The sequence below is a fragment of the Pituophis catenifer genome, unplaced genomic scaffold (genome assembly GCF_029215685.1).
Source record: "Pituophis catenifer annectens isolate HBS135680 unplaced genomic scaffold, rPitCat1.0.hap2 SCAF_12, whole genome shotgun sequence".
NCBI classification, from domain to species: domain Eukaryota; kingdom Metazoa; phylum Chordata; class Lepidosauria; order Squamata; family Colubridae; genus Pituophis; species Pituophis catenifer.
Genome location: NW_027256892.1, coordinates 6,376,380 through 6,520,478, shown reverse-complemented (window position 1 = coordinate 6,520,478; position 144,099 = coordinate 6,376,380). Strand labels below are relative to the sequence as shown.

At 39.6% G+C, this 144,099-nt stretch overlaps 4 protein-coding genes across 4 annotated transcripts; 2 read left to right on the top strand and 2 right to left on the bottom strand.

Annotated features, from left to right (window-relative positions):
- Window positions 1-47,557: 47,557 nt before the first annotated feature.
- On the top strand, window positions 47,558-65,792 carry EIF4EBP1 (eukaryotic translation initiation factor 4E binding protein 1). Its single transcript, XM_070952462.1, has 3 exons — window positions 47,558-47,791; window positions 61,602-61,772; window positions 64,834-65,792. The coding sequence occupies exons 1-3, from the start codon at window positions 47,629-47,631 to the stop codon at window positions 64,863-64,865; spliced, it is 366 nt and encodes a 121-aa protein (XP_070808563.1). The 5' UTR covers window positions 47,558-47,628; the 3' UTR covers window positions 64,866-65,792.
- Window positions 65,793-82,112: 16,320 nt separating this feature from the next.
- Window positions 82,113-88,505, bottom strand: NODAL (nodal growth differentiation factor). Its single transcript, XM_070952591.1, has 3 exons — window positions 88,223-88,505; window positions 83,018-83,838; window positions 82,113-82,265 (listed from the first exon to the last, which is right to left on the bottom strand). The coding sequence occupies exons 1-3, from the start codon at window positions 88,503-88,505 to the stop codon at window positions 82,113-82,115; spliced, it is 1,257 nt and encodes a 418-aa protein (XP_070808692.1).
- An 11,767-nt stretch (window positions 88,506-100,272) lies between these two features.
- ASH2L (ASH2 like, histone lysine methyltransferase complex subunit) lies at window positions 100,273-128,769 on the top strand. Its single transcript, XM_070952198.1, has 17 exons — window positions 100,273-100,409; window positions 102,817-102,886; window positions 103,487-103,632; window positions 105,629-105,717; window positions 106,779-106,873; window positions 108,825-108,920; window positions 109,143-109,238; window positions 110,394-110,469; window positions 112,874-112,891; window positions 115,152-115,245; window positions 116,739-116,956; window positions 117,974-118,141; window positions 119,371-119,564; window positions 120,803-120,895; window positions 121,959-122,057; window positions 126,682-126,741; window positions 128,572-128,769. Exons 1-17 carry the CDS (start codon window positions 100,273-100,275, stop codon window positions 128,677-128,679), a joined length of 1,857 nt encoding a protein of 618 aa, XP_070808299.1. The 3' UTR covers window positions 128,680-128,769.
- A 5,522-nt stretch (window positions 128,770-134,291) lies between these two features.
- STAR (steroidogenic acute regulatory protein) lies at window positions 134,292-142,701 on the bottom strand. The gene is made up of 7 exons (XM_070952426.1): window positions 142,632-142,701; window positions 140,338-140,451; window positions 140,084-140,211; window positions 139,269-139,427; window positions 136,417-136,601; window positions 135,236-135,329; window positions 134,292-134,901 (listed from the first exon to the last, which is right to left on the bottom strand). Exons 1-7 carry the CDS (start codon window positions 142,693-142,695, stop codon window positions 134,785-134,787), a joined length of 861 nt encoding a protein of 286 aa, XP_070808527.1. The 5' UTR covers window positions 142,696-142,701; the 3' UTR covers window positions 134,292-134,784.
- Between the last annotated feature and the right edge of the window lie 1,398 nt (window positions 142,702-144,099).

The following is a 144,099-nucleotide window of genomic DNA, read 5'->3' as shown; positions in this document are numbered from 1 at the left end:
TTTGGAGTGACGGAAAGATCGGGAAAAGCAGTGGTAGCACCCTCCCTTTCCTCCATCAAATTAGTTCAAAAGTACCATGAAGAGAAGTTTGATAGAAACATTCAAGTATCCCGAGAATAATAGACTCCCTTTTATAGAGAGGCAAAAATCCTGAAAAATTGCCGCATAGAATTTGCTACAGCATTAATTGTAATATGGGCTTTTCTGACACACATAACCCTATCCCGATTCATTAATACTGTATATTCTGAGTTATCCTAAAATGAATTTTGCTGGAATTCTGAAATAACTTATTTTGTAACCCTGAAATTATATTTTATTGCTCATTATAACACATCATTGCTCTGGATATACAGACCTCTTATCACTTAGTTTTGCTTTGATAGGGTGTTTTTTTAAACAGACACATGGACACACAAAACTTCTGACCATAAAAAATATATTTTCTGTCCGTTGCTTTCTTTAGTGATGAAACATTTTCTAAATATAGCCATTCACTTAAAGCTTTATGGACTCTTCTCATTGCAGTATTATGCATTTGTTCTGTAAAGTCTCCTCTGAATGCATGGCAGAGCGTATGGGTTTAAATCAGGGGAATGCATTATCAGCAGAATAAGTGACAAGCTTTCTAAACTGCTGGCAAAAGAATGACTTAAGTTTTCAAGTGTTATTATTGTTTGAGACCCATTACTTATTTAATAGATCTACAGTATAAGAGTAACACTTAAGCAGAGACTAGATTCAATGCATTCTTCCCGGATGGGATTTTCCCTATAAACATTTGTCATTCCCTTGTGAGACCAATAACATTTCTCTTTAAAGCTGGAAGCTGGCAAAAGCTCTTTTGCTTAAATTTAAATGGTTTTTACAAGTTGAACATCGGCAGTCAGAAATATGCAGCCCAATAAACTTGTTTGACAGATTTTTTTTCCTCCCTGCTTTGCTAATTATTTGGAATGCTTCTCTGTTATAATGGCATTATTTCACCAGAGCTATTGCATAGAAAACATAAAGAATAGAGAAACAGGAGATGGCAAATATCTATTTGTCCATCTATTTAGCTGTTCTTCATTAGTTGGGGAGATGACTTTGTTGTTAATGAAGGCTAGTTTGCTGTAATAACTTTCAACTTCATCTGTATTTTTTTTAAAAAATATTTTTGGCCTCCAAAATCTCCAAGAGATTTCAGATGTCATTATTGCAAAAACAGAATTGTAGTCTAAACTTTTTCAACATTTTCCTTCCTTCCTTCCTTCCTTCCTTCCTTCCTTCCTTCCTTCCTTCCTTCCTTCCTGATCAAAAATTAAGAATAACCAGGCAGAGTAGAGATGAAAAGGGAGCCAGAGGTAACATATTCTAAATTCTTAATAACAATAAAATAAGTTCTAAGAAATGATCTGAAGGCATTGAATTCAAAGTCATCATGAAAATGAACTGCACAAACAGAAATCATGGGAGGAAAAAAAAGAATCAACTCTGGGAAATTGGAAGCCAGATTTCTGCACAATAACAGCATATTTCTATTTCGATGTATTACTAATACATCCAACAGCCAATACCATAATACCTTCCAAGCTCTTATATAAACATGATCCATTTATTGTATCTGATTTTCCCATGATGGAGCATTTTTCCCCTTGAGAAACTGTTTTTGTGTACATGTGTACTTCTCTTTGTATGGGGACAACATGTTCTGTTCTTGTCCAGGCTCATTCTAAAGCCTCTGAATTCCATACTCAGCAGTGCTATGGAAGTAAAGATATTTTAAAAACCAAAAAATCTGCTTTGATTTTGTGATCCTCTTCATGGAAATAAGCCTTACAGAGTGGCAATGGGAGTTATTTGCAAGTTAAGCGGGAAATGTAGAATGGTGGCCTTGGTGATAGTCGAAAACTTTGAAATGTTTCTGTTTATAATTGTGAATAAACTGGGAATGCTGTGCATATTTTCCCATACTGTCTGTGAACAGTCAGCTGACAAAAGGAAGACGCCTTGCTCAAGCATCAAAGGGAAAAGAAGGAGAAATGAAACACTGTAAGGATATTTTTTGGAAAATCCATAATGGTGCAGCAAATAGATACCAATTTAATCAAATGCATGATGATGATGATGATGATGATGATGATGATGATGATGATGTTAACCATTCAGATGCGTCCGACATTTGGTGATTCTATGGGCCAGGTTTCTGCACTTCTTCCCATCTTGCACTACTTCTTTGAGTTGTTCTATGACCTGAGTGGTGTCATTCCTTGATGGTGATCAAATATATAACTAGATGCAATCATATGATTCAAGCAGGTGATAGACCCCTGCAAGGCCATATGGAACCAGGAACCCCAAGACTCTTTTTTCCAACATTTCTTTGGACAATTGTGGAAACCGGTGTTGAATCGTCTCTCTTCTTCAGTTTATGTCCTCAGAAATACCGTATATTCCTTGCTTCTGCTGCCTTTCTCCTTTAGTTCCCAGAAATCTGAAAATGAGGTATTTTGTGTTATCCCTCAAAACAGGGATTGGCAATAACAAATAGTTGAAGTACTTCCATCCAGACCTATAGAATTTAGCAAATATTTTGACTTAAGAAAGAGAACCTATTCATTCCTGGTTCAAGATGTGAACCTTGAAATTTTTTTCTGTGACCAAAGAAGTCACATTGTACTATGGAAACCAAATGGGAGAGAATGGGGTGCTGAAATGGCTTTCCCCTAGGAAAAGAGTGCTTTTAGTAACATCGCGGGTAGTTACGGGAGCCGCATGGCGCTCCCATACAACACCTCTCCTGCGTGAGCTGCACTGGCTCCCAGTGGTCTTCCGGGTGCGCTTCAAGGTGTTGGTTATCACCTTTAAAGCGCTCCATGGTATAGGACCTAGTTATCTTCGAGACCGCCTGCTGCTACCGATGGCCTCCCATCGACCTGTGCGCTCCCACAGAGAGGGCCTCCTCGGGGTGCCATCAGCCAAACAATGTAGGCTGGTGACCCCCAGGGGGAGGGCCTTCTCTGTGGGGGCACCTACCCTCTGGAATCAGCTGCCCCCAGAGATAAGGAGAATCCAAGACCTCGGTGCCTTCCGCCGTGCCCTTAAAACCTTCTTTTTCCAGCAAGCCGGGCTGGTCTAACACTTTTAAAAATGTTTTTAATTGTTTGTTATTGTTTTTAATCATGGGGCCAAATTTATATATATCTTTTTAATTGTATTTTAATGTTTGTAGTTTATGCTTTTACTTGGCTGTTCACCGCCCTGAATCCTCAGGGAGAAGGGCGGTATACAAATTTAAAAATAAAATAAAATAAATAAATAAAAATCCAAGGAGTAATTGCATTTAATCACTCTATGATTTACTGTGAGAATAAATACAGATTAACAGTGGGGTGCTTGGGCTGTTCTCCGCTGGACTCTGCTGGAATCAGAAAGAGAGAAGGGAAGGAGGGAGGGAGGAAAGGTTAGAGAAGTTGGATATAGGGGAGATAGGCAGGACAAGGAAGGAAAGCCTGAGAAAAAAGAAGAAGAAAAAAGAAAGAAAGGCAGTAAGGCTACATAAAGATAACATATCTGTAGAATACATAGCAATATATACAATTCTCCATGGCTCTTCTCACTCTCAGGGTGGAAGGCAGAGATGACTGGCTGCACCCTGTGAGTTGGACTTGTTTGCTTTAGATGGGGTTCTGCCAAGCACAATTTCTCACTTCTTTGATTGCTCTGTTTGTTAATACACGTGTGACACCAGGACAGCACAAAACAAAAACAAGACAATGGAGTCACATTCCTGTCCTGCATATTTCTGTGGCCTACTTCTTCCAAAACAGACATTTTTAATTTTGCTGGCTCCTCTTTGAGTTTTTTTGTGCATGGTGTCTAATCTCTAGAGCAGTCAATAGTCAATCTTCCGAGTCCATTACCCTTAAGTTGCACAATTTTCAGCTAGAATGGAATGGAATGGAGAGGAGAGGAGAGGAGAGGAGAGGAGAGGGAGAGAAGTCAAGTCAAGTCAAGTCAAGTCAAGTCAAGTCAAGTCAATGTATCCGGAGGATATCATGGGGAAACCATACATCTACTTAGAGCATGAATGTAGTACTGGTAGTCACCGACTGATGACCACAATTGAACCCAACATTTCTGTTGTTAAGTGAGAGATTTTTTAAGTGAATTGTTAAAGTCATTTTACGACTTTTCTTGCCGCAGTTCTTAAGTTAGTAACACCATTGTTGAGTGAATCAGGCTTCCCCTTTGACTTTGCTTGTCAGAAGGTCGCCGAAGGTGTTCACATGATCCTTTTGACTGCAACTGTCAAAAGTACAAGTCAGTTGCCAAGCATCTGAATTTTGATCACATAACCATAGGGATGCTGCAACGGTTGTAAGTGTGAAAAACAGTCATAAGTCAGTTTTTTCAGTGTCATTGTAGTTTCAGATGGTCACTAAACAAACTATTGTAAATCGAGGACTATCTGTACAAAAAATTCTTGTTATGCCAAATGCCATAAATCACAAACAAGGAGAAAATATTGAATATTTCAGATACTTTTTGCGTATTGATTTATTTGATTAAGTAGCTGATAGGTAATTCCAAGTCCCTCTGCAGTCTGTTTTTACAATTCTGTATCTCTAAACAGGGTTAAACAGCTTTTTAGAGCCAATTACTGTATACAGCCTGCTACAAAATAGGACAAACAGCTAATGAAATGCTGGTAAATGTTCTGATATTACATGACATGAGTGACAAAACAGAGCTTTCCACTCCTTTTCAAAGTCAGAGGATTCCAAAAGTTGAGAAAATGATTCTGATTTGGATAATTTTATTTTTTCTAGTGCTGAAGCTAAAACGATATTTTTAATGTTTGCATTAAAAACCTATAATGCAAAATAATCCCATGCACTCAAAACATTCTCCTTCCTGAATTAAAACTATTGTCTTCTCTAAATTGTATGCATTCCTTCCCAGGTGCAAATCATTTTCTTTTCCTATTTGGAAAGAAAAATGGGAGAAATCCATTATTATTATTAATTTTGGTAAATGGAGAAACCCTTTCCCTTTCACACCAAGATCTAGAAGTCCTTTAAAATATAATGGTACGTATAGATGCTGTGAAGAATACTGCAAGTCACTTCTTAGTATCGCCTTTCTTTCTTTTCTGTGTTTTAAACTTACTTTTCTATTTCTTCCTTTTTTTCTTTACTTGATATTAGTTTATACACATTTTTAATATTTTTTTTATTTTTTAATATGATACTCACCATACATATTTTGTGGACAGTGTATTAACTGGGTTAAATCTTTTTTAAATGCTAACAGTAATAATACAAATAAGTATGCATAATCCTAATCTTCCAACTTCAACAGTACCATTATCTCTTTATAATTCTTTATCATTTTTTTCATTAATTCATTTAAACATAAATAACATTTTCTGCACCATGTATTTGTTATCCCCTACTAAGTTACTAATTAATATTTTGAAAATTACTCATTATTCCACCATAATTTCAATATCCCAAATGTCTAGGACTACTAATAAAGCCAAATATTAAAAAAATTTAATTAATCCTGGGAATATATCTCAAAATCCCCACAATTTCTAATCCTTAAAAGTTTAAGTTCACAATATACTTTAAAACACTATTAATATTAATAATACAATTAGATTACCTAATATTAAACTTAGCTAATAAGCTAACTTAGCTTAGCTTATTTTTAATTATAATAGATTCTATTATCTGTTGATATGTATGCTATTATTTCCCCTATTTGTATTTTCTATTTTTTCTTTTTATTAATAAAAAGTTTGTACTCATTTTTATCTTTCTCTTTAAATCTTTTAATAAAATAGAAGGTTCTCATTTTCCAAGCTTCTATTTATTACTTTAGCCAAGGTTGCTATCATTGAAAATACTTCAAGAATGGCTAACAGGTTATAATTTTTAAAGGAATAAACTGGGAAAAAACAAAATTGGCAAGAAGCCCATCCTGGAGTTTTATTGCCAGGATTGCATCAGCCAAAGCTTTAGCATGTTTTGAATTTTTTAGAATTTCTTTTGGTGATTTTGTTTTTTTTCATGAGTTGATCATTTCACTATTTTGGGTGACTGTTTTTCTGTTCCACATTTCTCCATCACTCTGCACCTTCCCTGGCTGCCCTCACTTCCTGACCTAGAAAAACCCCATGGGAAGTGTTCCTTCAAAAGGTCTTGAGATATTACCCAAGCGTGGGAAACTTCGATAATGCAAACTGTGAAGAGATGACCTTATTGAGAAAACGTTATGGGGGTAAGGGGAAAGGCAGGAGACATTTACGGCACAACCCTAGTTTGCATTCAAACTAAAGAAAAGTCTTGTCAAAGCTTGTGAAGATGTTCAGATAAAATGAAAACTTCTGCAAAGATTGAACCCACATGCACAGGGGCGGGAGGGGGTCTCGTGGGCATGCGTGGGGGGTGGGGGGAGTGCACCCCCCGCGGCCAGGTTTTGGTCCCAGGAGGCTCCAGGGGGGCTTGCCAGGCCCAAAACACGCCGCAAGGGGGTCACACGCGCATGCGCGGGGAAGCAGGGGGAGCACGGGTGGTCACGCGAACATGTGCAGGGGATGGGGGGAGCACGGGGTCAATGTGCATGCATAGGGAAGCATGGGGGTCAATGTGCATGCGCGGGAAGCGAGGCATGTGGGAGGACATTGCATTATGAGTGTGGGCATGCACAAGCACGACTGCCCCGCGCGCCCACCACCTTTGGCATGCAACGGTAAAAAGATTAGCCATCAAGGACTAATATCTTCTTGATGTCCATTTCAACGTTCCAATTAATATTGTATTTTGGAGCACTCTCCAAAATTCCACTTAGGGAAGCAAGACCTAGCCTGAAAAAAGTCTAGGTCACTTACATCTCCTGTTGTGCTTACACAACATGACAATTGAGTGGGTTAAGTACTCCTGATATATCTAGGATAGAAGAATTCCAAAATTGGATTGTCCAGAGTTTAAAGATCATCTGGCCAGGAACTGGATATTTTTAGTTATGGATGCATATAAACTATCACCTGCCTTTCAGATTGGAGGAACTCTAGTGATGAGGTCATTTTGGCCAACTGCAAGTCCTGCCTGCAACTTTCCCATTGTTTTCATACGATTAAAGTAAATTGTAAAAAGATAGTTACCCATAGTTACTGAGCATTAGATTCAGTATGCAGTCCATCAAGGATGAAAGGCAGACTGAACAATTAGACTTTTGCAGATTCAGATCTAATTTCTGACTGACATTCATTTAGTCCCACTGCAAATGTATCTATTCCAAGGGCATTTAATGCACCACCATAGATGGCAAAGGTAGCACAAGTTAACTGGGGTATTTTTCCCCTACTCAGGGCAAGTCAAGGCCACAGAAGTCCAATAGCTTTGCAACTCCCAATCTCTTAACACCTTGGTTCTGGGTAGGGAGAAATTGTCCCTCTCAGAACAGGCTCGCAATTTGGGTGTCCTCCTAGACTCACAGCTAAGATTAGAGCAACATCTGACAGCTGTGGCTAGGGGGACCTTTGCACCGGTTCGCCTGGGCAACAATTGCAACCCTACTTTGATCAGGAGGCGCTCCTCACAGTCACTCATGCCCTTGTCACCTCACGGTTAGATTATTGCAATGTGCTCTACATGGGGCTACCCTTAAAAAGTGTTCGGAGACTGCAGCTGGTCCAGAACGTAGCCACGCGAGCTGTTGTGGGTGCACCTAGATACACCCACATTACACCAATTCTCCGCGAGCTGCACTGGCTCCCTATTGGTCTCCGGGCACAATTCAAGGTGCTGCTTATTACCTTTAAAGCCCTACATGGCTCAGGGCCAGGTTATCTTCGAGACCGCCTTCTACCACATAGCTCCCACCGACCAGTAAGATCCCACAGAGTTGGTCTCCCCCGGGTCCTGTCAGTTAAACAATGCCAGCTGGCGGGCCCGTGGGGGAGGGCCATCTCTATGGCTGCCCCAGCTCTCTGGAACCAGTTACCTCCTGAGGTCCGGACCATCCCCACCCTACTGGCCTTCCGAAAAGCAGTGAAGACCTGGCTTTTCTGGCAGGCCTGGGGCCGTTGATCTCGCTTTGCGATCTGGCGAGAATGGTGTGAATGCGTCCTAAGGTTTTTAATGTTTTTTAATCTTTTAAATGTTTTTAGAATGTTTTTTTAAAAAATGTATTGTGAGCTGCCCTGAGTCTCCATAGATGGGCGGCATATAAATTTAATAAATATAAATATATATAAATATAATATAAATATTCCATGGAAATTCATTAGTCAATTTCTGAATTTTAACAAATGTGTTTAAATTTTTTTTTTAAGTAAACAGTATCAAAGCTGGGTTAATCCTCTTATAGACTTAACATGCTTATTTATTTTATTTTAGATAAAACAAAATTAGACCTCCATGCCATTCCAAGAGACAGACAGACAGACTTGCACAAACACAGAGAGGGGGATGGAAGAGAGAGAGAGAGAGATTCAAAAATATTATCTGCTTTTGGCTTACAATCAAATGAAACATTTAAGTCTTTGCTTGTTTAAAAATGCAAGTTAACTGAAACAAAAATAATCAAACCAACCAGAGAGAGGGAACATAACCACTTCTTTCTCTATTATGGTCCTAAAGTTTCCTGAAGTTAATATTTGCTAATAGACAATGTTCTCCTACAGCAAACTTTAAATTCAGAATAGATTTTATGTGTTCCCTGAGTTGATATCATCATATCAAAGTGAAAACCAAAAACTGCATGTTTGATGCAAAGATGGATTAAGTGCACAAAAAAGTGTTTTATAGTAGATAATTCAGATCAGAATCCTGGGTTCACTGATCTCAAATTCAGAAGAATCCCAGAATTTGTAAAACAAATTACTTTATCAGAGTTAGCAACCTGTAGACTTTAGCAATGACAGAGTCTTCTCTTCCTCCTCTCATAATGGACATTCATTGACAACTGGCATTATTGCTACCACTAATGTATCATTACCTTTACTGTATATATTGTATACATACATATTGTATACATACACATTGTACGCATACATATTATATACATATGAAGAACGGTTGCAAGAATTGGGTATGTCTAGTTTAATGAAAAGAAGGATTAGGGGTGACATGATCGCAGTGTTCCAATGTTTGAGGAGCTGCCACAAAGAAGAAGAGAGGGTCAACCTATTCTCCAAAGAACCTGAAAGACAAGAAGTAATGGATGGAAACTAATCAAGGAGAGAACCAACCTAAAAGTAGAAATTTCCTGACAGAACAATTAATCAGTGAAATGATTTGCCTCCAGAAGTGGTGGATGCTCTAACACTGGAAGTTTTAAATAAGAGATTAGACAACCATTTGTCTGAAATGGTATAGGGTTTCCTGTTTGAGCAAGTTGGACTAGAAGATGTCCAAGGTCCCTCTTATTCTGCATACCATTCTCCCTTCCAAGGGAGCCTACAATATTTTCCCTTCCTTAAATATAAAGCATTCTTGTGCTATGGTTTAGTTTCTAAAGATTGATTGATTGATTGGATTTCTTAAGACCAACAACTCTGTGAAATCGGTTGCTTTGAAAGAGAGGACTGATCTAAAATCATCCAGTTGGCTTTCATGCCTAAGGCAGGACTAGAATCTACAGTCTCCTGATTTCTCATCTGATGCCTTAACCACTAGATCAAACTGGATCTTCTCTTAAAATTTTAGCTTTTGTCCCACAGTCATGTTTATATTCTCCATTACTCCCCCCCAAACTTTATTAAGTATAAGTTATTGTAAAAACATGTCTTTTAATGAAGCATTTTCTTTTTAAGCACTTTTTATGCATGGTTTTTGTTATATTTGTAATACAACTATTTATAAAACAAACAAGTATTTGTATTACAACTATCTTTCTATTTTGTCTTTTGTCTTATTATGTTTTCTAAAGCAACCAAACCAAACTGCGTACTACTCTGTAGTAAATGGCATACACTAAATAATAGGTAATAGGTTAAATAATAAATAAATAAAAATAATAAACAAATGCAAAAATAAATAAGGGTGTGGCTGCCCAGAATGTTACAGTGCAGTGAACTATAGATTTAAGTAAATACATACATACATACATACATACATACATACATACATACAGTACATACATACATACATACATACATACATACATATATAAATGTTGGAAACCTAAATATTCTACCACAGCAGTCTCTCAAGTTTACCACATTAGCTTATGATCTCTTACTGCTTATATGGTGCCATTAAACTCTTGGCCAAATTTCAATCAGAGTTCAGTATTGCTGTGATATGAGAGATGATTTAAAAGAAACTTTCTTCGGACTTACAGTAATAAACTGCTCGCATCTGCTCATAAGCCAGAACAAGCAATGGAAAATATTCCTGCTGGGAATCAAAGGTAAGTTCAACACCACCGGAGTGACAAGTGAGTGACAAGTGACAAGTGATCCCTGTGCTACTATGAGTCAGAATGTAAGCAGCCCATTCTGGACTATTGCTCCATATCTCTCATTCTTACCCAGAATCACTTTTAGGTTTAGTCCTTAAATATCTGTTTGAATCATGCTATCAGGCAAAAGGTTGGCTTCATCAAGCACAGCTTGAACTTTGTCAGATCCCAAATATTGCAGGATTTTCATTTTAATTGTACTGCTTAGCTTAGCTAGTTCTCTCTGAGGTTGAGTTTGGAGGCTAAATTAGATGTGATATAGCTTGGACATAGAACAGAGCAGGTACCCTATTATGCCAATCTCTGATCTTGTTTCACTTTGAATGGATTCCTGGGAGATAATAAATGATACCATATAATTATGTCTGGGAGAACCACAATAACTGCATCTCACTTATTTTGCCCATGTCATGCAGGGGAATTCACTGGAGAAAGACATTACATTTGGAAGAGTTAGCAGTAAAGGGAAGCCAGGCCATCAAAGAATACAATGGCTGGATGCCATCAAAGCTGACACCAACTAGAGCATAGAACCACTCAAAGAAATAGTGCAAGATTGGAACACATGGAATCACCCAGAGAATCACCAAGAGTCAGACACAAGTGACTGGATAACATAATCATCGTCACATCAGGGAAGCATCCCAAACAGAAGATACCACCAAATAAGGTCCATCTCCCTCCAGCTGAAGATATTGGCATGATAGTATGATTCTTACTTTCTTTCTATGCTTGTATGAAGAGGAGTAGGAAAATTGTTTAATACACAGTATAGCACTACTGCAAATAGTAAGTAGAGCTTAATTTAATGTTGGCCACAATGGGCCAGCACAGAAGCTTCTGTAGCTTCTTTAACTCAAGGCCTTCTGCATATACTGGACTTCAAAAAATACAGCAATTTGTGATTCATTGTTTCAAAACACTCATTTCCAAATTTAGCCGCAAATCCTCTTGGGCTGTTTGATAAATTATATGGGTGATGAGAGATTAGGTATGCCATGTGGTCTGATGTCAATAGGCTTTAGGCCAACCAAAATCTAGAATTTTGGCACAGATGTTGAGCTTCCACTTTAATGTTTCTGGAGCGAGGGCTGATGATAATTATTCTGGCTTGATGTGTTGGGCCTTAGGAATAGTTTCCATGTTGGCCTCTCTGTATCTCCCTTTGAAGTTGTTTGGAATGATCTGTCAAATTTCCCCAACAGCACATTAAAATTAAAATAAGGGGGGGGGAAGAATGCGTAGTTTTAACCCACTGGATACTGAATGTCCCTGGAATGCCGTTACAAGGTGACCTCTTTCAAATGTCATTTAAAGTACTGAACTCAGAACTGGGGGCTCATAGACAGTATCAGCAATGAGATGGACTTAATCCCAGAAGGAAAACCTGATGCATCTGATGAACTATATATGATGAATAATATATATATAATTTATATTATTATAAGATATATATTAAACATGAATTTTATATATATATATATATATATATATATATATATATATATATATATATGTATATGTATATGTATATGTATATGTATATGTATATGTATATGTATATGTATATGTATATGTATATGTATATGTATATGTATATGTATATGTATATGTATATGTATATAATTTACTCTCAGCTGTAGTGCCAATGAATGCATCACTGGGAGATCTAAAAGAACAGGTTAGGGATGGATCATCATGGAGAAAATCTATTGATGTAGTCCCTAGGAGTTGAAAGCAACTTGATGCCACATAATCAATCAACCCATTGATAAAACACAAGAAAGAAAGAAAGAAAGAAAGAAAGAAAGAAAGAAAGAAAGAAAGAAAGAAAGAAAGAAAGAAAGAAAGCAAGCAAGCAAGCAAGAAAGAAAGAAAGAAAGAAAGAAAGAAAGAAAGAAAGGAAGAAAGAAAGAAAGAAAGAGTAAGACTGAGTTTTAACTAGTTTCTTCCTCTCTGGTAAGTTACTAATGGAAGAAATTATAAGAATTGAATTCCAACATGCCTTGGAGCACCAGGTTGAAGAAGATTGTTCCAGCTGTCTCTTGAAGGAGCTGTCTCTCCTGCTTGTTCCAGCCAGGAGCCAAAAACAGAAGAAGACGGGCAGAGCTATTGTTCCTTCTGGTTACATTCCTTTGTCCCAGTACATTCTAGATGCCAGGAAAATAATACAATTGCTCCCATACTATAGAACTGGCAGAGAAGGGTGGGGGAAGTTCTTTCTTTGATTTTAAAGCCCCAAAGTGAGGAAAAGGAGAATAACAGGACTTCAGTTGTTTACTTTTTGCTGAAATAATTGTTTATGCTATAGTGGTAGTGCCGGTAGGAGACTTTCCTTGTCCATTGGCTTTCCCGTGCCAGGATTATTTTTAACTCATCCACTCCCTATTTAGGATTCTTAGACATAGCAAGTAGAGACATTAATGTCATGAACTGACGTCTGTGGATGTACACTGGATGTCACTCTGTTCAACTCTGAAACTCTGATGATTTTATGCCAATTACATTCCCTTAACTTAACTCACTTCACACAAGTGTTGTGAGACATAAAAACATATCTGCGTTGGAGAACAAGACTTGACCATCTGTTTGAGCTAGCTAACAGAAAAGTGAGGTGTCATGAAATAGAACAATTAACCTTTCATCCACACAGTTTTCAAATGTCTAAGGTACTTGTGTCTCAAATAGACTAATGGGCAGAAATTCAACACAGGAAGTTTTTCATGTGTTTGAGATATAGCAGTGAGTATTTTGCTATTGTCCTCTATTTTCTCTGGCACTCCATCTATAAAGACAAGCTAGATTTCTGCATTCTATTTCTAGATGGAATGTATCTAGTAAGGCAAGAAATTTCTGCCAAGTGTAAGTCCTGGTGCCATCTGCTGGAATATCCAATCTCCGGTAAGGATGTCTGACTTCCTTAGATTTTTTTTGGCAGCTCAGGTGGAGGCTGACTGCATGGGTGGGAGCTTCCCAAGAGCAGGTTCCTATTGTTTATTTGGGCATTTGTTGATCTGTATGTCAAGCGCTGGCTGGCTAGCAGAATGGGCCAACTTGAATGTTATCATGGCTGGCAAGCAGAGAGGAATGTAAACATGGCAGAGGTTTTGAAGTGCCTCATCATGCTGACATCACAAAGAGAAGGCCATTCTATTCTTTGAAAGGCTAGAATAGAGGCTGCCAGGACCTCCAGGATATTTGGATATCATCCACGTCAACTTGTCACCAACAAATGTTTGAATGAAGATGATGCATTTGAAAGTTGGCCAAGAATGGACTTTCCCTCCCCTCCTTTCTCTCTTCCTGTGCAGAAAAAAAGGGATGCAACAGCTCTATTCTCTTCATATCCATGACCCATTTCATTCCATTCTAGCACAGTGAAGACATCTGAGATGCATTTTTCCCTTCATGTAGCCCAATCTCTCCTAGATTAAAAGAAAACCTGCTTCAGATCTAGGCTAGAAGCCCTGCCAGTTACTGCAGATTCTTGATGGGCATCAGTTAGCTTTCTTACTGTTAGAGCTAAGATGCAATAGCCAAGATTAAAGGGTAAGCCCATTGCGACATAGGAGCACATCTGTATTCCCCCTCTGAAACATCTAAGGCAACTCTGTGCCAAGTCAGAAAGGAGCATCTCGATACCATCTGATGTTCCTCAGATTAGCAGAAGACTTTGTCACCAGCCAGCGTCAAGAATCTATTAAGGCTGTGGGCACATCAAAAATTATTGAGAAACAGTGGTTTGGACATTGTACAAGTGCAGTACAAGGAGTTCTTGGCTTACAGCATTTTATTTAATGATGGTTCAAAGTCACAATGGCTTCAGGAAAAGAGATTAACATTGTGTCCTCAAAGTTACAACCATCACATCATTCCCATAGTCATATGACTGCAATTTGGGCACTTGACAACTAGCTAGCAACTAGCTAGTATTTACAACAGTTGCAGCCTAAATAACCCAAATTTAAATCCCAATTGTGGTCATAAGTCCAGGACTATCTGTATTTCTCTAGTGTTAGAGCTTGACTTTTTCTAAGCTTCTGTGCAGTAGTATAAAGGAATCCACTCAATACAGTTGAAGTGATTCTTAACAACCAAATTATTTTTTCTGTATATCGAAAGATTAGTCATCCTGTCAAGTGAGGCATAAAGGCACACAAGAGTGCCTCTTGCACTTTTTATATTTAAACATCTGGAGAGGATAGGATGGTGGGAACTGAATGTGCTGTAACTCTAGTTTTGATTGGTCTGAGCTTTTCACACAATGTACTAACCCTCCCTTAATCTTACTAAGCACACAGGTCAAATACAGCTATGTAGTGCCTGATTTTGCTTCTTTTGCTGCTATTCAGAACATCTCCAGTGAAGACAATAGCAATAGCAAAAGCACTTAGACTTACATACCACACCATAGAGCTTTACAGCCCTCTCTAAGCAGTTTACAGAGCCAGCATATTGCCCCAACAATCTGGGTCCTCATTTTACTGATTTTGGAAGGGATGGAAGCTGAGTCAACCTTGAACTCCTGGCAGTGGGAATGCAGAATTAGCCTGCAATATTGCATTCTAAGCACTGTGCCACCATGGCCCTTTGGTCAGGAAAAAGTAACCTTGATCAGGAAATAACAGGAGGGAAAGAAGGCATAGACTATTCTTTTAGATGGCAACTAAAAAAATATCCTCTACATCATAAATACTTATCTCCAGATGTTTGAAACTTGAGTTCCCATTATCTCCATCTATAAAGCCAGTCCAAAGAATCGTGAGAATTACAGTAATACCCCAAACTATCAGGTTGGCTTTGTATGCTCTACATTGTGCTTTACTGATATACTGTAGTTACTGTGCTTTGTTAATTTAATTTGAGATGGAAGGTGAATCTGATCAAACACATATACACCAGCATCTGCACACCCAGAGGAGAAGAACTGTCCCTTGAGGCTCAATTGACATCAAATAAACTCTAACTTGTACAATAGCTTAAATTGTTTTATATAAACAAATGAATTCTAAGCACAGCCAAATGGAATATAGTGATTAAGATAAATGATAATAGTCAAAGTATTGTATCAAGGAGATACAATGTTCAGGTTCTCACTGGATCATGGAATTTATTGAATGAATTTGGGTCAGTCCTCTTCAGTAGATACCCATTCAAAGGACTGTTGTTATGAGGACAATGTCCAGAATGGCTCTTTTTATTGTTCACACTCTGCTACTAGCCCTTGCACAAGGCTTTCCTTGCACATTCAAGGAACACAGACAGGACCCAAATGAGTGCAAGGCAGTGGAGGCCATTCATTGTCTTTGAAGATACGGCAACAGTTTAGTTCCCAAAGGAGCGCATTCCAACCACATCACAGAGAGGATATATAATCCCTTCCCTCCCAGTCACTATCTCTGCTTGCTGTTTATGGAAGCAAGGAAGTTTATCCTCTCCTTACTTTATTTTTTTCCTGTCTCAGGCAAGCTGGCTTTTCATTAACAGCCCAGTTAGTATTGGTGGAAGTTCTGAAGATAATTTCACATTGGCAAGCAGGAACTTCCCCTTGTTGCCTGTCTCTGTCCACCCTGAGTCTCTTTGCGCAGAAGAGGACAATCCCACCCTGGGACTAAAGGGGTTTGGAGGGGAAGCATCTTCTCACGCCAAGAGGTCCTTCCACAGCAGTGCCACCAGCCGCCCCTGGCAAACATCAAGGGGATATGTAAAAAAACAGCAGGAAATACCTTGGCAAGGAAACAGATTGGGTATTAGTGAGTTGATCTCCGGTTTGAGATATGAAGGAACAATGCAACTCTGGAGAATGAAAGTTGCCAGGTCTTCCTGCTGGAGAAGGAGGGACAGGGCATGGCAGATTAGGGGATGGGACCTATAGGGGCAGGGCACGGGGCTAGACTGTTTAGGAGACAGCAAGTCCTGGGTTACACCTTGGTCTCAGCCTAATTACGATGTCCTCTATAACTGATTCTGATTTCTGGACCAAATATCTTTTCCAGGACTGATGCCTAGGAAACAGTATTGGATCCAATGAAAAATTGTTCCTCTGTTCTCTACATGATGCCAGATAAATTATCTGTAATGTATAAAGACATTCCAGATGTATGTTGGAAATGGAAACATCAGGAAGGGACATTTTATCATGCTTGCTGAACATGTAAAAAAGCTTTAAAAATGGATTCAAATACATACATTGATACAGAGGCTTTTAAGGATTATTATTTCATTGAAAACAGAGGTTTTCTTTTAGGATTGATGGATTACAGTTAGGAAATAGTCATGAAAGATTATTCCAATAATGCAGTGAGATTACTATATGCACAAAGATGAAAGATTAAGGATGATTGTTGTAATGGACTGTGAGAATGAACCCGGGAAACAGAAGGAAGAGCTGCATTCTAGACAACAGTCTGATAAGATAAAATCGAGTCCAAAACAGGAATGGGATGGAGAAACATTGATTCTCCCTTGTTCTTTGAAAGGGAAAAGAAGAGGTGGGGAAAGTTGCATTCTTTGCTGATTCTACTTAGAATAGAATGAACTGGAAGGGACTTTGGAGGTCTTCTAGTCCAGCCCATTGCTGAAGCAGGAGAACCTGTACAATTTCAGATAAGTGACTGTCTAGACTCTTCTTAAAAATATCCAGTGATGTTCACGATTTCTGGAGGCCAGCTGTTCCACTGGTTAATTGTCCTTACTGTTAGGAAGTTTCACCTTAATTCTAGGTTGCTTTTCTCTTCAATGAATTTTCAATCATTGTTTCTTCTCCTGCCCTCTGGTCCTTTGGAGAATAATTTGACCCCCTGGAATACTGCTATCATGTCACCCCTAATTCTTCTTTTCTTTAGACTAGCCAAACCCATTCTTCATATGTTTTAGTCTCGTATTCAAGTGATCATCCACTAGAACTCCAAGGTCCCTCTCACAGTTACTGTTTTTGAGCCAGATCTAGCCTAATCTGTACTTTTGCCTTTGATTTTTCCTGCCTAAATGTAAAACTTTGCTTTTCTCCACATTCAAATTCATTTTGTTGGATAGGGCCCGTTGTTCACGTTTGTCAAGATCTTTTTGGATCCTGAGCTTGTCTTGTCTTCTGGGGTGTTGGCTATTCCTGCCAGCTTAGTGTCATCTGCAAATTTGATGAGTTCCCCTTCTATTTCCTCATCTAAGTCATTTATGAAGATAATGAAGAGTACTGGGCCTAAGATGAAGCCTTGTGTAACCCACTACTTACTCCTCTCCATGTGGATATAGTATCTTTAAGAATTACTCATTGAGTACAGTTTGTCAGCCAGCTACAAATCTATCTGGTGGTGATGTTGTCTATTCCACATTTTTCTAGTTTATCAAGAAGTAGGTTGTGGTCTATTTTGTCAAATGCCTTGCTGAAGTCTAAGTATACTATGTCCACAGCATTTTGCTGGTCTACTAATTTAGTGACTTTATCAAAGAATGAAATAAGATTGGTTTGGCATGATCTGTTTTTAACAAAATCATGCTGGCTACTAGTTATAACTTTATTTGCTTCTAGTTGTTTGTAGATCTGTTTTTTGGTTATCTTTTCCAGAATCTTCCCAGGTATTGATGTTAGACTGATTGGTCTGTAGTTTCCTGGGTCTGTTTCCCCCCCCCCCCCCCGCCGCTTTCTTGAAGATGGGAACCACATCAGCCCCTTTCCAATCTTCAGGTACTTCCCCAGTGTTCCAGGATTTTTGAAAGATACGGTTTTGAGATAACATCTGCCAGCTCCTTTAGAACTCTAGGATGTAATCTGTCAGGTCCCGGTGATTTATATTCATCAAGGTCAGATAGATATTCTCTTATCATTTTCTTGTTTATTTTAATTTTTATTTCTAGTTTGTCTTTTACAGAAGTTTTTTTGTACGTTGGGCTATAATTTCTTTTTGTGTGAAGACTGATGCGAAGAATGAATTAAGCAGCTCTGCTTTCTCCCTACTGCCTGTTACTTCTTTGCCATCTTCTCCCTTTAGTGGACCCACTGTTTCCTTGATTTTTTTCTTGTTATTAATGTGTTGAAATAAACTTTTTTTATTATCCTTGACTTTTATTGTAAGTCTTTGTTCATTCTGAGCCTTTGCTTTCCTGACTGCATCATTGCATATTCTGGCTATGTGCTGATAATCAGCCTTAGTTAAGTGTCTCTTTTTCCATTTTTTGTACTTGTCCTTTTTGTTTTTCAGTATGTCAGAGAAATCTTTGTGCAGCCATGCTGGTTTCTTCTTGAATTTCTTTTTCAGTGGTATTATGCTGGACTGGACTTTTATGATCGCATTTTTCAGAGTTTCCCATGCTTCTTGAGTTGTTTTCCCCTTTAGGATTTTCATCCATGGAATCTTTCTTAGGCTGTCTCTAAGTTTGTTAAAATCAGCTCATTTAAAGTTTAAATGGTAGTACAGTGGTCTAAAGCATCCTGTTATTAAGACCAGCTGCCTGCAATTACTGCAGGTTCGAATCTCGCCAGGCTCAAGGTTGACTCAGCCTTCCATCCTTTCTAAGGTAGGTAAATTGAGGACCCAGTTGTGGGGGCAATAAGCTGACTTTGTATAAATATACAAAAGGATGAAGGCTATTGCTTAGCGCATTGTAAGCCACCCTGAGTCTCCGGAGAAGGGCGGCATATAAATCAAATTAAAAAAAAAAAAGACACTGGTTGGATTATTTTCTATTGCTTGTATTTGCATTATATTGAATTCCAGTATGACATGGTCACTTTCACTGAAAGTTCCAGCAACTTCAGCTCCCTCTATCACTTTTGTTCTATTAGTAAGAATTAGGTCCAGTTTAGTTCCCTCCTTTACTTTTTGGATGACAAAGTTGTTGGCTAGGTTGGTTAGGAATCTATTTGATATCCCACTCACTGCAGAGTTAGTCTCCCAGTTGATAACTGGATAGTCAAAGTCTACCATTACTACTGTGGTATGCTTCCTACATACATTTGTTAACTGGTTGGCAAAGAGTTCATCTATTTCTTCTGATTTGTTGGGTGGCCTGTAATATACACCTATGCCGATGTCACGTTCCCCCCTCCCTTTTATATTGACCCATATACATTCTGGAGGGGTTTTATCTTTGATCATGAGCATTTCTGAAATATGTAATGATCTCTCACATATAGTGCAACTCCACCTCCTCTTTTTGTTGATCTGTTTCTTTTGAACAATTTGTGTCCATTCATCAGTACATTCCAGTCATGGGTTTTGTTCCATCAAATTTCTGTAATGGCAACTATATTTTACCTCCCCTTGTGCACTATTGTTTCTAGTTCACCCTGTTTGTTTCCCAAGCTTTGAGCATTTGTATATAAGCATTTAAAAGTTTTATGCCTGTCCATGGGTATGTTTTCTGCATCTCCTGGTTATTGTTTGAGTTTTTCTTTTTTCTCATCACTCCCTACCTCATTGTTTGATTTGTTTTCTTGGGATTTATGCTTGGTTTTGTGTTCGAGAGATTCTAAAGATTGGTCAACCTCCCCCTTCGATTTTAGTTTAAAGCCCTTCTGATGAGTTGGGCCAGTCTTTTTCCGAGTACATTTTCCCCTGTTTTTGTGAGGTACAGCCCATCCCTTGCCAAGAGTCTGTTGTGGCCCACCAGCAGCCTATGCAGCTGACAGCGAGGAGGCTGGTGTGGTGATTCGCCAGCAGCCTGTGCAGCTGGCACCCGAGTCAGACAATGAGGAGGCTGGAGAAGATTTGGTGCCAGAGGCGGGGATTCAGCCAGGGCCTTCAGAACCTCCAGAAGCTCCCATAAGTGCAGAGGAAGAAGAGGAGGAACCTCTTCTCAATGGACGGGTGCGCAGAGCTGCCAAAAGGCAGGAATGGCTCCTCAGGAGGAGGTCTCCTTGAGAGTAAGGCTTGGGGCTAATTGGCCACTCCCCTAGCCTATTTAAGGAATGACGACTGAGGCACTTTGCAGAAAACAACTTCGTTCATATTCCTTCGCGTATTGATTCCATTTTTCCTGCAAATTGCTTCTGGGCATTCTATCTACCACAGTAAGCTTACAGTCATCTGAAAGACTGTGCCTCAGAATTGAGTTATTATTCCTTGGACTCTTGTCGGATGTTAATGAAGTTAAATTAACAGCCTTTGTTCAGAAAAGACTGATTTAAACTGTACTTGTGTTTGAACAGCTACTAAGAAAGCTCATTAGTAGTCCTTAATTAGTAAACTAAGGTTTATACGGACTTTGTGTGTGCTGCGTTCTTTGTGGTCCGTAGCTGGGGGAGAACAGAGTCCTTCTTTAGGTAATGCAATCCATGGTCCAGGAAACCAAAGTTTTCTTGGCGACACCAACCCTTTAGTCCAGGGGTTGGCAATCTTAAACACTCAAAGAGCCACAAATGTCCTAACCGGAAGTCCCCCCGTTCAATTCTGGAGCTGACCGGAAGTCCAGCATAGAGTCTCCTCCTAGCATGGCATCCTTTTTCCTCTACCTGTCCTAACTGAAAGCCCTATCAATTGTGGAGCTGATCGGAAAACCTGCCCCTTGCTATAGAGTCTCTTCCTGGTGCGCTGTGCTTTTCCTCCCCATAACCGGAAGTTCCTCTCAAAATTGTGGTGGCGACAGGGAGCCACAGCAGAGGGATGAAAGAGAGACATGCAGCTCCAGAGCTGCGGGTTGCTGACCCCTGCTTTAGTTGGTGGTTTATTTCTAGAATTCTTTTTTCCTTCAGTGGGTGTTGACTTTTCATTGGAAGTACTGATGAGAATATGACTTGTGCTCCTAGCTCCTTAACTTTGTTACCTAGTTTCTTATAATCTCTCAATATTGAATTCAGGTTCTTTGTTGTGTCATTCATCCCAAAGTGAAGGAGGAGGAAAGGGTAGTAATCTGTCGGCCTAATTATTTTGATTAGGTTCTCAGCTACATCCATGATTTTTGCTCCGGGGAGACAACATACCTCCCTACATTGTATGTCTGGTCTGCAGATGGCTGGTTCTATTCCTTTGAGAATAGAATCTCCTATCACCAACACTCACCTTTCTTTTTGAGGGGCTACAGTCCGTTAATGTGACTTTTTAAAGGGATATTTGATGCTGTCTCTTTTCTAGGTACCTTAATGTTTTCTTGGAGGGGGAGGTTTTGGGTCTGAGTATTTTCATCTGGGGAGAGAAATTGATTGCTCAGTTTTAATGGGGCTGCTTCTGGTTGGGTTAAATTAGGCAGTAGGGGTTTGTTAGATGTATGCTTCTTTCTTTGATTATTGTGTTTCCTTCTATGTGTGACATACCTTCATTTGTCTTCCTCAAGGGTTTTTCAGCAGGGTTAAATGGGAGTTATTTGTTCATTATTTGGTTCAATTTGGGTGTAGCTTTCTTGCGTAGGTTGGAGTTTGGCTAGAATTGCCTCTAGATCCCATACTTTTTCCTCTGGTAGTTCACATAATTTACATTAAATACATGTATAATTTTGGTGTTCTTTGGGCATAAACACATACCTGGAATGTATATTGCATATCACAATAGTATCAGTCACCTATTCCATGAGTTTGTTTCTTTTTGCTGGTTCTTTTAAGGGTAAAAAATATATGTTTCTTTGGGTTTTTTTCTATCCTTTTTTCTGTCTGTTGTGCTCATTTTTCTACCTTATTATTTATTTAACTTGCTTACTGTTATGTTAGTTTTATTTATTCTTTTCTTCCCTATATTTTTTTAAGTTTTTGAACTCCAATTCCTCCCTACCTTATCATTTATGACTTGCCTTACTTATTTGACTGATCTTGTTCTTCCTTGATTTCTAATGTTCCACTCTTGTCCTTATTTTTGCCTCTTTATTTATCTTTTATTTTCTGTCCTGCGTTTATTTTTATTCTCTGCCAGGGTCTTCCCTCCCTGCCTATTGGGACCTCAGGCTTAATTTGTTGCCTTCACTTCCGTTGTTCACTGCTCTGGCCCCTTGCCGTTTTCTCTGCCAGCTCTGTTCTGTCTTTCAGTGCTCGGGTCTTTTCAGCCTCATCTCTGCTCTGGTCAGCTCTCTCGGCCTGCCGTTCAACTTTCTAGTCAGCTCAGCTCTACTGTCTGGTCTGCTCTGCCACTCAGCTCCACCGTCGCTTTCCCCATTGCTCTGTGCGCTGCTCTCAGGCTCTTGCTCGCTGCGCTGCCCCTTGCTGCTGGCTGTCCTCCCTGCTGAACTGCCATTGCACTGGCTCCTGTTTGCTGGGAGTTGTTTTCAGACTTGCAAAATTCTATTTCTGTTATCTTACAATAAATGTAGCATTAAAGTCAGCATTCCATTTTCCTGTCTGAGCTATCTGGAAGGGCTGACAAATATGGCCTGTTATTCATAAAAAAAAGTTTTTATAATAATGATATAGATATGAAAAATTTCACAGGATTTCTGGTTGTATATGTTTCCACTTCTTATTATTGGAAATAATAATTTAAAATGGTTTCTTCTGACCGGAATGGAAAATTAATCATAGTAATACCTTCAAATGTTCACTTATGAGTTGGCATTAGAATATTGAAATGATATGCAGATTTGTGCCTCCTCCTACACCTTTGATTAAATCTTTGCATTCTCCAGCCCTGCACATGTGCCTGGATCCATGGGCAATGCACAGTTGTAAAGTCTTAGATCTGAAGCAATGTTCTTTAGCCTAGGAGAGACGAACCATCAAGCTTCTCTTAGTAGGATCTTCTACTGCAGTATAAGAGGCAATGGATGCAATCCCAGAATCCCACAAGCTTTAGAAAGCCACAAGTCTTGCATAAGTTTCCACTTTGGTATTTCTACCTCTTAGTGTTATCAAGAGTTGTCAGTATTTGGCCAAGCAAATGCTTCATTCCCAGAATCCAAGGACTAGGCAAAGCTTCTTTCACAAAAAACAATGCAGCTATGAGGTAACCCCTTCAGATCTTATGCTTTTCTTCTCTGTTCTTCTCAGTAAAAGCCGTTATCTTAAGATGTCAAGAATCCCTAAATTTCCTTGAGAATGTACTTCCATCATAGAGTACTTTCTTGTGGCTGATGCCATGGCAGCAGGCTGTTTTCACAATTGCCAAGAAGTTATTAGTCACTTACTGCTGTTGCCAAGAGGGAAGACTGCTTAAGGTACTGAAATCATATGGCTATTAATGTCATGTATTTCTGTTGCATTTGAGCATTGTAGACCTGGCTCTGTCTTCCACCCCACCCCACACTTGGGGAAAACTCTTTACTTCCAAGCAGAGTTTTGCGTGCCTATTTACCCCAAGATTACTGTACTAGTATTTCATATCTTTTCCCCTTTCTTGCCATTCCCAATTTTGTTATGCAGTATTGAAGGAAAGGAAGAGGATCTGATTTAAATGTCCCACAAGGATTTACACACGGTGTTGTTGCCCCATCTCTCTGTTCAGATGTGTCCTCAAGATTACTAACAACAACAATAACAAATTAAACAGCAGAAATTAAAAACATAATACTCTAATTCAGAGGTTTACAACCTGCCAAGACTTGTGGACTTCATCTCCCAGAATTCCTCACCAGCCAGGGTGAAATCTCTCTGCATTATGACTTCAAATGATCACTAAACGAATGGTTGTAAGTCAGGAGTGTCAAACTCATGTCGTCATGGCAGCGTCACGTGACATATCATGACTTTTTTTCCTCTTTGCTAAACCGGGTGTGGGCGTGGCCAGTGTGTAATGCATCCGGCCTGCAGGTCAGGAGTTTGACAGCCCTGCTGTAAGTCAAGAACTACGTGTAGAGGCACTTCCTGTTACCTGTTAAAAGATCTCTTTCACCTGGAGATGCTAAGGCTTGGATCTACAACTTTTTACATCAAGCATATGCTGCACTACCTCTGAACTATAGTCTCTTCCTAATGTTGTGGCTTACTATAATGGAGATATGAAGACACTGCAGTTTCCAAGTTCCTTTGAACACCATATGTAATATGGGATGGGAATGTGTGTGTGTGAGCATGCGCGTATAGCTGATATATTGGGATTTTGTTTCACTTTGTCTCCTCTACATTTGTTTATCTGCCTCTTCAGTAACACAGAGAATTGATTTCAAGAAGTGCCAGCCTTTGTCAAAGAATGAAATCAGCCTATCTTGAGCAGTGTCCCCCAAAACATTTATATTTCAAGGGCTTTCAAAGACAGACAGACCTAGGCTCCTGAGCCAATCTTCCCAGTTGGCATCTGTTCTTGTTTTAATCCTGATGAAGATAAACACAGTTCCATGGGAAAAAAAACAGCAGATAAGAACATGGGGCAGCAGGGAACTTCGAGGCTAAGTCTACAAATATGCAGCTTGCAAGGCACTTCTGTAAGCAACAATAGGGAAGGGTGAATTGAATGCAAGGAAGGTTTTTGTTAAGATATTTAAATTTAGTAGCTGGAGCCGTGGGGTTGTGCAGTGAAACAGAACACACAGTTGTAATAGATTGATACCAGAGTGCTGGCTCTTGGAGGGGGGGGGTTCTCTTTTTCCCCACCTTTTTCCTTTGTGCGCCCTCTGTGATCTGGAATTTACCTCATGATGTTCCTACTGTGTTGATTTACCTCATGACACTCCTGTTTGCCTGACTATCTAGTTTGCTGTATATATAGTTGTAAAATACATTTATTTATTCAAAGCTACAAGTTTGTGTCAGCATCTCTGACTCCATTTGGATGTCAGCTATGCAATTCCCTGACGTTTTTTGACTCCCACGCTGAAGGCCAACTTCTAAGAAATGTTGGGCACCTTGACCTCCAACACTTAGCTTTCAAGATGTCTGAATTTAATGCACCAGGTATGAGCAAAGCACTTGGCCATGAACATATTGGAAATGTTGAGAGCATGTTGCAGATGTAGAACATAACCATACTGATAAGCAGAGAAATCCCCCCTGGTTCTATCCGGCTCGCCGAACCAGTAGTGCTGGTGACGGGAGGCTCTGCCCACCTGCCAGGACATCATTGCATCCCTTTTTTTTTACCATCAGCGCATGTGCAGAAGAGGTGCACACATGCATAGCATGTGTGTGCTCCGCGCGCTCCCAGTCCCAAACAAGTAGTGAAGGTAAGTGGATTTCACCGCTGCTGATAAGGCTATTCGCCTCCCATAATTCTCAGTTGCTTCTTTACTATCAGACCTTCCCTTCCCTTGTGGATGCACACTGAATGGCACCCATCCCTTCCCCCCTTGGTCCAGGATGCTGGGGCATGAACTGATGTGACAGTGGAAATAAATCATTGCACACAGGGCCTTGTGTAATGCAGAGACAGGAAAAAGTATTCCAAATATTCTCCATTCTGTATATATACAGACAAGGTACTGCTTGGCAAAAACAGTCTGAAAGAAATTATGCAGAGAAAAATAACTGTAACCACCAAAGACTTAATGAGTTCACAACATTCTAGTTGCTAGATTCTTCATTATGGTTTGTTGACTGAACCATGAATGGCTGAGTTCACAGAAGATACTAAATGCCATGCTCCATACCCATGAGGGCTTCATCATTCTTTATGGTCCTTTTTATTAGATTTTTACATTAAATTAACAAAAAGGAGCTATGCTGAAATACTAGTCAGAAGCATAATTATGAGGTCCAAGCCTACTTCTGAACCCCACACGTACAGGTAGTCCTTGACTTACAAGGATTTAGGAACCATTTGAAGTTACAATGGCACTGGAAAAAAGTGAGTTATGACTGTTTTTCATATTTACGACCAGTGCAGCATCTGCATGATCATGTGATCAACATTCAGGCACTTGCACACTGGCAGGTCTTTATGACAGTTGCATTGTCCCAGGGCCATATGATCACCATTTGTAACCTTCCTAGATGGCTTCCAACAAGTCAATGGGGGAATGGGGAAAAGCTGGATTTGCTTAATGATCACATGATTCAGTTAACAGCAGTAGTGATTTGCTTAAAAACTGTGGCAAAAAAGTCATAAAATGGGGCAAAACTCACTCAACAACTGTCTTGCTTAGCAACAGAAATTTTGGGCTCAGTTGTGGTTGTAAATCAAAGGCTACCTTTATCCTGGAGGCATTGTGAACAAAATGAAAATGAGAGAGACTACAGCTCATGGTTCTGTTCGGAAGTACTCACTCTTCCAGAAAATTCAGAGGAAGTAAGAACATCTTCTGGTTGAAGTTGGGAAGCTTCCTCTTTAGTCAGTCTTCTGATTAATAGGTGTTACAATCATCCTGTTTTGTGTACTTTTTGGGAAAAATCCATTGTTTCTATAGTACAAATTTAGACTAAAGGCTATCATAAATGCCATCATACAAAAAAGAAGCTTCTAAGGTAAACTGAACCCTTCCTGGGTTGTTCCCCAGAAAACATAAAATAATTGTTTCCACACCCTTTACCATGCCCTCTTTTGTAGAACAATCCCAAAGTATATCCCAAATACATATGTAAACGCAAACTAAATCAACCAGGTCAGCTTAGAACAAAAATGCAACAATTAAGTTGGATTCAAAGTTTACATATTTCAAGTATTGAAATCTTGATTTCAAGAGCATTCAAAATTCAATGGGTTTCAAGAGTACTGAACAGAGTATTGAAACATTTTGAAATCAGTGGGGCAAATTTGTTCTACATGAATTTGACTGATCCTTGTCTGTCTTCCTGTGGTATCCTTTGATCCAGTTCTTCCTCTTGCCAGGCTTTGAATTTTGTCCCTTCAAAGAAACCCCTTGACTCCTTTCAATTCTGTGGAAAGGAAGTGGTGATAATCTCTGCCTATAACTTTCAGGCTCCTCAAAGTGAAGAGATCCATACTAAAGTTATTCTTTGTTGCAGGATGTATGCATTTCCTCTGCCAGGTCCTCCCTGATAATTGGATCTCCATCTGGGAGCTTGGACAAATGAGTCCCTGTGGCACAGCAACTCTCATTGCTGTGGTAGGGGTAGTATCCTCTTGGAAGCTCTCCAAATTTCTTATCCTTGGAGATAAGAGTCTAAAAACAGATGGATGGTGGCAATTTCTAAGATACTTTGGGCAGGATCTGCCTGGACTGTGAAAGAAGACTGGGAGATTACAGTGTACAGATTACAGAAGTGTTATCGGTTTAGAATATTTATCCATGCGTTCTCATTTCATGTGCTCAGTAATAACTGGACTTTCATGTGCTCAATAACAAGAAGACTTTATGTAAAAACAGCTCAAAAGGAAAGAAGGGAGGGAAGGAGAAAGGGATAGCAGGTAGAATTTGAAGGTGTCTCTTCAGGTCTTTTCAGTCCCCAGACTAAAATCCTTAAGGTACAACAGAAAAGTAGAATAGTTTCCATTTCTTCAATTACTGTTATTTATTCAAGATTCTTTATTGTACACCTTCTTTGCTAGTGCTGCATTTTGAATTAACAAGACAATATTGTTCTCATGGTAAGTGATAGAAATTGGAATTGCTGGGCCATCTTGTTAGGTTAACAACTTTTTTATTAGTTTATCGAAATATAAGATGCAAAGAAAAAAAACATGGAAAAGTAAGAAGAGAGGAAGGGAAAAAGAGGGGGTATAGTGTAATGGGAGAGAAAAAAGAAAAAGGCACCGATTTCCAACTCTCTTTGGCACAGTCAAAGGTAACAACATTACAATTACAACTTTTTGCTTTTACACAGCAATATGTACAAGCCATCAGTCTGTCTAATTTACAAAAACAGAACCAAGGTTTCATGTTTTTTTTTTCTCTCACTGCAAACACAAAATCCGGAAGCATTTTCAAACTAGAGGCAAAATTAAATATAATTTCTTATTTGGATAAAATAAACATTTAAACCATCTCAGCTTCCCTTGCTGTGGGGAATAATATATCATTCATTCTCATATTTTCATATCTAGTCCATAATATTTTACCAATTTTAGAATATTGTTCAGCATTACTTAAAAAAACGGCAGACCTGCGTATACATACATACTCAATTTTATAGATACAAAACTAACTTAAAGCTTTCTAACAATACATATATCATTTTTTAAACAAAAAGATCCATCCTAATTAATAAAACCATATTTAAGTCACTCCCTCCAGCTTATCTTCATAGAATAGAGTCTTTTTCTTCTCGGGAGAGCCTATCAAGTCTCCTTTCCTAAAGAAATTCTCAGCTTTATTTATATCCATTTTTTTAAAAAGTCTAAGTTGTTCTATTAGACGTTGTAAATTGGTCTGAGGCAAATCTTCCCTGATAAAGTTTTCCCTCACTAAAATAGCTTTCATATCTTTTTTTTTTTTCTTGAAGAATTCTCAGTCTTGTTAATGTTGCTGGGCCATCTTCTTGAGGCTTCAGTGTTGCAGATCCTCTTCATATCCAGCAGGGCAAGGTTGTGTACATTTTGTCACCAAGGTTTGTGCGGTATCTCAAGGTCTGCACTGTAAAAGAGGATGAAGTCAGGGCCTATTTGGGAAGGCAAGTTTGAAAGGATGACACTGTGCCCAAAGCAAGGCTTTTTATTTATTTATTTATTTATTTATTTATTTATTTATTTATTTATTTATTTATTTATGGCTGTGGTTTCCGACGTCCCGATATAGTCAGTTGGCGCCATCTCTGACTATTGGGGGCGAGTCGTTGGCCCCCACAGATGGGGTGCGCAACTTGGGCGTCCTCCTGGACTCGCGGCTGTCTTTAGAAGAGCATATGGCGGCCGTGGCCAGGAGGCCTTTTTATCAGGTTCGCCTGATTCGCCAGTTGCGTCCCTTTCTGGATTGGGACTCATTACGCACGGTCAATCACGCCCTTGTCACCCCACGCCTGGATTATTGCAATGCTCTCTACATGGGGCTCCCCTTGAGGAGCACCCGGAGGCTCCAATTGGTCCAGAATGCGGCCGCGCGGGTGGTGACGGGAGCGATGTGGCGCTCCCATGTGACCCCCCTCCTGCACGAGCTGCACTGGCTCCCAGTGGTCTTCCGGGTGCGCTTCAAGGTTTTGGTTACCACCTTTAGAGCGCTCCATGGCTCAGGACCAGGGTACTTACGAGACCGCCTTCTGCCACCAGTAGCCTCTCACCGACCAGTTCGCTCCCATAGAGAGGGGCTCCTCAGGGTGCCTTCGGCCAAACAATGTTGACTGGCGGCCCCCAGGGGGAGAGCCTTCTCTGTGGGGGCACCTGCCATCTGGAACGAGCTCCCCCCGGAGATACGGAGGATCCAAGACTTACACATCTTCCGCCGCACCCTAAAAACGTTTTTATTCCAACAGGCTGGTCTGGCCTAACTCTCCCTTTTAAATTGGCTTTTAAATTGGGTTTTAAATGTTTTTTAGATAAATTGGATGCTTTTAATTTTTTGAGCCTAAATTATTTAATCTGTTTTTAATAGTTTTTAACTTTTGTATGTCTCTGTATTTTATTTTGGCTGTTCACCGCCCTGAGTCCTTCGGGAATAGGGCGGTATACAAATATGATAAATAAATAAATAAATAAATAAATAAATAAATAAATAAATAAATAAATAAATAAATAAATAAATAAATATGTATCTTTTTATTCACTTTTATCTTGGTCATTTTTATTTACTTGTCTTAGGCCAATTTAATAGTCTCAAATTTTTACAAACGGCACCTTTGACTTTATTGTATGATTTTAAAATATTTTATTCATAGTTCCTTATGAAACATTTGCTTTTGATGGTTCATTTCTTTTCTTCATCCCTGTAAATACCTGTAAACAGTTTCACAACAAAATAGTTTATGAAGAAATAAAGCCATACCAGTGTGGAATTGTTAACAAGGAATTGTTAGTGGAGCATATTAAAGCTTTTTCTCTTGAGATAAACAGCCAAGCACCACCACCTATTGGCCAAAATGAAAATTTGGAAATGCTGTTTAGTTATAAAATCTGTTTATAAGATCAGGCAGGACAGAGTAGTAAGCTTTTAAGTGTTTATATTTGTTTTCCTTTAGTGCTGCATAATTAAAACAATTTCTTATGCTTCAACCCCCATTAGCTGACTTCATTACATTGTCCTTAAGTCATAATTAGATTTTAAAAGATATGGAGTCATACCAAATGGCATTGTGGTAGTCTTGTCCATATGTATATAAAACAGACATTCACTTTTGTCCTATTGTCACCTCTGCTCAAACAACCTTGAACATTTTTAGAAGCACAGTCTGTAAACTCTCAGACACAATTAACTACCAGGAAATGAATGAATTGCATATCTTAGTACAATAAAATTCATCAACCATACTGAATTATTATTATAGGGAAGTAGGGGAATTTTGCCCTGTTATCTCTAATACAGAGTAATAGAGTTGGAAAGGACCTTGGAGGTCTTTGAGTTCAAGCCCCTTCCCAAGCAGGAGACCCTATAGTATTTCAGACAAATGTTGTCCAATTTCTTTTTAAAAACCTCCAGTGATGGAGCACCCACAATCTCTGAAGCCCAAATTTCACTGTCAGGAAATTTCTCCTTAATTTCTCTTTAATAGCTTTCCACCCATTATTTATTGTTTTGCCCTGAGGTTGACCCTCTTTTCTTTGTGACAGCCTCCCAAATATTGGAAGACTGCTATCATGTCATCCCTAGTCCTTCTCTTTACTAGCCTAGACATACCCAGTTCCTGCAACCGTTCATTATATGTTTTAGCCTCTAGACTACTAACCATCTATAATAATAATCTCCAGACTGAAGAAACTCTTGGAGTAGAGTTTCTACATGCCATACAATGTTCACTTAACAGCCCATGAGACAATATAGAGGTGGGGCTGATTGGAATCTAAAATCTGAAGTTTCTGGCCCATATTATCCAATTGTTAGGACTACTGAACTGAATTCTGATACAGATTAACAGATACAGATTAACAGAGTTGGAAGGGACCTTGTAGGTCATCTAGTCCAACCGCCTGCCCAAGCAGATCCTACACCATTTTTGACAGATGGCAGTCGAGTCTCTTCTTGAAAGCTTCCAGTGATGAAGCTCCCATAACTTCTGAAGGCAAGCTGTTCCATTGGTTGATTGCTCTCACTGTCAGAAAAGTTCTCCTTATTTCCAGGTTGAATCTCTCCTTGTTCAGTTTCCATCCATTATTCCTTGTTGGCCTTCAGGTGCTTTAGAAAATTGACCTTCTTCTCTCTGTGGCAGCCCCTCAAATATTGGAACACTGCTATCATGTTTCCCCTGGTCCTTCTCTTCACTAAACTAGCCATGCCCAGTTCCTGCAACCGTTCATCATATGTTTTAGCCTCCAGTCCCCTAATCATCTTGGTTGCTCTTCTCTGCACTCTTTCGAGATACTCTTTTGTATAGTGTGGTGATCAAAACTAGATACAGTACTCCACGGTAGGTCTGGTCTTACTAAGGCTTTATAGAGTGGTATTAGTACCTCACTTGATCTTGATTATATTCCTCTGTTAATGCAATTTAGGATTGTGTTGGCTTTTTTGGCGGCTGCTGCTGCTGCACACTGTGAGCTCATATTTGATTGGTTGTCCACTAAGACTCCAAGATCCCTCTCACAGTTACTACTATTAAGCATGGTTTCCCCCAGTTTATATGTGTACTTTTGGTTTTTCTTGCCTAAGTGTAAGACTTTACTTTTCTCTACATAGAATTTCATTTTGTTAGATAGGGCCCAGTGTTCAAGTCTGTCAAGATCCATCTGGATCTTGAGCCTATCATCTAGGGTGTTGGCTATTCCTGCCAGTTTAGTATCTGAAAGTTGAAGGCCACAGTTCTTCAGGCTGCTAAGGTTGAGAAATACTACTCTATAGACTGTTAACTGTGGAGTGATTGGAATGCAATGGGAGAACTGGATGATGGTGATTCTGGCTATGGAGAGGGAAGTTGTAACCACTACAAGCTTCTAATGATTTTTCTCTCAAAGTAAGCTCAATTTAGGAGATGATTTCTCCTGGAATTCCTTGCTACTCAAGAAGTAGAAAATAGTTTATTTTTATAAATATAAAGACAGTCTGGGATGATCATACAGGTAGCCCTTATAATCATTTGTTTAGTGACCATTCGAAGTTACAATGATGATATTGTATAACTTACAACCAGTCCTTGGACTTTTGATGGTCATAGCATCCCTGCAGACACATGATCAAAATTTGGGCACTTGGCAACCAGCATGTATTTACAATGGTTGCAGCATTCTGCTTAATCACCATTTGTGACCTTCCCAAGGATTTTCCACAACCAAAGTCAATAAGGGAAGCTGGATTTGCTTAATGACCATGTGGTTCATTTAATGAACCATGGCAAAAAGATCATAAAATTGTGCACAATTCACTTAATTGCCGCTACAAGGAGAGGAAGATTAGATGTGAGAGCAGTGCTTTATGCCTATATCTTGTTCTTTACTTAATAAAATTAGAATCCTGAACAGCATGCCAAAATATATATTGCTTGATTTGCTTAAAACAACTAAATAATTGCTTGAAGGAGACAGGGAAATTCAGCCAGGAGTCTAAAACGAATGGCACTATATAACCAGCATTCTATTAGTACTCTATCTACTGAGCTTAAGATAAGTAACTAATGAAAACAAAGGGCCTAGTATTCTTTCCATATTGAAGAGTTGAAGGAGGAAGTTTTGTAATAATACTCCTGTTTCATAACTTACAATCATGTGATTTTTTATTTTTTTTTAAAAAAGTAGGTTTCCTTCCTGTATTACTAATTGGGAAAAACCATGCCTCTTTACTAAGGAGGTAGACTATCTCAGCCATTGCAAGCTTTCACAACAGTTCAAAGAAAATCAGCCTTCATATGGGAGAGAAAGGCAGCTGTTGCAAAGTATTTTCTCTTCCTTCAAAGAAACTTGAACAAGGTGGTCGAGTGGAAGTGAAATAAATGTATTGCAGGCAAAAAACTGGACCAGGGAAGGATGCAGAGTTTCTGCAGGCTGTGAGCAAAATGCAACTGCTAGAATAACATGCATTGATGAGACAGTAGTGTCAATGGAATGTCTTTATCTGTATATCTCAAATTCTGCATCTTGCAAAGTGAATTCCCTACAAAATAAATCTACATCATAGGGTCAGTGAAGAAATCGAAAAGATATGAATATATCTGGCTGTTTAAAAGATTTTTTTCAGTTTTATTCAAGGATGTCTCAGAATACAATCACACCACTTTTTACCACATCATTGAGCACTGGGAGCTGGATAAGTCCTGATAAACTTGAACTCTATTGAGTAAGTCATGGCTACCGTCTAGGACAGCGGTTCTCAACCTGGGGGTCGCGACCCCTTTGGGGGTCGAACGGCCATTTCAAAGGGGTCGCCAAAGCCCTCTCTCGCCCCCCCATGCCTTCACTCACCCTCACCCTCTGCCTCTGTTGGATCGCCGTTCGCTTGGATCGCCGTTTGCTTACCCCGCCCACTCCCAATCTATTGCTGCCTCCTGAGTCCCAGCTGATGGCTAGAGGGAAACAAACCATTTAAATTCTTGCCGCGGGGCTTCAAAGGGCTGCCCTACAGCTGATCAGTGTTAAAAGAAAACAAATGAGAAGACTGGTGCCTCCAAAAATAGAAAAAAACAGCCCCTTTCAGCTTCAGCATAGGTTAATTACCATAAATTGATTTGATCAGCCTTGGACTCTCAGCTGATTTGCTCTCAGCTGTTTTGCAGAGGGCTCTGTTACTAGCTGCAAAGAGAGGAGCAGATTTTTTTCCCCTAGCTATGCTGAAAAACGAAACTGAAAGTAAAGCAGGGTCTTTGCTGCAACGTGACAAAATGAGGCAGAGAGAGATTTATTTTTATTTTTATTTTTCCTCACCAAAAAAGGTAGGTGCAAAACTGCAAACAATGGGAAATTTAGGACAAAAGAGGAGGTTCAAGATTTTAAAACACAAAAGGAAAAAAGCTCTATTTAACTAGGGAATTGTAATAATTGAGATACTATTAATTGTATATTGTGTTGAAAGCAGAAATGGTTAAATTGTGGTTTGGAGGAATATATGGGGAAAATTATTTGGTTTATTATTATTGGTAAATATAATTAATTGATTTGTAAGAAATTGGATTGCATGGAAATAATTGGAATATTCATGTTCATATTGATTGATATACAAAAAAGATAGTTATATAACTAATTGATTTATATTAAAATGTTGAATTTGTATTAAACAACTGTATTACATAATTACATAATTAACCAATGTGAGGATGGATATAAAAATAGATGACAATGGGAAGGGGTATAATATAGAATAGAAGGGAAAAATTGAATTTGATTAAGATTAGAGATGAGGATGAAGGGTAATATTGGTTTTTTAAAAAAATAGATGAGGAATAAATATGGCAAAAAGGAAATATAGAAATTGTAAATTTAATTGAAATGACTAAATACTGTTTAAATTTGTGAACCAGCCAAATACTTTGTTCAAAGAAAATACATTGTATGTTTGTATGTGTGTTTCTAATTATTGCTATTTATTCATATTTGTTCTCTTATTCTTTAAAGTTTAACAATTCATTCTTTATCTTAATATCTTTATATTTGTTTGGGGTTGGCTTTCTTCCCTTTCATCTTTTTTATTCTACAGCAATCTTTCTCCTCAAACTTACCACCTCTCTCTTTTCTTTCCTTCTTACTTTCTCTTCCCCCCGCCCTTCTTCTCCTTCCTACTTCCTCTTCCTTTCTCCTTCTCCTCCTGTCTTCCTCCCTCTCTTACCCTCACTCCTACTCTAATTTCCCTTCCCTTCCTTCATCCCTCTCTATTGCTGTATCCTTTTATGCATATGGACTACTCAGAAGGCTGAAAAAGTTATTTTTGACTGGTCCTCGCACTTTTGACCAGTCCTCGAACTTACGACTGTCCTCATATTTTACGTTTTTGCCCTATCTTGTCACCATGGTGAAGAGAAACAGTTGTGAAATGAGTGACATGGTTGTTAAGAATGTTACAATGGGCATGATGACCAGTCATAAGTGCGAAGACCGGTCAAAAGTGCAAGGACCTGTCAGAAATCACTTTTTTCAGCCCTTTGGGTAGTCCTTTTGTGCACATGGACTACTCAGAGGGCTGAAAAGGTTATTTTTGACTGGTCCTCGCACTTTTGACCAGTCCTCGAATTTACGACTGTCTCACATTTTACGTTTTTTGCCCTATCTTGTCACCATGGTGAAGAGAAGCAGTTGTGAAATCAGTGACATGGTTGTTAGGAATGCTGCACCGGCATAAATGTGAGGATGGTCAAAAGTGCGAGGATCTGTCAGAAATGACTTTTTTCAGCCCTCTGAGTAGTCCCTATACACATAGCCATGGCCACCCGGTCACATGACCAGCTAGCCACACTCACCCAGTCACATGACCTCCAAGCAATGCCCACAAAATAAGCCCGGCCCACAAAACCGATACTAAAAAATTTTAGAACCCACCCCTGGTTGGGGGTCACCACAACATGAGGAACTGTATTAATGGGTCGTGGCATTAGGAAGGTTGAGAACCACTGGTTTAGGACATCTGAGAGGTGTCCTAGTAAGGATGAAGTGGGTCAAATATTTCCCCGATAGTAAATGTAAGTGAAAACGGGTTACTGGTAGACTTCAATTTACAACCATTCATGTAGTGATCATTCTAATTTACAACAGCACTGAAAAAAAAGACTTATGACCAGTTTCACACTTACGACCATTGCAGCATTCCCATGGTAACTTGATTAAAATTCAGGCGCTTGGAAACTGTTCATGTATTTAGGACGGTTGCACTGTCCCAGGGCCATGTGATCGCCATTTGTAACCTTCCCAGGTGGCTTCCAACAAGCAAAGTCAATGGGGGAAGCCAGATTCATTTAACAACTGCTTAATAACTAGGGCAAAAAAGATCGTAAAATGAGACCCAACTTTCTCAACAACTGCCTCTCATAGCAATGGAAATGTTGGGCTCAATTGTGACCACAAGTCAAAGACTACCTGTAATTGGGTAAAGGCTAGAACCGTGATGGCGAACCTATGGCACACGTGCCACAGGTGGCACACGGAGCCATATTGTTGGGCACGCAAGCGTTGCCCAAGCTCAGCTCCAGCATGCATGTGCGCGCTGGCCATCTGATTTTTGGGCCTTCTGGGCCCACTGGAGGTTGGCAAATGGGCTGTTTCCGGCCTCTAGAGGGCCTCCAGTGGGGTGGGGAAGGCTGTTTTCGCCCTCCCCAGGCTCCTAAAAAGCCTCTGGAGGACAAAAAAATGGGCCTACCGTGCCCACCATGCTGTCACATGCCAAAAGTTGGGGGGGGAGCATGGGATCACGCGCACATGCATGGGGGAGGGCAGGGCGCCTAGAATTATGGGCGTGGGCATGTGCTAGCGTGACTACCCCACACTCCCCCAGCTTTTAGCACACGATGGCAAAAAGGTTAGCCATCACTGGGCTAGAATATGATCTTTTTAAAACAAATGGATAATTTTAAAACAAATCTGTCCTTTTAAACTGGAGTTGAATTGTTGATTGGCTAGGAAATATCAGGGAAGGAAAAAAAGCTTCTGATTTTTAACTGAAGCCAAAACAACCTATCTGGGGGCCTTCTTCCCATAAAGCATTCAGCTGGCCTCATCTAGGCTGGTTTTCAGTGGGCCTTAAAAAGCCATTTATTTCACTTTTATTAGACTTTTGGGTGATTGAGTAGTTCAAGTACTACTGTCTTGAAAATGCATTTTAGCAATTGAAAGCATAATCTTAAATGCTAAAATTGGTCTTACGTAATAGTAATTGGCAGCTCATTACCAGTATTTTTTTAAGTCAGCCACTGGCATTTGGCAAAAGAATAATGAATGCTTAGATCTACCTTCAAAGATGTCATATAGATCAATGAGATACTCCATGGTAAAAGCCAGAATTGCTTTCCTCCATACTTGCTTTTGATGCAAACCTTATTTCTGCAACTTTTTGCCTCATCCCTCTTTCTCCTTCTCCTCCTCCTCCTTCTCCTCTGTCTCTCTCCTTATTTGTAAAATATTCAGCTAGATTGACTCAAGGACTTCCTGATTGCACTGTATTGCCAAACCTCATTTTCCTCTACCTTTTGAAACAAAGGTAAAACTGTGGCTGAATCCTGATTGTTCTCTTTTTCAAAATTTATTATTGAACTTTGTCCATTTGAAAAGATTCTCACATCAGCCTTCAATCCATCTATGTTGGAGTTTAACTTGTTAGCAAACATATTCAGGAATCCAGGAAAGGAGATTTCCTTAGAGAGGGAGATGAAAAGGAAGCATTAATGTTATTGCAATGTCTCATGGATTGTTGATGGATGAAGCAAAACAAACAGCAAAACATATTTCCTCTGTCTTGTTGCCTTCTAGACATTCACTCACACACACACACATACAAACAAATACCGCATTCATGGTTTCAGAGAGATGGAAAACTGCAGATCTCTTTCCATAAATCTCCTCATCTGGTAGGTAGACCAGTAAGTAGGTTTCCCTACTTATATTCCCTGTCTCCTTTCTTATAGATTGCAAGAGAACATAAATCCATTACAGTACACAGAAGTTGCTACAGGAGGTTCAAAACTCAGAGAAAGTGGCTAAAGGTATCTAGACATGCACACCCATTTATGTGCACGAGTCTCATGTTCTATTTCCTCATTTTATTTCCCATTTCCATATATTTTAATATATTATATCCACTATAATTTTTGCATATTTCTCTTCTTTTTTTTTTACCATAAAGACCCACCAGTTTATCAACTGTCAGCAGACTACAAATATTATCTCCCATCTTCAACAAACACACAGCAATGTTATCAAATAAATAATGCAGCTCTATATTTTTGTTTCCCTTATTTTGAGAAGCTGAGGGGGGGGGTGTCAGAATGTCATGAGGTAAATAATTTTCTTTGTATCACAAGACTTTTATTTTTGAACCCTTTTTTTTTTTTTTGCTTTAATTTATATGCCGTCCTTCTCCGGAGACTCAGGGCGGCACAATGCGTTAAGCAATAGCCTTCATACTTTTGTATATTTATACAAAGTCAGCTTATTGCCCCCACAAACTGGGTCCTCATTTCACCTACCTTAGAAAGGATAGAAGGCTGAGTCAACCTTGATATTGCAATTTGTATGTGATTTTTGCACAATATAAATAATTGCTCTTCATTACTTCCTTGGTTAGAAAATGGGAATCATTGTGTTATATCCTGGGAAATTTAACAATTATATTCAAAGACACAGATATGAACAGGTATATTAAGAGTGTTAATCATGAGGATTCTCTTGCTAGGTTTGTCTAGTGGTTAAGGCACCAAACTAGAAACTGGGAGTCTGTGAGTTCTAGTCCTGCCTCAGACATGAAAGCCATTTGGGTGCCTTTGGGCCAGTCACTCTCTCTCAGCCCAACTCACCTCCCAGGGCTGTTGTGAGGAAAATAGGAGGAGGGAGGAGCATTGGATGTGTTCACCACCTTGGGTTATTTATAAAAAAATAAAAAACCAGGATAAAAATAAATAAAATTACCTGAGCAGCAAAATAGATTCAGCAGTAACAGTAGGATTGCATATCTCTGTATCTTCTTATGGAAGACTGTGAAATACAATATTCTGAAATAAGATAGACAGTGCCCCAATCCAGCAGATCTATTCTTACATGCTTATGAAATCTTATATAGAAATAAAATGTGAAGTCTATTCGTTCAATTACCTTGCCATCTTCTCTTTGCTTTAATCTTCCACCACGTCTGTTCCTAATAGAAATCTTTAACATTCCCAAGTTTATATTTCTAAGAAACCATCTGTTTGGAACATGTCCAAACTTTACACAAATACTGCATCAAATTTGAAGCCTCTCAGTATGTATGCCATTGGGAGATATAATATCGTTCTGAAATGGAGAATCAAGATTTGGGGGATTTACAAATTCAACTGTTTCAGAGGTCTCCATACCAGGACAGGAGGTACCTTCAACTTGGGCTAAATGAAAAGGTATTAGTAAACCCAGGTTCAAATCAATAACTGCTGCCCCTTTAATTCTTGGCCTCTGTCCAGGGTCCTGAAATGTGCAGACGTTCAGAAATCCTGATGTTAATTGACTTGTTTATCACCCTCTCCCTGCTCCAATCCTTGATTTACCAGTTACGGGCACTGCTATACTATGAAAATACGCACTTCTAACCTTAACCAAGATTAAAGCTATTGACTAACTCCACCCTAGATAACCTAATATAAGTTTCCCCAACTTGCTACCCTCCATTTCTGTTTATCTGGAATATAGTTGGGTCATCTTCTGATGAGATGGAATTCACAAACTAGGATTAAATCATGGCATGGACTGGCCAGAAAGACTCACAAAGACTACTATGTTTTAGATTTGATTATCCCTGCAAGATTGTTACAATGACAGAATTATTCTTAACAGAGAAGGAGAAAGAGGAGAAGTTTCTGGCAGATTTTATATATATATATAGAAAAAACTTTACGGATAAGCCACCTTTGGCAATTTGATGTCTTGCCACATGGGGGAGCAGCTGCAGCTTCTGAAGGATACCAGTCCTAAGTCTTGGTATAAAAAGATGAAACTATTATAACTACAAGCAAAATAAAATCTGATCCACAATCTTTATGAAAAAGGAGGATAGAAATGATAACCCCCTCTGAGTTATTTACAGTTCCAAGTGAGCACAGGTATTACATCTGACACTACCATACTACTAATAGTTTAATGTTGGGCTGTAGTAGTGCTACAACTTGACTTTAGAAACCCTAGTATCTGAAGGTCTGAAAATACTTGTTTTCTGGTGTTCTTTTCCATGTCTCATCATAGAGATAATTGTATAGTAGAGAGGTGGTTGGGTGAGCAGAGGTTAAAATGATTGCTGTTTCTCCCTTTTCTTTGTCCCATCTGGGTTTCTTTTCTCTGCTGTCTCTGTTCTTTTGTTTTTGTGTTTTTGCATTATTCCTTGAGATTAATGTTTTTAACAATTGTAAACCACCCTGACTCATTGGAAAGAATTGGAGAGAGATTCTTCCTATGCAAAAAAAAGGCCAACCCTAAGAATTATTTACAATTACAAGTGAGTACAGATATTACATCTGATCCTGCTACTAGTAGTTTAACATTGGGCTGTAGCAGCGTTACGACTTGAATATTTTATTTGTGCTTTGAAATGTGCTACTGGCAGAACTCATCCTTTCCAAGTTCAACCCAATAGGTCACCAAGCAGGACGAGATTCTGAAGTATCACCATAGATCGGGAGAGCCCTGATATATCAGGTATATGAGTGTGGGAGCAGCTCCTGGAACTCATATTCACCATGCTCCTGAACCCAACCCCCGGTCCATGGACCAGCACTGGTCCGCAGCATGCCAGAAACTGGTCCATGCAAGGAGTGCAGGCAGCACATGAAACCACAGAAAAACCTCTCTCCATAAGAAATAGGTTTAAATATCAGTTCTGCAAACACAGATGAGATCCTATCCACTTGGAGCAACCTTGCCAGCCCCTGAGATTTTCAAACTCCCCCCTCCACTGAAAAAGGAAGTTTCCAGCCCCCAAAAGTTTACCCACTGCTGATTTTGCCTGTATAATTCTTGCTATATCAATGCTATAAATTATTGGTTGCGTTTGCATATCACATCCAGTCACTCAGCCATCATCCAAGGGGGATTACTTATCCCTATATGCCAAGAATACATGAATACAGATAACTTAGACAAGGAAAAGCTATTTTTGACATGTTCTCCGATATAGATCCTGAACTGGTGGATGCAAAAATTTTTAAAACAGATACATACAAATAAATTAATTAATCAACTGGAGTACAGTCAAAAGTAATGGCACTTCCATTTCCAATAAATTCAGTTTAACAAATTCCCAGACTTCCGTCAGGAAAGATATAAGAACAATAATCACCAATGTATCAATTACCTGTGCATTTTGTTTTTCTTGCCCAAATGTAGAACTTTACTTTTTTCACCAAAATGAAATTCAATGGTGAAAAATGCTTACATTTAGGCAAGAAAAACAAAATGCAGGTACAGTATAGGTGGTACCTCACTCAGTAGCAGTAACTGTGAGAGAGATCTTGGAGTCCTAGTGGACAATCATTTAAATATGAGCCAGCACTGGGATGCAGCTGATAAAAAAGCCAACACAGTTCTAGGCTGCATTAACAGAGGGATAGAATCAAGATCACATGAAGTGTTAATACCACTTTATAATGCCTTGGTAAGGTGACACTTGGAATACTGCATCCAGTTTTGGTCACCACGATGTAAAAAAGATGTTGAGACTTTAGAAAAACTGTAGAAAAGAGCAACGAAGATGATTAGGGGACTGGAGACTAAAACATATAAAGAATGGTTGCTAGAAACCATGCCTAGTTTGATGAAAAGAAGGAGTAGGGATGACATGGTAGCAGTATTCCAATATCTCAGGAGTTGCCACAAAGAAGAGGGAGTCAAGCTATTCTCCAAAGCACCTGAGGGCAGGACAAGAAGCAATGAATGGAAACTAATTGAGGAGAGAAGCAACCTAGAACTAAGAAATTTCCTGATAGTTATAATTAATCAGTAGAACAACTTGCCTCCAGAAGTTGTGAATGCTCCAACACTGGAAGTTTTTGAGAAGAGATTGGACAACCATTTGTCTGAAATAGAATAGGGTTTCCTGCCTGAGCAGGGGGTTGGGCTAAAAGACCTCCTTCCAACTCTGTTATTCTGTTATTCATTTTCCAATTGCAGCTGAGAGTGGTTTTGATTGCTTTCTTTTGATTTTATGTACCACTTGCTCATCTTCCTCTTCGTTTCATGTAAAGAGTTCACCCCAATGGTGTCTCCATCAGGACTCAGCAGGAAAGAAAACGACAGCATCTAAGGTCAGCTGAGTCACACCGATATAACAGTTCTCTTGAGTTACAAATGCCAACTTGTGGCCATTTTTTTTTTCAGCCACAAAAATGCCAAGGACACAGTGGGGCATACACAAATGGTATAGACCACACCAGATTCAAAGCTGAAAGGAAGCACTTTTGACCATTTGCATCGTCAGTTCATCTGTTGAGAATTTTTCTCCTCCTCCTGAAGATTCTTGGTGTCAAGCAATATAGGAGAAGGGGAAGAAGAAGAAGGAGAAGGAGATGACAATTGGCATGCTGAGCTGATCCAGGGTAATCCCAAAGAATGTTTATTCAAATATCAACTCAGCAATTGTGTTCACATTTCACATTAAGTGATACTGTAGCTATATCGATTTGGGTGTTTGCATGTGGTATAAACTAACTACTGTAGTTTTTAAACCATAGTTGATGGAATAAGATACCCATTGTAGATTATTTAATAAAACATAATTTAAAAATGGTTTAGCATGAGATTCAAGCATGGGAGACCCCTTAGCTTCAATAAGTCTCCTTCATCAGCATGTACTAGAGCTTGAAGCACTAGATTTATGATGGGGATCTTCCAAATCAACACACTTGAGGGGGGGAGAGATCCTAAGCTCCTCACCCATCACATCTTGCAAACATTGATCCTGTTCCTCAACCTTTACTGACAACCCTAAACCCCTTGACCAATAGTTAAGTTGGAGAAAAAGATGGGATTGGGATTCAAAGCTGTTTGGAAGTTCCATTGATTCATTCTAGGAGTCTACCAAGCTATATGGTGGCTTGATTCTGTCTCAATAGGTTATGCCCTCTCTTCCAGTGTGATTTGAAAACATTCATTTATGGTTTAAGGTAATGTGTGAACTCAACCATGATTTATCCAATAATGACAGTTAAAGAAACCATGATTTAGCATAATGCATGAAGCCCATTGCTTTTCACCAGAATAGTATGTCCCAACCTGTTGAGTATATAATTAGCAGTTTAAGTTTACACTCTATTTTCTTCTCCTTGCTGTTGTCTAAATTAAATACATGGGAAAGACCATATGGCAGGAGTGATTCTTTCATGCCTTTCAATGTCACCTCAACAGGTGAACAGTTCACACCAATGCAAGGTCACACCACACTAAAGGCTTCTGTTTCATACCTCCATGGAGGAGAGGAGGAGAAAAGATGTGGCTGTAAAATCTCACACCATATAATTTCACAATTGTTTCTAAAAGCCACCCAAGAAGGCAACCTTTGGATTAATAATATTAGCCATGACCAAGGCTAGGCCATAATAAAAATCAAATAGTAAATTCATATGTCATGTCAATGAGTGGCAAACTTTACAAACTACTAACAGGTCTCCTCCTGAGATTAAATTGAATTTGCAGAAACTGGGAAGAAGAAAAGAAGATCATGGTGAAACTTATTATGATTCATCCCTTGGCCCATTCTTCAACGGTGCTAAGACAAAACCTGCAGACCTCATTCCAATTTTGTATCAAATTTAATTTTCTACAATACCTCTTCTGACTTCTGAATGCACATTACTGTATTCCTATTGCCCAATTTTTCCAGGACATAAAAGACTGTTTGCCATATCCATTTTCTTACCTAACAGCCCCCTAAAAGAGACCTTGGCTCAAGATTTCCTAAAACGTGGATTTATTTTGAAAGTTGAAGCTATAGTTCCTCTAATACATCACTCATTTTAATTGACATTCAGACTATTTTTTAGCCTCAATAAATTAAAATACTCAGGTTATTAGTTTCTATATTATTGCATTATTCTGTGCCTTTTCTTTCTATACCACACCTGATATTGTATATTTAAGACCAATAGAAGCCAACTAGATGCTATGACCCTATTATCTTTTCATATACAAAGGAGTGTAAATAACATTCTCAGCGAGGAATGGTTTGGCTGTACAGTTCCTACAGTTAATTGCAGGATCCGATAACATAGAACAGAACAGCTGATAATTTTTTTTTTTAAAAAAAAGAGCAAAGGAGAGAAGTGACTTCATCATCTCGCTGATATGTTATGACTGACAATGCAGCTTGCAAGCATGTGACTTTGGCATTGCATTTTTGATTATTGATTGACAATACTTATTTGGATTTTTAGACAAATTTTCTTCTCTCTCCCTTCCCCCCTTTCTCAGTGGGCATTTTTATTTTATTTTATTTTGAGCAACTCAGAAGTAAATATAGGTAGTTGTTGACTTATGACCACAATTGATCCCAAAAGTTCTGTGGCTAAGTGAAACATTTGTTAAGTGAGTTTTGCCCCATTTTATGACTTTTCTTTCCACAGTTAAGCGAATCACTGCAGTTGTTAAGTTAGCAACATGATTGTTAAGTGAGTATTGCTTCCCTCTTGATTTTACTTGTACGAAGGTCGCAAAAGGTGATCACATGACCCTGGGACACTGCAACTATCTTAAATATGGAATCAATTACCAAGCATTTGAATTTTGATCACATGACCACGGGGATGTTGCAATGGTCATAAGGGTGAAAAAAGGTCGTAAGTTGTAACTCTGAATAGTCATTAAATGAACTGTTATAAGTTGAGGATTACTTGTAAATAAGTTAAGGTTGTTTATGAACAAGCTCTAAAGCCCTTGAGAAGTTCCCCTTCTTACACCATTGAAAAAACCTTGCTGATTGATTCCTACTGTTTGCTTCCTCCTTTTTTCCAACTACCAATATCCCCTTATTCCATGAGAGCTAATTTTCTCCAAATATTTGATGAGCATTTTCTGAAAATCCAAGTATGCAACAACAGCATTGACAGGACAATCTCTGGCCACATGTCTGCCTGTCCAATCCGTATCATCTAAAAATGAACATGATCATAACAACCACGATCATTCGATTTATGCCTCAAAGAAGCCCTTGTGTGTGTGTCCCAGAAAGGGATTAAAGGAACAAAGCCGCAGGACAGGAAATAAATGGTACATTAACTTTTGCAGACGAGAACAATAAAGTCTATTATGATTATATAAAATTAAAAGGATTAAGAGAACAGCATCAACAGACAAGTGACAAATCAAGTGTAGCCCCCATGACTTAAGTGAAAACAACGGAGAAAACCCGTGAGTTTACTAAAAAAAAAAAGTACTTTGCTTCTACAGTTTCTTTCAAGGGAGATGAAAAATTATGAGAAATTAGGATTTATATAGAAGAGCATTGACTGATTAACCATATGCCCTGCCTTCCCTCCAGAAGCTCAAGCCCATCAGATTGTCCTCGACTTATGGCTACAATTGACATCAGAATTTCCATTGATAAGCAAAGTGGTTATTAAATGAATCACACCCAACTTTAGGACCTTTTTTGCCATGGAACTGCATTTAAGTGAATCATACAATTGTTAAGCAAATTCTGCTTCTCCCATTGGTTCTGCTTGTCAGAAGCCAGCTGGGAAGGTTGCAAATGGGGATCCTGGGACCTTGAGACACTTCAAGTGTTCTAAATACATGCTGGTTGCCAAGATGAATTTTAATCACGTAACTGTGGAATGCTGCAATGGTTGTAAGTGTGAGGATCGGCTGAAAGCCACTTTGACAGTTGCCCTGGGAATTAAAAGCAGCAAGGCTCTCTGGTTTCACCCATCACCTCCCAAAACCAAGAGTGAAGCACCTGCTATTCAAACAAGGAGACCTCCGCCTCCCCCTAGGATAGGTATAATACAAATCAGGTTGTCCAAGCTTGGCAACTTTAAGACTTACGGACTTCAACTCCCAGAATTCTAGGGCCATAAGTTTTGTTGACAACAGGTTGGGCACTTTTCTTAATAACCATTTTATAATTTCCTTCCTGTTTTTTTCCTCATTTCCTAATCTTATCCACAGCCTTAGAATCTCCTTGTGTCCCCCATCCAATCTATTCCGAAGTTCACCCTGTTTAGTTTTTCCAGATCAGCTAAGTGTTGCCACCTAATTTCGTAAGGCTAAAAATACGCATCAGCATGCTTTCAAGTCTTTCTTTCTTTCTCTCTCTCTCTCTTGTTCTGCCTGTTTTGTCTGAGAGCAGGCATGAATTTCCTCCTGACTGAACTGTTCTGGATTAGAGGCTGGCCTCTATCCTGGTTTCTTCAACCCCACTTCCCTCCATAGACCACAAAGGCTGAGTTCACACAAATGTGCTGAAGAAGCCAAATAATCACACTGGGCCCTGCGGGAAGTTACTTATTGTAGAAGCACAACCAACTCCCTGAATAAACAGCCAACCTCAGCTGGAGTTGGTTTTATTCAAATTTCAAGATGGTTTTAGAACAATTCTCCATGGCTTCTGGATTTTGTTCCTTCTTGAGGCGAGTCCTTCGGAGGATCCAAATGGCACATGCACTCTTTAATTAGTGGCCTTTTTTTTTTATCCTGTTTTCGGGCTTCCCACCTTGCGCCAAGTCAAACGGTTCTAGCAGAAGTCAAACCCCTTTTATCAAGGAGTTGCAAGCTTGCAGAAACTCCGCGCCTGGCTTCGTACCAGCCACGGGGTGGCTTTGCTTGTCCAGGGCCGAACTCTGACTGCGGTTTACCATCTTAAAGAAAAGGGGGAGCCTTATTTGGCAAGAGGGGCCCGTTAATCATCCAGGGAGGCGGGGGAGGCGATGGCGTCCCGCAATGCGGGACTCTAGTAGGTGCCTCTGTGGGGGCACTTACTATCTGGAATGAGCTCCCCCCGGAGATACGGAGGATCCCGGATCTACGCACCTTCCGCCGCGCTCTCAAGACCTTTTTATTCCATCAGGCTGGCCTGGCCTAATTGTCTCCCTTTTTTTCCCCCTTTTTAAAATGCAAATTTTAATTCGTTCGTAATTTATTGGGGTGTTTTAAATCTGTCGTTGGCCAAATTGTTTAATTCGAGTTTATCCAGTTTTAAATGTTGTATTTATGTGTTTTTTATCCTGTGGCTGTTCACCGCCCTGAGTCCTTCGGGAGTAGGGCGGTATACAAATCAAAAAGAGCCTTGATAGTACAGGGGTTTAGTGCACCCTGTTATTAAGACCAGATGCCTGCAATTACTGCAGGGTTCGAATCTCGCCAAGGCTCAAGGTTGACTCAGCCTTCCATCCTTTCTAAGGTAGGTGAAATGAGGACCCAGTTTGTGGGGGCAATAAGCTGACTTTGTATAAAATATACAAAAGGATGAAGGCTATTGCTTAACGCATTGTAAGCCGCCCTGAGTCTCCGGAGAAGGGCGGCATATAAATTAAAAAAAAATTAAAAAATTAAATTAAATTAAATTAAACTAAACTAAAAGTAAACTAATGCAAAGCCGTCTCCTTTCTGGCAGCGAGAGGCGTGGCCGGGGCGGGTTGGAAGACTACACCTCCCGAGGGGCTTTGCGCGGGCCAAAGCAGGGGGCGGGGCGGCGGAGCTTTGCAGCGCTGGAGGAGGCGGTTGTGGCTCGCAAGGCGATCGCGGCTGCGAGCGGCGTCTCTTCCCGGCCATGTCCGCCGCCTGTTGTCGCCCGCACCCCGCTCCGGAGCCCACGCTGGGCAGGGCTATCCCCGGCCCTAACAAGCTGCTCGACTTGGCCGAGGGAGTCGCCTTGCCTCCGGGCGACTACGGCACCACGCCTGGCGGCACCCTCTTCGGAACCACGCCTGGCGGTGAGTGGAGCCGCTGGAGGGAGGAGAGGGCGGCGTGCCTCTGAGCATGCAAAGAGTGCCCAGAGCGGGAGAGGAGGCTAAGAGCCACGGGAGGGAGAAGAAGCGGTGTCAAGAGCCCCTCTGGGCAGGGAGGGAAAGTTTCAAGAGGGAGGAGGGAGGCGAGATGGTGTTAGGAGTGCCTCTGAGCATGCAAAGAGTGCCCAGAGCGGGAGAGGAGGTTTAGAGGCCCGGGAGGGAGAAGAAGCGGTGTCAAGAGCCCCTCTGGGCAGGGAGGGAAAGTCCCAGGAGGGAGGAGGGAGGCGAGATGGTGTTAGGAGTGCCTTTGAGTATGCAAAGAGCATGCAGAGGTGTTAAGAGTGCCTCTGAGCATGCAAAGAGTGCCCAGAGCGGGAGAGGAGGTTTAGAGGCCCGGGAGGGAGAAGAAGCGATGTCAAGAGCCCCTCTGGGCAGGGAGGGAAAGTCTCAGGAGGGAGGAGGGAGGCGAGATGGTGTTAGGAGTGCCTTTGAGTATGCAAAGAGCATGCAGAGGTGTTAAGAGTGCCTCTGAGCATGCAAAGAGTGCCCAGAGCGGAAGAGGAGGTTTAGAGGCCCGGGAGGGAGAAGAAGCGGTGTCAAGAGCCCCTCTGGGCAGGGAGGGAAAGTCTCAGGAGGGAGGAGGGAGGCGAGATGGTGTTAGGAGTGCCTTTGAGTATGCAAAGAGCATGCAGAGGTGTTAAGAGTGCCTCTGAGCATGCAAAGAGTGCCCAGAGCGGGAGAGGAGGTTTAGAGGCCCGGGAGGGAGAAGAAGCGGTGTCAAGAGCCCCTCTGGGCAGGGAGGGAAAGTTTCAAGAGGGAGGAGGGAGGCGAGATGGTGTTAGGAGTGCCTTTGAGTATGCAAAGAACCTGCAGAGGTGTTAAGAGTGCCTCTGAGCATGCAAAGAGCATGCAGAGGTGTTAAGAGTGCCTTTGAGTATGCAAAGAACCTGCAGAGGTGTTAAGAGTGCCTCTGAGCATGCAAAGAGTGCCCAGAGCGGGAGAGGAGGTTAAGAGCCACGGTGTAAAGAGCCCCTCTGGGCAGGGAGAGAAAGTCCCAGGAGGGAGGAGGAGAGGTGGCGTTAAGGCTGCCTCCCTGGGGAGGCGAGATGGTGTTAGGAATGCCTTTGAGTATGCAAAGAACCTGCAGAGGTGTTAAGAGTGCCTCTGAGCATGCAGGGAAGGGAGCAGGAAAAGAGAGTGGCGTACCAAAAGTAGGTGGCGAAAGGGGTGCCTCTGTCCTGGAAAGAAGGGGAGCGGGGACGGGGAGAGAAGGAAAGGGTTGCAAACCTTGGAAGAGGGGGAGCAAGAAAGTGGGCTGGAGTGCCACTGAACATGGAGAAACCGCTGGAGGAGGGTAAACGGTCTTATACAATAATGTTTTTGGGCATGGGTTCAATCCTGCAGGCTAGGATCAAAGGTAAGGGCTATTGTTCTTCTGAGAAGTGAGCAATCCAGGGCTTACCGTGAAATGGTGCCCAACGTTTTACCTCAGTGTTTCTCAACCTTGGAAGCTTGAAGATGGGTGGACTTCAACTCCCAGAATCCCCCAGCCAGCAGCGCTGGCTGGGGGATTCTGGGAGTTGAAGTCCACCCATCTTCAAGCTTCCAAGGTTGAGAAACACTGTTTTAACTCCTTTCTAGTCACCTTAAAGCAGTGGGTCTCAACCTTCCTAATGCTGCGACCCTTTAATACAGTTCCTCATGTTGTGGTGACCCCCAACCATAAAATTATTCCTAAAACCATTGAAAATATGTGTTTTCCAATGGTCTTAGGCGACCCCTGTGAAAGGGTCCTTCGACCCCCCAAAGGGGTCCCGACCCACAGGTTGAGAACCACCGCCTTAAAGTCTTCCCAAGACAGGCAGAAGGCAATGCAGGACCAGCAGTCGGGCTGGACTCAGTCTTGCCAGCTTTTCTCCACTTATTCAGAGTTTTCATTTTATCAATAAACCCTTGAATCCTGTGTGGGTAAGAGAAAGAGGAATTCACCCCAAGAGGGAACACCAGAATGGGGCTAAATCTGAGACTGGCTTCAGACTTCTCCTATTCTTAATGGAAAAGGCTGGCATTCTTCACGCACGCACACACAAACACACACACAGTGAAATTAGGGTCCTTACGGGGTGGCATATTTCTTTTAAGACGGGTCCTAGGCCTGCTTTCTCATGAAATCTCTCCATTTCTGTAGAAAGACAATGCATAAATGAGTTCAGAGGCCACAATAAAACATAAAGGAGTGGAATATATCTTATTTGCCTAAAGGGAAACAGGATGGACATGGATCAAGCATGCAGCAGGGATTTTCCAGCTAGGAACAGCCTTTCCTGGGAAAATGATCAAAATGGCTAGGGAAGTAATATCCCGTCTGAAACATGCTTATGGATATGAGGATCCTGTCTCGGAGAATAATGTTTATCTCCAACTTGGTGCCTTTCCAAGTTCAGATTAATTAATACTTAGATTCTCAGTGGCTCCCTTGAGTGCCTTAACAGTACAAACATTGGCCAGGGAAGAAAATACTATCCTTTGAAGGTAATCGGGAATAGTGGCTGAATCCTAGAAACCTTTACAGGAGACTAGCAATGAATCATGGGTCAGTAAGGGCCATTTTTTTAATCCAACAGAAAAACCACTTTTCCATAAAGTGTGCTATAAGTTGTGAATGTGCTGTAAAAACAAGCATTGCACAGAAAGTTTTTTTGTCCCAGGCTTTGGTATAGGAAACCTGACACAAACCTCTTGAGCTACAAACTCTACAGAATAGGCTTGCTTTTTTTCAGAATACAAGCATGCCTATCCGTACTTTTTAACTGCATTTGGACCAGATGTGTTGTGTAAAAGAGGGCTGCGAACGTAAGAGTAGATAAATGTAACATTGCAACATTTTTGGTAGCAGGCAGACTGGGAACAAGATATACTTTCTGCCTGAGGTGTATTTAGGAGTGCACAAGTAGGAACTCTTCCAAGACATCAATACAGGTAGTCCTCAACTTACGACCACAACTGAGCCCAAAATTTCTGTAGCCAAGTGAAACATTTGTTAAGTGAGTTTTGCACCGTTTTATGACTTTTCTTGCCACGGTTGTTAAGTGAATCACTGCCATTGATAAATTAGTAACAGGGTTAAGTGAAATTGGTTTCCCTATTGACTTTGCTTGTCAGAAGGTCACAAAAGAGGATCACGACCCTGGACACTGCAACTGTCAAAAGTACAAATCTGTTGCCAAGCGTCTGAATTTTAATCATGTGACCATGGGGATGATGCAACAGTCCTAAGTGTGAAAACAGTCATCAGTAGCATTTTGAACAGTCATTAAATGAACTATTGTAAATCGAGGACTACCTGTAACCAATGCAGTAAGATACATTGGGTACCATAGCTTAGTTGCTTTCTTAAAAACAACCAAAGTCTGAATTAAAATGTTTTTGTTAAAACTGAGACCTCTTGAAGCCATAGATTGGCTTCTTTGTAAATATTTATTTATAAATCACCCATGTGTCAGTTACAGACTCAGTGATACATGGATAAAATGTTTGCTGCTTCTGTTGTCATAATGCTTGCTCTAAAAGGCAGGCTGATGCATGCAATTTCAAAGTTTAATTCCTAATTACTGATGCAAAATAGTAAGTGCCTTTTAAGTCTGGATCCATTTAAGGGAACTTTAGCAGGCAGTCTATTCTGGAATGTATTTTGGGGCCTGGAGAAGAGACACATGGCAGGTCATGGGAACCGGGCATCAGTAAAAATGCAACTTAAATCACAAGGGTGGACTTCTAAACTTGCATATTTTTGTCCAATAAAATGTGCAACTTTTCTTAGCTGAGGTCTAAGAATATGTTCACTAAAAAGAGAATAACTTAAAAGCATTCATGAACGCATAACTTAAGACACCATGGCAGGTACCGTGTTGAGACTTAAAAGAAGCATGTATTTGAAGAGCAATTCTGGTTTGCTTCAGAAAAGAGGAGTACTGGTAATATTTTATTAAATTTGTATGCTTACCCGACTCTCAATGGCTCTGGATGGCCCCAAACAAAGAAATTATAATAAAAGGTAAAAATAAAAGATGGCAGGTGTGACAAAGGAGGTCTCAGTCTCTCTGGCCAAAGTCCTAGGTGAAGAGCCAAGTCTTCCTGTCTCTTCTGAATAAAAGAGTGAGGACTATCCAGATCTGTGGTTGTGTGGACTATAGTCTTATAGAAAACCTGTGGTTGTTTCTTCTGTGCTTCAACATATTATGTATTGCATCATCTGCCATTCTGAGAAGTTATTTTTGCACGTGGTTTGGATTGCACTATGTACAAATCAGAGAAGTATTCAAGTAAGTACTGCTACAGAGAAGATGCACTTCCAGAGTCCCAATAGACAACATTATTTAATTGTTGTCCACTTTTCCAGTTTCTACACTCGCACAGGATAACTTTCCTATCCTCTCTGCTGGCATCACCCAAAGTGTGATCGAAGCCATCTTTTCTCTCTATTACTAAGCAAAACGCTTATAGACACAACTTTAGGATTATTGAAATTGAAAATACAATTTCCATAGTACAGATGACCTTAAGTTTCAAGGTCTGGTATCTTCTGTTATTTAATCACCCAGGAGTTTTGTGGCATTGTCAACAACAAGCAAAAAAGATAAGTAAGTAAGTAAGTAAGAAGTAAGTAAGTAATGGAAGGAAGGAAGGGAAGGAATGGAAGGAAGGAACATAAGGAGCATAAGGAATTTGTTTTATTTGACTGATAAGCATCAGTGGATGAATTTGCCTGCTTTCTCAATCAGTTGAAAAGCCTGTCTGCTTCTTGCAATCTGAAATGATGCCATTAAAAGCTATTGTTGCTTTGTGGAGGAGGGTGAGTTTACAGCTGCTTTTCACTAAATCAAGAAAAAAAATCTATGACTAACGTGGAAAAGCCACATGAATAACCTACAGCTCTTTGATTTTCTATGTCCTATTGAAATAAGTAGGGGGAATTTGATAGAGCAAACTAACATATCTACAGGTAGTCCTCAGTTCATTTAGTGACTGTTCAAAGTTACAATTGCACTGAGAAAAGTGACTGATGGTCATGTGATCAAAATTCAAATGCTTGGCAACTGACTCGTATTTAGCAATAGTAATAGCATTTATATACCACTTCACAGTGCTTTTCAACCCCTTTCTAAGCAGGTTACAGAGTCACCCTATTGCCAACAACAATCTGTGTCCTCATTTTACTGGACTCAGAAGGCCTTGAGCCCATGAGACTTGAACTGCCAAACTGCTGGCAGCTGGCAGAATTAGCCTGCAATACTGCATTCTAACCACTGTGCCACCAGTGCTCTTAATTTATGACGGTTGCAACGTCCTAGGGTTGTGTGATCACCTTTTGTGACCTTCTGGCAAGCAAAGTCAATGGGGAAGCCAGACTCACTTACAACCATGTTACTAACTTAACAACAGCACTTAACAACTGTGGCAAGGAAGGTTGTAAAATAAGGCAAAATTCACTTAAACAGCAACAGAAATTTTGAACTCAATTGTGTTCGTAAGTCGAGGACTTATAAGGGAAGTTTGCAAATTTTCTTTGGTTCTTTGAAGTCAATCTTAGGTGGGCTTAAAGGGGTGCATAATGTGGTTTAGAGACACAGGCTCTGAGCTCATTTGCTTCCCTACATTTGTGTACACAGCCCGAAGATCAGTGTGAGATTTGCAGTTGCAGCAGAAATCCTCGCGCTGCAGAATTCTGGAGCTGGAAGGAAGCATGTTCAGCTCTGCTTGTTTTGTATTGCATAATAGTTTTGGGCTGCCATCCAGGCTGCTCACAAGGTAACTCTGTTATCATTTCTGGTGTCACCTTGATGAACTCTAGCAGGTTGCGAATCATGTGTTATGAACAGGTTCCAAGGTGTACAAAGCAATTATTTACTAACACGAAAACTTTCATGTTGGAGGAGCCTTATGGAAAACCTATGGTCGCTTCTTCTGTGCTTCAACATATTATGCATTGCATCATCTGCCATTCTGAGAAGTTATTTGTGCACGTGGTTTGGATTGCAGAAAATAGACATCAGGCTGTTCTGGCAATAGCGTTTTATTCTGTGATTTGAATGTGTAGCCTGAACATTTTATTTTGTAATTATTTTTTTAAAAAGTTTGGCCTTGAAGTAGAGACAGGTCTAGGTGAATCCAAATCCTCTAATGGTTGCTACCACATCTAACACGGCTTCCCTTCTGTAAATAATACAGCTATGGTGTCCTACTGCTGGTCTTTAAAATGTTAGGAGAGTGAGTGGGTGTTGGATGCTTTTTGTCTCTGACTCTAGAGCAGAAGAATGTCCATAAAACCTGAAAAATGACTGTCTGCAGACAGTTTTGAATGGTTGCTCATGGTGAGAGGTGAAAAAAAGAAAATATGGTGGAAAACAATCTGACTGTAATTATCATGAAAGATGTTCGCTTCTTTCAAATGTGCTCAAAACCAGCAAAGCAGAGACATAATCCTGGGTCTAAACTATACATTTAAAACCCACTTGGCCAAACAGATGAAGTATTCTTGCAGTCTATTGCAGAGTTTTTCAACCTTGGCAGCTTGAAGATGTGTGGACTTCAACTCCCAGAATTCCCCAGCCAACCACACATCTTCAAGCTGTTAAGGTTGAGGGACAGTGGTTCATGGACAGAGCAAGTGCTATCCCATGTGGAGAGAACCAGTGGTAGACAAACGAGCAAAAAAGCTGTGAGATGGCAAATAAAGTTTAGGATTAACAAATAAAGCTGAGCTAGAACCCAAAGGGGGAAAAGATGAAGACTGACACACTGCTCTATGGAAAAGTTACAAGAGATAACCGAGAAGGGATGAGGTCATTTTGTGAGCTGAGAACCTGGGAAGGGGGAAAGATAACCAATTACCATAAATCTAATGCCAGCAGTGTTGTGTTGCACATCGGTTATTTTTTTTTTCCTAGCCAAATGCAGAAAGCCAGTTTGCTGCACATGTCTCTTGTTCTTCTAAAAATTCAATAAAGATAGTGGTTTGTTTACATTTTCCCATACCTTTCCCTTTCAGGAGGAAGAGATTGCATAATGCAAACTGATAACTGAACTAAAATGTATTGTTTTCTTCCTGCTCTAAAGCTGAGCCTGGGAAAAGGGAGGACAAACGTCTGGTTGAAATCCCCTTGTCGTATTTCTGATGGGGAAGTGTGGCTTCGAATAGGGCGGTTAAAGTCTCATGAGCCATAGCTTCTTCAGTTCCAGCCTTAATTTATTGTAATTGTCTCTCCTTGACCCCAAGGAGGATCCCTCAGTCCTCAGAAGAAGAAACACTTTTTTTGCTGCTGCGCAATAAGATCGATGGCTGATAGTCCTATTTGTGGTTTGTTTTGAACAGTCTCAGATTGCCCCTGGGAACATGGCCAGTATGACCAGTGTCACAACATTTATGTTAATGGCATGGAGGCATGACCTGGCTCACAACAAACATTCAGCCTGTGGTGGCCTCGGAAAAGTTCATAGACCTGGTTTTTGTGAAACCCATTGCAACCACAGCTGAAAAAATTTACAGCCAGGGATAGTACTGTTTGGAACAATCGGCTGCTTGGGGGCAATTGAGAGATAAGTTAAAGAAAGTAAGATTGATCGTTGGACTTTCAAGGTAGTCCAGACAAGAAGCCCAGCTAGGAGTACTAAACTCTGTCCTTATTGTAAAGGCACATTAACAGAATCTTGCAAAACTCTCCTTTTTTTGGAGAGTAAAAGGAAACTCTCCTTTTACTCTCCAATGAAGTAGAGATGATCACTTCTCAAATGCCCTCCACATTCTATGGGTTGAGATATCTCTTGGATGAAGGTTACTTAGTCTGCAGTTCTTCCTCCTGTCTCCCAAGGTCTTTTCCGCATATCATTACACTGTTCCTTTTCTGTCGGAGGAGTGACAGAGCCTGGGGACAGTGAAATCATTAGTTGACTAGATTTCTGTGCGTAGGTCTGAGCAATAAATCAGTTTGAATGGAATTTAACATGTAGTCTTGGTTTTTCCGTGCCTGACCTTTTCTGACTTACTAATAAGGGGCTCTTGTCCAGGGAGCCCTCCCTTTCATGAAGACTCAGGTCAGTCTTCTCCAAGCTAGGTTGGCTCCAGCTGCCAGAACATCTAACCACCGTGGTGTTTTTCCGAAAAGATTTGGACATTGCAAGCCAATACATCTGGAAATTCCAGGTTGTTATTAGCAATAGCATTTAGACTTATATACTGCTTCATAGTGCTTTACAGCCCTTTCTAAGCGGTTTACAGAGAATTAATCATATTTGCCCCAACAATCTGGGTTCTCATTTTACTGACCTTGGAAGGATGGAAGGCTGAGTCAACCTTGAGCCTGTCAGAATCAAACTCCTGGCAATGAGCAGTGAGTTAGCCTGCGATACTGTATTCTAACCACTTTGCTACCACGACTCTCACCATTATTTCTCCTTCCAGATAAGAATATGTTGAGGTTGTAAAATAAATTGGGAATCTGTTTTGGAATGCCAGCAAGAAACTTCCATTTGCTTTCAGAAGAGCTTTCTCAAATGCTGTTTCCTGTCCTAGAATAAAAAGGAATGGTCCACTGTGAGAAGCATACTGATCAGCATACCATCCCAATGGAAATCAATGGCCTCATTCATGTATGATTTTTGTGGTACATATTCTATGCAGATTAATGAAGAAGACAACAAGAAAAAAAAATAGTCTGCACTGAACAAAAACAAAAAGAACAAAAAGTAGCTATTTTGCCTTCGGAAGATCCAATATATAGCATCTTTGCCTCCATATCACCCTCAAGAAAAATACAGATGCTAACTAACCCCTTCCAAAAGTTGCATTAGAAACCTAGAACATTACCCAGGAACTAAAAACTCTCCTTGTGCAGCTTGCAGGAGACCTTCAGTAAGCTGCCTTGTAAGCAAGGAACATCCTTAGAACCCAGAAGTGTAAATATTGAGAGCAGTATTAACAAAACTGTGTATCTAGTTTCAAAGGTCCAATCCATACCTAGATCTCCTATGTGTATGTTTCATATGAGTGAGATCTGCTCTTCCAGGAAAAAAAAAATTGCAAGGAATCCCTTGTGGAAGAATATGCTTGTACTTATAACTCTGCAAAGAATATTAGAAGTGACTTCTTTATATTTTTGCTATTTTTCTTCAGCTTTTTTTCTTGCACTTTTTGCTTTTTTCTTCTATTTCTTTTTATTCTTCCTCACTTTATACTAGCTTCTGGGTAGGGAGAAATTGTCCCCCGCAGAACGGGCTTGCAATTTGGGTGTCCTCCTAGACTCACAGCTAAGATTAGAGCAACATCTGACAGTTGTGGCTAGGGGGGCCTTTGCATAGGTTTGCCTGGTGCACCAATTGCGACCCTACTTGGATCAGGAGGCTCTCCTCACAGTCACTCATGCCCTTGTCACCTCACGGTTAGATTATTGCAACGCGCTCTACATGGGGCTACCCTTGAAAAGTGTTCGGAGACTACAGTTGGTCCAGAACGCAGCCGCGCAAGCTGTTGTGGGTGCACCTAGGTACACCCACATTACACGAGCTGCACCCGCGAGCTGCACTGGTTCCCTATCGATCTCCGGACGCAATTCAAGGTGTTGGTTATTACCTTTAAAGCCCTACATGGCTCAGGGCCAGGTTATCTTTGAGATCGCCTTCTATCGCATATCTCCCAGCGACCGGTAAGATCCCACAGAGTTTGTCTCCTCCAGGTCCCATCAGCTAAACAATGCCGGCTGGCGGGCCCGCGGGGGAGGGCCTTCTCTGTGGCTGCCCCAGCTCTCTGGAACCAGTTACCTCCTGAGGTCCAGACCATCCCCACCCTACTGGCCTTCCGGAAAGCGGTGAAGACCTGGCTTTTCCGGCAGGCCTGGGGCCGTTGATCTCGCTTTGCGATCTGACAAGATCCGGCCATGAATGGTGTGAATGGGTTTTAATGTTTTTAATTTTTAAGTGTTTTTATAGTGATTTTTTGAGTGTATTGTGAGCCGCCCTGGGTCTTCGGAGAGGGGTGGCATATAAATTGAATAAATAAATAAGCTTGTGTTCGTTTTTATTTTCTTGTTTCAAAGTTTCATATAAATGTATCAATAAAGGAGGATATTTGTAGCTTGGGAATTGAAACGAGGGGTCCTTGGTGTTCTCCAAGCTTGCTTGTTTTCTTGCAGATGTTTCATTATCCTAGACTATCACTGATGATGTTACTTAGTTTGAGTAATGAAACGAAAGAAAACAACCAAGATCGGAGAGCACCAAGGACCCCCTCATATGTATGTATAGAATTCCTGTTCTTAGGAAGCAGGCACCCAGAGAGTAAAGGTCTGAACACCTCCGTCTCCCCTCCAGCAACTGAAAATATTTCGAAGTCTCCCTTTTCACCCTGCCTGGCTATAGCATTAAGCAAACAGGAGTCCTGAGCATGTGACTGAATATAAACTCAGGGATATAGACCTCCAGTGAACCCCTTATGAAATGTTCTTGCAATAACTGGTACAGTGACAACATTTCTAGGAAAACAGTCTTTGTTCTGCGGGTGTTCCAGCAGCTGGCAGGCGTCAGAAGCAGCAAAAGCCGCTTGTCTGCAGATCCTGATTCATTGCTGTTTAGTATCGGGTGGAGCTCTGGGCTGTGGACTCCCAACTGTTGAATCCCTCCCTGCTCCACCCACCTCGTCCCTGGAAACGTACCAAACTTCAGAGGGTTGGAAAACAATTTAGTTCTAATTGCTCCAAACGGGGAATCTAGTTTGTCCTCATCCATTTTTCACCAACCCTTTTTTAAAAAATGTGTTTGAAAGGTTTGATCGAAATATCAGCAAGGAAATAGTGCTTCTTGGCAGTAGAGCTTAGGTACTTAAAAAAAGCCGCTGTGTTCCTTGGCGTAAATGTAAAAGCGTGGCTCTCCTTAGGAGGAGAAGTGAGGACTCTGAGCTACATTACATTATTGGATGCTACAGACTACAGCTCCCATAATCCTGGCCTGGCCAGTGGGAATGGCAAGAGAAGAGCCACAGGTTCTCATGCAGTGTGCTTTCCTAATCTTTGCAACCAGCTTTTGAGAAACGGATCCTACAAGGCCTATGCTCCCAATGGAGGTGTGCTCTGGCCAAAAGCTAAATATCATTGTTTTGCATTTAAATATAAAATTAATTTAAACGGAGTTAATTTGATAACAATTGTTATGATTATCCCAATATTTTTAATAGTATCTAGTCAGATTAAAATTCCAAATCAGTAGCAAAAATACTTGCACACAAAAGTCTTGGGGGGAACCACAATTCCACCTGCTTTTTTTTAATTACTAGAATTTAATTAAATCTAAGGCAACTGCTGAAAATTAAAGCCATGCTTTGGTATTGTTCTTGTTACCAAGATGCCCAGTTACTCTCCATATAACGCTAATAACTCTCCATCTCATCAAATCTCCTTCTAGAATGATCAGTGTGGCTTGATTTCTCTAAATGTGGCTACATTTTGTTTTGCTCTGTGTGAAACATGCTACATTTTGACCTCTTCAGTGTTAGAATTAAGTCTTCTTGCTGTCTCAGAATTTGTGTGTGTGTGTGTTTTTGAAATGGTGAATGACCACAATAAAGTTTACAAATAAGGCAAATACCCACATTGTGGTTTTGAGGTTGACATTTGGGGTTGTTGAGTTTAACGTTAAACCCTAAAAAAAAAAAAAGTTCCAATTTTCTTGGCTTGGGTTTTAAAAGATTCGTACTTAAAGCTATATTTGGAAGCTGCTTGGCCAGCTCAATGTTGAATACAAATTCTGAAAATATACACAATTTTCCTTCTAATTCTCTGTCATTACATTCTTGCTCGAAGAAAGTTGCAAAGGCAGAAAGAATCTTGTTAAGAACTCGGTAGGGACAATACTATTACTGGATATTTATCTGAAAAAGTCTATCATAATGACAAATAATCTTGCTCTTGAATCCTGTAGTCAGCAGGCAGAGAGAGAGACGTAGAATTTCAGGTGCAGTGTAGCTGAATCAAGCATACAAAAATATCAAAACCGAAAAGACTACATAGCCAAAATTAGCTGTAAGGATTCCTCTGCTCTTAATGCGCAGTCTTTTTTTTAAAGGAAGACTTGTACATTTTTCTTGTTTCTTGGTTCTATTGAAGTGGCAAAAGGCTCAGTTACAGCTGAAAAATGTAAAAAGTGTGTAGCTTTCTTAATAAGTGGATGAAGATCTAGGATTGGTGGCTATTCAGGACTTGATTGCCTAATGTGGATTATATATTTCAAAACCAGAAGGAGTCAGTTTCTCAGCCCAGCCAGAGGACTTGCAAATGTCTTACATACTGCATCTGTTCAGAAGCAAAATAAAAGTACGAGGCTCCTTCTAGTGGTCAGCCATAAACCTATATATTGCAATAAAGGAACTTTGTTTCTCTCCGGTTCTAATAGCCTCCCATGAGATCTTTCTTGTGGTGGAGAATATCTGGGAAAGGTGACACACAGGAAAGGCAATTGAGACTCTAATGTTGTGGGACCACCTCTGCCTTTCTTTCTTCTTGGAGGCTGGATAGCAAGTAGTTCTAGAATGGGGTGTGCAACCTTGACAACTTTTTAAGACCTACTGGCTGCGGAAGTTTGGGAATTGAAGGGCACAAGTCTTAAAGTTGCCAAGTTTGGACACTCCTCTAGACAAAGAAGAACTAGCAATTCTTAATGATAGAATAGACTTTGAAATAAGCGGAAGAATCAGATCTGTTCACAAGTTTTATGCAGCCTCAACCATTGCAAACTTACAAAGGCTGCATATCATCTCTTATTTTGCTTCTGTTCTTCTTGCCCAAAAATGGAAAGCAAGACTAATATGCACTTCTCCTTGTAAAACTGTCCAGATAATCAGATATCCCTGCACATAAGCAATTATGTTATGCTACTTACTTCTCAGTTACTATTAATCATCAGTGCTTCAGACTGTGTGTCATGGAGATGGATTTACTGGCCAGCTTTCATTGTTGTGGAAAACCACGGTTTTATGGCCATGGATTATGATGAACCTCAATCTATTTTGCAGGTTTATTGGCTTCTGTGCTTTACCCTTCACTTTCCTCAGGAGTTTCTGCTTTTCTATGTAAAGTAGCCTGATTCTATTCTTAAACAGCAAAGAAGACTCAGCTATGCTGTGAAAACAAGCCAAAATCCAATCCTGATTGGTGAAGGAAAGAAGCTGTTGAATATTAAAAGTGCAGTCTACTTAGATATGGAAAGATTTGATACTACCCACAATGGAGGAATGGTTGGTGAAGTTGAAAAATTTTCCTGAAATTAATAAATTGACTTCTTTGGTTAGAGAAAAGGCATCATCTATAATCATTGGTACTGGAAGCCTCTTATGGACTTTTCATATAAAAATGTAAAAAAAATGAACTTGTTATTTATGGTTTTGATGATTGGATGAAATAGATTATTAAAAAAGAGCAATATGATATAACTTTAGAAAGAGGTTAAAATATATATTTATTTAAAACTGCTGTGAAGAACATCACAAACCACTTATATATACAGTATATATTTTCCTTCCTTTTCTATTTTTTATACAACTTTCCTTGTAATTTTTCTTGATTAATTTTTCTTTTTTCTTCTTTACATTAATTTCCGTTTGCTTTTATCTTCTTGTTTAAAAGTTGAATAAAAAGTATATACAAAAGTACAGTATAGATAACATGGCAGATTAACTGGAATTTCTTTCTGAGCAATATTTGGTTCTTTAACCCTCTGAGAACAGCAGTAAATTGTAGCTATCTTTCTCTTATAGGTACCCGCATTATTTATGACCGCAAATTCTTAATGGCATGCCGAAATTCTCCAGTTGCCAAAACACCGCCTTGCAACCTTCCAGACATTCCAGGTGTGACAAATCCAAGTATGGATGAGCTCCAGACAGATATCAACTTAATGTCTGCTGACGACGAGAAACCAGGCTTAGGTGTGTGGTCACCTGTACAAATCACAATACATGGTTGCAGAGTTGGGTTACAGACATTGCTTTTCTTTGTGCCAAACCAAGATAGCCTGGTTAGGTTTGATCGGTCATAAAAACCATAGATGCTTCACCATGAGTGCTGGGTCTACTGACCACATGAGATTTCATGGGTATTGTGAATATTTTATTTATTTGTATTTATTTGTAACCCACCTTTATTATTTTTATAAATAACTCAAGGTGGCGAACATATCCAATAGACAGACCTTCCTTCTCCTTATTTTCCCAACAACAACAACAACAACAACAACCCTGTGAGGTGGGTTGGGCTGAGGAAAAGTGACTAGGCAGCTGGCTTTCATGGCTAAAGCAGGACTAGAACTCAGAGCCCCTTGGTTTCTAGCCTGGTGCCTTCATCACTAGATCAAATAGTTATACTGCCAGTGCTCCTGTGGAGAGGAGATGCTGCCACTATGTGAAAGAATAGGGACTCACGGTCTCCTGCTTTCTAGCCAGGGGCTATAACCACTAGACGAATCTGGCGCTATAGCCACAGGCCTAGGACTCTATCTGATTTCCTAGAATAACTGTTGCCAGGTGCATAAATGACTGTGGAGTCCCATTTAAATTCCCTACACAGTTCTGCATCAGTAACTAACTAGGAGTTGAAGTCCACAGATCTCAAAGTTGGATGCCCCGTTGTAGAATTTCCTACTAAATGATGAGTGATTTTTTTTTAATTTAGATTTATATGCCGCCCTTCTCCGGAGACTCAGGGCGGCTTACAATGCGCTAAGCAATAGCCTTCATTCTTTTGTATATTTATACGAAGTCAGCTTATTGCCCCCACAAACTGGATCCTCAATTTACCTACCTTAGAAAGGATGGAAGGCTGAGTCAACCTTGAGCCTTGGCGAGATTCGAATCAGCAGTAATTGCAGGCAGCTGATCTTAATAACCAGCTTAATAACAGGGTGCCTTAGACCACTGTACTACCAAGGCTCTTGTAATTAGATCAGGGGTGAAATTAACTTACCTTCCCTACCGGTTTGCAAATGTGCACGCACCGTGCATGAGCAAAGCGACACATACGCCATCTGTACATGCACAGAAATGTGAAATATCGCAAAATATTTCATCGCAAAAAAGCGACGTCATGACATCTACACAGGTGGGCGGAGCCTCCCGCAGCCGCCACTACCTGTTCACCTGAGCCGGATAAAACCGGCTGAATTTCACCCCTGATTTAGATGCTAGGGAAGAACATTAGTTCATTATAGAGGAAGTGCAGCCTATTAGCAGCTGGTTGACTGTGTTTCCTCCATGTTCAGAAACTCTTGTGTCTGTCTGAATAGCAGAGATGTTTTTTGTGTTCCTTCCCTCACTTTGGACATTCCACAGACATCTTCCTGGAAGCTGTGAGGCAGGGCATGCTTGACAAAGAAGGGCCTTAATTAATTTTGTCTTTCTTTTAAACTTTCCTATGCCCACTTTACAGCTTCTGTGAAAATTATTTATGGAATAATAAATTGCAGTGAAATAAATGTTTAATAAGCTTATCAACTAATATCTATCTTTATACATGATGATATACAGGTAGGCTTTGACTTACAACAGTTCCTTTAGAGACTGTTCAAAGTTACAACGGCAAAGAAAAAAAAAGAGACTTATGGCTATTTTTTACATTTATGACCATTGTAGCATGCCCATGGTCATGTGATCAAAATTCGGACAGTTGGCAACTGATTCATATTTATGATGGCAGTTCCCGGGATGATGTGTTCCCCTTTTGCAACTTTCTGACAAGTGAAGTCAATGGGGAAATCAGATTTACTTAACAACCATGTTACTAACTTAACAACTGCAGTGATTCACTTAATTGTGGCAAGAAAGGTCATAAAATGGGGGCAAAATTTACTTAAAACTAGAGCCACAGTGCCTCAATGGTTAGAATGTAGTACTCAGGCTAAGTCACTGCTCATTCCAGGAGTTTGATTCTCACCAGCTCAAGGTTGACTCAGCCTTTCATCCTTCCGTGGTCGGTAAAATGAGGACCCAGATTGTTATAGAGTGCTGACTCTATAAACCGCTTAGAAAGGGTATATAAGTGCTATTGCTACTAACAAGCAACAGAAATTTTGGGTTCTATTGTGGTCATAAGACGAGGACTACCTGTAGTGCAGAAAAAAAATAGTTAACTGCTTAACTTAACAGCTTGTTTTCAGAATACAGTAAGATAGCTTTCATGTCAGAATTGTGACTTAGTCCCAAGAATGTTGAGTGTACCTATGTCTTTTGTTTTTGTTTGTTTAGGGTCTGTATTTTTTTTTTGTCTGAGCAAAATAAGTCCTATGATTATAGATTGTGTTTGCAAATGAACCAAGTTAAGATTGGTGAAGTTTCTTGGAATTCCCCAGTTCTCAGTATCTTTGCTGACTGCTTTACCGCAGCAAAACCACTATTGAAACTAGTAACCAAAAGAGTTTTTTTAAAAAGGGGCATATTTTGTTTTCTGCTGGGAACATTGAAGTAAATTTTGCAAAGATTATAGGCTTATACTGCCTCTGAACCACCAGCTTTCAAAGCAATAATTCTATTGTCCTTTGCCAAACTGGACTGCTGAAGGATTATAAATTGTCAATTACTATGTATATGTTCCTTTTCCTAAAGTCGCACTCATATATATGAAGTAGTAATGAATTTCCACAGTTAAAACTGGAATGAGTAGACTCTCATCCCTCTTTATGTTAAGGAAAATGTTGAGAAGTAATGCTTTCAAGCATACGTGGCATCCAATGAATACACATGAAATTGAGATTTTTGTCAGTTCCAAAGGTGCTTTTTCAAAAGGCAGCTGGATTTTGTTTTTCCTTGAAGACGTTTCACGTCTCATCCAAGAAGCTTCTTCAGTTCTTCTTCAGAACTGAAGAAGCTTTTAGATGAGAAACGAAATATCTTCAAGGAAAAACAAAATCCAGCTGCCTTTTGAAAAAGCATCTTTGGGACAACCCAATGACTGAGAATTTCCATAGACATTTTGGTTAATCGTTTCTCTCTTTCACAGGTGAAGAAGCCCAGTTCGACATAGATATCTGAAATCTCTTCTCTGAGGGCAGAGGAGTTGTTTTATTCCTGATGAAGATGAGATATCAATAACGCTTCCCAAAATGAGAGAGGCTTATAGAATAGCCCACGCTATGCAAAGCTTTTCAGGAGAAATGGTTCATCGTATTAAAGTAATAATAATAATAAAGCTGGGAAAAAGAGGACATTTCTTACTACCTAAAGACTGAAAACATTGGTGGGTTTTTTGGGTGTTTAGCTTTCAGGGAGGAAGGATGGTAAAGAGAGAAGGAAGGTTGTTTTTTGTTTCTGTGCCTCAAATCTTAGTGCCTTTGTTCCATAAATGTTGAGTTGGAGCCAGAGACTGACACAGGGACACTTAAGTAATCATGTTGGATGTAGACAATTAATGCAGTATCAGTTGTCTTTCATGCATTAATACAGAAGCGGGTGTCCTCTTATCCCCATCAATTGTATAGCCTGTAAATCTCCCCCTTCTTGAGAGTGATTGATTGTGGCTAAAATTTTATTACAACATCAACAACCCAGTTGGAGAAATGTAGCAGGACCAGGAGGAACCTGGTGACAAAAAAAAAAAAAAAAAAAGAGTCAGATGCTTGCTCAATTGCTTTGCACTGCAATTTTTTCCTCAGATTCCGTAAGAATTTAATGGTCTGATGAAATCAACTCACCCATATCAGCAGATTGTTTGATATCACTCCTGAAAGAAAATCCTATTTTCTTTTCGATTCTGAATGTGCTAGAGGAAGCAAATTCATCTCTTTCTCTCTTTTAAAAAAAAAAAAAATCTAAGAAAAAAAATGTCTTTAAGGTGGGAAAATGTTGCTGTGGACAAGCAGGCAGCCTTGCAAGTCCTTGTTTTTTTTTCTTTACAGGGCTACGTATAGATCTGTACACATTCTTCACTGTACCGAAAATTAAATAAACTGTTAAAATTGGCGTATGAGTTTTGGATGAAGTCGATATGTGTCCTTTCTTTCCACAAGCCTTCCTGTTGTCCACGCCAGTTGTATATTGCTAGTGATGAGCATTCTGCATTCTATTTAATCTGCAGAATGTGTGGACTTTAATTCCCAGAATTCCCCAGCCAGCACAACCATTTCTGAGAATTCTGGGAGTTAAATTCTAGAAAGAGCTTAGTTTGGAGAATCTAAGGGGTTGGATGGTTTATTTATTTATCATTCATTTATATCTCTCCTTTATTATTTTTTTATAAATAACTCAAAGTGTTGAACATACATAATAACCCATGAATGAAGGCAACGTGTCCCAGGATAATAGCAATAGCACTTAGACTTATATACTGCTTTACAGTGGGTTACAACCCTCTCTAAGCAGTTTACAGAGTCAGCATATTGCCCCCAATAATTTAGGTCCTCATTTTACCCACCTCGGAAGGATGGTGGGCTGAGTCAACCTTGAGCCTGGTGAGATTTGAACCGCCAAATTGCAGACAGTCAGCAGAAGTAGCCTACAGTACTGCACTCTAACCACTGCACCATCACGGCTCAGACTCACGCTGGAGCCCATCTTCAGGGAAATTCCAGAGTCCAGAAGCTCAGAAGAGTAAATCTCTGGTCCTGGTGACCGACCCAAATTCTATCTTGCATACACAATACTTTTCCCCCCTAATATTTTTCTCACAACAACAACAACTTTGTGAGCTGTGTTGGGATGAGAGAGAGTGACTGGCCCAAATTTACCCAGCTGGCGTTCATGTCTAAAGCAGAATGGGAACTTACAGTCATCTGGTGTTTGGCCCAGAGTCACCCAGGTGCCTTTCATGCCTAAAGCAGGACTAGAACTCAGTCCCTTGTTTCTAGCCTGGTACCTTAACCACTAGATCAAATAGTTATATTGCCAATGCTCCTGTGGAGAGGAGATGCTGCCATTATGTGAAAGGAAAATAGGGACACATTTCCATGCAGTGGGCTACACTTGCCTGATCTACTGAATTGCAACCAAGTCCATCCCTTTGTAAACTACAGTACTGTGGGTCATGGGAACCCAGAAAAAGATTAACTACCTGATCAGTAAGTTTTAGTGCTGGCTATATCTTGCTACCCTTGCCATCCCAAGTCCAACCTGAGGGTCTCTTAATTGTTTATATATTTTTTGAAAGATGACTTAACAACACGGGCTCCCATCTGTCACTATGTTTTCTTGGGGTAAAAAAATGGGGGGGGCCTGTTTCTTAGCTATAGTGCTAGATTTCTGGGTTCAGGAAGAAAAACAAATACCATAGTCACACCCAGTTGTATTGAAACAATGTACAAATGTACCTGAGAGGCCTGGCTGATCCAGCATATTAAGCCACAGTGCAATCAATTTGGTTTTGTGAGAGCATCATGTGTTAGGCAGTCCAAGGGAAAATTGTTTGCTCAGTTAGTTGTAATTACACAACAATTTAACACAATCTGTGACCCCCGTTTCTGATTAGCTTTCCAGCATGTTTCAGCTCTACCCAATTCATGTTTGATCTCACTATGCAATAAGTATAAACGGGGAGTTTAGTGCATTCTATATAGAATAGAATAGAATTTTTTATTGGCCAAGTGTGATTGGACACACAAGGAGTTTGTCTTGGTGCATACGCTCTCAGTATACATAAAAGAAAATATATGTTCATCAAGAATCATAAGGTACAACACTTAATGATAGTCATAGGGTACAAATAAGCAATCAGGAAACAATATCAATATAAATCATAAGGATACAAGTAACAAAATTACAGTCATAAGTGGAAGGAGATGGGTGGTGGGAACGATGAGAAGATTAATAGTAGTTCAGACTTAGTAAATAGTTTGACAGTGTTGAGGGAATTATTTGTTTAGCAGAGTGATGGCGTTCGGGAAAAAACTGTCCTTGTGTCTAGCTGTTCTGGTGTGCGGTGCTCTATAGCGTTGTTTTGAGGGTAGGAGTTGAAACAGTTTATGTCCAGGATGTGAGGGGTCTGTAAATATTTTTACAGCCCTCTTTTTGCCTCGTGCAGTATACAGGTCCTCAGTGGAAGGCAGGTCTGTGCCTACATAGTAAATGTTAGTAGAAATCCCATTTTGCAAACTTGTGCTAAGGATTTGAAGGCAGCATTTCATTGGCAATAGAACTGTGTCCCTGGAATCTTGTCACTTGTTTATCCACCAGCCTTCATATGCCTTGCCATAGCCATCCCTGCTATTAGACAAGATGAGACAGCTGCCTCCAATGGCAAAGGCTTGGTGGGAACCATAGCAAGATGTCAGAAAACAGAAGTCACTAGTTTTCATGGTTTATTTTTTGTTCCTTCTAAGCTAGCTTGCTGCTTTCAGCTGCCATGGAGTTTCCTTCATTAGTGTAAAACAGTCAACTTCTTATTGGCTCCTGTATGCAGATGCACCATTTTATTTATTCTTTATTTGCTTAGCCACCAAAATATATTGAGCCAATGCCATGCCATTTGGGCAAAACCCCAACAGGGCCTGGGATTTAGCTATTACAAAATCACGAAACTATGTCTCACTTACTTTGGCCAAGTCATGCAAGGGAATTCACTGGAGAAAGCAATTATGCTCCAAAGAGTTAGTGGTGAAAGGAAATCAGGCCATCAAAGGACACAGTGGCTGGACAACAGAGGTGGGTTTCAGCAGGTTCTGACCAGTTCTGGAGAACCGGTAGCGGAAATTTTGAGTAGTTTGGAGAACCGGTAGTAAAAATTCTGACTGGCCCCGCCCCCATCTATTCTCTGCCTCCCAAGTGCCAGCTGATTGGGAGGGAATGGGGATTTTGCAGTAACCTTCCCCTGGATTGGGAGCAGAATCCTTCCCCTGCTGTGCCCACCAAGCCACGCCCACCAAGCCATGCCATGCCCACCAAGCCACACCCACAGAACCGGTAGTAAAAAATTTAGAAACCCACCACTGCTGGACACCATCAAAGCTGACACCAGCCAGAGCCTAGAACAACTCAAAGAAGCAAGGCCAGAAGATGTGGAGAGACCTGGCCTATAGAATCTCCAAGAGTCAAACATGACTGAATGGATAACATCATCATCCTTCACCTGGTTTTATGGAACTGTCTTGTTACGTCAGAATTACCAGAGATGCAGATGAAAGAGGACACTGCTGCTGTTTTGTACTATCACGTTTTCAGTGTTGAATCTCCTGAATCCCTCAAACATTTTTTCTTCCCACCTCTTTAGGAAGGAAGAGCCTGGAATTTGTTATGTTTTTGGCCATACAAAAACTAAAGGAAAGAATGGGGCTTGTAAATTGTCCATTGACATCAGAGATGCATCAACTGTTTTTTTTGGGGGGGGGGAAGAGGCCATATTATTTCCTTTTTTGATACCTTGTGAGAAATTGAAAGAAAACCTTTAAAAGTTCAATGCAATACAATATATTCAAAGATCATTTGAACAACACATTTGATTTCCTTCTTTACCGGATATTTTGAATGTAGGGAGCTGCCTATATTTCAAAGCTAGAGTTTTTCTTCAAATTTTATAAATGTGTCTATAAGCATTAACTGTTACACACTTTGCTTTTTGTGTTCTATTTTCTTTTTACCTCACTGCTTATAATTGCCGCCTTCCCATACTCATATCTCCTGCCCATATTCCCATACTCGTAAAAACAAACATGAACATACAGATACTGTACATCTATCTATCTCTGCATCCCACCTTTTAATTAACTCCTAATTATCAATTAATTTAGCTCTGTTTCTGAGAAGAGTGATGAAACTTAAAGGGTTGCTGAGAGGTACAGTCTGGGTAATCTCATAAATAATCTTTGACAAAAATCCTCCAGTGTAAAATTCTTGGCTAAAGTCCCTTTCTTTGTGTATTCCCTTGTTAAAACAATCCATGATGCCCTGAATTTCAAATGCCTGAGGAGTCAGATGTACAACTTCTGGCATGTTAACACTTGAATATCTGCCAGACTGAAGGCAGTGCTCAAGAAATCATTTACAATGAGTGCCCTCTTGAGGTTAAGTCTGCTCCTATGCAAAATGCAAATTTTTGTTAAGGCAGGATGCTAAAAGATACATCCATCAGCACTTAGCCTCTTTCTATTCATGGTTAGGAGGCAAAATCTCTACTGATTGAAATGGGAGGGTTTTTTTTCTGCCTTCCTTTATGTATTTCTATCTATTTAGGAAATACATGAGCTATGGACCATAAACCACTTAGAGAGGGCTGTAAAAGCATTACGAAGCGGTATATAAATCTAAGTGCTATTGCTATTTTATTCCCTAAACTATAAAGCTATAAATGTTTTAAATAAGTAAATGTTGATGTTTTAATTTAATTGGTTGAGTTTTATAGTTTTAAAATGATTTCGTATGTCTTTTAATTTTTGATTTGAGGGCTGGCTAAGATATGGTTGAAAAATGAGCAGCCATATAAATGTTTAAAATAAATAAATAAACTCAATTTCCAGTCCTGGGTCCTGGATCCTGTTTATGGGTGCAACAAATTGAAAAACTGAGACAGAGATGGTACAAACCCTATTAGTCCCCCTAAGATGCAATTCACTCACTGCTCAGAGGCACTGTTCAATTTCTGTTTGCTGAGTTGAGTGAAAAGTAAAGGAATAAACTCAAACTGGTGTTTAAGAACCACATAAACTGATGAACTAAAAGTAAACTGGGGTATGTTAGAAAGATCCGATATTTTGTGACAGATTTCAGTTGTCCTATTCTGATTTGAATCTGAATATTCTGGCCTATTCTGAACAATTAAACAGTGGAAAGACTTGCCTTCAGAAGTTGTGGGTGCTCCAACACTGGAGGTTTTAAAGAAGTGATTGGACAACCATTTGTTTGAAATGGTAAAGGGTCTCCTCCTTTGAGACCTCCAAAGTCCTTTCCATCTCTGTTATTCTGTTAGCTGAGATTCTATGAACCTGCCTTCTGGGACAGATTCTTGGCCCATCTGAAATCTGCCATCTCATCCATAGGGAATAGCTATGACTGAACCAGGTAGCGTTGGGATATGAAACAGACTGTGCTGCTAAATATGATTTCTTCTGAGTAAGGACTCTAAACATCTATTTTAGTCGGGTTAGAAGATAAGAATCTTCCTCTCCACCCCCTTACCAGTATAAATTGGGTAAATGTGTAACTTCTAACTTGTTCCTGCTGGTTGTAGCAGTCAAAACAAAATTAGACGCTGGAAGGTAAAACAAACGGTCATTTCTTGTTACAATAGCCATCTGGCAAAAGATCAGACAAACTATTTGTAAATATTGCTGCAGATAACACTTGCTTAATATTTATGGTTTGCCTGCCCTGGATTTTAAAAGTCTAGCCCTTAGCCAATATAACTTATTTTAACCATCTTTATTTTGTGATCACCTCTACGCTTGCTGTGTTAGAAATATATTTTTGCTGGTGGCAACCAAAGAGAACGCCCAGTGTTTTCCACTCTAGCAGTAATTGTTGGTGCATTTTAAATATCCAACCTGACTTAGAGAACCCACAGCTTCGTATGCGTACCAGAATGCTTCCAAACATCATATTATGATCATGTCATATATCACTCAATCAATCAATAGAATTTTATTATGGTCATAGACCAGAGACCAGAACAAATAAAAACCCTCAATAAATGTATAATTTAAAATTCTAGAATAAAATAATAAATAACAGATAAAATCTATGATAAAATCCAGTCTGTCAATTATACATGGTCCAGCTATATACTAAAATCACATATATCACTCATTCTTCTACTTTCTTGTGACATTGGCATGCCAAATTTGACCATGGTAAGAAAGTGTCAGCAAACACTATTATCTACTGCAAGGAAGAGCACAATGGAGGAATTAATTCCTTCCACCAGGAAGGTCCAATCATCTGAAGGTGTGGTCATCAGAATGACCTTCTTGGCTATTGAAAATGTGAGATATGAGACTCAGATTATTCCATACTCTAATTTTGGATAATCTTTACCCTATACTGAGTGTGTAAATTGTTATCCCTCTTTTTTCAGTAGAAACCTCCGTACTAGGCATGGAATATATTATATATAATATGTTATACCAGATTTTACAGTACATACAATTGTATTTCTTTGGAATGATCATTGGCTGTCATTTTGTCCATTGGTTAGCAATATCTCATAATTTCATTTCATAAAAATATCAAGAAAATTTTCTGACTTTTTATGGCTGAACCAGTAGACTCATTTTATCCTCTACTCTTGTTTCCTTTCCTGTCTTCTACATTTGTAGTATTTCATCTGAAACCTTAAAAGCTTGCAAACATGGTTCTTCTAATCAAGACATCACTCAACTATAATTTTTAGATTTTTTAAAAAAATAATCATTTTTTAAAATTGCAATAACAAAAACAAATATATATATACACATATATTGATGAACTGAAGAATATTTAATATAACTAGAAGAGTTTAGTTCAGATTAAGTCTGCTAGTTTAGAGGAAAAAAATCTCAGATGTGTACTTATGTGAGCGTGTATTTTATGGGTGTGCTAAAATCTTAAGAGCTCTGGGATACTTCACTATTTGATTGTGACATACATTTTTTGCTGGATTGAAATATTAATATTCAGAGATGATAGATAGATAGATAGATAGATAGATAGATAGATAGATAGATAGATAGAGATAGATAGATAGATAGATAGATAGATAGATAGATAGATAGATAGATAGATAGATGATGGAAGAGAGAGAGAGAGAGACAGACAGACAGATGATAATATGGGTGCAGAAAGCAAGAAGAAAAAAATCAATTTTCCCTGAATTCCTCATCAATCTTATTTCATTCATTCTATCACCCTATCACCATATGTATATTTATCCAAGCATTGAAAAGAACAGGATTCTTTAGATGCTTCAAAATTTTTCAGAAGAGTGGGGCTACACTATTTGAAAGAAACAACAGAGTTTTAAATGCCTCAAGGGAGAAAAGCATAACTAGCATTTAATGGCTGGCTGAGCCTTACAGACATTCCTTTCTCTGTTGTTTGATGCAGATTTCTTCCCTCCTGCATGTGAAAGCAGAGGGGTCCTCTGTCCCTGTAGAGTTAGCAGCCTCTCCTTAGCGCAGCCTTCTTTTGAGCCACAAGGAGTGTCCTCATCTCTATTCAGATGCAAAGATCAAATCAGCATTTCAAACATTTGACCCAGTGCTGCGTATTCCATGCAGCAGGGAATACTTTGCACCAAATCTAGCCTGGTCTTTGCCCACGGCATAAATTTAGCTCTCTTTTTATTGATTTGAAAGATTTTCTGCCATTAGTTCTAGAGATCAAGGAGATAGAAAGATCCACTGTCTGGATTCCTGCTTTTTCTTAAGCATAACAATGGGGTTGACTTGCCTTGGGTTTGTGGTCAATGTTGGCACAATGACAATAGAGCTCTGCCAGTCTTGACTCAAACACAGAACAAGTTTAAGCTAACTGAATGGGATGTGTGAACCTAGTCAACCAAGCAGGCTAGTATTTTATCTCTGTGCAAAACATGCTAATTTCAAAGGTACAAAGGAGCCATGTGTCCTAATAGTTAAATCTGTAGAAAACTTTCTTCAAGGGTCCTCAGTACCATTTTTTGTCCTCAATACCATTTTTTCCCTTTTTCTTTTGGTGAGCAATTCTAGATAACTTATTTTATGTTCAATTGGTTCAGAAAGGCAAGTGATGAATGTTTAATCCTCTAAAAATAAAAAAGAGAGTCAGCTTTGAGTAGAGCTTTATTCCTGCTAACATCATGATATGTCCATGTAGTTTTCTTGGTAATCATAGAGGTGTGACTTGCTATTTCCTTCTTCCAGATAGTTTTAGATTTTCTGATTTACTTTACAGTCCTGGGATTTTCCATCTCCCATCCAAGAACTAACCAGCTCTGACTCCTATTAGCTAAAGAGGACTAGATTCAGTGATTCAGTCATCAAGAAAGGTGTCAAGTCTTCTTGAGAAGTAAAGCTCTGTATGGACTCCAGCTCTTCAGAACACAATTGGTGGAATGTTCCACCATACAATAGCTTTCTCCATTCTGGGAGAGTTAAGAAATGTGATAGACATATAGGCTCTGTTCCCATCTTCCAATAAATATATTTGAGGAGGATTCCCTCATGAATCACAAGATTAAGATCAGTGAGAATAATTCAGCATTGCCTTATAAGCATTGGTGGTTTAAGTATGTAGGACATTCCTTAGATCAAGTCAAACTATTGATCAATTTAGTTTGTTACTGTCTATGCTGCTTTCCACAATTTACTTCCTTCCAGATATGTTGGCCTATATTTCCATCACTTTCCCCCATCAGCAGTAAGTAACATCTCAACATTCTAGATAAGATTCTATCCTGGACTGAATTGGAGGTGTTATGGATTAAGCCCAGGACTTTCACCTTGCAAAGAATCAGCTCAAACCCCTGAATTATGGTCCTTCAAATCATATGGTTGACCCCCCCCCACTTGCTCAGAAACACATGTTTGTACCCAATGGAAACCAACTGGAATTGGCCCGTGTCAACTAACACAACCACCACCTTGTAGATAAAAGGAAACATATGGGTCCCTCCAATCACTGTGATCTACTGGTGTGGGTTAGCCTTTTTCCTGAGCTGGCAAGGTGGGTGGCATCACAGCCTTCCTTCTTCTTTAAATCACTGTATCACATATGTCTTTGCCCTTGGTAGATGACGCTTAACATGAGGTGGGAGGAGAAAAGTTAGGTTCACTCCTCTCTGAGAATCATTTGGGGCAACAGCTTCTGCAAATGAGTCTCTAGTCACGCCTTAATTGTTGTAGGGCCACAGCAGGGTGAAACTTTGTCTGCATATGAGGCCAATGCTATTCCTCTAGGCTTGAAGGCTAGCCTCAGGGATGAGACCCAGACACACTTTGTTTATCTACACGGGCAAATGTGGATTGGAAGGCAATGATCTCCACACCACTAGGGGGAAAAAATACCACACACACACAAAACCCGCATACATATCCTTATGCTCAAAAGATCGCCCTTCCTGCCAATTATTAATCTCCAGAAACCACATCAAGATGTTCAGAAGGAGCTTCAAGGATGCACCATACAATATTAATTATGTATTACAAGGGGTTGATAAATTAATACACACTGTCAATATATTTGCACAGATATATTTATTTGTTTGTACATTACCCACTGGCTATATTCACACATTTACTCTGGTTACTGATTTAACCCTACCCCAGCTTTACATAATACATTGAACTATAATAAAATGGGGAGGGTCAGTACAATGCGTAAAACCTTAACAAGCCTTAAAACTAACCAAACTTAACATATTACATTTAAGTTGAGGTTTGATGTTATTATTTTATTCTACTGCACTAAAGGAAGTTGGAAGTCAACACCTTTTTTTCTTTTTCCTCTTTTTCCCACACTTTTCCATTTCCTTTTCCCTCACCTACCTTTCCTACTATTTTCTTTTGTATTTCTGTACATACATAAATTAAAACTTTGGTTAATAAAAACATATTATATGATTCCTGTTGAGAGGCTTTTACTTAACTTAGTTATGTGTGGCCCAGATTTCCCTCAAACAGAGCCAAACAACTTTAAGAGTTAAAATTAGACATCACAGAATCTGCACTACAAAATTATTCATGAATACCAATGGTCTACAATAGGGAATAAACCACACTGATCATGTAAGTTCCATCTAGTCTATAGCTAGGAAATTCCATGTTGGGTCAAAGCAACTCACCATTAGGACTCAACTGGCTTTCCCTGTCTAGCCGCAAAAAAAGAAGGGTGTATTTGGGCTCACTCTACTCCATTCTAATTGATTAACGGTCCAGCTTCCCAGAAGATTCAAGGACAGCCCCTTTTCTCCATCCTCTGAACATGTCTACATTAGGATATTAGGAATAGAATGAACCAGCTACCTTACAACTCCCACATGCCTTGAGGGAGTTGTTAGAGTATCCTGTTTGTCACAGGGTATGGTTCACCTTTGCTCCCATGTGGCCAAATTAGTAATAGCCATTAGCCAAATCAGAACCATTCTGGTAAACAAACATTGTAGATTAGGTAAAATCTTGGCTTAAAAGCCCTTGGAAGTGCTGAAACAATATTCCACATTTCCTGTCCAAATTGCCTCACCTTTATTTAAAAAGGAGGATGATCAAAGAATCAAGGACTACTTGATTATCACTCATCCTCCGTTTTGAATAAGTGATCTTCAACAAGCACATCAATATGTTACTCCCGGAAGGAGGGTGGAATGTGAGAACACATGATCAGCACTCTGTGAGTGTCAGAGAAATGTCATTCCCATGGATTCATAATATTTACCACATGATATTCTTACAAGCACTAAATCAATGTAGTCCATTCTTCAGCAACGCAGAAGATGAAAACTGGTCTAATCAATACTTTTTTTATTCTAATGCATAGAAAGGAATGTAAATTCTTCCCACCCACCATTGTTTCCATCTTTTGCACCTGAATTTTAGTTGACATGTTCCTGAATATATCTCCAAACTCAATTTATGGGCCTTATCCATCCTTTCCCATCTATATGTTTGTGCCAGCCCCATAAACCTGGCTAAATACATTGATCTACAAATTTTGGGAAATTATCAAACTCTGAGATAAAATGTGTTAATTTTACATATTTTGATTAGTTGAATTAGAAAACAGGTGATAAAGGTGCTGGTTGGCTAAAGTTTTCAAGATATTTCACAATAAAGATTTATACACAGGCGGCTATATTTGATTACAAGGAAGGGAGGTGTCTAATGATCATGATGCCTCGTAACTTCTCGACAAAGTAGGGTAGAACAATGAAAATGGTACCACATGGAAGTGTATAAATCTATCTTTACTTTGAGAACAGCAAGGCAGATAACTATGAAAAATACATGGAAAATTTGCTTAGGTCCTATAAAGCACTTAGTGCAAACATGTCACTGAAAATTCACTTCTTACACTCGCATTTAGACTATCTCCCTTTAAACTGTGAGGCAGTGAGCGATGAGCATGGGAAGAGATTTTACCAGTATATTGCAGGCATGGAGAAAAGATACCAAGGGAAATGGAGTCCATCCATGCTTGCTGATTACTGCTGGAATCTCCCCAGGAATCCTACTGCAGTTCACAAGAGAAAAGCCAAAAAGTGCAGTTTAAATATCGAATACAGATGGATCCTTGTTATTTAATCTGATGTTAGAGCTTGTCAGTTTTTCATGCAAAAAGCATGAAAACGTTACATGAAAAACCAACAAATTAATGGAAAGTTAAGTTATTGGTATCAATAAAAAGATAAATTTATAATGATTGGTGTGGCACTATTCTCATTGCTATATCACATTTGCAGAAAAGTTATGTAGCATAATCGCATATCCCCCTCATAATTTTGAATTATTTTAATGCAATTTTGACCTGAAGCTGTATCTTGGAAACTGGAGCCAGTTAATACTCAGGACTTAATTTTCCTTTATTAGTGACCCAATTCTGGTAAAATTAAGCTACTTTCATTTCTGAGGCTTTCTACTTGTAGACCAGTGATATCAACCAAATCAAGGCACAACAAAAGGTGGAGATACTAAAGGCATATTTGTATATTTGTACATACATATAACCAGGGATGGATGGATTGATGGATGGATGGATGGATGGATGGATGGATGATAGATAGATAGATAGACAGATAGATAGATTTGTCTTTAGCATCTTTAGTTTTTGTTCTGCCTTACTTTGGTTGATATTTAGCCAAATTTATGGGGATGGTACAAACATATAGATGGGAAGGATTGGGTAAGGCTCATAAATTGAGTTTGGAGACACATTCAGAAACGTATCAATAAAAATACAGGTGCTAAAGGTGCAAACAATGGTAGGTGGTAGGAATCTACATTCCTACATACATATTGCTAAAGGCATCCCTAGTTAGAGAAAGCAGCTAGAGATTTCATCCTCTTTTGTAATGGAAGAATTTAGGACAGGGGCAGAAATGGACCTCCTAGTACAGCCTTCTCCAGCCTGGCTCGGCCACAATTTCCTTCCTGCCTTCCTCACACCAACATGGCCAGTGAGAATGGTTTTACAGCATATTAGGAGGCATCAAGTAGAGGAGGCAAACATAACAGATTCATATGTGAAGTTTTAATGAGACTGTTTCTATTGGTTCATCCCTCTATGATGCCACTTGGTCCTACTTTTTCCTCTCATCCTTTCTTTAGTGTTTCACATGGATGATCAACATACAGTAATGTATGTCTTGGTGAACATTTGTGTATGCTATTTAGAGTGAATTGACAGCTGCCAATCACCTGGACATGCAAAGCACTTCTTTTTGAGGACTATTAAAGAAGCTGGACCCTGGTTTTTCTCCAGATCTATGCCTATGTTTTGTATTGTCTTGCTCTACAAACACTGGGCTTGATATTTCCACCCACAAATGGACACTTTTGTTATTCAAAGCTTTCCTTTTCTTGTTTTTTTCCAGACAGAACCAAATTCCAGACATTGTATGACAAAAATGCAGAGGAGACCCATAGTTTTGATGCAGGGAAAATATTTAGGGGAGCTGCTTCTCAATTTCCTTGGCCAACCATAGGAATGTGAAGTGACCTTTAATTTACCTTGTTTCTTGTCAGGGCAATTAGCAGTTTAGAAGCATGAATGATCGTTTTCCTCCTCATAATGCAGATTTGATCCCAGTGTCTGAATCGCCACCTCGCATGATGATAAGAAGACTCTCTTGGGATGGGGGAGGGAATCTTTTTTGGTTAAACAAACATCCATTACACAAAAGAGCCCAGACTTGTGATCAAAGGCCATGTCCCAAAGGAAAGAGAAATATATTCTCCATCTTTCAAAGGAGGACTTGGGGTAGATAGCTGCTTACCATGCTGTTGATAAAAGGGAATTAAGACCCTGAGGACCTATTGTCTAGAATGGATTTCTACCATTTGCTATAAGTCCTCCATTAAAAAAAAGATCCCTGGGATTTTTTTTTTTTTTTCTAATTTGGAAGGCAGGAAATACTTTTTAAAATCAGTTAAGATGTTCCTATTGTTGTCATTGTAGAAAGTTCTGCTGTAGTTTCAGAGAGATTAAATCTCTAAACAGGGTTGTGGACATGAGACACCAGGCAGCTCAAGGTCTACCATACTGGATCCTATACATAGGTCTGTTCTGAAGAGTGAGGGCATATTGCTATTCTATGGTTTGCTTGTTAATTCTTATCCTACCTTTCCAGCAGAAGTTAATGGGGGGGGGTTATACATAATACCCTCCCTTCTAGTTCCAACCATACAACAATAACTGCATGGATGTTGGGCTGAAAATGATCTCTGATATACTTGTACAAACTGGGGGTACAAACTGTCCATCCATCCCTTTACTGTTCTTTGAAAATTCAAGTGGAAATTGACTTCTAAAATCCACAGGTGGATAAGATCTTTGTTAAGATCAAGAAAAATAGCACTAAAGAATCTGCAAGCTTCTGAGTTCTCTAGATTTATTGTACACTGCCCAGAGTCCATCTGTGAGGGAGATAGGCAGTTCATAAATGTGATAAATAAGCAAATAAATACAGTTCCTTTTCCCAACAAAATGTTACAGAAGACAGTCTAGGGTTGATTGAACTTTACTTCATTGTTGGAGAGCATAATGCAGCAGGATACCATCATTTTGTTCTTTTTCAAAGACCAGGGTTGGAGAGGTTGAAAATCAGCACTTCCCTGTCCTAATCCCAAACAACGCAGGAGTGAAGAACATCTTATTCTCAATAGATATCTAATGTGGCAGCAATACTACCATTACTGGCTGGAGCTGCTAGAAACATTGGAAAAGGAACATGACAGGCAGCAATATAAATTCAATAAAATAAAATAAATAAATAGACAGCCTCCCCATTTCTCTAATTATAAGTCAGCAAAGTGTGGTTAATTGCAGCATTGTTTGAGAGTTCGAGGGTTGCCTGCTTTCAGCATTCTCTGTTCACTGAGTATTCTACATGTTTCTCTTTTTAACCAAAAGTCAATTTTCTATGATTATTGAATACTCTTACACCGCGTTGGGATGTTTTTTGGAGAAGGGAGGAATATGTTTGTGTGTGTGTGTGTGTGGGCGTGCGTGTGCTAATTTTAAAAAACCAACAAAAGGAATGTGAAATAATTGTTGGGAGGAGACTGGGGAAATAACCATTTGGAGAAAGGAATGGCATATCCCACAGGAGGGCACTGAAGACTGACTGGTGGACAGGAACAGGAGATCTTCAAAATGCAGCATTTGGTGTCAAGTTTCTCTTGTTCAGTCCAAATACCATTTGTCCCTCTCTCCTCCCACTTGCACTGCCAAAATATATGTACTTTGTTTTAAAATCTTTTTTCTTCAAAATATTTATAAACCCCAGTTTTTATTAACAGATTGGATGCTCTACTACTCTCTTAAAAAATAATAATAATAGAGGTGTAAAATCTTTCAATGTTTCCTTTAGAGTCCGTAGCCAAGTATGTGTATTGCCAAATTATCCTTTGCTCACCATTTTCTGGTTGTTGTTGTTTTCATTTTATAATTCTTGAACTCATCTATCTATTTATCTATCTATCTATCTATCTATCTATCTATCTATCTATCTATCTATCTATCTATTTAAAATGTTGGGATCCATTCCTTTGCCAGTTTCTTAAAATATATTGTGATGTCTACATCCCCATTTGTGATGATGAATATTAAGTTCTTATCAAAACAAAACAGCCAGCTTTTATTTTTCTACCTTGCATTTATTTTAGAGCAATGATGTCAACAATACAATCAATGATGTTTAATTACTACAAATTCTGTTAACAGCACCAACTATACCCTTGGTTATTCAAAATTATTTAAATATAGCTCATTCAACAATCCTGTCCACATACATGTGATTGATCTAGGACATCCTTAATTGTTTCTAGGTATCAGGAAACTCCCTCTCAAAGCAAGTAGAGTTTTTAATGTATCCCTTAAAGTGTAAAAAGTTAAAATAAATATATGAACTCATATGAATGCTGTACCAATATCTGCCTCTCATTTCTCTAAATACCTTTTCAGTCGCTTGAAACAGTGATTGAGAATTTCTTCTGAATTTCTCTTGATCAGATATTTCAGTTGGTTTGATTGGGGAAGAAGTCAAAGGATGGCATTGCTAGTATCCTTGTTCCCTGTGACATGAGGCTTCATTAATTTATAACCTCTGGCCACACTAGCTTCCCAAATTAAAAAAGCCCCATATGAATGCTGAGGGATTTCCTTGCAGTTTAATTAAAGCACATAAAAAGTAAAGATTTCTGGAGAGATTATTAAAATTTTTTAAAAAGTACATTCACCCAATTCATCCAAAGCAACCTTATAACTAATCAAGTGCGAAAATACCCTATTACATCTCCAAAAGTTATGGAAATTTTATTTTCCTTTAAAGGAAATTTCAAAAGCACATATTCTCCCTCCTCAGTTTGAAAGAGGCAAAATTTGGGGACATTCCCCCCCCCTTCATTGACTCACGCCAACTTTCTGAAAGGATCACTTACCTAAAGTTAAAGTTATATGACTTCTGCTAGATCAAATCGGCCGTCCATGAGATCCAGCATACAAAGTTATCCCATCAGATGTTTTAAAGCCCATTCAATATTTTAAAAAGTCCCCAAACAGAATATAAAGCAATAACCTTCTTCCACACTTATTCCCCAGCAAGTAATGTTCAGAACAATATCAGTATGAAGACATCACAATAATTAAAGCTTAGGAATCTTTCACTAAAACAACCCCCACCCCCCCATTTATGGGCCAACATGATGGGATGTAGAACAAATGCTATGTTTTGGGGTGGGTTGAGGAGTCACAGTTCCATTCTTTGGCAGAAGTTCCAGGTAGTAAGAAGATCCTGGAAAGGTTCCACTAAAATAGACTCTCACTGTGCTAATAAAGTCTTACACATTTGCATTGACCATCTTTATTTAATTTGAGCAGGCTTTGAATGTAGTTTATCTTGTAAAAATAGAAATTGTTGGTGGAGTTCTCCTACAGGGCGAGTGTTACATTTATCTTACTTATGAAATGCCTGAAGCAAGCTATCCAGCCCATGTGCCTACTTCACCCCCTGGTCTGCTAAGAATGCTACGGACAAGAAATTAGAAAAATAACTTGATCTCTGTGTGTTGAGGAATATGCTTCTTGCTTTTCTCCAGCAAAAATTCTTTGGTCCTCCGCCATAAAATGTGCAATAATGGGAAGTTGCTGGCAAAAGACTCCCATTTGTCAGCCAGCAATAGTCCATACGCATTAGTTGCAGCCACATTCTTCAATTACCATGTCTTCATGATGACGGACCCTTATTCTTCCCTTCTCATGATACAGCATAGACAACGGACTTAACCTGATTGGAGCACAGGATGGGCAGGGCACTCGGTTAGGCTGATATACCTTTAGCAAACTCTGTGAAATAGAAGAGGAAATCATGAGCATCACCTGTAAGAATGGACCTAGAGAGATCAAGAGGATTTACTATTATGAACTTGCAGATCCTGATTTCAATAAAGGAGAATATTTATAACTCAGGTTTGACATAAGGGGTCCTTGGTTCTCTCTGAGCTGGGTTGTTTTCTTGCAGACATCTCATTACCCAAACTAGTTAACATCATCAGTGCTAGTCTGGTGATGATACCTAGTTTGGGTAATGAAAAATCTGTAAGAAAACAACCAAGTTCAGAGAGAACCAAGAATGCCTGGCTGGACTCTGATTCACATGAGGAATCACCAACACATTCAGAAGGCTCAGCCATCAAAAGTATTCTACTTTTAGACAGATATGCCAATCAAACCAACAATTGTACTTTTATTCAGTAAGGAAAAGGATCTTTTATTTCTTCCAGCAAAGTTTACTTGTTCAGTCAAGGGTTGTTCTGATTTTATTTATGCTCAGTGGGATGGATTGCAGACTTTCAATGTTGTGTTTTGCCTTGAACAACAAAGCATCCTTAAAATTTGCTTCACAAAACAACATTGCCCCCCTTATTTCTAAAGGTAAAGTGGAACTTCTAAATGTGAGTCTATATTATAAACTAGCATGTGCATAATTTTAGACAAAGGCCACTCTACTACTGCTTCTTAAAACCTTGCTTTTCCAGTTCCTCTGCAAAGAACTGGGAAGTATCACTCTACCAAGTCCCACCCGCACTCCTTCATACCTGAACATAAGCATGATTTGTTGGTTTGAAGGTCTCATCGACAGGTGATGGACATTCTCCTTCACATCGATAGGCATTATACTTCTTGGGATGCACAATCCAGCTTCCAAAGCCAGTCTTATCAAAATCCACCATCATATCGACTCTTTTGCATAGAGATCTGCCTTCTTCTGCCCACTTGGAGGATTGGAGTGTGTTCAGTTTAATTCTTTGTTTTTGTTTCCTGTTCCTACGATGGCGACGTCCTCCAGTTTCTTTGGTTGTGTTATCAAACAGAACATACTTGGACATCTCTACAGTTTTAATGAGACTTGAACCCTGAGAAGGCTCCATGGGTTCCTTATCTTTGGAGAAGATCACCAAGAGCGCTCTATCAGGCCCATTGTGGACAAAATGCTTCTCATCTTCTCTAGAATTATTATGGGCATGCTTATCCTGGAATGCACCTGCTGTTGGGTTACTATTGTCCTCAAATATATTCCCCTCTTCCCAGTCTTGCTGTGGGACTTCTGGAATCTCAGTACCTGATGGCATCCCTTGGTGGAGCCAAAGATGTAATAAGCTAGTGATGTTGAAGACTTTCCAGGGTGAACGGCTGAGGGAGAGGCTACTCACAAAAGAACCAAGAAACATCCTATCTGTGCAAGTCTGATTCCTATAACATGTGTAGTTGTGGCTGTGATAAATATGCACAGTGATATTTCTAGATTGAGAGAAAGTCAGTAGATGAACCCGGAGCTGTGCCAGCTTGATATCATAGCTGCGAGAGATGGAAGTCATGTCAAAGGAGAAATCCCAATGGTCCCCAAATTGGAATGAAGCTGGAAGACAGCAGAAGGATAGCAATTACACAATAAAGTTAATGCTTTGAAATGTTAGCATAGATTCCAAAACTATTCCAAAAATATCGTGTAGTAGGAAGATATTTCAATAAGAAATAAAATTAATGAAGGAAAATGTGATGTTAGAAGAATGTTCAGCTATGTATGTTCAAATTTGTAAACGGGACACTATTATATTTGCTCAATATAATGTCTCCTCTCCTAGATCAAACTTGGGGAATTAATTTTTCTGATTGTTTGCATTCAAAGATGAGTGCAGTTTATAAGACCCATACATTCACCAATCCATTCATGCTACTTTTCCTAAAAGTTTTCACTTCCTAAACGAAGTTACAAATTAATGGAAAGACCATTGCCTGGTGCCTTAACCACTAGATCAAACTCATTCTCAAAGCTTCATATCCTTCCAATATTCTCATCACTTAATCTTCATCACTATAGCTCAAGATTTAAAGGGGAGTATGTTAAACTAAATACCTTTTGATTGTTCACACATTTACACAAACCCATAGTTCCAACCTCTTTTATATTGTGATCCTAGAAAGCCATTTTAGCCTAGTGGTTAAAACATCAGGCTAGAAATCTAGAGACCATAAATTCTAGTTCTGCTTTAGCCACAAAGCCAATTTGGGGCAGTCACTTTCCTTAAGCCCTAGAATGGAGGCAATGGCAAACCACTTCTGAAAAACCTTGCCAAGAAAACCACAGGGACTTGTCCAGGCAATCCCTGAAAAAAAACACACGATTGAACAGAAGTGGGGGGGAGCTAATTGCAGTTCATTTATAAATCATGCTTAAGCAAGGACCCGGAATCTTCCTTATCTAAGTTGAGGCACTAAGATCAAATAGGTTACTGAAGGAACCAAGTGGAATACTTCTCTGCCACCTCCTGCTTCTTAGCTAAACTACAGTCAGGCTAGAAAGATCAGAGCATGTTAATCCATGCTTTTGTCTCACCAAAAAAGAATGAGACTTAAATACCAAGGTAAGCATATGAATTCCACGATCATCAATAACAATCAAGACATTAGTGTGCATTCTCACTTATTTAGGAATTTAAGAACCATTGCACAAAACAATGGATTCTTAATTTGCTAATTAGCTCTTTTGGTTGGCATCTAAGAGAATGGGCTGCAAATTATGCCTCCAGCCTCTGTCCGATACTGGAAAGGTTGCCCTAGTAACCAAGCCATTAACTTTCAACTCAAGTCTTTGCTGAGAGTTAGTTTAAGGTTAAGGTTAAGGCATCAGGCAAGAAATCAAGAGGCGGTGAGTTCTAGTTTTACCTTAGACATAAAACCAGCTGGGTGACCTTGAGCCAGTCACCCACTTTCAGCCCTAGGAAGGAGACAATGGCAAAGCATTTTTAAAAATCCTTGCTAAGAAAATTGCAAGGACTTGTCCAGGGAGTTACCAGGAGTCACTCTGATCCAAAGACACACACACACACACACACACACACACAGAGAGAGAGAGAGAGAAAGAGAGAGGGGGGGAGGGAGGGAGGGGGGGAGGGAGGGAGAGAGCAGTCTCTGCTCGTCCAAACTGGCAATATGGGGAGAACAGCAATAGCCTATTTGTAACATTTATGAAAAAGATAAAAGGCAAAAAAATGTGTTTAAACTGTTCTGTGAATTATTCTCTTTGTGTTTCACAACTAAAGACATTGGCAGTCTGTACTTAAGACTTACAAGAAGGAAAAGCTTCTGGGGGAAAAAGTTTTATAAGCAACTAATATTAACCTGGGCTTGCCAATAGTCCTCCATATATCTCTGCAAACTATTGCTCACACCTCAGTGTCTTCCAGCTAATTCTTAATATCCAGTATTGGTTAATTAATTAATTGGGTTGTGGATGTTCAAAGACCAGATCTTATTAAATGCCAATGAAATCTGGATTCCACATCCTGGGTTGCTTTGATCATTCTAAAAATCTGGGTAGCTCAGTGGTTAAGATGCTGAGCTTGTCAATCAGAAAGGTCAGCAGTTCAGCAGTTTGAATCCCTAGCATAGGTCTCCTGCATGAGCAAGGGGTGGGACTAGATAACCTCCAAGATCCCTTCCAACTCTGTTACTGTTATGGATTCTCATTGCTTACAAGATCAAAGATGATTCTATGGCTTGCAACTTGATGAAAGGAAGGTGGTCTAGAAACACAAAATATAAATCAATCTTACTGGGTTTCATGGCAAGTAATGGAACAGCAATGGGTTGCTTTGATTATCCCTTCCCACTCTTTGTAACATCCTTGAAAGGCTGTAATCATTTATTAGGATTTGTTTTAAAAAGTGGAAAAGGGATGGGAGGGAAATTCAAAGTTTTATAGCATCATAATGGACTTTGCAGAGCTGAACAGAACAAATAAGAAAGACCGGGAGAAAGTTGGTAGTTCACACATCTGAGAGTTAGAGGCCTGGGTCTGTGTGTGTGTTAAGAAATCCCAGGATTAACTGAGTTACATCCAATCAAAAGGATCAGGTATCTAGGGATGGCATGGAGCTGGTCGTTACATCTTGAGACTCCCCAAATGGAGAACATTATTAAAATAATAATCAGCCAGCATCAGTACTCTGATGTTCATTGAGATTGATGAAGTGGCAGTTATTGCAATGAATAGATAGATAAGATAACCTTTATTGTCATTTTTTACTGTTAGCACACCGGCACACATTAAAAATGAAATTCTGTTGCCTGCTCTCAAAAGAAAGTATGCAACTATACACATACATAGCACACATATACACATGTTTTATACATACGTATGTATGTGTATGGGTTGATATATTTACTTTCTTTGGAATATATAAGGACCCTGTTCAAGCATCGCTTACATGCTATGCCCTGAATAGAAGGAAGTGAACTACCAGTAATCTTTTCTGCCATCCTCACCAGTCTCTGCACTGCCTTCTTGTTCTCAAGCAGTCATGCCTCCAAACCAGACAATAATGCAATACGACTGGATGCTCATGCCTCTAACTCTCAGATGTGTGAACTACCACATTTTCCTATTTGCTCTGTTCAGCTCTCCAAAGTCCACTATGATGCTATCAAATATGGAATTTTCCCTCCATCCCTTTTCCACTGTAAAGTTTTTAAAATAACTCCTAATTCATTATTACAGGTTTTCAAGGATGTTACAAAGAGTGGGAAGGATAATCAAAGCAACCCATTGCTGTTCCATTACTTGCCATGAAACCCAATAAGATTGATTTATATTTTGCGTTTCTAGACCACCTTTCTTTCATCAAGTTGCAAGACATAGAATCATCATTGATCTTGTAAGCAATGAGAACCCATAACAGTAACAGGGTTGGAAGGGACCTTGGAGGTCATCTAGTCCAACCCCCTGCTCATGCAGGAGACCTATACTAGGGATTCAAACCACCGAACTGCTGACCTTTCTGATTGACAAGCTCAGCGTCTTAACCACTGAGCCACCCAGATTTTTAGAATGAATTCCACCAACTCATATTACCACATTCTGAGTGGTTCAGGGCTGTGAATATATATGTGTGTGAGTTTCCATATGAGGATGATGCACATGGAACCTGTTCATGCTATTCCTCTGGGCTTCTCTCTATATATAATACTTTAGGCTAAAATGGGTTCAGTTATCAGTGGTCTAGAAATAGCCAACTACTGTAGTATGAACCAACTTATCAGGGGAAGGAGTTACATTCTGCCTGCTGCACCCAAGGTTAGGCTTGAGCATATGCGTTTTGAAGAATGAGACAGAGACACATGAGAAGGACCCTCTCTGTGGAATGTGGAAACCCAGTCATGTTTCTGAAGTGGACTTGCCCACGCTGTCTAAGAAATGGGTGCTTTTGCAAGCCAGTGTTCCCTTCCTTTGAAAGCAGTGAAGGAACCTGCTGCTCTGCTCCTTTCACTTTTACCTGCCAGCAGGTTAGTGTCTCCCACTCCATGCCCACCTTGGCTCTAGGGAACTTTTACCTGCAACCTTCCAGGGAATCCTTCATGAATCACCTGCATCTCCCCAATACACAAAGGTGCAGAGTTTGTCACTTTGGTACCCCATTCCCACCCAGGAATATCTGCAGGATGTCAAAAGAGTGAAGGATGTGGATTGGTCCTCCTCTGCAGACGACTGCGGGGAGGGGGGGGGGAAAGCCGGGGTGGGGGCTGCAATCCACAACGAGGAATAGGGAACGGGGGTCTGGAACCTCACAGTCACCCTATCACCCCTTTCTAAATGCAAGCCCAGTCCTGTTATCCCTCTTAGACTATTATTATTATTATTATTATTATTATTATTATTATTATTATTATTATTATTATTATTATTATTATTATTATTATTATTAATTATTTATTTATTAGATCAAGAGAACTGCGCAACTTACTTCGAGCCACCAGGCTGAGGATGGAGTCGGATTCTTTCAAAGCCGAGGCTTCGGCAGTGGACTGACCCAGGTGATTGCCGGCAAGCAGGGAACGGTAGAGGTGCAGCATATACACCGGGTACGCGGCTCTGGGGTGCTGGAGGCGGACAGGGTCTGCGGCGGAGGGCTCTTCGGCTCGCTGCGGGGAGAAGCCGGTAACGGCAGGCTGGAAGCCGACCAACAGGTTCAGGAACGCCAGGGTCCAAAAGGCTCGCTTCAGGATGGAAGTGAATCTGGAAGACATCTCTGGAGCGGGCTTGGCAGGAGCGGAAGAATTTCCTTTCCTTTTCCTTTCCTATTTTCTCTTCTGCAAAGCTTCTCTCTCTCTCTCTCTCTCTTTCCGTCCCTCTCCGGAGCAACTCCGAGCAACTTCTTCTCTTTCTCTCTCCAGCCTCCCGTCCCCTCAATAGCCCGCCGAGAAACTGGGCAGTTTTTATACCTGGGCTGCCTAATCTTGCCAGCCTTTGATGTCAACAAACTGTCCGGATTTCGACGTCCTCCACACGTTCCCTATTCTCATGCAATTCTCCACCCCACGCCCCGCACCACCACGAGGAAGGGGTGACGAGAACCAGCAATTAATTATCCTCCGCCTTCCCATACATCACCCCAAGCGGGATGCGAGCGATGTGATTCTTTCACAGATGCTTGAAAAGAGCCAGATCTCTGATGGGCGCTCTTCAGCCTCCTCCGCTTCTTTCTGATTATCGGGGTGGGTCCTTTCAAGGGTTTTGTTTTTTTTTTGATCTTTTGTTGCTAGAATCGGAAAACCCAGATCTCAATGGGAACTGAGCCGCTTGTGCGGCCTTTTAATCTTAGGGAAGATGAAAGTTGATGTGATCGAAATCCTGCCCAGGGGGAGAATTCATTTCGTTTTATCAATTTTGTATTTTGTATGTAGTTATCTAGTTCTGTATGGACTCTTGGTATGCACATTTGTGCGTGACTGTATTCATTCATTTCGGGAGAGTGCCAAGCTTAAAAGCCTAATTTCACATATTTATTTTTAAGGAAGCCTTTGTGTTACACTTTTGTAGTAAAAACAACAAAGAGTTTTCCGATAGTCTAGGGATTAAACGATTTATTATCTCAGATGTCTCCCTTTCATCTGACAAAAGTGATGATTAGCCTTTAAGATTAATCAAGTCTTTTTCTTTCTCTCACCTTCAGAGAAGGTGGCTGCACACTTCTGCTTCCAAAGGCTCCTTCTAATGGATTGCAACATCGAAGAGTTCTTTTAAAGCACAAAAATTATATTTGCTTATCTTATCATGTATGCCTATGCTTCTGAGACTGAGGAGCTGCAGATAGCAGACTGTTATGCAGTTGAATGTTGCTGATTAAATTGCTGGTCTTTGAAGTACTGGAAATATCATTTTGCTCTATTAAACCTGGAAAATGCTACCATTAAAACACCTCCACACACACTTTTTCTAAATGTCAATATTGTGGAATATTGGGACACAATATTGTGTCAGGGCTCAGACCAAACTGAGTGACTCCAAAACATCTATTTGAATTCTTTCTCTGAATTTATGTCTGAGACTGTGTATTTGTTGATTTATTTACCTGTATTTATTTCATTACTTTATATGTTGCTTTCAGTCTGGAAGTTCCCATATTTTTCCCTGCAAAAGTATCTGGATCTGTGTGAATGGCTAAAATGATCCTGTGAGTTTCTATAGCTCTAAGTGAACTTGAACTTGGGTTTTCCTCCCTCCCTCCCTCCCTCCCTCCCTTCCTTCCTTCTTCTCACCCACCTTTTTCCTAGTACAAATCACATCAGCTCTTTTTTTTTAACTGAATGGACTTCGCTGAATAAAACAATGTAAACAGATTTTAAAGACCAGTTCATGATAAAAAGAGTTGCTAACCCAATGTTTTATAACTGAGCATCTGTGCTCTGTGCACATATTAATCTATTTTATTTTTCCTAAAAGTGTAAGAGCCTGCATTCCAAAAATCTGACTTTTCAGTTTTGCTTTAAACTAGGTTCATTCTAAGATTTCCTATTTTCTTAGATTTTCTTTTTTAAATTATTCTCTCAGATCTCATGATTTGGATAGATTCCATTCATTTCTTATTCTCTTGATAACTTGTTAAAGGGGAAAGTTAATAGATATCCTAATAAAATCAACAAAATAGCCTGATCGTATGCCCATGAAATGTGGACATGGTGGCTTCTTTCCTTCTCCTTCTCCTTCCTTTCTTCCTCCTTCCTTCTTTCTTTCCTCCCGCCATCCCTTTTCCTTCCTTCCTTCCTTCCTTCCTTCCTTCCTTCCTTCCTTCCTTCCTCTCACTCACTTTTTTTTCCTTCTCTCTCTCAATACAACAATTATTTGTGTATGTGCCCTTTTATTTCACCAAATAGGATAAAGATGAGGATTGAGGAATCTCAACCATATTTGTCCTGACCTTCCTCCCCATATTTTTTTATTTCAGCTTTTCTATAATAGATTTTTACTGCCACCAAGCGGTTTTACAATTTTAGCACATATTTCTTTATAAATGCTTTGGATTCTATTCTTCCTTAAATTACCATGATCATACAACTTCAAGGTACTTGAAGAAGACCACAATTGTTACCAACCACACATTGAAGCACTGATTTATATATAGGGTTGTGGCTAAGTAGACTATGAACATCTAATGCTAACTGACAGAAATATTTATTTATAATTATTTTTATTTATTTCTTTATTTAAGATTTGTTTATACATTTATTCAATTTATACAATCCTCTATCCCATACAGGTACCTATAATCCTGAGCAGCTAATGAAAAATAGATTTGGATTTCAATATGTTCAGTTCAAGAAACAGACAAAAGGTAAACTGGTACCTAATGGCAAAACCATACACTACTTTTAGTAAATTGCCCATAGTTTTGAACACCCAGACATTTTATGCACACATAATATACACACATATTTTTAAACAAGGATAAAAATTAACACAAACTAATATAAAGAAGAAAAAAGGAGAAAGGAATAAAAGAAAAAGTGAATAATTGCAACTATTTTTTCAGTGATCTGAGTCTATTAACATTTGCATGATTGTTACTATTTTTATGAAGCTCCAATTTTTATTTGCTCCATGATAGGTTTTCCAATAACAGACCAAGGAGAGACTGGTTAGCCCAGTACTGATATCCCCTGTTACTGTAAGGCAGAAGTTTTTCTTTTCTCCAAAATACAAAAGAAGCAATTGGGGTTTGGTTCAAAATACTGAGTTGTTTTGCAAGAAAGAAGAGACTGCTGTCCTAAGTGCTGAAAAAGAGTTGGAAAATCCAAGTTTGACTATTTAACCAAGTTTGGAGAAAATTGGGAAATCTGATGAACTAAGAATTATTTTAATCTACATGGAAGCAGGTTGAAATTTTAGCTTTTTACATGACAGTTTTTCCAGATGTCATCCAACAGCATTTTTTACCAAGAGCTGTGTGATCTATGATAGCTGATACTCCGAAGTGCTAAACCCTAGCTACTTCATTTGAGCTGTATATATTTCTAAATTATTAAAAAATATATGGGCAAAAGTTCTTAATTTCTTTGTTTTAGAACTAGCTGTTATATGTTTGCTGTTAGTCAAGTTTTCTTTTGAAGTCTTCCCAAAAAAGGTTCTTTGCATTGAATACAATCTATATGCAACTTCAAAGTGAAAAGATCAAATTAAATTAATCCGTACAGATAAAATATGTCAGTCCCTTCAAATTACATAATCTGTTTGAAGATTTTGTTTCAGAAGCATTTCATGTTTCATTCTGAGCACTTCAAGCCTAAAGAACATGTTTTACAATCAATTAACATATCTTGATCATTTAGTTTGTAAAGCAAGCTTGTACTTCAAAAAGTCTTACTATCAAGATTCAAAAGCTGCTGAAAATAATGGGAATTATGTATCAGTAACTTCAAAGAGAAACTTAACACATGAATAATTGGTTTAGTTTTCTTTAAAAAGAAATACCTAGAAGATAGGGAGGTATTTTTAGAAGCCAGTTTTGAGGTTGAATAACTAAGGGGAAAATTAATTTCATGAAACGATGCTCAAAGAAAATATATTTGTAAAATGTATTTTTTTAGACAGAGAATTTACTAACACTATGTTATATCAGAGTGCACAAGTGGATAATATATAGTTCTAAAAATCTAGAATTGACATAGTTTTTGTAAAAAAAAAGCACATGTTCTTAGTAATGTAATAATGTAATATTTTTAAGAATATGAGCAAATATATAATCTATTTCCATAAATTCTGGTACAATGTTTGGACTATCTTGAGGGGCAAGATTTTTAGGAAGGCTGCATTACAAAATAATTCCACAAAATATGTTCTTGTAGCTTGAAATAACACATCTCATTTTTTCTTTTTCTCATATAGTTATATTCTGATTTATAGGCATTTATTTAGACCCCAGCTCCTCTCTATGCTATTTTCCCCCCTTCTTTTCTATCATGGTTAATCAAATTTTATCTGAATTTTTAAATGTAAGGTTCTTATTTATTGTTTTTAATGTTTTAACATATTGTTTTATATGGTATTTTAATCGCATGACTGTAAGCCACCTAGAGTTACCTTGGCAAGATGGGCAGCATAGATGTCTAATAATAAAATAAACAAATAAAATGTATATCTTTGCGTTTTTGTAACTATATGTGAGAGTGAAGTTCTCTGAGAGTGATGGATTTTCTGGCCAAATACAAATAGAATTGTTCTGTAATTTTAATAAATATGCTTAATAACATCATGCCTCTATGGTCTGGCTCCTTTTTTCATCTTGAGCCCCAAGCTGGAGGGTGTCTGGGCAATTGTCATGCGGGAGCTGAGGGAGTTGCTGCCTTTCATCAATGGAGGAATAGACCATCTAACTTTCCTAAGCCCTTTCCATCTGGGCTAGCCACCGTGAGAGGGTGGCTTGGATTCCTACCTCCAATCTTGATGAAATGACACGGGACTCCTCCCACTGCAGTGAGAGGGCAGTGGAGTCCAGCTACCGGCCTTGAGATCCATCTTGCTCCAACATCTTAGACTATTTATCAAACTCTTGACCAGACTTTTTTACCTCTCATCTATGTATGGCTTATACCACGACAGACCTGCTTGCGCTGCGAGATGCCCCCCTCTCGCGGCGATGGCCTTCCACGTTATCAAAGGCCTACCTTAAGGACGGGCTTTGGAGCCCTGAGAGGTGGCATGTTTCAAAGCGGGGATTAAGGGGTTTTTTAATTAGGATTTTTAATAATTTTTTAAGGGGAACCGGGAGGACGACCAAAGGGGATGGGGGGGGTAATCCACCAAGGTCAGAGCCGAGCCCGGCACTGGGTAACGGTTTGGAGGACATTGCACGAGGGAATGGGGAGGGGGCGGAGGGAAATACCATCTGCACGGTGGCTGGGAGGGGCAGATATGGCGGGAGCAGGGGGCCACATCATGTGTTGGGGACACGCACTCGCTGTCTGAGAGCAATTGCGCGCCCCGGCCCCCAAGGCTCCCCTTGGATACTAGGTGGCTTAGATACTCAGGACCTGGGCCTGCGATTGATGCTGTGCAATGCTAGGTCTGTGGTAAATAAGGCCCCCCTCATTCACGATCTTATCCAGGAGGGGGGAGCAGACCTGGCAGGTATTACGGAGACCTGGTTGGGACCGGAGGGAAGTGTCCCTCTGGTCGAGATGTGCCCACCAGGTTTCAGAGCATACCATCAACCGAGAGCCCAGGGGAGGGGCGGGGGGGGTGGCGGTTATTATTAAAGAAGGTCTTGGTTCGAGGGAGACCACTGTGCCTCAGATTGTCGGGTGTGAGTCCCTCTTCGTGAGATGGGGTCATGGGGTTCAGATGGGCTTGCTGCTTGCGTACCTGGCTCCCTGCCGCGTGGCAGCAGCCCTGCCTGAGCTACTCGACGTGATAGCCGCGGTGGCAGTTGATACACCCAGGCTTATGGTCATGGGTGATTTCAACTTGCCATCCATTGGTGAAACGTCTGGGATGGCTCGGGAGTTCATGGCTTCCATGACGGCCATGGACCTGACCCAGTTAGTTCATGGCCCCACTCACGGGGGGGGGGACACACCCTAGACTTGATTTTTGTCTCTGGCCAGTGGTTGAGTGATCTTGTTATAGGGGATATAGATATGGAACCCTTGTCATGGTCAGATCACTCACTCCTTCGTCTGGACCTTCGTACCGCTACACCCCGCCGCAGGGAGGCGGACCCAATTAGATGGGTCCGCCCCAGGCGCCTGATGGATCCTGATAGGTTCCAGACGGAGCTTGGGCCAATTCCTGATGATCTGGCACACGACTCGGCCGAGGACCTAGTAGCTGCCTGGGACCGGGCGGCTGGTGGGGCCTTGGATCGAGTCATGCCTTTGCGGCCTCTGACCCGGTGTCGATCCCTCGCGGCTCCTTGGTTCACCGAGGAACTGAGGGAGATGAAACGCCGGAAAAGACGCCTAGAGAGCGGTTGGAGGGCCAGTCGCGCTGAATCTGACCGAACACTGGTAAGGTCGCATATTAAGACCTACCTAGTGGCGATAAAGACGGCAAAGTTTAATTACTTTTCTGCCTCTATTGGGTCATCAGGGAATCGTCCGGCCGCCCTGTTCAGGGTAACCTGCTCCCTGCTCCATCTGGGAGCGCGGGAGGATCCCTTGGAAGGCAGGGTGGAGGATTTCGGACAATACTTGCATGACAAAATCGCTCAGATCCGGGGGGACTTGGACTCTGACTGGGTAGATCAGGGCAGGGTGACGAGGAATAGTCTTGAGAATGTTATCTGGGAGGAGTTTGATGCTGTGACTCCCGATGATGTGGACAGGATTTTGGGGAGACTTAGTGCGGCCACATGTTTACTGGACCCGTGTCCCTCCTGGTTGGTACTGGCCTCCCGGGAGGTTACACGAGGCTGGCTCCAGGGTGTTATCAACGCTTCGTTGAGTGAGGGTTACTTCCCCGCGGCCTTGAAGGAGGCGGTGGTGAGGCCTCTCCTCAAGAAGCCGTCCCTGGATCCAGCAATATTGGCCAACTACCGTCCTGTCTCCAACCTTCGCTTCCTGGCGAAGGTTGTTGAGAGTGTGGTCACGCGACAGTTCCCGCAATTCCTGGAGGAAACATCCTATCTGGATCCGTTCCAGTCTGGTTTCAGGCCTGGGCACAGCACGGAAACGGCATTGGTTGCATTGGTTGATGATCTCTGGAGGGCTCGGGACAGGGGTTGCTCCTCTGTTCTGGTCCTGTTAGACCTCTCAGCGGCTTTTGATACCATCGACCATGGTATCATGCTGCACCGGTTGGAAGAGTTGGGGATGGGGGGCACCGTGTTACGGTGGTTCTCCTCCTTTCTCTCTGACCGGTCGCAGTTCGTGTTGGCAGGGGGGCAGAGGTCGACCTCGAGGCCTCTTATATGTGGAGTGCCTCAGGGGTCGGTCCTCTCGCCCCTCCTGTTCAACATTTATGTGAAGCCGCTGGGCGAGATCATCCGTGGCTTTGGGGTGAGATACCATCAGTACGCTGATGATACTCAGCTGTACATCTCCACCCCAGGCCACCCCAACGATGCCCTTGAAGTGATGTCCCAGTGCCTGGAGGCTGTACGGATCTGGATGGGGAGGAACAGGCTCAGGCTCAACCCTTCCAAGACTGAGTGGCTGTGGTTCCCGGCATCCCGATATGGTCAGTTGACTCCATCACTGACCATTGGGGGCGAGTCTTTGGCCCCCACAGAGAGGGCTCGCAATCTGGGAGTCCTCCTGGATACGCAGCTGTCCTTGGAGGAACATCTGACGGCTGTAACCAGGGGGACCTTTTATCAGGTTCGCCTGATTCGCCAGTTGCGGCCCTTTCTTGATCGGGATTCCTTGTGCACAGTCACTCATGCCCTCGTAACCTCTCGCCTTGATTACTGCAATGCTCTCTACATGGGGCTCCCCTTGAGGAGCACCCGGAGGCTCCAACTGGTCCAGAACGCAGCAGCGCGGGTAGTGACGGGAGCAGCGTGGTGCTCCCATGTAACACCGCTCCTGCGTGAACTGCACTGGCTCCCGGTGGTCTTCCGGGTGCGCTTCAAGGTGTTGGTTATCACCTTTAAAGCGCTCCATGGCATAGGGCCTAGCTATCTTCGAGACCGCCTGCTGCCACCGACAATCTCCCACCGACCCGTGCGCTCCCACAGAGAGGGCCTCCTCAGGGTGCCATCAGCCAAACAATGTAGGCTGGTGACCCCCAGGGGGAGGGCCTTCTCTGTGGGGGCACCTACCCTCTGGAATCAGTTGCCCCCTGAGATAAGGAGAATCCATGACCTCAGTGCCTTCCGCCGTGCCCTTAAAACTTTCTTTTTTCAACAAGCCGGGCTGGCTTAATTTCTTTTTAAGGGTTTTTTAATTGTTTTGTTTTGCTTATCGTTTTAATTAATGGGGCCAAATCTATATATATTTTTAAATGTGTTTTAATATTTGTATCTGATGTTTTTATCTGGCTGTTCACCGCCCTGAGTCCTCAGGGAGAAGGGCGGTATACAAATTCAAAATAAAATAAAAAATAAAATAAATAAAAATGGTGCATTGTATTATGGAAAGAGTTATAAATAAGTTTTTACATTCTTAACGTAAGGTAAAAATGCATATTTGATTAGAAAAACAACTATGGTTTATATGTAAAGTTTTCTTTTTAAAAAAGTAGAGGAGGAGATATTTAAAATTGCTAAATATTTTATATTATAATGTATAAGATATGTATAATAAATAGAATGTACTTTTGCAAAGATTTTAAGGTGATGTATTCCTTCTGACTGTCAAATGTTGCTTTGAAAGCTGCAATAGTAGAAGTATAGTTCTGACCCGCAGTCTGTTTTAAGCTGCTCCAAAGCACAAAGAGTGAATTAGAAATGCAGCACAGGCCTAATAAATTTCAGCATTAAGACACTATGGAAATAAACTTTGCCTCAAAATTAATACATTTTTTTATTTATAGTGTGTTTCTCTCCACCACATCATTCTACACATCAGTGCAGCATATAACTCATAAGCAACCCCACCACATACAGAGAATGACAAATAAAAACACTGAGAGACTGAAATGCAGTGAATGGATTCAGCAATAATACATTATTATTGCTACTTGACAGCATCGAGAGGCAACAGCAAACTTACCCTAAGGGTGCTTTTGTTGTGGCTGGGGATTTTAATCAAGCCTGTCTAAAGTCTGTTCTCCCTAAGTTTGTGCAGTATGTGCAGCGTAACACCAGAGATAAGAATACTCTAGACCATATGTATTCAAACATAAGACAGGAATATAAAGCAATCCTCCTTCCTCATCTGAGTACCAGCTCTCTCTACTATTGTGCCCAAAGTATATTCCCCTTAGGAAAAGAATATGGCCAGTCAGGAAAACTGTTAAAATCTGGCCAGAGGGAGCACTCTGCCAGTTGCAGGACTGCTTTGAGACTACCGAGTAGAATATATTTGAACATTTGGAGTCTCATACGTTAAAACATGCACAGACAATGTAACAGTGAATAAGTGCATTAGAGTTTACAGTAATCATAAACCCTGGATGTCAGCAGAAGTACAATCACTTCTGAGAGCCCGAAACTCCACCTTCAAAGCAGGAAACAAAGATGAATACAACGAGGCCAGGGCAAACTTGAGGAGAGGCATTAAGGCGGCTAAACGGAAATACAAACAAAAAGTAGAGAAGCATCTGGCAGATAATAACCCAAGACAGGTGTGGCAGGGGCTACAACATCTTGCCAATTATAAGGGAAATTCGATGAAAATAGCCAATGCTGATGCCCTGCTGGTGGTGGAGCTGAATAGCTTCTTTGCCTGCTTTGAGGTTAAAAGACCTGTCTCTGTGGCTCTAGCTCAAAGGCCCTCTAATCTCCAGCCACTCACCCTCCATGAACTTTAAGTGAGAGCTGTGCTGAAGGCCATAAATCCCAACAAAGCTGCAAGTCCAGATGGGGTGGTGGGGAAAGTGGGAAAAACCTGTAAATCTGGGAATTATGTCAGAATGCTTTTTATAAACTATAACTTGGCCTTTAATACCATCTTACCAGGCATTCTCACTGAAAAGCTGACTGACCTGAATTTCCCTCCCTCATTTGTGACTGGGTCAAAGACTTCCTGATGGACCCTCCACAAATAGTAAGGGTTGGTTCCTTTACATCTTCCACCCTGAAGCTCAGGGCAGGCTCTCCTCAGGGCTGCATGCTCAGCCCCTACCTCTACTCGTTGTATACACATGACTGCATATCCTCGAATCCACCCAACATCATAATAATGTTTGCAGACAACACAACGGTGCTGGGGCTTATAACTGGAGGGGATGAATCAGCATACAGGGAAGAAGTCCAGAAGGTATCCACATGGTGTTCAAAAAACAACCTACATCTAAATACTAGCAAGACAAAGGAGATGATGCTGGATTTCTGGAAGCAAGAGGGTTTCCTCTTTTAAATTCTTGGGAGTGCTTATTGGTCAAGATCTCACCTGGAAAAACAACACGTCCCTGGTGGTTAGTAAGGCTCAACAGAGTCCTGCGAAAAAATCAGGTGGAACAATGGCTGATGATTTCTTTCTATCAGTCCACGATAGAAAGTGTCCTCACATACCAATATGGTATGCTGGTTTAACAGCTACAGACAGGAAGGCACTACAGAGAGTGATCACAAGAACAAGAAACCATTGGTTGCCCTCTAACACCACTGGATGACATCGCCAGGTCTCGCTGTTTCAGCAGAGTAAGGAAGATACTTAGGGATGATTCACACCCTGGCCGTTGTCTCTTTTCACTTTTACCATCAGGCAGAAGACATCGAAGTACAGCCAGCTGGACAAACAGGTTTAAAAACAGCTTCTACTCATGGGCTGTCAGACTCCTAAACACAATCACAATACATATGGACACGTATGACTGGTTTTTTTTTTACCCAATTAGTTGTATAAGGATTATTCTCTATACTATTCATGTTGTCTTGTATTTTCTGTTATAGATTGCACTAGTAGAGGCTAAACCAATTTTATTGTATACATGATGTACAACGACAATAAAGGCTATTATCATGGTTATATACTTTATTCATTAAACATGAAACTCAGTCAACTGCATTTAAAAATGTATCACAAATATTATTGACTGGCGCTGATGGTTGATATGGGTTGCTGCCAGCGTCCTAGGTATCAACCAAGTACCTTCTTAAGATGTATGATGTTCCGAGTAGCACAGTATTTTTCAGTTGCACTGGTGTTATTGCAGGAAGCTGCAATTTCTTGATGTATTTTATAAAATTCTTGGACATGGTACCAAGTGCCCCGATGACAATGGGTATCACTGCTACATGTTTCATCCATAATCACATAGTTTCTATGGCCAGGTTGCGATATTTCATGATTTTTTCCAGTTGTTATTGTTGTTGTTATTATTGGATCATAATGGTAAAGCAACAGATCGAAACTATTTTGGCTCAAGCCAGAAATAAAACAATGAAATAAAAATAAAGCACTGTTATATATGATACCAATAAAGAAGAATATTATAGCTCAGGGTTGACATGAGGGGACCTTGGTGCTCTCTGAGCTTCCTTGTTTTCTTTCATTACCCAGACTAGGTAACATCATTAATGCTAGTCATATATATGCTATATATGCTAGTATATCATATGAAACATAGATAATATATTACAATACAATGTAATACAATAGAATATAATACAATAGAATATATTTAGGATAGTTAAGGAAATTAAAAGCTATCCATTTTATTACTGCATAAGCTGAACCCAAGTCCCCCCATTAGATTTAAACTAAGAATAGAAGAGAGAGGGAGTTTCTGAAACTCTATATAACATTTCCAATGCTACTTTTCCAGGTGCTACTTTCAAGTCATCAGAAAAGTGGCATTGCCCCTTTAAGGGAAAAAAAGATAGTGACGTAGCCCTTTTAAAAAAGGAGAGCAGGAATAGCTCTCGCGAGATTACGCACGAATAATCCCACGAGAGGTGTTTTCTAGTGCAAGATGGCGTCTGCTGGAGTTGGGGCCTCAGCGCCTGAGGATGGAGGCGAAGGGGAGGCCACCCCACCGGCTGTTCCGGAGCCGATGGCTGGGGAAGCTGCGGGGCCAACTGAGCAGGGAACGGGGGACTCGGAGACCGGGTGAGACCTGGCGATATGGCGGTCAAAGAGATCGAAATTGGAATCTTCATTTCTATTGGTTAGGAGTCTAAAATCCAGCGGGGCACTCCTATTGGCCGGAGGTCTCGGATCCGCTTCTCATTGGTCAGAGTTTTGACTTTCCGCCCAATGAACTCCCTCCGGGTTCTTTCTGCCTGCCCGTCGAATCCCGGCTTTGCAGGAAAGCTTTGAATGGCGAGATAATAACGAGCCTGTCTCCCTTCCAGATGTTGAGACTACAGTTTCCAGAATTCCCAGCCAGTTGCAATTAGTCAGGCCGCTGTCTCATTTAATTTAGTCCTGACAACCTCCATTTGCCCTGTTCCCTGCCGGTTTTTAGGTGGTGGAGACTTCCAGATTCCTTTGGGAACATAAGAGACCCAAGTTCTCTGTAGGGCAGGGGTTGGCTATAGTCATACAGCTGCATTCGCCTTTTGCTGCAGCCTGAACTCTCATCTCTATTGATTCCAATAACCAGATATGTTGGTCTGCTTGCCTCTTGGGTTTGTTGAGCTGTAAACCACAATTTCTGGCTGACTATATTGCATGAGCAGGCAGACGGCATATGAAATATTTAAAGCATGGATCAACAGATTATGGTGTAGCTCAAGAGGTCTTCATACCTGGCAGTTTTAAGACTTGTGGACTTCAATTCCCAGAATTCTCCAGCCAGCTATGCTTGTAAATTTTTTTTTTTTATTTGATTTATATGCCGCCCTTCTCCGGAGACTCAGGGCGGCTTACAATGCGTTAAGCAATAGCCTTCATACTTTTGTATATTTATACAAAGTCAGCTTATTGCCCCCACAAACTGGGTCCTCATTTTACCTACCTTAGAAAGGATGGAAGGCTGAGTCAACTTTGAGCCTGGTAAGATTCGAACCTGCAGAAATTGCAGGCAGCTGTGTTAATAACAGGGTCACCAGCTTTGCTGTTCCCTACTCTGGAATCAGGCTAGATATTTCTCCAGCATTATTTCTTCTCTGCTGCTTCTGTTTCTTTTAATATGTGGCTGGTGTTGATTAGACCGTAACTTGGTTCCCATCCCATGCTATGCCTCCCCTTCTTATTTAGTGGCTACTTTGGTTAGTAACCATTCACAAATACAGTGGAAATAGAAATTTAATTTCCAACCAATGTGCAAATTTAGGACCAAAATCCATGCATCTGACTACAAGAGTGGGAGAACTTAGTCTGAATGAGACTGCAGCTTGTCTTTGTCAGTCACATGTTTACTTGGCACTAAACGAGGAGTGATTGTAAAACAGCTCCCGGGTTTGATTCCTGTTCTCTTGTTAAAAAGTATGAGGTTATTAGTGATGGTATGAGGTTATTAGTGATGGTGAGAAGGACATCTTTCTGCTTAAAACCATTGAGTATTGCTTCTGAGCAATTAACTGAGCTAAAAGGAAAAATAGGCTAGGATAAAGGCATTTGCTATGCTTCTTTATTGGCAAATACCAGGTCAGGTCTGTTATAGTTACCTGACTGAGAAGTAATTTAGTCTTTTTACTGTGGTTTTTGATAGCTGTTTTGGGTTATAGCTTTCCACTGAGTTTAAACATAATCTGGTGCTTGGAGAATAGTTGAGAATAGATCAACTGGAGTATATCATATTTATCCATGTTCTGAGAACCAACCTTAAAACATCCCTCCAAAGCTAACCTGTATGATAAAATTATGGGGATAAAATTATAGGAATGATTACTATATATGCTGTAGTGAGAAAAAAAATGAGTTACACATTTAATTGACTAAAAATATGCATATTTGCCAACAAACAGTTTTACAAATTGAAGTGTCTGTCACAGTGAGCCCTCCTTAACTGTTCAACATAAAAGAAAATCTAGTGAATAGAAATGCTTGAGATGACTCAAGCCTTCCCTTTTAAGAACCATTGAAAAAAAAATATTGCAATAGAGCTATGGTTTGTACACCTAGATCTACATTTTCCCGAGTCAATGAAATGTTTGTCAAAGCAGATTCAGCCCTGGTACTTCTGATTAAAAGAAGTAGCAACCCTGGTACTTCTGATTAAAAGGATAAATATGTAAAAAAATAGCATCCTATAGTTTTGATTTGTTTTCAAGAAAAAGAAAAGATAGTTTGCTTTGAATCAGCTTTTCTCTATCTTACCTTTTAATAATAGCATTTTATTAAACTATGTGATTCCTGCCTGTTAGTAATGGGAGGGAGTGAGTTGTTCGCTGTAAATATAAAGGTAAACAGCTTTTTGGGATATTGGAGTAAAACAAAAGCATATAAAACTCCAAATTCAGTTTAAATTTAAAAATGCTAAATGCTAGAATCAATAGACTTGTTTTCTTAAACATTTACACTTAATAAAACAAGTTATAAACCTGTAATAATGACTTTTAATGTCTTTCAGGGGTGATGCATCTCTAGCTGATGTCACTGCTACCCTGGAAACAGAATCATCCAGTGGAAAGGATGCCTTGGTGTGTAAACAAAACCTGCACTGTAGATATAAACTATGTTTCATTATTGATGTGTGTATGTTAAAATCTTTCTAATAGATGTATGCAGATTGGAAGTGATTGCATTTTTGTTTCCAGTTTGAAAAGTAAATGGCAGTGTAATTTGCAATTGAAGCTGATTGGACTTAAAAATTCTGTTGGGAAAAAGTATATAGACATTTATGCAATTCCTTCAACCCTTTAAATTAATTTGACGGTACTTGATTTGATAAATCATCTTAGGAATTCAGTTTGAAGAGATATTTCAATCAAATTGAATATTCATATCAAAGCTCACATAACCATACTAAATAAGGCTGATTTGACAAAAAGGTAAAAATCCAAGATACTGAAATCAGAATCAAGTGTTAGTTTTGCAGTTGTGTTTAGTCCCACAATATATGTCCTGGATTGTAATAAAAAATGTGGAACGAGATAATGTAAAGAAATCTCATCCATGAAGTTGAGCAGGTGGGTATACAGTGGTTTCATAGGGAGACAAACCATTCATGCTTACTGGAAGGAAAATATTTTAACTGATCTTGGTGGCTTTTTGTTACCTTTATGCAAATGTTGTTACAGGAAGGTGTGGGCGATGGTTCAGAAGTCATGGATAATCAAGCTAGTTCTGTGGATGAGGATAATGGAAGACAACTTGGAGAGATTGAACTGCAGTGTGGAATTTGCACCAAGTGGTTCACTGCAGAAACATTTGGCATTGATACCACGTATGTAGTACCAGCATATTAATAGAATCTCTCTTGATCAGGGACAGATGTTCAGTAGAAGTAATCAAAATATTCTCTCCAATCTTTCCAAAAGAGGGCAGCATATGCTTATATCTGAGGTTGGTTTCAAATAATTAGTGGTTATCAGTTGAATTTGACACTTCCCTTGTTACATAAAAATGGCTTAGTTTCATTAACATTTTATTTACATAATTCTTTACAAACAAACAAAAACTGAGATTGTTCATTTTATTTTGTTGTTTAGCAATAGACTATTGGCAATTACTATATATTAAAAAACATCCTGTATGGGAACAAAAAATGGCTTCCTATTACATTGCAAGAGACATTTAATAGAAGAAAAACGATAATACCAGAGTATGAACCAGCATCAAATGGCTGTGTACCAGGCTTTCAAAACTTTTTCCAGTTCTTAACATCTGCCACAAGATGTTAGAAGGCCATTTTAAAATATCAGTTTTGTGATTCAGTTTAATATCTCTAGACTTCATTGTGGCTGCTTGTGATTTCCATGTGCCTGAATTTAGATATCACCCTAAATGATAATCCAATTTATGAGACTTTGGCTTATTGTATTGTGTGAACCCAGACAGTGGTAGATTATTTAATTAATTGTGATTATGCAGAACATGATGTAACACAATATTATAGATGTTTTTAAATACACATAAACACATCTTCCTACTAAGATGTTACGGGCTGAGGACCTTCCTTTCCTGTCTCTGCTGTATTAAGAACACTAAGACCTGTGTATATTAATTAAGGCAGTTGTGCTGTGTAAATTGTAATGCTTAATTCAGGGGTCCCCAACCCCCAGGCTGCAGCTCACTACTGGACCTTAAGTCATTCCAAACTGGGCCAAGGAAGTGATAGGGTTGCTGCCGCTCGCACGGAACCATCCCCTCTCTTTTCCCTCCTCTCCTCCCCTCCCCCCATCAGTCCGCAAAGCTGGAAAGATTGGGGAACCCTGGCTTAATTCATTTGGTTTTGAGTATATCCAGCCATTTTAGTAGAATATTCAAGTATTTGCGGGGTGAGGATTTACATATTTCCCCTTAAATTTCCATGAAAATTTGAGGCTGCTTGTTTGCAGCTGTTTCTCTGAAATGTTTGACAGCCTTGGCTAAAGCTGAGTGGGGAAATGTTGTTTTGCTGGCTCATTGTGAACAAATAATCCTAAAGCTGTAAACATCTATGTAGTTAATCAGCAGAGTGATAGGACATTTATCTTAAAAAAAAAACCTAAGGGGTTTTATGAGCTGTCATCTACAGGCCAATTCTTAGTCCAGTGCACATAAAAATAAACAGACTGAAAGCATGGTTTATTCTCTACCTACTTCATGATTTGAAACCATTCTAATCCGTCTCTATAGAGCACCTCATACAAAACCAGAGCTAAGCAAGCATTGACTTCAGATGTCTCAAGAAAGTGCAGGCTCAGCTGAAACTCTGAAAATAGTTTGTGTCACTTGGTAACATGGTATGAGAGTGTTTCTCACTGGCTCCAAATTTGGTAGTTGGCCTGAAGACTTTATGTTCAGAGATCTTGACTTTGATGTTCAGATTACAAAAAGGACCAAACAAACTTATCTGTTTTTGTGTTTATTGTCTCTATCTATGTCTATCGATGAGGGAGAGGAGCAGCAAGGTGCTGAGTTGCTAAAGTTGGAAAGAGTCAGGTTGTGTGTCTACAGTTTTCCTCTATTATTTGAGAAGAGCTTAAGATATCTTTAAGCATTTAGTAGGCGAGTTAGCTTTTAATTCAATGTAGCTCTTCAGAATTTTTATTAATATTGCCTCTAGATTTATGCTTGAGGTATGGGTGAATGGGCAAGAGTCTTGCAAAAATTGTTTTTGGTAAATGGCTTAACCTGCCCATGTGTTACTTTACTGAGTTTATAAAGTTACTGTACATTTTTCTTCCATCTGAATTGGAAGAAAATTATTGAGAACAATCACTGAATTATTGTTTCAGATCCTGCCTTCCTTTTATGACGAACTACAGTTTCCATTGCAACATTTGTCATCACAGTGGGAACACATATTTCTTAAGAAAACAAGCAAGTAAGCTGGTAGAAAAAAGTTTCTATTCTTGATTTTTCCTCATTCTCTTTCATATTTAAATTACAAAGTACAGGAGATGTGATTGTCTTCAGTACTCTTAATCCTTTATTTTAGGAGTTATTAAGCCATTAACACTGTATGAGATATCTATGGAACAGGGGCTGAAAACTGATTGGCAATATTACAGCTGTTTTCGGTGGTTTTCTAGATGCAGAGTAAGTTGGGGGGTTTTTTAACCAAAGTCCAGCTTTTTTGGGCTGCAGTGATTATAACATTAGCCCATTTAGATTAGAAGGTCTACATGCAAACATAGGGTCTCTGACTGGCCTATTCCCTTCCCTGGTTTTATTGGTTGTTCATTTTTGAAAATATTGGCCTTACAGGCAGTCCTTGCTTAACAACAGTAATTGGGACTGGAATTTCTATCACTAAGTGATGGTAAAATGCAATGTCACATGACTGCACAGCTTAGCAACAGCAGTTCTGCAGTCCCCAGTTACCATCATTAAATGAATCATCATGGGTCATTAAGTGAGGACCGCACATGACTATATTTTTTTATTTCCTGCCAGCATCCACTTTGACTTTGCTTGTTGGAAGCTGGCAGGGAAGGTCACAAATTCTGGTCTTGTTTCTGCAGGATACTGCAATGGTCAGAAATCCAGGCTGGTTGCAGAACATGCTGGTTGCTGAGCACATGGATGGTGATCATTTGACTGTAGGGGCACTGTGATGGCCAGAACTTTGAGGACCAATCTAAGTAGCACTTGTTTTGTTGTTAACTTGGGACTACCTGTATCACCAAAACTAAAAGGAACATAAAATAATTGAATTTATCCGATTTAACATTGTAGCTCTCATGTTAGCTCTATACACAATCAAGACTCTCTCAAGATATACAGTATTATCTTTCTCTCTTCTTTGCCCATTATTAAACCAATGTTGAAATTTCCTCTATAACATTTTTTTCACTCACACCTCTCTTAACTCCTGATGTTTATTTCAGACTATAGAATGTTATTGAAGAAGCTGGTCTCCTTTCTGTGTCTCTTTTCTTAAAGATTTGAAAGAAATGTGTCTTAGTGCCTTGGCGAATCTGACTTGGCAATCAAGGACGCAAGACGAACACCCCAAAACCATGTTCTCAAAAGACAAGGTATGGATAAGTTTTGGACCTCTAGAATGGCTAAATCATGTAGTACAGTTTTGCTAGTGGGTAGTGAAAGAAACCTCTTACCAGAAGAGTAAGATTAAATATTAATTTAATATTAAAAATATTTATCCGCACTTATCATGGCTAGGCAGCATTCAAAGCCATTTATTAGAATAGTGCAATTAAAAAATTTCCGTGGAGCCAATGCAGTAAGTAGTAGGCCATTTCTGAGATGAGTAAAAGTATTTTCCAAAAGTTTGCAAGAGCTAAAATTCTCAGAACAGCTTCAAGAACAGTTTCCTGGTATTGACTACGAAGGGAAGCCTGATTTGGTAGCAAGGATTCTTAGGATGGTTTAAACTTTTTGCCTCCTGAGAAGTGAGTGCTTTGTGGTTTCAGACTAATGAGAATAAGCTTTGTACATTTTGTTGAATGTTGAGAATCATTTCATACTCCTGATAAGAGGCCATTAGATCAGCCATGCTCTCTCATGCTACACATCTCCTCATATAGAAAACTTACATTTTCTTGGCAGGAATGTGTGTTAGAAGAGCATTCAGTCATATGTATATGACCTGGGTACCTACGAGACCGTCTTTTGCCACCAATAGCCTCCCACCGACCAGTTCGTTCTCACAGGGAGGGACTACTCAGGGTACCGTCAGTCAAATTATGTCGACTGGCGACTCCCAGGGGGAGGGCCTTCTCTGTGGGGGCTCCAACCCTTTGGAATGAACTGCCCCCGGAGATACGGAATATCCCTGATCTCCGTGCTTTCCGCTGTGCCCTCAAGACCCTGATGTTCCAACAGGCGGGGCTAAACATACGAACATGTGAATGATTTTTTAAATGTTATCTAATTCTGGGTTTTATTTGATTGACCAAACTAAGTAATAATTTTAATTAGCAATTTTATGATGTTTGTGTGTCTATATTTTTCTTGACTGTACACCACCTTGAGTCCTACGGGAGAAAGGCGGTATAGAAATATAATAAATAAATAAATAAAATAAATATGTCACGCTGTTGATTCAAAATGCGTGTGTATGAAAGAATGTGTGATGTAATGGTTAGGATAAGGAATAATACTTCTCAAAATAACTTTATTCAAAGGGTTCTTATGAAGAAAAAGATAGAGGGGAGAATGGGAGTCACCTTAAAGGGGAAATGGGTGGCATAAAAATGTAATAAATATATTTTGAATTGTGCTCTGCGAGGAAAGGCAGAGTATACATCTATTAAAACTTGGTGAAATTTGTTCCTTCTATGTATTTGTCATCCACTCAGAATTCCAGGTTATCTCCATGAATTACAGAAGCTGCCTTTAGCTCTGTTTTAATCTGCACCTTGCCTTTTGTGTGGGAAAGCAAAATGATCTTTTAGAGCAAACTTTAATATCAATTTATCAGAATAACAGAGTTGGAAGGGACCTTAGAGGTATTGTAGTCCAACCTCCTGCTCAACCAGGAAACCTTATACTGTTTCAGACAAATTGTTGTCCAATCTCTTCTTAAAAATCTCCAGTGTCGTATTACCCACAACTTCTGGACATTTATCTTTTGGTCTAGGTTGATTCTCTCCTTGAGAGGTTTCCATCTGTTGCTTCTTGTCCTGTCTTCAGGTACTTTGGAGAATAGGTTGACTCCCTCTTCTTTGTGTCAGCCCCTTAGATATTGGAATACTGCTATCATGTCAACTCTACTCCTTTTTATTAAACTAGACATACCCAATTCCTGCAACCGTTCTTCATATGTTTTAGCTTTCAGCTTGCTTCAGTGCATTTAGCTTAACCCTGTTTATATTTATAAATCTCTCTCTTATAATGAAAAGACATATAATAAGTGGTTAGTTAAACTTGGTAAATTTCCTGGGCTGTTTTTTTTTTTTTATTTGATTTAATTTGATTTGTTAACTTCCCTGTCATCATTATATTTGATTTTTCCCCCCCAAACAGGATATTATACCCTTTATTGATAAGTACTGGGAATGTATGACAACACGGCAAAGACCAGGAAAAATGACTTGGCCAAACAATATTGTGAAAACAATGGTAAGTCAAGATGAACAAAACTGCCATTTTTCTTATTGATCAAGTTTCATTACGAATTGGGAAAAAACGCATTAGTGAGTAGAGTTAACGCGTTTTGTTTTGTAGTTCAATTTCTCACTCAGTGGTGCAGACACTGATATTATTCAATTTTGGACTATATGAATTGCATCTGATCTCTGCAGGAGGTGTTTGAATCAATCTTGTTTGAATGCTTTATTCTAGTGTAAAGAAAGAGATGTGTTTTTGGTAAAAGAACATCCAGATCCCGGTAGCAAAGATCCAGAAGAAGATTACCCCAAATTTGGACTCTTAGACCAGGTAATGTCAGTGATATAGGACATCTTCCAGTATGCTGGCAAAATTTCACCACAGGGTAAATATAGATAATAACGAGTAAGACTTTGAATTTGGACTTTTTCTGAGCAATGGAAGGTTCTAGGAAGGTAGAAAAGTTCCATCTGGGCAAATATAACCCAGAAGATTACAGTTTTGGGGAGAAAGAGAAAACAACCATTTGAACAGAAGCAATGCCTTTCACTAGTAGGTAATAGGACAGAAGTCTGGCTTCTGCCAAAATGTCCTTCCTTGAAACCTGGGGGTAGATAGTCTCACATAGACTATTTCTTTCCCGCAGGCCAAAGATGAACATCTAAAAATATGGCTGGAAAATTATTTTGAAAAGTTTTCCATTTGGTGGTTGTTCAGTGGTTGACTTGCTAGTAGGATGCTAGGTTGTTTTTTTTTTTGAATGACTGAAATTACTTGCACCTAAGAACAGCAGCACCTGTAGAATTTACCTGGGGGAAAAAATCCACCACATAGTGGGATTCGTTTCTGAGAGAACAGGAATTGTAAGATATTTATTTATTTATTTATTTATTTATTTATTTATTTATTTATTTATTTATTTATTTATTTATTTATTTATTTATTTTTAAATTTGTATACCGCCCTTCTCCCTGAGGACTCAGGGCGGTGAACAGCCAAGTAAAAACATAAACTACAAATATTAAAATACAATTAAAAAGATATATATAAATTTGGCCCCATGATTAAAAACAATAACAGACAATTAAAAACATTTTAAAAAGTGTTAGGCCAGCCCGGCTTGTTGGAAAAAGAAGGTTTTAAGGGCACGGCGGAAGGCACCGAGGTCTTGGATTCTCCTTATCTCTGGAGGCAGCTGATTCCAGAGGGTAGGTGCCCCCACAGAGAAGGCCCTCCCCCTGGGGGTCACCAGCCTACATTGTTTGGCTGATGGCATCCCGAGGAGGCCCTCTCTGTGGGAGCGCACAGGTTGATGGGAGGCCGTCGGTAGCAGCAGGCGGTCTTGAAGATAACTAGGTCCTATGCCATGATATAGGATGTGTTGACAGCTTTCAAATCTTAACCAATTGAAACAGTTGCGAATTGGAAAAATGTCTAAAAGTTTTCTTTGCTTGTTTGAAGAAATACACTTTTCTTTCTTTTTAGGACCTTGCTAATATTGGTCCTGCATATGATAACCAAAAACAGAGTAATACTGTATCTACTAGTGGAAATCTAAATGGTAAGTTTGTTTATTTTTTTCCCCTGAAATGAGGAAACATGAACTTCAAATTTTCAGTCCTCAGACTCTGTAGTTGAACATATTTTCTTTATAAATCCAAATATAATTAAGTTTACATCCATTTGTTTATTTTTGTTTCTTGTTTAGGTTTTTAATTTTTTTTTGTTCTTTTTTTTTGTTCTTACAGCAGTAAACAAATAAGTACAGTAGTGGCCAAAGTTGTGGAAACCTTTTAGGAAAAGTGTATTTTTGAGGTTTGCTGACTCATAACACCACTTTTTTTTGGAGTAGTACCATAAAATTATATATCAATGGAAAGATAATTTAATCAAGAATGTAATGCTTTTCAACCTTTGTTTGAGAGATAAAAGTGACTTTTTTCATGGAGTTCTAGATTTTAGGCCAAACTCCTACAGTCTGCGCCCAACTCAACTTCACATTGCATTGCGCCATTTCATCTTGTATACACTTAGATGATTTTCTTCTGTCATGTAGGCATAGTCTCTTAATTCTTCTATCATCACTTGTTGTTGTGCACCCTTTCCTGCCTTTACCAGTGTGGTTTTGTAGTGACTGAGTCTCCTTATACCTCTTCAAAAACTTAGAAATTCCACCTATGATTAAGTTTCCACCATTTTTTCTTCTAATTTCTTTATAACTGTAGTCTTGTTCACTTAATAATACTATTTTACATCGCTTTCTGGGCAACCAGTCAACTCTTTGCACCATTACTTTAATTTTACTACATTTTACAAGCTCACTAAATGAAAGAACACAAAAAACACTAACCAACTTGATAGCGATCACATAACACACTGACAAATGTCCTCCTCTCAGCTTCAATACATGACATCAATACCTGAATCTTACTGCGATCTAATTGGCTCATTGCCAAAACAAGATGACACCTGATTGGCTGTCTAAACACCCATGTTCATTTGCTACAATCAGATGAAGGAAAGCTACCTGATATCAACCTAAGCAACCTTTTTCTGGTAATTTGGCTATAACTTTTCATAGAATACAGTTAATTGAACAAACTTTGTTGCATTACATTCTTGATTACATTATCTTTCCATTGATATATAATTTTATGGTACTACTCCAAAAAAAGTGTTGTTATTAGCCAGCAAACCTCAAAAATACACTTTTCCCAAAAGGTTTCCACAATTTTGGCCACTACTAAAGTTAAATTAGATTGCAGTCCTATGCCTGATAGCTTAAAACTTCCACTGTATTAAATGGGATAAACCCCCAGTTAAGTGTTCATAGGAATACATCTTTATTGAATTGATTTTGATTTATTTAAGATTAGAAGCTATGTTGAAGAATTCTTTCTGGATTATGTTTACATGAAAAGGCATACCATATGTGTATGTGCTTGAACCTATGTTATTTATTGTAAGAAACTATGGATTCTTTTTCAGAATTGGGAGAGTATAATTTGGCTAACAATCCCCCTCCCCACCCCATTTAATAATTGAGCGTCAACTAGAAAAGGAGTCTGGCAAATTTAAAAATGTAATCTTAAATAGAAAAAAATATTCCAATAGTTAATTCAAGCATGAATCTGTGGTTATGCATCTTACTTACTCTAACTTACTCTATGGAGGTTCTCATTCATCCAGATCATGGTTTTCCCAAGGGTGCTTTTATTTTAAAGGCAACTGCACTTTCTGTGGTTTTTAAAAGACATTTCCTTTCTCATCTGAGAACTAAAGAAGCTTCTTCAATGAGAAGCAAAATGTCTTAAAGAAAAATCAGAAAGTCCTGTTGCCATTAAAATGAAAGCACTTTTGCGAACAGCTGTATTTTCCAAACTCATCTGGAAGTATATTTGTACTTCTAAAGATCCCCTTATATAGTTCAGTTGGACTTGCACAAAAACCTTCTCCAAGGATTAAATCTCACCTAATCGTATTCTAAGGGTAATGCAAATTTAGAAGGCTCAATAAAAATTGATTTCCCTTTAATTATTGGATTCAGTTGCCATTGCAGATAGGTCCCATGGAGGGAATGAAAAGGTTGGCTGAGAAGTAAAATCCTTTCCTGCCAGTCCATTTGGATTTCATAGTAACCCTGGAGGTTTCATGCTTCCTCGGAATAGGAATAAAGAATAAAGACCCAAGCCCCCTGTTTGTTCTGTCCCTCCTCTGCTTAGCCTGTTTTCATGCTGGCAGCAAAAGGAGGTTAGCCCCGTCCTCCATTTCTGAGAGGGAATCCAAGGAGAAAAGGAACAGAGAAATTCTCAGCCTTTTAAGAAGTTATTAAATGAATTTTCAATGACTTTGATTTCTGAACAGACACACAAGGGTGGGTATTATTGTTTTGTTTCCATTTCATGTTATGGTGTTTTGTTTTTACGTTATAACTTGACAACATGGTGCAACTTCTGTTCTTACAGGTGGAGCCTCTTTGGGAGGTGAATATTTGCTTTTCAGCTTCCTAAAACTTAAGTATTGTGTGAAAAGCCTTCCCCCCCCCCTTTGTTTTGTTTGGCCAAATTGTCGTAGAAACTAAGTATAATTAGGTAATCCCAAGACTACCACATAAATTTGTAAGTGGAATGTTTACACATTTAATATGAAGTATTTACAATGGTTAAAAGTCATATTCTCCATTTCATTATATGGAGACTTGAATTTTAATACAGTTTAATTGATTGATTTGGCTTCTGTGGAAGAGGTTTTGATGCAAGTATGTAGACATGTAATCTCGGTTCTTCCTGTGTAAAATAGGAAGAATATTTGTCTGGGTTTTTGTGTAGCGTAAGATTGTATAGGCTAAATGTTGTTCCTTATCCTGAGCTTTACTGTATACGGGTAATCCTCCACTTATGACTAGTCACTTAGCAACTATTTGAAATTACAACAGCTCTCTCCCAAGAAACGTACGACCAAAGTTTGAAGTTCCAGTGGTTTCCTTTATGGTCACATGACCACATTTTGAACACACAGCAAACGGCCCTCAGTTACAGGCAGTTTCAGTGTCCCGCACTCCTGTGCCGGCACTTACAACATTTTTGTTGGAAACCAGCATTTATTCTGGTTTCTGGGAGAAAAAAATCCCATAGCAAACAATGGGTTTGCTTAACAACCATGGTATTTGCTTTACAATCACCATGTTTGCTTAACAACTACCACAAAAAAGGTCATAAAATTGGATGAATTCCTGTGATCATCCGCTTACCAACCACTTGCAGACCCAGTTATGGCCATAAGTTGAGGACTACCTATAAACTTAAAGTATTGGAATATGTATTTTAGAAAACACAAGTTTTTGCTCTGTCTCAATAGGCTGCTAAAAACTGAAATAAAGCATTCATACAACACTGCCTTCTGAATGCAGACTATCAGTTTTTACCCCACTTAGTATGCTCCTCTATAGTAGCTCTTACTACACAGTCCTAAGAGAAGGCTGGTTCATGGATTTTGATCTTGGACAAGAGAAAAACTCTATTCAGACACAAAATTTACTGGTTAGTAAAACATGGCAAGGTTCAGATATGCTGTGAGAAAACGTGATTTACACTTGAACCTAGTGTATTACCTGAATCTAACCATTGTATTTTATATGTGGATGGGAGCAAATGACAAAAATTTTGTCACAACCTTGAAATGTCAGGATGCCAATTCCTTCTATGTCCATGTCATAACATTGCAGTCAAATCAGAGACAGAGCTTGCAATGTAATGTCATAATACATATTTGATTATTTTGACAACACTGTCTGAGTTGTCCTTAGCAAAATAAACCATGCCTGGACAAAGTTTGCTTATCTGCCTCAGCTTAAGTCTGTCTCAGTCATAATACTGTTTGGGTGATAAATTCAGTATCCTCATGTTTCCCAGATGTTAGTAGTTCAAGTGTTTATAGTCTGCTGAAGCCCCAAATCAGTTCTTCCTGATTTTGAAAAAGTTGCTTAAGCCAGCCTGGAAATAGTCCAATTCCATGTGATAAAGAATCTCTTGCCTGAATTCAGATAGGAAGTTAACACTCCAGAGATGCAAAGAGAGAAGCTGTTGTTTTTTTTATAAGTGAACCTACCTTGCAATAATAAAAATAAAAATCTGTACAAGTAAGTCCTCCACTTAAAACAGCTCATTTAGTGACCGTTCAAAGTAATAACGGCACTGAGAAAAGTGACTTAGGACTGGTTTTTGCTGTCACGTGATGGTCACATGATTCAGAGGCTTGGCAACTGACTCATATTTATGACTGTTGCAGTGTCCCTGGGTCATGTGATCCCCTTTTGTTAGTAACAACTGGGTTATTAACTTAGCAACTACAGCGATTCATTTAACAACGATGACAAGAAAGGTCATAAAATGGGCAGAATTCACTTAACAACTGTCTTGCTTAGCCACAGAAATTTTGAGCTTAAGTTGCCCAAAATTTGGGTTGTGGTTGTAAGTTGAGGACTACCTGTATTTCAAATTAATTGGTGGTAGAACCGAAGATAATATTCCCTTTAAGGACTGTGTTTCTGTAAACTGGATTCCCAAGTTAGAATAGGCCAGGAAGTGAACAAAACATACACTGTTTTTTTAGAGCAGTGAAATTCTGCTTCCCACCTGCTTCCCATTTGGCCTTGTTGAAGTTCAAAGATACCCAAGGGGATTAGGGCTGATTCCCCAATCATACCAATAGATGACATACGATTGTGGTGTTTCTCTTTCCAAGGGAGCCTTGTGCCAGGAACTAGTGGGAAAGGAAGAGGGGCCAAACGCAAGCAGCAAGAAGGAGGAACTACAGGAACAGCCAAGAAAACCAGGAGGTAAGTCCTGAGAATTTGGCTTGATACAGAAAACATGGGAAAAGGAGAATAATTAATATCATTCTGTCGCCAGGTAGTCCTGACCTATAATCATTTGTTTAATGACCGCTAAACACCACTGAAAAAAAGTGACTTAAGATCATTATTCACACGACCATTGCAGCATTCCCATGGCCATGTGGTCAGAATTTGGATGCCTGGCAATTGGTTCATATTTCTGGTGGCTGCAGTGTCCTGGGGTCATGTGATCACCCTTTATGACCTTCTGACAAGCAAGGTCAATGAGGAAACCACTTAACACTGTGTTACTAACTACTGCAGTGATTCATGTAACAATTATGGCAAGAAAGGTTGTAAAATGGGGCAAAACTCGCTTAACAACTGTCTCGCTTAACAACAGAAATTTTGGGCTCAATTGTGGTTGTAAATCGAGGATTACCTATATTGTTATTTATTAATTTATTGCCTTTCTTGCATAATGTTCCTACCAAGAGGGAATCACTTAGCTCACAAGTTTTTCAAACTTGGCAACTTTCATATGTGTAGACTTCAACTTCCCCAGGTAGCATCTTAAAATTGCCCAGTTTGAAAAACACCGAGTTAACTCATCAGTGAGAATATCAGTTACAATATCAGTGTAGAAAATCTTGGACCATTTGTACACTATGTTGATTTGGAAGAAACATGACAGTAAAAACATGAGAGAGCAGACATCTGAGGGACTTCCCAGCATGCATATATCTGTCTGAGCATAAAGACCTTCTTATAGCTGCTATCAGAGACTGTTGTTTAAGTTGTTTTTGTGTAGCTTCTCACAGCCTCCTCAGGGTGTCATCAGCCAATCAATGTAGGCTGGTGACCCCCAGGGGGAGGGCCTTCTCTGTGGGGGCACCTACCCTCTGGAATCAGTTGCCCCCAGAGATAAGGAGAATCCAAGACTTCAGTGCCTTCCGCCGTGCCCTTAAAACCCACTTTTTCCAGCAAGCCGGGCTGGCTTAAGAAGAAATTTTTAAATGTTTTAATTGGTTTGTGTTTTTAATTTTTGGGCCAAATTTATATATATTTTAATTGTTTTTTAATATTTGTATTTCATGTTTTTAATTCTGGCTGTACACCGCCCTGAGTCCTCAGGGAGAAGGGCGGTATATAAATTGGAAATAAAATAAAATAAAAATAAAAATAAATATGGGTTGGCAGCAAACTATGGAAAGCAATGATTTTTGAGTTGCAACCAGCCCTTCTGTTTTTAGGAAAAGTATTGAGATATTCCTCCTCTTGATCTGTACTACTTCGTTGCTGTTGTATCACATTTATATTATTTATATTTTTCTTTAGATAATCGGCCATTTTGTGGTATGCCTAGAAGAGAAGGAATAAATTAAAATTATGATGGTGATCAACACTGATGAATCAAAAGGATCTGTTCCTCTCTCTTTCCTTGCTTGGAAGGCTGAGAAAGATCTGCCCTTTACTGATTCATTTTGTTTCCACAGTGATCCTTTGTTCTCTGCTCAGCGTCTTCCACCTCATGGCTATCCGTTGGAGCACCCTTTTAATAAGGATGGGTACCGTTACATTTTGGCAGAGCCAGACCCCCATGCTCCTGACCCAGAGAAGCTGGAGCTAGATTGCTGGGCAGGAAAGCCTATCCCTGGAGATCTCTACAGAGCCTGCCTCTACGAACGGGTCCTTCTAGCTCTGCATGACCGAGGTACCAAGCTGCTCGATCTCATTGGATATTTCCCACATTTGGTGGTCAGGGATGCTAAAAAGCAGTGATGGTGCAAAACTGAATTCTTGTCTGTGTTTCTTAAGAGTGAGGCTGTTTTATAAAAAGAAAACCAGCCTTGAAAGTTGTGTCACAGATCTCCGCAATGTGATCTTATGATCTTATGTGATTTTATGTAAGTAGATCATAGAGCTATCTCAAGGGAGCATAAGATAAGATGATCTTATTTGTGGAATTGTATGGAAGAGTCATGGGAGGGGGGCGGGGAGGAAAAACAGCAAATGGATCATCATAGGAATTCAGAAAAGGAATTCAAACACAGGAAAGTCTGTGTTTGGAGATGATTTCTGTCATTGGCTTTTTTTTTTTTTACTGCAAAGCAATGCATAATTAAAAACATCTTTGAGTGATGGTTGTAATTAATGGGCTTGTTTGTACTTAAAAAAATCCATAGTTCAATTCCCGGCATTTTCAGGGAAAGGCCTTTTAATATCTTCAATATCTTGAAGAGCAACAGAGTTCTAGAGAGCCGTTGCAATGGCAGGAAGATTGGTCTGGAAATTTCCTCCGAATAAAATATCCGGTACATTTTATTTGCATTGCATAGGGTAGTTTGCAAAAATACATGTTTGTTTCTTATATCAGAACATTTTCTGACTTGCACCATACGCTTTCTAAGAATAAATTTTGGAACTGTCAGACTAGCCTAACGCATTGTATTTGGAGTTAGGATTTGTCAATAATTGCTAATCAAGTTGACAAATTGAAAACATTAGTGCAATAAAAATAAGAACTAGAAGTTCACATTGTATGTTGTTGGCTGTCAATCAAAATATACTGTAATGTATTAAACAAACTACCAGGAATGTGTGATACAGCAGAGAGGAGGGTAGTGATACTTCAGAGACTTTCTGTTCCCAGGGGTCGTTTAATTTCATCATGTTCAGCAGTCACACAGATGTTTATCGTTCTTTGCCTTTCTCCCACCCGTTGCTGCAGCTCCTCAGTTGAAGATCTCAGATGACAGGCTGACAGTCATTGGAGAAAAAGGGTACTCGATGGTACGAGCCTCACATGGGGTGCGAAAGGGGGCCTGGTATTTTGAAATATCCGTGGACGAGATGCCACCTGAAACGGCTGCCAGACTTGGGTGGTCTCAGCCTTTAGGTAAGCTGCTGCTCCTTCTTTCATTAGTTTGTGACCTGTCACTTTCTTTCATTGAGGACCTCGGGTCATGTTGCAGGCATTGGGCAAAGGAGCTTTGTCACAGACCCTTTCTCCTTTTCATCTCCCTTGTCCTTAGAACAGATTCACAGCATGGTGGCCTAGAGGTGGAGCTCTTGCCTCACAATCAGGACTCTGTGAGTTCGATCCTAGGTAGCGGCAGATATTTCTCTTTCTGAGCACAATGAGTAATTGTCTCCTATGAACACCGCATAGGTGTCAGGAGGGGCATCTGGCTAGCAAACGCTCAACTCCATTCAGTCGCCCCAACTCCACCTCGATTCAAAGGATTACAGGCTCATTAAAAGAAAAAAAAATATGACTTCCGGTTTGCTAGCCTCCGGTGAAGACGGTCCCTTTCTAAGGACCGCCAGCCCCGCTGTTTGTAGAGCCGCTTCGACTGTGAGAAGCGGCTTGAAAACTCCAGAATCTGAAGGATTTGAAGGAGAGAGTAAGCAAGGCGCAGGTCGAGCCCCTGTGAGCCCCCAGAAGTTTGCTACTGGGGAGGAAACGCGCGGCTCCCTTTCAACTTGCGGAGACTCTGGACGGCGTGGGACGACTCTGCTTGAGCAGAGCAAGCCGGCTGCAGCAAACACTTAAAACTGATTGAATCAACTTTACTAACTAGCGGACAAAACAACCTGAACCTTTAAACCAAGAAACTGCAAGTATCATTCCTTTTTTCGTGACTTTCCGATCTAGTAAAAATTAGAGCGAGCGGAAGCGGCTTGAAAAGATGGCGCCGCTCCAGCGTTAACAAGCTGAAAGGGAGAGTGATTTTGTGAAGCTATTTTAACAAGCTACAATGTTGCGTTGCTTGTAGCAAGCAAACAGGAGAAGAGGAGAAAAAAAATCCTTTTTAAAATAAGCCTGAGCTCGCTTTAGTTTAATTCTATTTTTAACTTGACTAAAACTGGGGGACTTCTTTAGAGGACTTTGTGGTGGAAAAGAAAAAAGGATTTCCTTTTTTAGAAAATCTAAATTCATACATTCTTGTTGCATAGGCAAAGATACTTATAGAAACAGCTGTACCATTCAAGGTACTAGGATCGGCTAGCAAGGAACCAAATTTAACTACTTCTACTAAAATAACTACCCCCATAACATTTTGAAGCATTCTGTAGACAAATGCAATCAAGGACTTGACAAACGTAACATTTTGTTTTCTACAGGAAACCTTCAAGCTCCTCTAGGTTACGACAAATTCAGTTACTCCTGGCGTAGCAAGAAAGGGACAAAGTTCCACCAGTCCATCGGTAAACACTATTCATCAGGTTACGGCCAGGGGGACGTGCTTGGTTTTTATATCAGCCTTCCTGAAGACACAGAAACAGCTAAATCCCTGCCAGATACCTACAAAGACAAGGTGGGTCTTCTAATGAAGCCTCATTTTAATAGAGCTGGCTGGGCATTTCCATAGGATGCCATAAGAGCTCTGGAGTTTGTCACTGAAATTCTAGAATAAACTGGGAAACTAATCGGGCAGCATTTTCCGCCGAGCCCTGAAAACATTTCTATTCCAACAAGCTGGTCTGGCCTAACTCTCCCTTTTTAATTGGCTTTTAAACTGTCTTTTAAATTGGGTTTTAAACCTCTTTTGATAAATTTGGATGGTTTTTTTAATCTTTGAGCCTAAATTACTTAATCTGTTTCTTAATAGTTTTTAACTTCTATATGTATTTGTATTTATTATGGCTGTTCACCGCCCTGAGTCCTTCGGGAGTAGGGCGGTATACAAATATGAAAAATAAATAAATAAAATAAATGTCTTAGGATCATAAATGTTCTTTATATAAAACATGTGAAACTTGTGAAATACACTTTGTGTATGGATAGTCAGCCAAGTATTTATTTGTTTGTTTAATTCATATCCCACCTTTATTATTTTTATAAATAACTGAAGGCGGTGAACCTATCTAAACTCCTTTCTCCTAGTGTCCCCACAACAACTCTGTGAGGTGAGTTGGGCTGAGAGTGACTGGCCCAAAGTTACCCAGCTGACTTTCATGGATAAGGCTGGTCTTGAACTCACAGTCTCCTAGTTTCTAGCCTGATGTCTAGATCAAACTGACTCTCAAGTAGATGGGCTCCTAACAAATGTCTAACACTAACCCATCCCTAACAAATGTGTCCCTGAATACTGAGTTCTCTATTCAGTCTGCAACCGAAAGTTTTTTTTTTTTTACTTTTTATTAACCTAGGAAGGAGCTGGTCTGTCTTGATCAGAATAAGTCATTGCAAGCAAATAACAAGCAGGAATGAAAACAAGGGCTGCTATAATTTTCTTGTTTTAATTGAAATATATTTCTATCTTGATTTTTCAGGATGCAGATCTTTGCAATGTACTTTAAAAGTTTGGTTCATATTTACAATCCTTGATATTTGATAGTTGCCCATGTGCTTTTCTCTTGCCTACCACAATCAATAAATGTTTCTATTCTTGCTGAAGAATGGCAGGCAGCAAGGAACAACTCCTATCTGAATTGTTGAATTAATCAGTTGAAGTCACATTTGTGTCAATAACCAGCAGTTGCATTTCTGTCTCATCATTGTTTTACAAATGAATTTCTGGCTTTGATGTCTTCTCCCATGTGTCCTCCTTAGGCTTTGATCAAGTTCAAAAGCTATTTGTACTTTGAAGAGAAAGACTTTGTGGACAAAGCTGAGAAAAGTTTAAAGCAAGCTCTGGGAAGCCAAGTAAGTTGGTCTTTAGAAGCAGACATTGGGCTGCTGAAAAGAATTGCATGTTGTAGAATTGGAAGAGCCCTTTTACATCTGTGAGTCTAATACACTGCCTCGGTGCAGAAATTCAAAGTATCCCCACACACACCAAAAAGAAAAGAACAAAGGTGCCAACTAGCCTCTGCTCTGGGTCATTGATGACTAAGATACAAATCTTGAGTTTCAGCTAATGTGGAGGAATGTGGGAAGGACGGTGATATCAGGAGGGCTACATATTCCCCCTCTCTGCCTTAAATCACAGTATAAATTTATGATAGGCATCTGTAACTAACTCTGAATTGGAATCAAATTGTTTGTTGGAGTCGCCCCATAAGATTTTTGCTTTGTCCCTGTGTTCAATACCATTGTGAAGAGTTTGTATATTTTCAGTCAAGTATCCTCAACAAGGGCTGTTATTAGAGTAGAAATTTGTGATTTCTGTGGACGGCTCGTCAAAAGCTCTTCTCCTTAGAAATACTATTTGAAAATATACTATTCAAAACTTTGCTTGGATGTTTTATATGATATGTAATTCAGTTTTGGGAAGCTTGTGGCTTTTTTTCCCCCTCTAGCCCCCCCCCCTCCCATTTTTTTCCCCTTGTGCCTGTCACAAGTCTTTAAATGATTCTCTGATTATTTTAAATGAACTTTGGGAGAGCTGAGGCTCTTGAATAGTTTCTCAACTGCAGAAAGAGCTTCATCCGCTGCATTTTGAAGATTGCATAAAACTATACATTGCCCATCTCTAATCTCAGCAAATTCTTAAGAACGTTTTCTTAAGAATTCTGTAACACCAAAAATAGTTTTCTATTTTTATAAAATGAAAGAGTCAGATCTTGTGATTCATTTATCTCTTGGATGCTCTACAAAAGCCCTTTCTGCATTTTTTAGGAGAACACAGGGTGGAACCTGAAGGGCCTATATGCCATGTGCTATTAAAGCACAAGTGCAAAAAGGACATGTTGCAGGTCAGAGTGAAATCTCCAAAGATTATAGTTATGCTCTGCTACTTGTGGTGACAAATGTTTGTCTCTTTTAGATAATCTTCTATAAGAATGGTACCAGTCAAGGAGTTGCATACAGAGATATTTTTGAAGGTGTTTATTTCCCTGCAGTATCTCTGTACAAAGGCTGCACGGTATGTAAAAGCTGAGGATCTCAGTTCTTTCAGATCTGGTTGCTTTGGGGCTTGATATGATGTGGGAAGGCCTGACCCCTGAAAGCAGGCTCATCCTAGCACAAGGATTGTGGATCAGTGACACATCTGTTGATGCGAGATTGTGCTTGCCCCCACTCTTCCCAGTCACGGCTCCACAGCATCCATCCTTATCTGCTTGCAAAAGGTTAATAGATGGCAGGGTCATCACCTCTGCCTTCCCGTGGCTGCTCATCATGGGACTGAAAATACCACAATAGCTGATTTGAACTAAGCAGGGGAGTCAATGTTGAGTGTATTGGGAGAAATATTTGCCTAAGTCAGTCTTGCATTTATCAACATCAGTCTAGGAGCCGTCTGAGGTCAAGAGAGCTTACAATGGCATATAGAGTAATGCAGAGGTCTCCAAGCCTTAGGCCTGACTGTGGCATGCCAGAAACTGGGCCACACAAATAAGCCAAGCCCCACCTGGGGGATGCAGGCAGCACACGAAAGCACGTCCCCTCCGGTCTGCAGAAAAACCTCCCTCCAAAGAACCAGTCCCTGATGCCCAAAAGATTGGGGGCCACTGGACTAGTGAGAGAAAAATAGATAACAGTTTCTCCTCTGCAAATTTACCCGGCTAGTAGGAGAAAGAAAGGGGGAAAAAATTTTTGTTTTGGCATGTGCAGAAATGCAGATTTCTGGAGGAAGGCTGTTATCCGGTTTCTCAGCAGAAGCCTTTTTACAGGTAGTCGTCGACTTACAACAGTTCGTTTAGTGACTATTTGAAGCAGGGTGATTTGATTTAAATCATAGTTTTCTACATAAAGACTAATTCTTGCTGGTATAACTTTAATATGCAAGTAGATGAAGATTTTTAGAATAACAACTTTTCATATTAGTTTTTTTATCCCCAGTTTAATAGGTTAATCATTCATATTTGGATAACTTTTCTGTTGTACTTAGGAAGGAGAAAAATAATCATTACCTTAATAATAACAATTTAAATAGATTTATTCAACTGAAACAATAACTTACAGCATATGTTATTTGCTTAAACAAACATCCATATTTGTTAACTAATTTGGCTAAACAAAATATATATATTTTAAGAAACTTAGACTGTCAGCCCAGCCTACACATGAAAAACTTAAATACTGTCCTCTGTAGCTCACTCGTCATCTTCATCTTCTTCTTTGTTCATAATCTGGAAAAGAAAAACAAGCTTTCCTGCTTTATCAGGTCCCAAACGATTTCTCAATTTAGAATGAATGAGTCCAAAGGAAGAGAATATTCTTTCAACGCCTGCAGAAGAAGCTAATGCTGTTACAAGTGAAATCATTACTTGAACAGTCTCTAAATCCAAGTGCTTAAGTGACTTCCACCAGTTCACTGGCGTGACTTCCTTTAAAATATCTTCAGCAAACATATATTTCTTGAATGGTTCCCCCTTAGCTTTGAAGTTTATTATAGTTGGCATTACAGATGGATGATTGCTGGATACCCATGTCATAGCTAACTCCTCTTCCTCAGCACTTAAGTTTTGACCCTGATACTGGATATTGACAATATTTGCCAAAAAATGAGCTGGAGACAGTACTTGTCCCATTCGTTTTTTTAATGCTTGTAATTTAATTCTGTCCATGTGTAGTTCTGTTTTTAAGTGTTCACTCAGTTCCTTCCAAATTTCAACAGCATCAGCAATAAAACAGCTATTTTTCTGTATTTTGTTTAAAGCTTCAGAGATGGGTTTCAGAATGCTCAGCATATGTTCAACATTTCTCATAAGCCCAATGTTGAGGATTTTGGCCGTGACAGCGCCATCTATTTTATCTCGATTTTCTTCACAAACTGTCATCAGAATAGGCCAGTTCTTGATATACTGCTCAAAACAGTCCACCACAGAGTTCCATCTAACATCTTGTGGGAGCGTTAGCTTGGTTCCACCCATCCTTTTCAGAGCTGCTGCAGCAAAATGATTGTTACGGAAGTATTTAGCAATTTCAACAACATTAGTCTTTATTTCTGGAACACTTAAGTCTTTGGCTAAGAGGTGCAGCAAATGAGCACTGCAACCATATGTTATTAGCTTTGTATTCCCTTCCTGCTCTTCTAAATTTCTTCTCATCTTGGATACATTTGCAGCATGGTCTGTGACCAAACTGCATACTAGACATTTGAATTTTTGTTCACATGTTATTATAGCTTTTACTGCAACTTCTTGTAAGTATTCTGCTGTGTGTGCATTTCCTGACATATCAATTGTTTGTGCAAGGAAGACTTTCCCTTCTTCTGTTGTTATACAAGCACATACAATAGGATCATTGTGAACATTACTCCATCCATCAATACTTAGGTTAACAATTCTACCCTCCAGAGCTATTGCACATTGCTCCATTTCTCTGTCATACACTTTATCCAGCAGTTTCCCTGCAACATCTGCTCTGCTGGGTGGACTGTATCCTGGTCTCAGTGACTGAACCATATTAATGAAATGTGGGTTCTCAGTCAGACGGAAAGAAGAGTTCGTTGCATAAACAAACTGGGCAATTTTTTCATCAATTAACTCTTTCTAATCTGCTAGTTTTTATCACACAAATTTATCTATGGTGGTTCCAGGAGGGAAGGGTTTTTTCTTTCTTTTAGGTGATAGTGATATGTGGCTGTGGGTGTCTGATGATGATGATGATGCTAATGAAGCACTATCCTGGATGGATAACTCTGAAACTGTAGAACAGGAGGATGGTGATCTTGAAGGTGGATAGTTTCCAGAATCCATGAATTCCCCTAAACAAAGTCAATGCTGTTATTTTATTGTTTATACAATTTCTGCTTATTGTACACAGCACTGCCCCAAAAGGAATATTTGCTTTTCTTTATAACTCTACCAAATGACAGTAACATGCAGTAATAATAAGAAATATAATTTTGCTCAAACATGACAGTTCAAGGCAGTCTTTAGAAATATGATTCAATAAAAATGTTTACCAACCTGAAGATCCTGCCAGTTCAAATGTGTTTCTTTAGTCATCTTCATCACAGCACTTCTCATGATGTTGCCTCATTCGGGCCTTGCATTTCTTTGTTGCAGTGTTTGCAGTTTGCACGCATGCCTGCCTTACCGATAGGTAAAGGAACTTCATTAAAATATTGCCAAACTGGGTCTCTTTTACGGCCTGCTGCCATTATAGGTTTTTTTCCTCCAAGGAAAGAATGTGATAAACCTCAGGTCATACACACAAAAAGATCCAAAGACTTGTCTGTCTGTGGCTGTGCAGTATTGTGCTCAGAAAGTTTCACTTTCATTTTGTACTGCTTGTCTGCTTGCCCCTTCCTCCTCACACTTAGTTTCACTTTCTTCTTGTGCAGATCTATTCCATTCCAAACAATCAGAAAAATATTGTTTCTATTCTGTTCACTGAACTTATTGAAACTTAGCACTGAAGGGGTTGATTCTGTATTCATAGGTTTGTAGAACAATAGGATTAAGGTCTTTTTCTCAACTCTGTTCATGTTATAACATTTTTGCTGTGATCTCTGCTGAGTCAAATTCAGTTTTGAGAACTGCAAAAGTAAACCAAGCATCTGTGATAATATCTTGTAGGCAGAGAAACTGCCCAATAATCTTACAAAAACCTCTGGAAGAGCATGACATTGTGAATGGATTAATGGAATTTATTTACCAAAAAAATTAAACATATACAGCCTTATTCTACATAATTAAAAAACCAATCTTTATTTCATGATGGAATAACCTTTGGATGGTAATATATTTTCCTCAAAAAGCATTTTATTTAAAAAAAATCCGATTTAAATAAAAAAAATCTGATTTAAATAAAAAAAATCTGATTTTTTTTATTTTTTTTAAAAAATCATTGATTTTTATCCATCCTGATTTGAAATTACCACGCCACTGAAAAAAGTGAGTTATGACCATTTTTCACACTTGTAACCATTGCAGCATCCCCCCTGCTTACGTGATTTACATTAGGATGCTCGACAACTGGTTCATATTTATGACAGTTGCTGTGTCCCAGGGTCACGTGATCCCCTTTTGCGACTTTCTGATGAGCAAAGTCAATGGGGAAGCTAGATTCACTTAACCATGTTACTAAGTTAACTGCAGTGATTCACTTAACAAATGTGGCAAGAAAAGATGTAAAATGGAGCAAAACTCACTTAGCAACATACATTTTGGGCTCAATTGTGGTCGTACGTCGAGGACTACCTGTACTAGTTAAGAAAAAAAGTTTATATTTTATAGGCTGATAACTGAAAGGGAGTTTGCTGTGCCACAATCATAGAAATAGGAGTGTCTGACTTTTTTATAGTAGTAGAAAAATTTGCAGCATAGTAACTTCTTTCCTGTAATTATTTATAAAAGACCCTGTAGAGCTGTATGAGAATGTAGGTCTCCCCCCTTGTTTTAACTTAACACTTTTTAAAATAAATTGCTTTATTTGGGGTAAAATTGTCCTTCAGTCTTTTCCATTATAATTCTCCAGACCAGATGCATCCTTTTTTCCCAATAATACCTGTTGAAATATTGCAGGTGCAGGAGGCAGTACTCAGCAATGCAATAAATGAAAATAAACTAAAATAGAATAAATTTCCTCTTTCATAGGTTTCTATCAACTTCGGGCCCTATTTCAAATACCCACCAAGAGATATTAGTTATCGCCCGGTAAGTTGATGATCAAAATGATGTGTGTCTTTTTTAACTGATGTGATCGAAGGCTTTTTGTGCAAGCAATCTGTAACATTTTTCATGTAAATGAAAACCTGTTTCATTGGCCAAATTAATTTTGTTTCTAGTAGGAGTAATACATGCACATTGGCCCCTGTATAAAATTATACAGATAAAGAAAGAAATAACTTTGCCAGTCTAGTTATGCACTGACCATGTGTAGCTCCTGAAGGTTGTAGTCAGTTGGCTGTGCATTTATCCTGACAGCAAGATTTTCTTCTTAAAAAAAAAAACAACCCTAAGAATTCACACCAATTGCTAGACTATTTGGCTGTGGTCTCATTCACAGTACACAGACATGCCGTTTCATCCTTTGACAAAATATATGTGGATATGGTTTGATTTTCAACTTAAAGGAAGAGGAAGTTGACTAGAGTCAACTGCAGGCAGAAGTTCTGCCGTAAATGATATGGTGTAAGCCACTTAATTCCCCCCTTTTTGTGATAGTCTTTAAGCGACAGATCTCACTGGAAGAAATAACCCATTCATTGGCTGTTAGAAACCAGGAACAGAAAAAGGAAGGATTTGGCTATGCTTTGGTTTAGCTGTACTTTTCTTTTTAAGAAAAAGTACAACTGTCTCCTTCTCCATCAATGAATATGAAGTGGCCTTTGGTGCCTGAAATAAGCAGATCCCATGTAACGTTCATAAATTATCCAAGAAAGGAAAAGCTTAAAGTAGGCTGGATGAAAGGTGAATATATCTTACCCAGTGGTGGGTTGCTACCAGTTCATCCAGGATCAGGCGAACCGGTAGTGGCAGTGGCGGGACAGAAGTGTCCTGTGCACACAAGCACGTGCACGCCCACAAGCAAACAGGTAGCGACGGGTTTTGAAATCTGCCCCTGATCTTATCAATGTAAGCAGTGATGTTCTGCATTTATGTTCCCTCTGGGCTTCGGTGACTCCTAGCACCTTATATTTATTTATTCATTTGTTTAAAACATTTATTGGGCTGCCTATCTTGGGAAACACTGCTCTGGGTGGCTAACTGCAGTAATAAAAACACAAGCATAAAATCGTCCAACAAACAGACAAGAAAAAATCCAAGCACATTCATCCAGAGTCACCTTATAAGGGACATGGCTGGCATAAAAATTTAATAAATCTATACAGGCCTTCCAGCTCCAGCTTTGCTACCCCAATGCCTGGGAGAAAGGCCAGCTGTCAATGGCTTTCCAGAAAGCTAAGGAAGCAGGATCGATCCTGCCAGATCTTAAGGTTGGCACGAGTGTTCCACAGGGCACGAGGCCAGTATGCAAAAGGCTCTGCAACATATTACCAGTGTGTTATCACTACTGAGTGCAGAACTCTTTCAAAATGCCTTTGTCCCTCCACCAGGAAATGGGTAATAAAGGAGCCGTGGTGGTGCAGTGGTTAGAATGCAGTGTTGCAGGCTAGTTCTGCTGACTGCCAACAGTTCGATCCTCACTGGCTCAAGATTGACTCAGCCTTCCATCCTTCCGAGGTCAGTCAAATGAGAACTCAGATTGTTGGGGGCAATATGTTGACTCTGTAATCCACTTAGAGAGGGCTGTGAAGCACTATGAAGTGGTTTATAAATCTAAGTGCTATTGCTAGTAACAGGATCCCACTCTCTCATCCCCTCGAAATCATGTCAAGAATTGCACTGTTTGATTGACTAATATTCTGTTGCAGACTCTTATTATACTGTTTTTCAAAGTGTGCAGATGCAGACTCAGTCTTAGTTGCTTTGTATGTGAACACTAAACCAAAGGAACTCTCCCTTTTCTCTCCCTTCTTGTAGGTCAGTGACATGGGTTGGGTCGCTGTAGTAGAGCACACACTGGCAGACGTCTTGTATCACGTAGAAACAGAAGTTGACGGGAGACGCAGTCCACCTTGGGAGCCTTAAAAGATGCAATGTATTTATTTTTTATTTTTTACAAAAAGAAAAAAATGGTAGTGGTAGAGGGGAAAAAGTAATAAATGTCTCTTTTTTAAGTTTCTAGATTTGTGCAGCTCTTCAGTCTTCCTCCCCCCCCCTTTTTTTTTTTTAAATTCTTCCTCCTACAAGCAGAGCAAGCAGTAAGCCAGAGGGTGGCCTCTTTGGGAAGATAGGAAAGAAAGAGATTCTAAAGGTCTACTGCAAGATAAGCAGGAATATTCTTCTTTCCAAAATGACTCCTAAAAAATGGAGCTTTCTAAAAAAAAAAAAAAAAAGGTAAAGTTGACCTTTTCCAAGTCAAGATCTAGGGATATCACTGAGGTTGAGAACTGAAAGATGCAAACACTGCTGTTATCTTTTACCCCACCTCTGTCTTTGAAATGCATTAAGGGGGGAAAGTACACAAGAACACTAAATAACAGAGAAGTTAAGGAACGATCAATTTAGCGTCTTTTCCATCAAGAGAAAAGTAGGACTAGAGGCGACTTTATAGCAGTGAGGGGCTGGCCCAGAGAAGAGGGAGTCAACATATTTTCCAAAGCACCAGAAGGCAAGATAAACAATAGATGAAAACTAATCAAGGAGAGAAATAACCTGGAACTAAGGAGAAATTTCCTAACAATGAGAAGAATTAACCAGTGGAACAGCTTGCCTTCAGAAGTTATTGGTGCTCCATCACCGGAGGCTTTTAAGAAGAGACTGGACAGCCCCTTGTCTGGAATGATATAGGGCAGTGATGGCTAACGTTTTTGCCACCGCATGCCAAAGCGGGGGGAGCTGGATGTGTCGTGCGTGTGCCCACACCCATAATACTATACGCCCCGCCCCCTGCACATGCGTGCATGCCCCCCCCATGCTCTCCCTGCTTTGGCACATGATGGCATGGTGGGCTTGGTAGGCCTGTTTTTCACCCTCCCCAGGCTCCAGAGCCTTTCTAGGAGACTGAGGAGGGCAAAAACGGCCTTCCCACCCCCCTGGATGCCCTCTGGAGGCAGGAAACAGTCTGTTTTCCCTACTTCTTGTGGGGCCCGAAAATCAGATGGCCGGTGCACGCATGCGCACCGGATCTGAGCTCGCGTGCCCACCACGTGCCACAGGTTCGCCATCACGGGTATAGGGTTTCCTCCTTGAGCAGGAGGTTGGACTAGAAGATCTCCAAGAGTCTCTTCCAGCTCTGTTCTGTACATATGTATGTAAGACAACAATGTCTTGATGGGACAAACCCTGATATATTTATTACTGCACATTTTTTTAATTACAGTACATTTGGTGTGTGCCAGTTTGTAATTTTTAGTTTCAATTTTAGTAAAGAAACACAACAACCCCCACCAATGTACTAAGTTAAAAGTAAATAGATTTTTTAAAAAAGAATAAAAGTATGGGATTGTACATTTACCGATAGACAAAGATAATTTGGGGGAAGAGGGAAATATTGCTAATTTAGCTAATAAATTGTTTGCAGTTTTGATTATTTTTTCTTTGTAGGGTTTTTAAAATTCTTTAATTGGGCTAATTTTTCAACCAAAGCAATTTCCTACACTTGAAACATGGAGCGTATTTAAAAATATTGTGCTTTGCAGGTACAAACCTGGCAGCTAACAACAGGAGTTGAATGAATCTTTTAATTGTCACTATTTATGGTTTGGAAATGACAATATTGCCCATTCAAAAGGTTCATTGTGATGGATTGTGAACTGATTTTTTTTCTAATTTCAAAAACATCATAGAGATAATTAATTGAACACACCAAAAATATACTGCTCAAAAAAATAAAAGGAAGACAAGCTGAAGACATCCGAGATCTGAATGAATGAAATAGCCTTATTAAATGCTTTGTTCTTTACATACAGTAGTTTATACACTGTTCAAACAACTAAAGGGAACACAAAACTACTGTATGTAACGAACAAAGTATTTAATAAGGCTATTTCATTCATTCAGATCTCGGATGTCTTCTGCTTGTGTTCCCTTTATTTTTTTGAGCAGTGTAGTAATACCAATTTGTTTCCCTACAGACAATCTAGAAAATTTGCGAAATAAGATACTATATATTGCAGTTTTGAGAGAATGTGGATTGAGTATGGAAATAAGTTTAAAGGGCAACAAGCTTTAAAGCCGTTTTATACCATAAAACATTTCAGTGAGATTCAGGTTTAAATCACAAACAATTATCCCACTGACTATAAACACTATTAATGATCTTTAGGAATGACATTCAGATACTGTAGTATACATGAAAGTTTGAATTAATTTATTTGAACCAAGCCAGAATGTGGGGCCAATTTTTTTCTCATGGCATTCCAATTCACAATTGGAGAAAAGTAGATAAAGTATGGTATATAAATTTTATGAAAAAGGAACAGAATAAAAACAGGATATTGATCTTGAAGATCATATTGAAATGATGGCAGAAGAAGCAAATGTTAAATCTTGGTGGGAGGGGTGGGTGGGTGGATGGATGGATAGATAGATAGTTAGATAAGCAGGTAGGCAGGCAGACATAATTTTATTAAACTTTAAATACAAATGAAAATAACGGAGACATGGGTAAAGGAAAAAGGAAAAAAAGATGTAGAGGAAAAGAAAAAAAGTGAATTCCAACTTTTTGATGCAATAAGTTATATAGTAGAGTTATAATCACTACTTTTACATCTGTATAGTTAATTAGCTATTTCTATAACGGCAACCTATTTGAATCATCGAAATCCAAAATCAAAGTTTCATTTTCTTCTCTTTTGAACAGGAAGTCTAGAAGCAGTTTCCAAGTGAATACAAAGCTAGATATATTCTTCCCCTTAATTAAAAGTTAACTTTGCCATCTCTGTCAGTTCTATCACTTTTTTTCTATTTCCTTTGATTTTTATAGTGAACTTTAATTGGATACATAACATGAGATGCTCCTTTGAACAAAGCACATACAACATACTTTATTTTATTCATTTTTCTTTTTATTCATACAGGGTAGATTCACATAATTATAACCACAGAGTTGCTGCTTTGTTAGAGCACTAATTTTAATTTGTAGCTACACCTTTGCATTGCTCAGATCATAGAAAGTACTTTTTCATGTACGTTAAAAGGCATACAGGTAGTCCTTGATTTACCACAGTCCATTTAGTGACCATTTGAAGTTACAACGGTGCTGGAAAAAAGTTACTTATGATCATTTCCCACACTTACTGCTGTAGCATCCCCATGGTCACCTGATCAAAATTGGGATGCTTGGCAACTGGTTGGTATTTATGACAATTGCAGTGTCCCGGGTCATGTGATCCCCTTTTATAACCACCTCACCAGCGAAGTCAATGGGGAAGCCAGATTCACTTAACAACCGTGTTACTAACTTAGTGATCCAGTTAACAACTGTGGCAAGAAAGGTCGTAAAATGGGGCAAAACTCCCGTAACAAATGTCTCACTTAGAACAGAAATTCTAATTACTGTTGAAATTCTTACAAATTGTGGTTGTAGGTCGAGGACTACCTGTACTATGGTGTTAGTATATCAGATTCTCCATACATCTCAAGATAGGTTGATTGGTTGAAGTCATGAAAACTATGAATCAGAAACACTTCACAAATCTTAACTAGAATAAATAATTAAATAAAATTTAATTGCAAACAAGGGGGAAGGAAAATAAATATTGACAGACTGGATTTTATAGATGGCTGTGGGAAACTCTTCCTGGTTTGATTTAACATTGCTAGTGACTCCTGGGGTTAAAGGCCAAATGAAGTGACATTAGATCAAACTGGTGTCACCCATCCCTGCTCTGCGAATGGGCAAAACGTTGCAAAACGTCACATGACAGCAATGTGATGCGGCAAGTTTGACACCCGTGCATTAGATGCTCCTTAACATTTAAAACATAAGTTTTTAACATTTTAACTAGCATTCATCCTTTTCTTCCCTCCAACAAGCTGAGTAAAGACCAATCTCTGATGTAGATATTTGTTGTGGCTTCAGATTTCCCACTGGTGATAATTTAATGGGGAGAAGGGTAACATATGGAAGGAATTAAAATAAAGTTATCATTTTGCCTGCTACAGACGCTGAATTAGATTTTTGAATTGTTGATAATAAACAGTAGCACATCCCCCCCCCAAAAAAATTCTCTTTGCTATTAAAATAGTTCAGAACAGATTTTTTTCAGATTCCTTGCAAGCAGAGACAAAGCTTCTGCAATATATAATAAGGACAGAATAAGCAGAGTTACTTAGCAAGTAAACAGCAGTGTTGCAAATCCTTGAAACTGATTGTGCTTTTTATTGTGGACTTTTGGAGGGCATAACTGTTATGTGGCTTTTAAAACTTAAGCTACCATCAGCTCTGGTGTTTAGTGACGTTATCAGACAAGGACTATCTGCCGGTTTTGGTTGATCTGGGGAAAAAACAAGTAACTTTTCACCCTTCCTTTTATACTAAAGTTCAGACAGAATCGGATAGCACGTTTGAAAAACCTAGGACAGAGCTGACATCAAGAGTTAGCAACAATGTGTATCTATCCCAGTGTTTTTCAAACTCCATACTGACTGACAGATTCTAGGAGTTGAAGTCCACGTAGCTTAAAGTTGCCAAGTTTAAAAAATACTGATCTATCTTACTTGCCAAGGCTGGGTGGATTGTCTTCATTGCTAATCTTTGGAACTTCCCATTTTATCCATCTTCAAAGAAGAAAATAGGAACAGGTGGAAAACAATAATTGATTGGGTTCTTGGGCCTTCAAAGGTCAGCAAACAAATCAGGCAGAAGATGGATGTGATGAGACAGATCTACTTTCCAACCATAATTAGGCATTGACCATAATTTAATACTATGCATAGTCTCCGTTCCCATTTCACACTTAAATTGAATCCATGAAGGCTTAGTGTTCTGTGAAAACATCAAAAGAACATTAGTTGACCAGATCAACTAGTGGAGTTAGATTTAAACTTCACTTTTAATAAAGCCAATATTGCAGAGTTCAGTTAACTCTACTTAAGCGTATCATGGGAACTAGTGACCCTTGAATTAATCCTTAACCTTTCCCAAGATTTAGGAGCCACATGATGGTAGTCAAAAACAGAAGGGGGAAAAAAAGCAGGTGGGGCATCCGTCTGAATCTTCCTTTGGTAGTGGCATTCTAGCTTGGAAACAGGAGTTTGTAAATGATGGGGAAGGACACAACAGCTATCTTTGTAACACCTAGGGGGGTTGTAAAAATGGCTGCTGTGATACAATCCCAGCTGATCATCTGCCAAACTGGGATGAGTCAAGAGACTAAGAGAAGGTGATGGCCAGCAACTTTTAACTAAGGTATCACTCTGGACATGACACTTCTTTCTGTAAAAGTATTTTGGAGCAGCCTTACTGCAGGTCAGACTAACTGTCCACTTAGCACCACTTATTGGCATACCGGTAATTCTCTAAATCCTTCTGCAAAACTCCTTCTCATCTCTTGGTTCCTGTCAGTTGCTTTGAAATTAAAAGGTTACAGATCAAACCTGGCACATCAGTAAGTTGCAAAGATAGGTTAACCCACTCCAAGCACACTGAATACTAAACCAAGTATAGCGAGCCAGTGCATTATTGTCCAGGGGAAACTAATATGTTCATCAAAGATGCTGGTTCTTTCCTCTCTTAGTCTTGAACTCTAGTTGTGTCCTACTGTAGCCTATCATGTAGGCTCAGGCAGTCTTCTCGATACAGTTTATCTTGCCTTATATATTTCAGAATTTAGAAGTTGATACGAAATAAGATGCAACATGTTGCCCATCAAGAAATTGTTAGCCTTTTGAGTCCCAGCAAACTGCATGGTTGATGCCATCATTGATATCACTTGGTATCACCTCCAGTGCCTGCTATACCTAAGCCAGATATCTTATTCTGCCAGAATCCTGAACACAAGCTTTCTGTACCGCTTTCTAAGGGGAAGCTCTTAAACATAAGGATGCAACATAAAGGAAAGAAGTCTGCCTCTTAACAGGAACGAGTGGGAAGCATCAATTGTCTGGGGTAGAGTCTTCAGTCAGTGATCCATGAGTGGCTGGAGTCAGCATCATCCAGGAAAAATTGCCAGGAGGGAAAATTTATTTTTAGCATCTGAGGGCTTGTGCAGATGTAGATTTGGTCAAACGATTGCGGAGGTGGTTAGCAAAATCCATTTGGGTTTGAGAAAGAACTTGGTTGATCAATGTCTTTGGAAGCCATCCCTGGAATTAAGGGGAAAAAAATAGTGGGGATGTTAAACCAGGTTGCTATACAGTTAGAAGTAGACTTAAACTTCATGTCAAGAAAAAGAAACTTAGTAGTTCAGCAGCTTCTGGAGAGCTACAATTTGGGGACTATAAATTTTGTAAATTTATTAAGCCTGCATTAAGGAGTTTTATGTTTCTGGTCTGAAATTTGCTACTGATAAGTTTTAACTATGAAAACAGAAGGGGAGTTGATTTCTTCTCCAGTTCTCCATGTACACATTTAACATGAAAGTATGTTTGTAAAAGTAACATTCACTATAATTTAACTTGGTTTGCCCTATATCTTTACCTTTAAATCAATGCTGAGAAGCCAGGTTAACTTGGTTTGTGAGGGATTTCCTAGAACTGGACGAAGAACCATGCATGTGGGACCATTTTCCGCTCTGCAGAAAAGAAAGAAAATAGTTAAGCAGAGGCCCAAGAACGACATGGAACAACTCAGCCAAAGTTCAGTTCTTTATATGCTTACACTCAACAGACAGAATCTTGCCAGACTAAACCCTTACTACTTACAGCCTAAGGGATATATCCTGAGAGAGTCTAGGGATGGCTATCCTTTCTCCCTTTGTCTTTGATCCAGCTCTGGAGTGTGGTGCCTCTTTTTTTTTTTTTTTTTTTTTAATACAATTTTATTTATTTTTTTACACAAGTAAAATATAGTAACAATTCTGTCTGACATCGGATTCGCAGTGTTTATACATATATACATGAGTAAATGTCTGGTGTCATTTATACTATACATTTCTAATTAATTTCTGCACCTTTTATTCCTTCCTTAATTCTATCATTTATCCATTCGTACCATCTTCCCCACACAGTATCATAATCGGAATTTTCATCATCATTTATCTCGTGTGTTAATTTACTTATCTCTGCACACTCTAATATTTTATTAATTGTAAGGTCATCTGGTGGTAGGTCTTTCTTTTTCCAGTATTGAGCGTATGCTAGTCTGGCAGCTATGGAACAACTCAGCCAAAGTTCAGTTCTTTATATGCTTACACTCAACAGACAGAATCTTGCCAGACTAAACCCTTACTACTTACAGCCTAAGGGATATATCCTGAGAGAGTCTAGGGATGGCTATCCTTTCTCCCTTTGTCTTTGATCCAGCTTTGGAGTGTGGTGCCTCTTGTCTTGCCCCCTCCCTCCTTGAATGTGCTTCCTTCCTTCCTGGGAAACTACCATTTTATTGAAGTCCATCACATCACCTCCCTCTCCATTGACAACATCCCTCACATCAACATGTCATAACTTATTTCAACCCATCGGCTAAGAGAAGATGTCAGCTATCTCCTCATTAATAACTATATTGGGTCTTAGGGTAACTCTCCACATGTGTTGGGTTACAACTCCTGTAATTTTCCAGGATTGCTGAGGAGAGTTCTGATACAACTTAGTTTGAAGGACCTAAATTTGGGCATCTGTTCCGTAACTGAACTATGTAATTTAAGTAAAGGCAAGGGATACCTGATAACTCCTTTTTGTTCTGGCATGGTGGCATAAGTGGTTGACATGCCAGCTAGGAGGCATGTAGATCCACGCCGTTTGGAACACCGGATGCTGACAAAGTCTCGTGGACCAATTACGTTGCCAGGAGTTGCTGCTGATGTTTCATGAGTGATCACGGTGTCTTTGCCAATCTTCTGAAGAATCTATGAAAAGATGGGCATTTTAATGATGATGGTAATACTACTACTACTACTACTACTACTAATAATAATAATAATAATAATAATAATAATAATAATAATAATAATAATATCATGACCTGACCATAGAAACTACACGGCTATGTATGAAACATGCCACAGTGATACTCATTGTCATCGGGGCACTTGGTACCATGTCCAAGAATTTCACAAAATACTTCAAGAAATTGCAGCTTCCTGCAATAACAACCAGTGGAATTGAAAAAAACTGCGCTACTCGGAACATCATATATCTTAAGAAGGTACTTGATCGATACCTAGGACGCTGGCAGCAACCCATATGAACCATTAGCACCAGTCAATGGTATTTATGACACATATTTAAATGTCCAGTTGACTGAGTTTTATTTTTAATGAAATAATAATAATAATAATAATAATAATAATAATAATAATAATAATAATAATAATAATAATAATAATGGCATATTGTTCCAAATGACGATCTGTCTGGATCTTGTGGGACTTTCGAATACATACGGATCAACATTTGGAACACAACATGCCAGATATCACAGTTGTCGAAAACCGAAGCATACAATTTATTGATATTGCTGTACCAGGAGATGTCAGAGTCAAAGAAAACGAAAAAATCACGAAATATCGTGACCTGGCCATCGAAACTATGCGATTATGATGAAACATGTAACAGTGATACCCATTGTTATTGGGGCACTTGGTACCATGTCCAAGAATTTTATAAAATAAATTTATTTTATAAAATAAATTTTATAAAACATCAATAAATTTCAGCTTCCTGCAATAACACCAGCGGAACTGCAAAAAACTGCGCTACTTGGAACATCATACATCTTAAGGAAGGTACTTGGTCGATACCTAGGATGCTGGCAGCAACCCGTATCAACCATCAGCATCAGTCAATATTTGTGATACATTTTTAAATGTTCAGTTGACTAAGTTTCATGTTTAATGAATAAAGTTTATAATAATAAATAATTTATAATAATACATTTGCCTATCCCAGGTTGTTGGGAAGGACTTAATAGATGGATAAAAATGCCGAATCCAATCCGAACATCTGGCTGATTGTGCAACAGATCATTAAAAAGACAAAGCAATTTTTTTATGGAGAAAGAAAGTTGGAGCATTTCAAAAATGTAGAATGAATTCAACTTTGGATCACAGCTTAAAGAGTCAATGCTATGGAAGAGGCAATAAATGTATTCCCACATCTGTAGGGAAGGAGACACTAGAAGTGAGTTTCTTGTCTTGCCTACATTTGGGAGCTGTTAGCTTGTAATTGCCCCAACACTAACTCAGAAGCTGGGAGCATCTCTGACTATACACAGCCAATATATTGGAGGAACCTTCCCCCAAAATAGTGAGAAACAGAACACATTGAAAGAGTGAGTAGCTGGTGGAGAACCTAACCACAAAAACTTATAATTGGCTTCAGGAGGAAGAGAGATGTACATTTACCATTGTACATAAATGGTGAGGAGGTGGAGATGTTGGGTAGTTTTAAATTTTTGGGCATTTATATCTCGGAGGACCTCTCATGGACTATGAATGCTAACATGCTTGTGAAGAAGGCACAGAAGAGGCTGTACTTCCTGAGAACGCTCAGGAAGATAAATCTATCTCAGCATCTACTTCTGTCCTACTATCGCAGCACCATTGAGAGTGTCCTGACATACGGCATTCTTGCATGGTATGGGAGGAGCTCTGTAGCGGACAAAAAAGCTCTACAGAGAATCATTAAAACTGCCCAGAATATCTTCAGACTCCAGTTACCAGCCCTGGACAACATTTTCGAATCTCGCTATTTGAGAAAGTTGCATAACATTCTCAGAGACTCTTCCCATCCAGTTTACAATCTTTTTGGACTGTTGCCTTCTGGCAGAAGATACAGAACAATTAAAACTCGGACCATGTTTTCTGAATATTTTTTATTTCAGAGCTATAATTGCACTTAACAATGAACTAAAGGGCCACCATCAGTGAGCTGTTGGACAGGATTACTTGGTCTCTTGGTGGATGTTTGGGTGATTTAGGGGTGAGGAATTGTGGTGGGTGGGAGTGTGTTTGGGGATTGTTATGTGTGTTGGACCTGGTCTTTGGGTGTTAAGTGAATTTCGTATGGGTATACTGTGTATACACGTACAATGACAATAAAGTTATTTATTATTTATTTATTTATTTAATGTTCAGCTCAACCCCTAGCTGTTGCAAATTTTATTTTTGCACTTTCACTTGCTTATGTTACAAGTAAAGCTTATTGTACATCAGGGTTTTGTACTCCATTGAATATTCTCCAGCAATTTAACTGTAGGTATCATTTTACTTTATTACTATTCTTACCAGGGCCGGATTTAGATGAAAAGAGGCCCTAGGCTATTCCACTTATGAGGCCCTTTCACCTATAGTGAAAGTGTAATTTTAATTTTGCTAACAATTTGAATGTAGGCCCCTCTTGATCTTGAGGCCCTAGGCTGAAGCCTAGTTAGCCTATAGGAAAATCCGGCCCTGATTCTTACTGAACAATAGTTTTGCTTCTAAAAGTTTCGAAAGGCCCACTAAAGCAAAGCATGTGCAACCATGCAACCTTTTCTCAATTCCAAAAAGGGCCTCTACCTGCAAGAGCCTTACCTTGATTTCTTTAATATTCGGATTCCATTCTGCCATCTGCTCCATCTTTTCCACTAACTCATCATAGACACAATCCAGGGGTTGATCAACCACTACCTCAAGCTGGAAAACCTTCCCCACATCAGGCAACACTTTGCTCAAGACTTTGTCACCATTGCCCTGTAGAAATAAACAAGAGACATTGATTTAACTGGTAGGTATTAATGGGATAATAGGGACGTGGTGGCTCAGTGGGTAAGACGCTGAGCTTGTCAATCAAAAAGTTGGTGGTTCGAATCCCTAGTGCTGCGTAATGGGGGGAGCTCCTGTTACTTGTCCCAGCTTCTGCCAACCTAGCAGTTCGAAAGCACATAAAAAATGCAAGTAGAAAAATAGGGACCACCTTTGCAAAGGTGCACAGCGTTCCGTGCACCTTTGGCATTTAGTCATGCCGGCCACATGACCACAGAGACGTCTTTGGCTTTTCGGCTTTGAAATGGAGATGAGCACTGCCCCCTAGAGTCGGGAACAACTAGCACATATCCCCTAGCATATGTGCGAGGAGAACCTTTACCTTATTAATGGGATACATAGGCATTTTGAGACAGCCCCAGCTGTACAACGTCATGTACACAGGGCAATCCTTGAAGCCCCCAGGTTCCTCTGCCTGAGGTAAGAGACCTGATTAAATTCTACTTATATTTCTGTTGTGGCTCATAATGCTACAACCAACCATTTCTTATTGCTTTTCAACCATTTCTACTTTATAGCAACCTGAATTTTATCACTATGTCATAATAATAGATAGACGCCTCTCAGAAAACTGTTAAGCGTACCATCACTGCCTCTGTTTTCCAGCCACTTTTTTCTCCAAGAATATTCAGAGACTTCTGGATAGCCTCCTCTCCTTGCTTGATGTAGGACATCTCCATATCACTGAAAGGGTTCTCTTCCAGCCTTGAACCTGCACAATTGAATTAGATTTAAGAAATAGAAATGAAAAAACCCTACAATATTCAGTCATTACCACCAGCACACTCAAACAGGGAGGTCCTTTCTGGGAAGAAAAGGGAAATCACATCCTACTTGCCTAGAAGAGAACTCCTTCTGTGTACGTTGTTGATCCATTGGGTAGGCCCAGGCCTGGAAAATGCCACTTTCTTCAGTTCCTGGACAATGGCTACAGCTGCTTGTCTCTTCAAACCTAAGAGGAAAAAGTCCCAACGTTATTGGGGAGGAAAGAAAAGGAATTCTGCACTGATTGTATCTTCACCCTCTTTCAGAGGCTACAAAAGAACAATGTCTTGGTATCCTGTAAATGTGTTGAGACTACAACACCTACCATCCCCAGCCAGCACAACTTCTGGGGTGGGCAATGTGTGTTGTTGGTTGCACATCTGCAGAGGGCAGGCATGAAAAACTTTGATTCTGAATTTTCCAGAATTTTGGAGAAATGAATCCTGCACTGAAGAGCAGAAGATACTGTGCCTCCAGTTGCAGAAAACCACCAGTTTCTTCCTGCTTCAGAGAATGTCTGTTTGCACTTTAAAATAATCGCTTGCACATTTATTTGGATAAAAGTTCATCAACAATTTGATATTCTTCTGCTTTTTTTATTTTTAAATAATTCAGTATACGGAGAAATCCATCCAATTCTTCTGTCTTCTGTGTTTGCACAGTTGTCTTAAATTGATTATTAAATTAATCTTTGGCCTGGAGGGATTGTTGTTCAATACACAACTAAACAAGCTAAATTCCAAAATGGGCCCTAACAGACCATAATCCCACCCCTGATTTTGATAATATATAGCAGGGTACCTAAGGTGCTAAAGGTTAATACAGAAAATAAAATTAATGCACTATGGCTAAAAAGAAGCACTTGAGTTACTGAAAAAGGCATGGCAGAGCACGATTTGGATAAAACAACCACCTTGCTTAAGTATCGCAGATCTGAGTCTGGTCAGTGCCCAGATGGGAGTCTGCTTGCAAACCCCATTTTTGCTGTCTTGAGATCCAGGATGAATGAAAAGTAGAATATAAACATTCTAGATGAATATATCAACTAACATAATTCAACTAATATAATCGCCTTAAGTCACTCCTGCTTTTGAGCCATTCTTTGACTCCTGATAGTTCTTACGTGCCGTATTTGACCAATTGTAGGGAAAGAAGGAAGGTATTTTTCTAAATACAAATCAATGGTAATTGCAAGACTAGCTAGAGTCTTAGAAGGAGAGAGAGTTGGTTTATCACTGTCCTCAATGGTCCTATAATATTTTCCCTCCAAGCTGCCAATAACCTCAGAAGGAGACTACTTCTGGCACTACAATCAACATAAGAACTAGTACTCCTCAACACATGACTTTGGAAAAGCCTTACGATGCTAACCACTAAATCCACTGATATTGAAAGCAGAGCTGGCCTAACAGTGCTTATTGTAAGGGTAGAGGAAAAAGAAAGAGAAATAAAACCCTTAACTGCCAATGCACAAATCTTAGGCTATCAATAGGCAGGAAGAGTTTGCCCTCAACAACATCATGCAAGGCAGAAAGTAACAGCTGACACTTTTCTCCACTAGAAAACCTGTTTCTGAATAATGCAGAACGACTATTCGCGTGTGCATCTGAGGGGCTATTGTAGGTAAAGGTGCTGATTTAGTGGCCCGTGGTCTGAATCTGCAAAACATTTTTCTGTTGCTCAATTTACATGTAGCCTTGTTGCATTTCATCTGGTGTCCAAAACATAACACTTGGGCCATGATAAATCGGCAGCCAGAAGAACGCAAGCAGTACCTTCAAAGGAAGGGTGTATTCCCTATCACCTTCATTCTCTCTTATTCTCTCTCCTTGCACTCCAGTTCTCCTCCACTCCAACTGGATCCTAACAATCTCCCAAACTTATTACAGCATGCTTCTGCCTTCATTGTACCTATGCTGCTTGATAAAACAATGCACAAAATTAATCCCGAGAACTAACAGATTAGCATTTCAACTCCGTCAGGAAATCTTTGCAGGCTGCAGGGACCCATCCTGCCTATCTGGAAAAAAATTAACCTTCCATTGATCTTCCACCTTCAAATTTTATCTCTTAACTGCTCATGAATACCTATTGATTTGGTTTGATCTGTATTGATTTCCAAAGCAAAAAAACAACAACAATATAGGTGCTTCATTATGGTTCAGGAAGAAAGCATTAGTTTTGGTTGGAGAAAGGATCAGGATCAATCTTCTCAGCCTAACCCGTCTTTCAAAGAGCTAAACATGAACAGCTATCCTGAACGATTCAAAAGATTTGTCCTGAATTCGGCTACTCTGACTCAACCAACCCTGAAATATTGTCTCCAGTTTTCTCTTGCTGTTCAAGAATTATGTTATTCATCCTTACCTGTCATGTTGGGCAAGTGTCTGTAGGAAATTCCGGCACAAAGCTTGAATGTTGCTGGCAGCATCGCAAGAGTCTTTAAGTCTCAAAGGATTCCTAATTTGCGTTGATACTCCTCTTGTCTTTGAGCTCCAGGAGCTATTGCTGTCACTGAAGGCTCTGCTGATCTCTGCTCTTAAATACAGCTGATGAAGGATGCTGTTTTGTCAGCTGGGAGATAAGGAAAGACATCACTTACAGCAAGCTGGCTGACACCAAGGCCAATCTCGTCCTCTCTGGAATTGGGGGGCGGGGGGGGGGAGGGACAAGTGGGAGGCATTGAAATTGCAAGGGAAGCTCCACCCAAGGGCAGGCTGCACAATCCCCGAAGGGTTTAAGTCAGTTTATCTCCTTTTGAAGTTGCCAGATGTTCTCCAGGCAGAGTCGCTATGCTTCGAATCAGTCCTACCAACCTCTCTTTCGTTTTCAGCAAAAATCCACTTTGGATGCTCCTATTAAGGCGTAACTGCTTGAGAAAGGGAGTACAGTAATTGGTAACTAATTCAGGACCAGAGTAAACAGAGGAAATGAATTGAATTCCTGTGCTAGACGCAGTTCACCATTTAGAGGTGTCAGTCCAGTTATAATTCAGATTAGGTAAATTGCAAGGTTCCATCCATAGAAATATTATCATTCTGTTATTCCATGCATCAATATGCTTCCATTATTTAAAAACAGCGTACCCCAAGTTTATAAAGTGATCCAGGAAAAATAAAGCATAGTCAGAAAAACAAGAAAAAAAAATGTAATTATGATGGAGAGACACATCAAAGAGTTGGCTGGGCCTTGAAGATCATTACGTTCCAATCCTTGCTTGGTGCAGGATTTGCAGAAAAAAATTAAAAGGAACCAAACAGAGATCATTAATGATTAAAAAGAAGGAATGAAAACTCAGAGAACACGCTGAAATTGAACAGCAATTAGTTGTAAATATTTAGAGGCCTTCGTCTGAGACCAACGTATAAATGCCTCAAATCCTTATCATTATTTACAAAACAGAAACCCATCCAGAATACAATCCTGATGCAACAGAGAACGATTCTGTGCCACCCCTCAAATATTTGGAATGTTTTTAATGTTTTTAATTCCCTTAGTCATTAGACGTGGCTTTCAGGAGAAAATCATTGTCGTCCAAAGACCTTTCCGTGATATAATTTGAAAGGGCAGCCTTCTTAAAAAATAAATAAATAACACCCTTAGTGGGACAAAACTTTTTCTTGTGTTTATAATGCACTTCCTGATTTACTCTGTATCATCTGCTATAAAGATCATATGCTCATTTAATAAGAGAAACAGAAATGATTAAGCTAAAACCCTTCACTTTTCTATTACTGTTCGAAGGGAACAGTTCCTATTAGACCTTAGAAGATACAAAATGCTAAGGAGACTCAGACTGGTTACAATCTCAGACCAAAAGAAAACGAAAAAAGAT

What these genes read in the sequence shown, in the direction of transcription:
- EIF4EBP1 (XM_070952462.1), top strand. Translation starts at nt 47,629, where the DNA reads ATGTCCGCCGCCTGTTGTCGCCCGCACCCCGCTCCGGAGCCCACGCTG. An exon ending in CTTCGGAACCACGCCTGGCG is followed by an intron (nt 47,792 to 61,601) that starts GTGAGTGGAGCC and finishes TTTCTCTTATAG; the next exon opens with GTACCCGCATTATTTATGAC. An exon ending in CGACGAGAAACCAGGCTTAG is followed by an intron (nt 61,773 to 64,833) that starts GTGTGTGGTCAC and finishes TCTCTTTCACAG; the next exon opens with GTGAAGAAGCCCAGTTCGAC.
- STAR (XM_070952426.1), bottom strand. Translation starts at nt 142,695, where the DNA reads ATGCTGCCAGCAACATTCAAGCTTTGTGCCGGAATTTCCTACAGACAC. An exon ending in ACACTTGCCCAACATGACAG is followed by an intron (nt 140,452 to 142,631) that starts GTAAGGATGAAT and finishes TTTTCCTCTTAG; the next exon opens with GTTTGAAGAGACAAGCAGCT. An exon ending in GGAAAACAGAGGCAGTGATG is followed by an intron (nt 139,428 to 140,083) that starts GTACGCTTAACA and finishes TTATTTCTACAG; the next exon opens with GGCAATGGTGACAAAGTCTT.
- ASH2L (XM_070952198.1), top strand. Translation starts at nt 100,273, where the DNA reads ATGGCGTCTGCTGGAGTTGGGGCCTCAGCGCCTGAGGATGGAGGCGAA. An exon ending in ACAATATTGTGAAAACAATG is followed by an intron (nt 108,921 to 109,142) that starts GTAAGTCAAGAT and finishes GCTTTATTCTAG; the next exon opens with TGTAAAGAAAGAGATGTGTT. An exon ending in ACAGCCAAGAAAACCAGGAG is followed by an intron (nt 115,246 to 116,738) that starts GTAAGTCCTGAG and finishes TTGTTTCCACAG; the next exon opens with TGATCCTTTGTTCTCTGCTC.
- NODAL (XM_070952591.1), bottom strand. Translation starts at nt 88,505, where the DNA reads ATGTCTTCCAGATTCACTTCCATCCTGAAGCGAGCCTTTTGGACCCTG. An exon ending in CCTCAGCCTGGTGGCTCGAA is followed by an intron (nt 83,839 to 88,222) that starts GTAAGTTGCGCA and finishes GCTGTCTTCCAG; the next exon opens with CTTCATTCCAATTTGGGGAC. An exon ending in CAAATCATGCTTATGTTCAG is followed by an intron (nt 82,266 to 83,017) that starts GTATGAAGGAGT and finishes TCTATTTCACAG; the next exon opens with AGTTTGCTAAAGGTATATCA.